Source organism: Rhinoderma darwinii, chromosome 4, assembly GCF_050947455.1.
Source record: "Rhinoderma darwinii isolate aRhiDar2 chromosome 4, aRhiDar2.hap1, whole genome shotgun sequence".
In the NCBI taxonomy this organism is placed as follows: Eukaryota; Metazoa; Chordata; class Amphibia; order Anura; family Rhinodermatidae; genus Rhinoderma; species Rhinoderma darwinii.
This window is the reverse complement of record NC_134690.1, coordinates 79,985,163-80,129,341: the sequence shown is the minus strand read 5'-3', so window position 1 is coordinate 80,129,341 and position 144,179 is coordinate 79,985,163. Positions and strand designations below refer to the sequence as shown.

General features: G+C 44.2%; 1 long non-coding RNA gene across 1 annotated transcript; it reads left to right on the top strand.

The window, feature by feature from the left end:
• Positions 1-31,095: 31,095 nt before the first annotated feature.
• LOC142760740 (uncharacterized) lies at positions 31,096-127,702 on the top strand. The gene is made up of 5 exons (XR_012883386.1): positions 31,096-31,207; positions 78,628-78,742; positions 79,432-79,540; positions 125,578-125,714; positions 126,144-127,702. It is a non-coding gene; the product is annotated as an uncharacterized LOC142760740 (long non-coding RNA).
• Positions 127,703-144,179: the final 16,477 nt, after the last annotated feature.

Below are 144,179 nucleotides of genomic sequence, written 5' to 3'. Positions count from 1 at the left end.
TCCCGGTGTATCGTATCAATTCTTCTACAATTATCTCATTATGATTAATTCCAGTGAGAACCTTCTTGGATCGATGCGTGCTATAACATCTGCACTAAATAAATTACTGTAGTATATAACTTCGTAGCACTAAAATCCGCCTTTTAAACTTACCTTTACTTCATCCTATGATGTTGTATACCGGCCCTGCCTGTCATACGCGTCATCGCTGGCTCTAACTCTGTCTGCCGTTTGTGCTCCTCTGCGCGTGCGCGGTTTCCGGAGCCGCGCATGCGTAGTGGGGACTCGGCTGTCATGTGTGCGAGTCTCGCGATGTTTCGGCCTGACAGGCACGGCCGTGTTGATTTCATTGGCCAACCCGTATCAGCTGACTGGATTAAACAGTGTATTTAAAGTAGAAAGACTAGGTCGAAGATAGTATACCCCTCTGAAAAAGCCATCCACGCGAAACGCGCGTCGGGGTCTCTCCGTACTCGGGAAGTTACTGAACTACAGGAACCATATGGGTTGGTATTACTCTACGCTGTACCCTATACCTTCTTACTTGCCTTTCTTCTTGTGGCTTTACTTGTTGGGAAGACCTGTCTTGCTTGATGTGGGCTTATGTAAGCAAATTGTTGTCACTAGTTCAGTCCAGCATATAATTATTTACTTAGAATGTTACTATGAGTCTGGCTGGATATATGTTACAATTCATTCAAATTACACATTTTGGCTTTTTGCCCTTACTGATATTTAATCATATTTAAATATTTTTTTGCTTGAGCCCTAGCTGATATGGCATTATTTGTTATAAAGACCTTTTTCTTCTCATAGCTGCATTTATAAGAGGTGGTTCCTCTATGTTCTTTCATGCCACTTGGGAGGTGTACAGGTCTTGGATTTGCAGTCAAATTTTAAATCGTATGTAATTTGTATTGTCCTAATAAAGTTTATTTTTCTATGCCATTGGCAAACTTCATTCCAATAGTGTATGACTCCTTTGTTCTCAGTGTTTTCCATAATTATTTTGGAGTCTCTATTCTGATAGTAGGGAGGCCTAAATCCGCACTTGCTGGTGGTCTAACCTTGATAACCACTTTCCTGTTGAGACATATGTTTATTACTACGTTCTTTGCCCATTCCCCAGAGGCCTTGGACCTATATCTCCATGGATGTCATGACCGATTTGCCTCCATCTCAAGGCAAGTCGGTGGTGTGGGTGGTAGTAGACCGCTTCAGTAAGATGTGCCACTTTGTGCCCCTCAAGAAACTACCCAACGCCAAGACGTTAGCTACCTTGTTTGTCAAACACATCCTGCGTCTCCATGGGGTCCCTGTCAATATTGTTTCGCACAGAGGGGTACAATTTGTTTCATTGTTTTGGAGAGCCTTCTGTAAAAAGTTGGAGATTGATCTGTCCTTCTCCTCTGCCTTCCATCCTGAAACTAATGGCCAAACTGAGAGGACTAATCAATCTCTAGAACAATATTTAAGGTGTTTTATCTCTGACTGTCAATATGATTGGGTCTCATTCATTCCCCTCACCGAAATTTCCCTTAATAACCGGGTCAGTAACTCGTCAGGGGTCTCCCCCTTTTTCTGTAATTTTGGGTTTAATCCACGGTTCTCCTCCATTTCACCTGGTAGTTCCAACAATCTCGAGGTAGAGGTCGTTCATCGGGAACTGTGCACAGTCTGGGCCCAGGTTCAGAAGAACCTAGAGTCGTCCCAGAGCGTACAAAAAACTCAGGCTGATAGAAGACGTTCGTTCTACTAACCCCTTGTTTATGGTTGGGGATCTGGTGTGGTTATCGTCTAGGAACTTGCGCCTTAAGGTCCCGTCCAAGAAGTTTGCTCGCCGGTTTATTGGGCCGTATAAGGTCATTGAAGTCCTCAATCCTGTCTCCTTCCGACTGGAGTTGCCCCATCTTTTCGAATACACGACGTGTTTCATGCCTCCCTCCTTAAACGCTGCTCCCCGTCCTTGGCTCCCTCGAGGAAACCTCCTGTTCCCGTTCTCACCCCTGAGGGGGTGGAATTCGAGGTGGCCAAGATTGTGGACAGCAAGATGGTCCAAGGCTCCCTCCAGTACCTGGTCCATTGGAGAGGATACGGGCCTGAGGAGAGGACTTAGGTACCCGCCCGGGATGTTCACGCTGGGGTTTTGGTCAGGAAGTTCCACCTTCGTTTCCCCAATAAACCAGGTCCACTTAGAAAGGGTCCGGTGGCCCCTCATAAAAGGGGGGGTACTGTAAAGGATCTGCCAGGCACAACTTCTGTGTATACTCCCATAGGTAATCAGTCCTCACCTGAGTCTATGTCTCTGAGACTGACTCCATCTTCCACCACTCAGGATGGCAGGAGAGCCTATCGTAGCCTGGCCAGACGGAGCTAGCTCCCGCCCTCTGTCTATTTATACCTGCCTTTCCTGTTCCTCCTTTGCTTGTGATTCTTCTCGTGTGGTTTCCTGGCCCAGCTACAGCTTCTAACTATTTGATCCTGCTCCATACTGACCCTGGCTTACTGACTACTCTCCTGCTCTGCGTTTGGTACCTCGTGCACTCCTGGTTTGACTCGGCTCGTTCACCACTCTTGTTGCTCACGGTGTTGCCGTGGGCAACTGCCCCTTTCCCTTTGCTTTGTGTTCCCTTGTCTGTTTGTCTCGTGCACTTACTGAGCGTAGGGACCGCCGCCCAGTTGTACCCCGTCGCCTAGGGCGGGTCGTTGCAAGTAGGCAGGGACAGAATGGGACTCACTTGTCCGTTTCCCTACCCCCGTCATTACATCAACATTTTTAATACTTTAACAGAGCAGGAGAAGTCCTTGAAGCCATTTTAAAACCGGATTTCCTTTAAGTTAGCCATCTGCAAACCACCACCAACTCTTTACCTCCAGCCGTAAACCAGCTCGGAGGCACCGCTCACCTCTGCAGATGGCTTCAACCACCAGAAGACCACTTCAAAGAGATAACACCCTATGAAGTCTTCAAATGATATACCTTTTTGGGGGACGCATACCCCCGATGCGACCCCCCCACCATTTTGTACTGACCAACCTCCAGGACTCCCCCCGCCACAGCGAAACAGGCCTTCACTACCTTAAGCCTGTGAGTTCCTCCATACCACAACCACCCTCTCAATTCCTTCTGCTAAGGCCAAGCTCCACAGATCAATTCCAACCTCGGTCAAATGCACCCCATCACTGCGCCAATAATTTCCAACCCCGGCCTCCAGATCCTTGTGTCGAACACAAATGCCCCCGTTCTTGGCAGTGATTCGTGGCACCGCCCGATTCACCTTAATGCGGGCCTTATTGACCCTCTCCACCGACCTTGCCAGGCGCCAAAACTTCCTCGGAACTATGTCCGACCAAACAATCACCAAGGACGGCTGAGACGCCCACAGACACAACAAATCGTGCTTTATATCCCGCACTAGCTCACGAAAGGGGCGTACCCCTAGATCGTTCCCCCCAACATGCAACACCAAAACCTCCGGGACTCTATCCAGACGATCATATGTTTGAAACTCGGCCAGTACCCGGCTCCATAGCATACCTCGAAATCCCAACCAATGTAAAACCGCATCACGTCCGCCCGCAGTGCCCCCCAGTGCACAAAAGAATGTCCTAACAGCCAGACTAAACATGGGCGATGATCTGAAATGAAAGGACAAGAAACTCAAAGAAAAGCCATAAGAAACATTGTACAACTCATAACAAATGAGGGCGAACGTAAGTCCTAAACCTATTGGACTCCCAGCGGCCAATGCGACGCACACCCTCGTCATCCAACCCCCAACGCCCAGCTTCTGTAGCCGCGCCAATTCTGAACGAGTGAGACGAGTAACACCCGTCCCCCACACCAACCACCGCCAAGCATTTTCTGAATATTGCATCAAATTGATACTTAGACAGAAATGCGCCATTCTCATGGCGGAGCAATGGTGCCTCCGGCACCTCGCCAAGTGGCTTGAACGCAACCATGCAAGCGACCGGACACATCGTCGACCCCGGGAGAGCAAACAACACTATCCGCTTACCATGGCCCAACTGATCAGTCTTTGACCGCCGCACCAACAACTCGAGTCTATCCCCGTAAAGACCCACATCCGCCTGTCGCAACCCCCCAGCCTTAGCCTTACTAGGGGAGACCAACTCCACAATTCGGAGCGCTCCAAAAAACGTGAGGGAAAAAGCCAACCGAAAGAAAGCTACCTCATAAGGTGAATTACAAACAGCCCCCAGCGATGCGCCCAGTGAACCAAGGAGGGCAAAAGACACGGGTCGCCTCTGGTCTGCTTCGGCCCTGCCTCTACGCAAACCTTTCAAAGCTTGCCTTACTAGAAAATGCTTGGATACATCCTGGAAACCCCGTAATTTGAAACCGAACGCCAAACCAGTAAAGAAACGATTCACCTTAGCCAGAGAAAACCCCGCCTCCCACTGCGAGCGAGAAAGAGCATCAGCAATACAGTTGGACACCTCTGGCACATGCACCGCCACTACCCACGCGTTTAGCGACAAGCACAATAACACTAGGTGACGCAACAACTCAACCACAGGTGGAGACGATGCTGATAAGTTGTTAATTGCTAACACCACCCCCATGTTATCGCAGTGGAAACAAACCTTTTTATCCCTGAGCCTGTCCCCCCAAATGGTCGCTGCAACCACGATGGGAAACAGCTCGAGCAGGGCCAGATTTCGCGTAAGCCCACTGACTACCCAGCTGTCTGGCCAGTTCCCCGCACACCATTGACCCCCCGCATATGCGCCAAAACCACCGGACCCCGCCGCGTCAGTAAACAACTCCACATCGCTCATTTCTTGCACCGGGGACATCCACAACGATTTACCATTATACTGCCCGAGGAACTCATCCCATACCTGCAGCCTGCAGATCTGCCTTGTGTTCCAACCCAAGCCTCACAAAATGATGGGAAGCCCTGATACCCGCCGTCGCTGCCGCCAATCGCCTACTAAAAATTCTACCCATTGGCATAATCCTACAGCCAAAATTCAACTTCCCCAGCAGCGACTGGAGTTCGCGCAAAGTGATCTTCTTGAGTTGGCAGGCCCGCCTCACTTCATGCCGCAAGGGTAGTAATTTATCCTCAGGCAGCCTGCACTCCATAGCGACTGAATCAATTGCGATCCCTAAAAAACTGATGGTGGAGACTGGGCCCTCAGTTTTACCCGGAATTCCAAAATCCGACGCAACCTTCTGCAAGCAATACAATAGGTTACCACAAACAGGGGAACCGCTAGGGCCGACACACAAAAAGTCATCCAGATAATGTATCAATGAGTCCACCCCAGCTACACCCTTCGTCACCCATTCCACGAAGCTACTAAAAGCCTCAAAGTATGCGCACGAAAGAGAACACCACATTGGAAGACACCTATCGACATAAAACCCCCCGTTCCAGAAGCAACCCAACAGCCGTTGGCTCTCCGGATGTACCGGCAGCAAACGAAAAGCCGCCTCAATGTCTGTCTTCGCCAACAACGCCCCAGGTCCCGCCCCTCGCACCAACGCCACCGCTTTATCAAATGACGTGTAAACCACCGAGCATAAATCGTGATCTATCCCATCATTTACCGACGCTCCCCTGGGAAAGGCACAAATGGTGAATCAAACAGAATTTATGGGGCTCCCGCTTCAGCACAATTCCCATGGGGGATACAACTAAATCTACAATAGGCGGCTCGACAAAAGGACCGGCCATGTGCCCCAACAAAACTACTTTCAAAAGTTTTTCCGAAACAACCTCCGAGTGCAAATAAGCCGACTTAAGGTTACGCCGTGTAACTGGAACCTCATACGGAGGAGGGGGAATAACAAAACAAATAACAAAACCAAGCGAAAACCCCTCAAGAATTAACTTGGCGTCAACCCTATCCGGATATTCAATTAGATACGGCACCATTCTTTCCACCCTCAGCGGCGACCGCCCCTTGACCAACGGAGGAGGACTGACGCTTCCCTTTCCGCATACATTTTGCAGCCCCATGAGAGGAGCCGTTACACTCCGAACAGACATGTTTAAATTTGCATGAGGCCCCGAACTTACACTGGCCATCATTGAACTGCCAGCAGAACCCAAGTTTTGAACCGGAACCCTGTCCTGACTGACCCGACTGACCTCCTTGGCCAACGTTCCCGGGAAAGGACTGCTTAACCGGGGCCGTAACCCGCAACCACAGCGCAATATCTTTTTGATCCCACCTAATCGCCAGCCTCACCGCTTTTCGCTGGCGAAATTGCTCATCGTACCACAACCACGCCTGCCCCCCGTATGCCCTATAGGCCTCCCCGATGGCATCGAAATAACAGAACAACGCCGAGCAATTTTCCGGCGCCTTTTCCCCGATCACGCTCGCCAAAATAGCAAAAGCTTGCGACCAATTAACGAACGTCTGCGGGATAAGCCTATACCGCCGGCGTTCTTCTTCCTCTTTTTTACTCTCGTCCCGCTTGCCTTTATCCAAGTTGAACTTCGCAAGCGGCAGAAGAGAAAAAATTTCCACGTACTCGTCTTTCCAAATCCGATCCCTAACCTCCTGTTTCAGGTGAGCCCCTAACGGACCCTCAAAACAGACGTAAACCTCGGCCCGAGCACGATCATCCAGCCTAATTCTATCCCCATCCTTCTGCACCTCCGTTTGAACCGACACTGCTACCGCGTCTTTTGACACCCCTGAAACAATACCACCCACGGACCGCGGCAGTACATCACGAGGACCTTCCGATACCACCGCTGGGGACACCGCCGGAACTACCGGAGCCGCTACCCTATCTAAACGCCCGACTAACTCGCGCAAACAACCCACCAAATGCGACAAGCCATCGCGCCCGACAACGCCACTATCGACCGCCGCAGCTTCCGCGCTCGCTGCTCCACCCTCAAAACCCGACATGAAAATTGCTGGATACGCTAACGTAGGAGTTACACACTCACCGGGCTGCCCAGGTGCTGTATTCCCGCCAGCCGGAAAATCCTGACCACGCTGCACCTCATCCAGCTCTCCATCTTCTAGCTCCTCTCTCGCTGCCGACTGGTACTCACACCGATATCTCCGACATGGGGAACCCGATATGCTGACCAAGGGGCCGGCCACCTGCCGCCCGATCGTAGGGATCCAAACCTCCGACCGGACCTGTTGCCTCAACTTCGTCGTTGCTCTTGTCGTCCTCCCCGATGATCTCGAGGAAGCCTGCCCCCCGGCCGGCACATCACCATGCGGGGCGGCCGTGGACTGAAGGCGGGGGTGTGATAGGGAGCCCGGCCTGCGACTCCCTGTTAACCGCCGAGCCCCGTCGTGGCTGGGGATTCCTGCCAGGACGCAGGCCCTGGGAGGAGGCGCCCGTCCCAGCAACCTGGCCTGCAGCGTCCTTAGAAGGGCTCCCCCTGAGACGCCGGGCCCGCGGGGCCATATCTGGGCTCAGACGCTCTGGTGGACGGTACCGCCGGGAGCGGCGGGGTGACCGGGCCTGAGCCACCGCTCCCGACTAAGCCCTCTGCTTTATTGGAGCAGGGGCCGCAGGGATCATCTCTCCCCCTGCTGCTATATTGCTAACGCCTGTGAGGAGGGCGGGGGAAGGGGGCGCCTCTGTGCCGGCTGCCGACACAGAGCGCGACGGGCCTGCCTGAGGGATCCGGGCTAGCGCTGCAACTGTTTCCTCCAGCCAGCCCGGATCATGGAACACCGCTGCAGCCTGCAGCTGCTCGAGCAATGCGGCCGGGGGAAGACATATTACTACTGGCAGTGGGAGGTAAGTGAACAGCAAGCTCTCTAAGCAAGTTCTCTCACAGCTCAGTTTCTACCTGTTGTTCCTCCCGCTGCTTCCGGCTCAATGCCGAAAACAGTGGGAGGAACAGATATCTCCGCCCTGTCCCCTCCCCTATACGTCTCCTCCTTTCCCTCACCAACTATCTCCTTTCCTATTGGCTCCCTCTCCCTCCTATGGCTGTCATGGGGGCTTCCCCTTAAGCCCTCCGCGCTGCCGTCCAGCCTCGTCTTTCAAGGAAAAAATTAAAAACCTCGAAATAAAAACATGAAATAGAAGAACCCATGGGCAAACACATGTCGTAGTCTTATAAGCCTTCCAGCTGGCAAAAGTCTATACGCTGAGTGGAATCCAGCGCTAGGTAGAGTAAAATGGAAACGGTTTCCAAGTTTAATGGTCAAAGTTCAAAGTAAAATCCAATGCAATGAAGTCCTGGTGTGGAGAAAGTGAGGGGGAAGTGTCCTCAGAGCCTACGCGTTTCGGACGGCTTCAGCGTCCTTAAACTTGGCTGTAATGTATTTTGAATTGAGCGCGCTGTCTTTTTATATCCTGGTTCCGGTGAGACAGCTGGTTTTTGATTGCGTTCCATGGTTGGTATGACCACTGGAACGCAAACCGGAAGTTGTAATTCAGTCTTTGGTGTACACAAATTTTGCCTTGGTATCGGGTAAATATACGTTTAAGTTGAGAATCGTAATCTGTCTGTTTAAATATATTTGATGTTTAGAGGTAATTAGTCATTAGTGCAGAGAATTTATGGTGTGATGTTTATGTATATTAAATGTGTTCTCAATTTGATTGACTGTTTGCGTTCCAGGGCTCGTGTTGCGTGGGACGCGCATCTGCACTCGGAGGACAAAGATCTCCCTCCGGTGTCTTTGCTAGGACTCTGCCCGAATTCTATGGCTAAGGTAAGTAACAAACCAGAAATATAGTGTGTCCCTCATGTTAACTCTAAAGTAGGGATCAAGTTTGAGCAGAAATAAAAAATAAATGAATGATGGACTGAAAATAATACTAAAAAATGACCCGATGGGCATATACGTATAAGTATATGTGAGATCCTGGGATCATATGTGTATTGGAACCTGTTATGGCGGAGGATATATAATACGTGACGAAAAGATATTAGAAGTGGCAGGACGCTCAATATAATTACGAGGATCGAGGGTGAAGTGGTTGAGGTGAGGGCAGGACGACAACTACAAAAACAATGAATTAAAATAGAAAAGAAACAGGGCTAAATAGGGTAGTGCGTGTTGTACATATCAAAAAGCACATGTTATGTATGTACTAGGATGTGGGGTAGGGAGTATCGGTCTAGGAGTAACTGTACATTGGAATATTTTTCGACATATGGTAGCCATAAAGTTGTGAGACAACGAAGAATGTGTGGAAGAAATGTATTGATTAATATTGGAACATGAGCTCTTTTTTTAAATTAAGACCTTCCGGATATCTTGTTTTTAGTCTAAAAATCCAATATGCCTCCCTGAGGTGGGTTTTATGTATTATATCTCCTCCCCTCGTGGAGGAATGAATTTTCTCAATGGCATAGCAACGTAAGGTTTTTGTACATCACCACAACCGAACTACAAAAACCTTACGTTGCTATGCCATTGAGAAAATTCATTCCTCCACGAGGGGAGGAGATATAATACATAAAACCCACCTCAGGGAGGCATATTGGATTTTTAGACTAAAAACAAGATATCCGGAAGGTCTTAATTTAAAAAAAGAGCTCATGTTCCAATATTAATCAATCAATTTCTTCCACACATTCTTCGTTGTCTCACAACTTTATGGCTACCATATGTCTAAAAATATTCCAATGTACAGTTACTCCTAGACCGATACTCCCTACCCCACATCCTAGTACATACATAACATGTGCTTTTTGATATGTACAACACGCACTACCCTATTTAGCCCTGTTTCTTTTCTATTTTAATTCATTGTTTTTGTAGTTGTCGTCCTGCCCTCACCTCAACCACTTCACCCTCGATCCTCGTAATTATATTGAGCGTCCTGCCACTTCTAATATCTTTTCGTCACGTATTATATATCCTCCGCCATAACAGGTTCCAATACACATATGACCCCAGGATCTCACATATACTTATACGTATATGCCCATCGGGTCATTTTTTAGTATTATTTTCAGTCCATCATTCATTTATTTTTTATTTCTGCTCAAACTTGATCCCTACTTTAGAGTTAACATGAGGGACACACTATATTTCTGGTTTGTCACTTACCTTAGCCATAGAATTCGGGCAGAGTCCTAGCAAAGACACCGGAGGGAGATCTTTGTCCTCCGAGTGCAGATGCGCGTCCCACGCAACACGAGCCCTGGAACGCAAACAGTCAATCAAATTGAGAACACATTTAATATACATAAACATCACACCATAAATTCTCTGCACTAATGACTAATTACCTCTAAACATCAAATATATTTAAACAGACAGATTACGATTCTCAACTTAAACGTATATTTACCCGATACCAAGGCAAAATTTGTGTACACCAAAGACTGAATTACAACTTCCGGTTTGCGTTCCAGTGGTCATACCAACCATGGAACGCAATCAAAAACCAGCTGTCTCACCGGAACCAGGATATAAAAAGACAGCGCGCTCAATTCAAAATACATTACAGCCAAGTTTAAGGACGCTGAAGCCGTCCGAAACGCGTAGGCTCTGAGGACACTTCCCCCTCACTTTCTCCACACCAGGACTTCATTGCATTGGATTTTACTTTGAACTTTGACCATTAAACTTGGAAACCGTTTCCATTTTACTCTACCTAGCGCTGGATTCCACTCCCCGTTTTTTTCGCTGCTTCGTATCGTGTGCCGACACGAGGATACCGGGCGCTACCAGTGACACGTCTCATAGTGTCAGGTGAGCTGGAGGATTCCTCCCCATTTTCTATTTTTGTTCTATACGCTGACTCGAAGTCAGATTTCGTCATAAGGGTCCCTCGCCCGGAACGACACACTAATTCAACCGCCTGGTCAAATGAAACATAAGAAACCGCGGCTATCTCTTTGCTAATACCGTCGTTAACTGAAAGACCTTTAGGGTAAGATAGATGATGTATTAACCCATATTTTCTAAACTCCTCGTCATACCGCCACCATGCTGCTCCCCCATGCGTCCTATATGCGCTGAAGATCGTGTCTAGGTACACAAATAACTGAAACGATTTCTCTGGAAATTTCTGCGAGACTACACATCCTAATACAGCGAACGCCTGTATACCGTTATTAAACGTTCATGCTACTTTAGGTTTTGCTTGAACCCCCCTCTCGAAATGACGCTTCTTATCGATGGTCACAGAATATACCGATAACAGGGACCAAACATCTATATACTCATTTTTACAAATTTTTTCCCTGATGTCATCAGACAAATGAGCACCAAGAGGAGCTATTCCACAAAAATAAGTGTCCCTAAAGACGGGCAGCACTGAGGTGGATGTAGAGGTAGAAGCCTCAACCAGAGACTACACAGCTACAGGCGCGGCTATAGGTTCGTCCTGGATCCCTGTGCTGCTCACCAACAAAGATCTCAAAACAGACAGTAAATCAGTATTATACACAGAAGAAAAATGAGCTTTTAAGCCAATTTATATTTAAAAAATATAGTTTTATTGAACACATATAACAAACAATGTTTAAAAATCTATGAAGACAAGACCCTAGTATGAACAGCGGAGCTGAAAATCACAAATGCTGGATGTACTATATGGATATATAGGCTGCATTACAACATTTTAACCCCAAGGGGAATTGTCCCAATCTTAATCAATGTACCTTATCACCATGTTCAGTGAATATAAGGAAGAGCCTTGACAAAGCGCTCTCAGCGTGAAACGGTCGTTGGCATTTTTCACATCATCATTGACCGAGATCTGTTCAAATAAATCCTTCCATTGCCACTGCGGTGAGTGCCTCGTACATTCCTCCTGTCCATCATCAAGTTTTGCATGCGTGCTTTATTTCTTATCGATGAGCACCCTGCCGGCAACAATCCTGACAGCTGTATCCCATGTGTTTTGAGCCACACTACTTCCATATGTGAGTCTATGTTTTGCTCTGTACTTGGAGCAGTGCCAACCCTCTTTTTTCTCCTTTGAATCTAGAGTGTCATAATGATGGCGGCTGCGCGAAAATCACGCAGCCACGCATCATACGCAGCTGTGCCACGGAGCTGTTAAGTATCTTTTGCATGCGCAAAACGCTGCGGTTTTTGCGCGAGCAAAAGGCGCACGCTCGTGTAAATTCGGCCTAGACCCTGAGATATCGGTAGCCAATACTTATCCCACGGATCCCACACCACTCTAAACCTGTCCAGTGTATTGTCAATTGAGGCCATCATATAGTCCATAGTGCGAATTTTCCTAATTCTAGTCAGTAAGTCGATGTGAGGAGGGGCAGTCTGTCTCCACTTCCAAGCAATCAAGGTTTTAGTGGCAATGAGAAAGTGCCGAAAAAGTTGAGCTAGTGGTTTCTCCAAGGACCTAGGAGGGACATTCAGGAGATATTGAAGAGGGTCTAGAGGAATATCCTGCTGCAACACCGCCACCGCCAAATTCTTAACCTCCAGCCAAAACTGTTGTACCAGGGAACAGCTCCAAAAAATATAGAACAGGTCTCCTCTCTGATCTCTGCATCGCCAACAATCTGATGGAATACCTGGATTGAAGCCATGCAATAAGGCAGGGGTATGGTACCAAAACATAAGAATTTTATATTGATTTTCTTTATATGTAGTGCAGATGGAAGTTTTAGCTGCTTGTGACCAGATAATCTACCACAACGAGGGAGGGATAAATTTATTCAACAGGGTCTCCCACTTTAACATATATCTATGCCCAGGTGGAGGGGAGTTATCCGGGGACCAGATAGTTTTATGTAATAGGGGAAGAGGGAGGGTAGGCAGGCTTACTGACCCGCCCCCTGGGGGTTGTTGGACAAATACCTGCATCCTATGTCTTAACCCATAATAGCGTGGTTGAACTAAACCTGACCCCTAGCTGGAACTCACTAAAATTAACCCTTTCCTTACTGCTGCAGTCTCAGACCCATCAGCTATATGCCTGCGGGTCTACAATTCTCTTGTGTTCTATTTCTCAGCCTGTAGGGGAGTTCAATATCCTTTTAGGCTAAGTCCAGACATTTGTTATTTGTGGATTTTGCAGCGAATTTGCCGTGGTTTTAATTTTTTTTCATCCGCTGCATTTTCACAACAAAATAGGCATGCTGCAGATTTTAAAATCCGCAGCTTTCCCTTATTTTTGCACAGATTGTTTTACACTAAATGTGGATGGAGTTTTGAAAACCCCCATGTATTGTACTGTATATTTCCATGGATTAGCGGTGCGGAATCTGTGCCACAAATCTGCAGCAATAATGCCAAGTCTGAACATACCCTTAGGGCAGTTTGTTTTTGGTTTTTCACAAATGTAAAACTATCAAAAAATTCTAATCATATTAAATTTTATCTGCCCCTGGCTGTTGTCACAAAGGCAATATTCATAAAAGTAAAGAAGCCTATGAAAGCCATTATCGCTGTGGGAAGCTGAGGCAGGCTGCTCACTTTCCCTACAGATACCTTTGAGGTATAATACAGCGTCCATTTAAGTTAAGGGGATTTTACCATCTTAGGCATTTATGGCATATCTACAGGATCTGGACCTATATCAAGAACGGGGGTCTCTGCACCCTGTCCCGCTTGGTGTGGTGGCCGCTGGCCACAGAATCTAGGCGGAGACTAGTGGAGTGGGGGTGAAGATTGCGCGTGGCTTTCTCCATTCTGTTGTATGGTTGTTACGGAAACAGCCGAGTAGCACTTGCTTGTATGTTTCCATAGCTCCCATTAAATAGAATGGAAAGAGCCACAAATATCTCCCCACTAGTCTCTGCCTGGATTCTGCGGCCAGTGGTTGCCCACCAGGTGCAGCAGAAGTCGGGAGACCTCTGTTCTCAATATGGGTGCTGGGACCCACATCTTTTAGACATTTATGGAAGATCCTGGGGATATGTCATAAATGTCTAAAATGGAAAAACCCCTTTAATAGGTTCCCATATACAGTAATACATGATTGCATTGAGTCTTTGCAGCAACTCTCTGCTGTAACTTATAGAGGGTTGTCCTGATCAGGGGACCAAATCTATGACGTTGGAAATATGGAAATAAGTTTTTGTAATGGAAAGTTGCTGTGATGAGATTTCCATTTTATTGGGACATTCTTGTCATGCATGGATCCCTCTCTCTATTGCGGCAGCACTCAGCTATGGCTAACAAACAGGGTTTCTGTACCCTGGGACTTTCCCCTATTACCTTCATATGCCTTTATAGGGCATATGTAAAGAGATGGTCTAAGACAAAGGAAATAGTAGACAAATAACTGTTAATATGTTCACATGTGGTCAGTGGCATAAAGTGGCAAACTATGGCTAAGCAAGCCAAACTACGGCTAAGAAAGCCAAAGAGTTCCAGCTAGGGGTCAGGTTTATTTCAACCATGCTATTATGGGTTAAGACATAGGATGCAGAAATTAGTCCAATAACCCCTAGGGTGTGGGTCAGTAAGCCCGCGAAATGAGTGGGCCCGTGCCAACCGGCTCGGCTCATAAATGTTTTTAGAACATTTATGTGTCGTGCCGGGATGCATGGGCTCCGTCATGCCGCGGACATTGCTAGCACTGGGCATCCCGGATTTTTGTCTCGGCTCCCCAGCTGATTGCCACATTCAATTCTGGAACTATCTACAAGGTGGGTGTGTGGCACTATCTACAGGAAGCTGTGTGTGGCACTATCTATAGGGGGCTCTGTGTGTGGCACTATCTACAGTGGGAACTGTGTGTGGCAATATCTACATTGGATCTTTGTGTGGCACTATCTATAGGGGGCTCTGTGTGTGGCTCTATCTACAGTGGGAACTGTGTGTGGCAATATCTACATGGGAACTGTGTGTGACACTATCTACAGGGGAACTGTGTGTGGCACTATCTACAGGGGGCACTATGTGGGGCACTATCTACAGGGAGCACTGTGTGGGGCACTCTCTACAGGGGGAGGGGTATATGAGCTACCTGCTCTTGCCCCTTCCCTATTTTATAAGCTCTCAATAGTATAGATCTACCATAGATCTATATAATGGGATCTCAAAAAATAGGGAGGGAGGGGGGATGCATGCAGGGATAGATGTAACATAACAAAAGAGGCTATACTCACCCCTACCCTTTACACTTTAAAAATGAGCAAAAACAGATGAAAACAAGTTTTTCCTTTCCCGGTGCTTTGGTAACTAAATGTTAATTTTACATTGCACACAGGACTGATAAATGTTCATTGTCAGGAGAGTGTGGAAGTGGGGGGCATTGGTTGTGGGGGAGGGGGGGGGTCCAGTTCAAAGTTTGCGTGGGGTCCATAGCAAAGACTAAAATGCTCCCCCATTATAGTGCCAGGTTTTGACACAGCACAGAAAGGCCAAGTGTGTGTTTCCTCTTCCACATTCTTTCAATCACTATTGGGCCTATTCCCCACTCTCTTCTTTGCCAGCAAAGGCAATGGGACAAACTAACACTGGACCCTCCTCTCTCTTTGGGTCTCACAGCAGCTGCATGGCCTATGGTGTGTACACTCTTGTATATGGTCATTATTACTATATTAATTAAAAGGGTTCATTGGTTTAGAATAGAATTTTTAAAAACCCTATTAGAGAATTCTGAGTTTAGACAGTGGAGTGTCTCTTCATTTATTATTCAGGGTGCAGAGTCGCTGCTCTAGAGGACCAAGCACGTTCATGTATCACACAGACCATTATGTATTACATAGTTACATAGTTAGTATGGTTGAAAAAAAGACACATGTCCATCAAGTTCAACCAAGGAATGGGAAAAGGGAAGGTAAACATTTCTACACATAGGAGCTAATATTTTTTTGTTCTAGGAAATTATCTAAGCCTTTTTTTTAAAGCCATCTACTGTCCCTGCTGTGACCAGCTCCTGCGGACTATTCCATAAATTCACTGTTCTCACAGTAAAGAAGGCTTGTCGCCTCTGCAGATTGAACCTTTTTTTCTCCAGACGGAGGGAGTGCCCCCTTGTTTTTTGAGGGGGTTTTACATGGCACAGGATTTCACCATATTTTTTGTATGTGCCATTCATATATTTATATAAGTTAATCATGTCCCCCGTTAGTTGTCTCTTTTCAAGGCTAAATAGGGTTAATTATTTTAATCTTTCCTCATAACTTAGATTCTCCATGCCCCTTATTAGCTTCGTTGATCTTCTTTGTATTTTTTCCACCTCCAGGGCATCCTTTCTATGAACTGGAGCCCAGAACTGAACTGCATATTCTAGATGAGGCCTCACTAATACTTTGTAAAGTGGTAATATTATATCCCTGTCCCGCGAGTCCATGCCTCTTTTAATACACAACAATATCTTGCTGGCCTTTGAAGCAGCTGATTGACATTGCATGCTGTTATTTAGTTTATGATCTACAAGTACACCCAGATCCTTCTCAACAAGTCTCTCTCCCAGTATAGCCCCCCCTTGGACATATGATGCATGCAGATTGTTGGTACCCAGATGCATAACTTTACATTTATCTACATTAAACTTAATTTGCCAAGTGGATGCCCAACACTTAGGCTTCATGCCCACTTCAGTCTTTTCCTTCAGGGTGCTAGCCTCTTTACTGACAGCCAGCACCCTGACCAATTCATTTCAATGGGGCCATGCACACTCCAGTTTTGACGGTCCCGTTGCTCAGTTCCGACAAAAGCAGAGCATGTCCTACTTTGGTCCGAGATTCCGTGACCGTGAGGCCCATGCAAGTCAATAGGGCGATCAAAAAAAACTGAAGGCACACGGAAGGCACCCGTCCGTGTGTGACAGAGCCGTTGCCTAGCAACGGCCGGGCAGGCAGAAGTACATTAGAGATTTTACACTAATCGGCAGCCACTTCTCTCGATCCAGCACTGATAGAGAGAAGAGGCTGCTGATAAAAATAAAATAAAAAGCAGTTCATACATACCCCGGTCGTTGTCTTGGTGACGAGTCCCTCTTCCTCCTCCAGTCCGACCTTCCTGTATGATGCGGCAGTCCATGTGGCCGCTGCAGCCTCTGATTGGCTGCAGAGGCGGTCACATGGGATGAAGCGTCATCCCAGGAGGCCGGTCTTCTGACGTCATCCAGTCCGGCCTTCTGTTATGACTTTTATCCCATGTGACCGCCACTACAGCCTGTGATTGGCTGCAGCGGTGACATGGGATGAAACGTCATCCCAGGAGGCCGGACAGGAGGAAAAAGCAGGGAGTTCTGGGTAAGAATGAACTGATTTTTTTAATTTCATTAGAATTGTATTTTGCGAGCGCCGAGCATGGTCATTCTTCAGCGCTAGTCACTGTCCAGGGTGCTGAAAGAGTTACCGCCGTTCAGTGGAGTCCATTAACTCTTTCAGCACTCTGTACAGTGACTAGCGCTGAACAACCATGCTCTTTCAGCACCCTGGACAGTACCATGCCCGGCGCTCGGAAACGGAAACACGGAGTGCACACGGAAACCACACAGATAACAAAACAGGCACACGGATCCGTCAAAAACGGCCAATAAAACGGTGAAGGAAGGCCTTAGTGTGTTCGAATCAACTTGCAATTTACAAACATCTTCCATAGACTGAACAATACTACATAGCTTGGTGTGATCTGCAAAAATAGAAATAGTGCTATTAATCCCATCCTCTATATCAGGGGTCTTAAACTCGGCCGGGTAAGTGGGCCACATATAGAAAAAATGGGAAGTTGACTGGCCGCATTACTTTCAAATTTGATATAATACTAAATTATTGCTAATCAATTAGTTATTTGATCTACTATAACACTATATTACTATAATAACAATACTATAATACTATAATACTACATTACTATAATACTACATTACTATAATAATAATAATGCTAGGTTTAAAATTTGAGATATTTCTCCACGTGCTTATTTCAACAATCCAGTTTTCCAGTTTAAGTGTCGCTAAATGCAGCACGGTGGCTCAGTTGGCAGACACACATCAAGATTTGGCAGCCCCTTTTTTTTTTTTTAAATCAATCCAATTTTTATTAACAAGAACAATAAGACATTGACAGTCACATAACAACTGTATCAGCATCATATACAACAGTTCCAGCATGGCAGAAAAAAACACAACATTGCATCCCCCCCCCCCCCTCAACCCCTTCCCAGCCCCCATCAGCATCTCTAACAGTTACATTCGATACAAAAAAAAAACAGTTTCATTAGCAGGACCCATCATTTCCTCCCCCATCTGCTGCTAAAGTGACTACAAATTGTCCCTTAGAAGACTTGCGACCGTATTCTGCTCAGTTCAGAGGACACCACCCCAGGGCAAGCCAACCATCTTCCCCACTGCTTATGAAATTTCTTCTCATTGCCCCTTTTCGAAAATATTTTATACTCCATCAGAATGTTATGATTTAGCATTCCCACAATTTCCCTCTGCACGGGGGGTTCCACATCCAGCCAATGTTTAGTGATACACTTCCTAGTCTGATATAGAATTTTTGCAATTGCCAAACATTCTAACCTGTCACCCCCCAGTTCTCCCACAAACCCCAACAGCAATACCTTTGGATCTGCCGCCAATTCCATACCATATACCATTTTTATCAGTTCCAATATCTCCACCCATAAGGTCCGCAAGGCCCCACATGTCCAAAACATATGATATATGTCCGCCTTCTCCTCCGTACACCTAGGGAATTTAGCATCCGATCTGAGCCCCATCTGTTTTAGCACCCAAGGGGTTCGGTACACTCGATGAATCAAGAAGAGTTGTGATCTCCTCTACGCCAGACTGAGAGAAAGATGGCATGATGACGCTAAGATCTCCTCCCACTCCTCTTTGGGCAAAGAACCGATATCCCGCTCCCATTTCACTCTCACCAGCTCCATCGGATCTCCCAAGTGTTTGGATAACAAGCTCTTATAAGCCATCGAGATCAGACCTTTAGACATGTCCGCCTTCACCACATATTCTAAGACCCCCATCGCGCATACCGTCAGGTCCACCACAGCCGCCTGCGCCTGTAGGGCATGACGTATCTGCAGATATTGATAAAACATACTGTGTTCCAGTTGGAATTGGTCTTTCAACTGCTGAAAGGACCGTAGTACAGTATCATCATACAGGTGATGCAGTCGTATAACCCCTGCCATTTCCCATTTTTGCATGCCCTCCAATTGACACATTTCCCACAGAACCGGATTATGCCATATGGGAGTATATTTAGTACACATTCCTATGCTCAAGATCTGCTTGCATTGCCACCAGACTTTATGTATCAGGAGCAATGTTGGTTTAGTACTTGCCAATCTCTTGTAGGGATGCGCTTCCAGCCCCTCCAGTGGGTTAAGCCCTCCCCCCCATGTACGACAATAAGCGTGCACTAGATCCCCAGTTCTCTGTGTCCTCCCACCCTTTAAAATGTTGGCTCTGAGCAGCCAAGTAGTATATCCAGGAATTCGGCAAAGCAACACCACCATCATCTTTTGGCAATTGTAATTTCTCCAATTTTATTCTTGGCACCCCTTTTTCCAGACCAGATCCCGAAAGAGATTATGCAGTTGTCTAAACCAGTGTTTGGGTATACATACCGGGGAATTATGGAGAATGTACAGTACCTGGGGCATAAGAATCATCTTGATTAAGTTGGTCCTCCCCAGAGCAGAGAGAGGGAGTCTATTCCAGGTCTCCACCTTATCTTTAACCTTGGGCAACAGTAGAAAAACATTTAAGGTCATATAGTCGTTAACCCGAGACGTCACCTTAACCCCCAAGTATGTAAACTCTGATACTACTGGAACACGGGGTCCCACTCCATTGTCCACAATATTGACCGGGTCAAGTGGCATAAGAGCTGACTTGTTCCAGTTAATATTTAATCCTGAAAATACGCCAAATCTAGTGATCGTGTCCAGTACCAACGCCAGAGTGTTCTCAGTGTCTGTCAGGTATATAAAAATATCATCCGCATAAAGAGAGATCTTTTCCTCCAATTCCACATATGTCAAGCCCCGTATGCGCTCCTTCTGTTGTATGAGACAAGCTAATGGTTCCACCACCAGAGCAAACAGCAATGGTGACAGTGGGCACCCCTAGCCAGCAAAAAATTTCCAGACAGTGTTACATTCACCCGTATTCGGGCCGTGGGAGCCATGTATAGCAACTGCACCCATTTCACAAAATTAGGACCAAATCCCATGTTACCCAGAACCTTCCATAAATACCCCCATTCTACACAGTCAAACGCTTTAGCAGCATCGCACAGCTCTCCCCACAGGGTCGTCCGGTACTGCCTGAAGATTGAGGAATAACCGCCTAAGATTTACAGCCGGTTTTTGGATTTGGAAGGCATGAACCCCGATTGGTCGTCATGCACAACCTGCTGTACCGGCAGCCCCTTTTTAGATAGTGCCACAGTGCCCTCGGTGGATGCTGCTGCAGTGCCCTCTGTAGATGCTGCCGCAGTGCCCTCTGTAGATGCTGCCGCAGTGCTGTCTGTGTATGGCGCCACAGTGCCCTCTGTGGATGCTGCCACAGTGCCCTCTGTAGATGCTGCCACAGTGCCCTCTGTAGATGCTGAATTAGTACAGCAAAAAGGTGAGGGGATGGCGGCGCTCCTCCGAGACTATTATGAGGTGGTGAAGTGTAGATAGCCGGCTGCCACCCACTGCAGTCCCTTGGTGCTAAATCCTTAGTACCTGGGACAAGGTGAGAGTCAGAAAGTGAAGAGAAAAAATTCAGTGTAATTACGGGTATCGGCGCCAGGCTGAAGAGGATCAGGAACGGAGTCAAGTGCATAGGATCTAGGAGATCTTTTATTGAGAAGACGACGCGTTTCTGGACCGGACTGGTCCCTTCGTCAGGTCAGTATACTGTGGATATGTCATAAATGTCCTTCATTGGAAAAACCCTTTAACTATGGAGCTACAGCTTCAGTACAAAGCAACACATTGAGTTGCACATAAGCTTGTGGACTGCTGATGTTACTCGATTGTTAAAATCAATTAGTAGTTCTACAAAAATATCTACATGGAGTGTGTCTGGTGCTATCTACAGGGGCTGTTTGTGGCGCTATCTACAGGGGATGTATGTGGCGCTATCTTCAGGGGCTGTATGTGACCCTATATACAGGGGGCTGTGTGTGATGCTGTCTACAGGGGTGTGTATGTGGCACTTTCTACATGAGGGGGTGTGTGGGGCTATCTACAGAGGGTGTGTGTGTGGTGCTCTCTATAAGGAGTGTCTGTGATGCTATTTATAGGGGGTGTGTGTGGCACTATATACAGGGGCTGTGTGCGGCACTATCTACAGGGGGTTTTGTGTGGCGCGATCTACAGGGGCTCTGTGGGGTGCTATCTACAAGGGTTGTGTTTGGCGACATCTATAGGGGGATGTTAGTCACTATTTACAGGGGGCTGTGTCTGATGTCTATCTACAGGGGGGTGGCGCTATCTACAGGGGGGGGGGGGTGTGTGGCGCTATCTTGAAAATTAAATATTTTCTCCCCCTGTAGATAGTGACACCACGTTGTAGATAGAGCCACACCCCCTGTAGATAGAGCTATACGTCCCCTGTAGATAGTGACACCCCCCGTAGAAAGCACCACACACCACCATGTAGATAGTGCCACACACCCCCTATAGATAGTGCCATACCCCCCATAGAAAGCATCACACAGCCCCATGTATGTAGTGCCACACAACCCCCTGTAGATAGCAATACACAGCCCCCCGTATATAGTGACACACACCCCACCATATAAAGTGCCACAAAGCCCCCCCATAGATAGCACCACACTGTCCCCTGTAGATAGTGCCCCAATGCCCCTTGTACATAGTGTCACACAATCCGCCGTAGATAGCGCCACACAGCCCCGTGTAGATACTGCCACACAGCCCCCTTTAGATAGCGCCACACAGTCCCCTGTAGATAGCGCCACACTGCCCCCTGTAGATAGAGCCACACTGCCCCCTGTAGATAGAGCTACACAGCCCATCTGTAGATAGTGCCACACTCACCCCCTATTGATAGTGCAACATATCCCCTGTAGAGTGCCACACAACCCCCCCATAGGAAGCGCCACACCAGCCCCCCGTAGATAGCACCACATAGTCCCCTGTAGATAGCGCCACACAGCCCCCTGTAGATAGCGCCACACAGCCTCCTGTAGATAATGCAACACACCCCTATAGATAGCGCCATACAGCCCCTGTAGATAGTGCTCTACACAGCCCCCTGTATGTAGTGCCACACAACCCCCTGTAGATAGTGCCATACCCGCCATAGAAAGCGTCACACAGCCTCATGTAGATAGCGCCACACAGCCCCCTGTATGTAGTGCCACACAGCCTCCTGTAGATAATGCCATACACCACCATGTAGATAGCGCCACACACCCCCTGTAGATAGTGCTACACACCCCCAGTAGATAGTGCCACACACCCCGTGTAGATAGTGCCATACCCCCCCCATAGAAAGCGTCACACAGCCCCATGTAGATAGCGCCACACAGCCCCCTGTAGATAGTGCCGCAAACCCAATGTAGATAGCGCTGCACACCTCCCTGTAGATAGCCCCACACAACCTTCTGTAGAAATTGCCACCCCCCATAGATACTGCCAAACAGTCCCCTTTAGATAGCGCCACACAGTCCCCTGTAGATAGCGCCGCACTGCTCCATGTAGATAGAGCCACACTGCCCCCTGTAGATAGAGCCACACAGCCCCCTGTAGATAGTGCCACACTCACCCCCTGTTGATAGTGCAACACTTACCCTGTAGAGTGCCACACAACCCCCCATAGGAAGCGCCACACCAGCCCCCCGTAGATAGCACCACATAGTCCCCTGTAGATAGCGCCACACAGCCCCCTGTAGATAGCGCCACACAGCCTCCTGTAGATAATGCCACACACCCCTATATATAGCGCCATACAGCCCCTGTAGATAGTGCTACACACCCCCTGTAGATAGGGCCACACCCCCCCTGTAGATAGTGCCATACTCGCCATAGAAAGCGTCACACAGCCCCATGTAGATAGCGCCACACAGCCCCCTGTATGTAGTGCCACACAGCCTCCTGTAGATAATGCCATACACCACCATGTAGATAGCGCCACACACCCCCTGTAGATAGTGCTACACACTCCCTGTAGATAGTGCCACACACCCCGTGCAGATAGTGCCATACCCCCCCATAGAAAGCATCACACAGCCCCATGTAGATAGTGCCACACAGCCCCCTGTATGTAGTGCCACACAACCGCCGTAGATAGCAACACACTGCCCCCCGTATATAGTGACACACAGCCCCGTAGAAAGTGCCACAAAGCTCCCCGTAGATAGCACCACACTGTCCTCTGTAGATAGTGCCTCAATGCCCCTTGTACATAGTGTCACACAATCCACCGTAGATAGCGCCACACAGTCCCCTGTAGATAGCACCACACAGCCCCTTGTAGATACTGCCAAAGAGCCCCCTGTAGATAGTGCCGCAAACCCAATGTAGATAGCGCTGCACACCTCCCTGTACATAGCGCCACACAACCTTCTGTAGAAATTGCCACCCCCCATAGATACTGCCAAACAGCCCCCTTTAGATAGCGCCACACAGTCCCCTGTAGATAGCGCCACACTGCCCCTGTAGATAGAGCCACACTGACCCCTGTAGATAGAGCCACACAGCCCCCTGTAGATAGTGCCACACTCACCCCCTGTTGATAGTTCAACACATCCCCTGTAGAGTGCCACACAACCCCCCCATAGGAAGCGCCACACCAGTCCCCCGTAGATAGCACCACACAGTCCCCTGTAGATAGCGCCACACAGCCCCCTGTAGATAGCGCCACACAGGCCCCTGTAGATAGCGCCACACAGCCTCCTGTAGATAATGCCACACACCCCTATAGATAGCGCCATACAGCCCTCTGTAGATAGCACCACACCCAGCCCCATGTAGATACTGCCACACAGCCCTCTGTAGATAGTGCCATACACACCCCTGTAGATAGTGCCACACACCCCCCTGTAGATAGTGGCACACACCCTTGTAGATAGCGCCACACCACCCCTGTAGATAGGGCCACACATCCTCTGGAGATAGCGCCTCACAGACCTCCCTGTAGACAGCGTGATGACGTAATTGTGCTGCCTGCATTACAAGAAAACGTTGAATGGTGAGGAAGGGAACCGATGGTTAACTTGCCTTAGTAGCTCTGTCAATTGTTTTTGCGTCCAAAGGATGCAGATACAATTGAGTCCTATTGTGGCTTTATTCTTTGAGCAGCAGCCCTAAACTGACCTATGGGGATCGGCTATTGGCAATATTACTTGTGAGACGTAAAGAGGGGCACTATTAGAATGGGGCAAAAGGTATCACACACAGTACTAGATTTACATCTCGGGAGCCTGTGGGCACAGATTGCCTTCAGCCTCAGACTCTACCCATCAAGTAGGATACTACTAAGGTAATGTAAGGCTTTAAAAAGTTTGTCTAACAAAATAAAGCAGAACATTGGGGTGTGCTCCTTACAACATCTAGCACGCTTTACAGTCTTCTCTTGTTCCTTCTTTGGTGTCCTCCTCACACTCCCATGGTACTGAGTAACTAATTAACATATGAATACCCATGATTTATATACAAATTCACAATATTTAGTGTATTCTTGTGCAGAGGCGGACACAGACTGCAGAGGGCCCCTTTGCAAAGAATGTGCCTTGGCCCCGCATAACCTAACCACGCCCGGGCATACATAACTACACAAATCTATATTTTATTACCAGTTTAAAACACAAGTAACAAACATAAATAATGCAAATTATTTCACTGAATAATACCACCATACAGTTACTGAATAATACTGCCACACCATAACCACATAGTGACTGAATAATACCCCCATACTGTTACTGAATAATACCACCATATCATAACCACAAAGTGACTGAATAATACCCCCATACTGTTACTGAATAATACTGTCACATCATAACCACATAGTGACTGAATAATACACCATACTGTGACTGAATAATACTGCCACACCGTAACCACATAGTGACTGAATAATACCCCCATACTGTTAGGGTATGTGCACACACACTAATTACGTCCGTAATTGACGGACGTATTTCGGCCGCAAGTCCCGGACCGAACACAGTGCAAGGAGCCGGGCTCCTAGCATCATACTTATGTACGATGCTAGAAGTCCCTGCCTCGCTGCAGGACAACTGTCCCGTACTGTAAACATGATTATACTACGGGACAGTTGTCCTGCAGCAAGGCAGGGACTCTTAGCGTCGTACATAAGTATGATGCTAGGAGCCCGGCTCCCTGCACTGTGTTCGGTCCGGGACTTGCGGCCGAAATACGTCCGTCGATTACGGACGTAATTAGTGTGTGTGCACATACCCTTACTGAATAATACCGCCACACCATAACCACATAGTGACTGAATAATACCCCATACTGTTACTGAATAATACCGCCACACCAAAACCACATAATGACTGAATAATACCCCCATACTGTTACTGAATAATACCTCCACACCATAACCACATAGTGACTGAATAATACCCCATACTGTTACTGAATAAAAACCACTATTCAAAGACCAATATTAGCACCATGTAGTGACAATATAGTGGTAGATGCCAGTTATACACTGGAGCTTTGCAGACCATATTAGTGATTACAGCACATTTATATCTAGTGACTCACAGGTGATGTTTCCTCTGATCAGAGTCATTCACTTTCCCCTTTCTTCTCCATTCGGCCCAGACCACTGTGACAACTTATTCTAGTCATGACTCGTCTGCAGAATTTGACACACAGACATGTTGGTTTCTCGCTTTTCCAGCTTCCCCCACACCTATACCCCATCCTCTAAACAAGCTCATAATCCACAGTGCGCCAGATGGTAATAAGGATCCCTCAGTGCTTGACACAATACAAGTGCCCCATCAGTAACTGTGCCCCCTTTGTGCCCCCACAGTAATATTACCCCTTGTCCCCCCTTGTATATAGCGCCACAGCATCCTCTGTAGATAGCGCCACACAGCCCTCCCCTTGTATATTTTGCAATATAGCCACCCCGTTGTAGATAGTGCCACGCACCCCCCTTCTTGTATATAGTGCCACCCAGCCCCCCTTGTATATAGTTCCACACAGTCTCCCTTGGTATATAGTGTCACATAGCTCCCCCCTCCCCTTTTATGTAGTGCCATACAGCTCCCCCTCCCCTTGTATATAGTGTCACACAGCTCCCTCCTCCCCTTGTATATAGTGACACACAGCCCCCCTCCCCTTGTATATAGTGACACACAGCCCCCTCCCCTTGTATATAGTGTCACTCAGCTCCCTCCCCTGTATATAGTGCCACACAGTCTCCCTTGGTATATAGTGTCACATAACTCCCCCCTCCCCTTTTATATATTGCCACACAGGCCCCTCCCCTTGTATATAGTGCCATACAGCTCCCCCTCCCCTTGTATATAGTGTCACACAGCTCCCCCTCCCCTTGTATATAGTGTCACACAGCTCCCTCCTCCCCTTGTGTATAGTGACACACAGCCCCCTCCCCTTGTATATAGTGTCACTCAGCTCCCTCCCCCTGTATATAGTGCCACACAGTCTCCCTTGGTATATAGTGTCACATAGCTCCCCCCTCCCCTTTTATATAGTGCCACACAGGCCCCTCCCCTTGTATATAGTGCCATACAGCTCCCCCTCCCCTTGTATATAGTGTCACACAGCTCCCCCTCCCCTTGTATATAGTGTCACACAGCTCCCTCCTCCCCTTGTGTATAGTGACACACAGCCCCCTCCCCTTGTATATAGTGTCACTCAGCTCCCTCCCCCTGTATATAGTGCCACACAGTCTCCCTTGGTATATAGTGTCACATAGCTCCCCCTCCCCTTTTATATAGTGCCACACAGGCCCCTCCCCTTGTATATAGTGCCATACAGCTCCCCCTCCCCTTGTATATAGTGTCACTCAGCTCCCTCCCCCTGTATATAGTGCCACACAGTCTCCCTTGGTATATAGTGTCACATAGCTCCCCCCTCCCCTTTTATATAGTGCCACACAGGCCCCCTCCCCTTGTATATAGTGCCATACAGCTCCCCCTCCCCTTGTATATAGTGTCACACAGCTCCCCCTCCCCTTGTATATAGTGTCACACAGCTCCCTCCTCCCCTTGTGTATAGTGACACACAGCCCCCTCCCCTTGTATATAGTGTCACTCAGCTCCCTCCCCCTGTATATAGTGCCACACAGTCTCCCTTGGTATATAGTGTCACATAGCTCCCCCTCCCCTTTTATATAGTGCCACACAGGCCCCCTCCCCTTGTATATAGTGCCATACAGCTCCCCCTCCCCTTGTATATAGTGTCACACAGCTCCCCCTCCCCTTGTATATAGTGTCACACAGCTCCCTCCTCCCCTTGTATAGTGACACACAGCCCCCCTCCCCTTGTATATAGTGACACACAGCCCCCTCCCCTTGTATATAGTGTCACTCAGCTCCCTCCCCCTGTATATAGTGCCACACAGTCTCCCTTGGTATATAGTGTCACATAGCTCCCCCTCCCCTTTTATATAGTGCCACACAGGCCCCCTCCCTTGTATTTAGTGTCACACAGCTCCCCCTCCCCTTGTATATAGTGTCACACAGCTCCCTCCTCCCCTTGTATATAGTGACACACAGCCGCCCTCCCCTTGTATATAGTGACACACAGCCCCCTCCCCTTGTATATAGTGTCACTCAGCTCCCTCCCCCTGTATATAGTGCCACACAGTCTCCCTTGATATATAGTGCCATAAAGCTCCCCCTCCCCGTGTATATAGTGTCACACAGCTCCCCCTCCCCTTGTATATAGTGTCACACAGCTCCCTCCTCCCCTTGTATATAGTGACACACAGCCCCCCTCCCCTTGTATATAGTGACACACAGCCCCCTCCCCTTGTATATAGTGTCACTCAGCTCCCTCCCCCTGTATATAGTGCCACACAGTCTCCCTTGGTATATAGTGTCACATAGCTCCCCCCTCCCCTTTTATATAGTGCCACACAGGCCCCCTCCCTTGTATTTAGTGCCATACAGCTCCCCCTCCCCTTGTATATAGTGTCACACAGCCCCCCTCCCCTTGTATATAGTGACACACAGCCCCCTCCCCCTGTATATTGTGCCACACAGCTCCCCCACCCCTTGTACATAGTGTCACACAGCTCCCTCCCCCTGTATATAGTCAAGAAGTAGGAAGAAAATGTGCAGCATTCAGGACACGGCACCTGGCAGGTAAGTATTCAATGGATGTATATGGTTATGATATTGATATGCTATTGTCAAAACACTACGCGTTTCATGACAGAACAGGTCCCTTCCTCAGGCTTGTACAACGATACACAAAAAGAAACATCCTTTTATACACACAAAAAGACCGGGAAAAAAACAAGGAAACATTTTCCTCGGATGACAGTTATACTTGATTTTGAAAAAGAAGGGAGAAGTGAGGATTTCCCAATTAGCTGACGTCAACTGTCAGTGTGGAAAATCCAGCAATGTGTAGTGATAGCCCTCTCTATGATGATAGAGGTTAGCTGCATGCATGTTGTGGATCAGTCATTTACCATTTCTATCTCATTATTATACTGACATTATGTTAACTACTATATAAAAACTTACTATATGTATTCTATGTTACTCCTCTCTTTTTGTAACATATATAAAAACCGCAAAAAATATCGGAGATATATAGAAGCAATTCTGCTTCATTAAAAATCAATAAATAAGATGCAAATTAGCATATTTAGTTAAAAATATCCATACATAAACTAAATCTGATCTTTTTTTTAAAAAAACAAAAAAACTTTTTACACTCGATTATTATAGTTTAAAGGAAGGTCGGGTTTTACAGTTTATTTAAAAAAAGAAATAGTGCCACACAAATCCCCCCCTCCCCTTGTATATAGTGTCACACAGCTCCCTCCCCATGTATATAGTGCTACACAGCTCCCCCACCCCTTGTATATAGTGACACACAGCCCCCCCCCCTTTCCTGAGGGCCAGCTGTAGGCACAGGCCTACTGTCAGTGATTTAACTTGTAGCTCCTGTGTTTCAATGCAACATCTGTAACAGGGCAACCTGTACCATGTTCTCTTTATAATACTAGTGGCAGAGGGGCCTTTGCTATCTATGCACCTCCTGTAGTAATTCCTCTACCTTCTGTGCCTATAGGTAAATTCAGCCCTGGTCACACCATTAACAGAAGGGAATCTAGTCTGTTGATTAACTAGGAAGAAGTACTTTCTACCTATTTTATGATGTAGAACTCTCTCACTCTACTTACTTTACTTTTTTGCTCTGGAAATGTATCATCTTAGGTGGCAATTGAGCCTCATTTGTGTCACAAATTGCAAAGAATCCAAAATTGTTACAACACTGTTACCAGCATCATTGGGTAGTCATAATCTGTCTCGCCAGTGTCTGTTCTCCTTTCTTGCTTTTATGATTAACAAATAATTCCCCCAACATAAACAAAAAGTATTTGGGATGTCCTGAGATGCCCTGTCAATTTTTATTAAAAATCCTATTCATGTGTTCCTTTTTTGTTGTTTCTATTTATTATTGGGAATGCTCCTGCAGGGGTTGTAATTTAGCTCTGTCAAAAAACTGAATGGCGTATCCACCTAGTTATGTAGTGATACATCCCCTGCTTAGGGGCGGATACAGACAGCGCCAGCCCCTGTGCAAGAACAGTGAATGGTCCTGTGCCCAGCAACAATCTGAATAATAACACAAAAATATATAGTATATACTGTTAATGTAAACATAACAAATAGAAAATAGAAAAAGCACAAATATAACAGACATTTAATCTAATGCCTTACTTATCCATGCGCAACTGGAGTCCATATTCCTTCCCAAAACTGTGAATGTGTGCCAACAGGTTGAAGAAGGAAGACCTTTGAGAAAGTCATTTCCCTTATCTCTGCTGGGATCCACACCTCTTTTTGGCAAAGAAAGAAATACACTAAATTTAAATAACTTAAATAAACCTTAAAAGGGTTTGACAAGACCCACTATTTTAGCCATAGCAATGAGCTATTGCAATGTGCAGCCCCCACCGTGGAAGACTTGTATTGCCGGGTTGGCCATTTAAAAAAGTAGGTGTCTTAGGGTAAGTCCAAACAGAGCGGCCCTGAATCGGTCGCGACGATTGGCCCATGTTTGTCGTGGCCTTCAAATAGCCCAATAGTCCTGCATTATTGCAGGTAAAATGGCCCTTTATCTCCAAATTCTTTTGGCCAATAATTAATACACCCTTTATGGTTACACTATTGTGCATGTAAAGGGCCGTTTTATGCACAATAACGCGGGACCATTAACAGGCTATATGACAGCCGCGCCGATCATGGATACATAGAAGCTGTGTTAGAAGCTGTGTCTTGTGCTGAAAACCGAATCTGTCAGGTCAGCGGGACTGACGGCTTCAGAGACATCGGGTCCTGCGTGTCCCTGACTATGAACTTAGATGTGATCCATGAGAGGTGGATCTTGTGTGTCAGAGACATGCAGGACCTGCTGTCACTGGTGCCGTCAGTCCCGCTGACCTGACAGATTCGGGTTTCAACGCAAGGTACAGCTTCTATGTATCCAGGATGCATAGAAGCTGTATCTCAATAAGTATAAAATTATTTTGATAAAAAAACTATTGAAAAGTTGCAATAAACACCATAATACACTGTGTTATTTAAAAAAAAAAAAAGTGTTCAAAGGTTTACATAGCCTTTAAGGTGTGAACTATTAGGGCATTGGCACGTCATAGAGGGGGGTTCCCTGCTTGGGACCCCCTATATTAACCAAAGAAGAGAACAGATAACAAAGACTAGCCGCCATCCAATCACAATATTTCTCCTATGTAGTGGAAATTTCAGACTGCTGGAGATAGCAAAGAAGTAAAGGTTAATATGACCCAAAATCCTATTATGTATCAATAAAAATGGCATCAGTTTGATATATATACATTTGCTTTTCTAAATAGATGTTTTCATGTTGTGACCAGCCGCAAACCAGTGCCAGCCACCCTAGCATATGACAAAATACCTGTTAATAATTAATGCCTGCAATATGCCAAATACATTTACTAGGATGAAGACATCATTGTGGACAAAAGCAGAAATACACAATGTATTGTGAAATATAATAGGATGAGGACACTAATGAAACATTGAAACTTCTCCTATTTCATGCAGAAATGAACATACTTATATTTTCTCACTAGACACAGTTGAGTCATTCAAGAGGAACCATGTTTGGTGAGCAATGAAAGGTAAGTGCCGAGCCCTTATACTTGTTGACTTAGTGAAGTATAAATTAGACCGTATAATATATAAACAAGGAGCATATTTGGTATATGTATTTAATTCTACTATATTCCATATATATGGTGTGGAGCTTCTATTAACATTGAAGGTTCTTTATCAAGAGGTTTTATTGTACACGATAATAAATCAGGCCATTGGAGCTTATGGTATACGTTATTTAATTAATGAGGATAAATGGCCCCCATTCATGTATATTTGTACAATATGTAAAGAAGTAAAGACTCTCACTTTTTTGCATTCCCAAATTGTGTGTAAAAATGTGGGAAGACTTTTTACTTGAAAAAGAATAGCTAAAAAGTTAGCTGTGGAAATTCAAAAAGCAGTCAAAGTTATAGAGATGATGGGGGTAACTGCTTGGTTCCACCACTTAGTCCACTTAGTCTTAGTTTTTTATGAAGACAACTGTGTCATTTTGACTAGAATCTGAACTACAGGCCCCCCCCCCCCATCATGATTCTCTATGTGCAACATGATTTTGATTTTATATACAATGTCAATTTTAATTGCGCAATATCAAATCTTAATGCAATAATCCTAGCTATGATGTGACAACCTATCATTCATTTTCATGAAAAGGAGATGTATAATAATAATTACTAGCAGTCACAGTGTGAATTGTGTGTGAGTGCTTCATGGATTTCAAGAAGGGGTAGCACAGTAGTTATCGCTATTGCCTTGCAATATTAAGGCCATGGGTTGGAATTATCTAGGATCACATCTCTTTATAGATATTGCATTTTTTTGCTATGTTTTTGCATTGGATTCCTCCCATTTACCATGAACATTTCAAGGTCTCATGCACACAGCAAAGCCACAGGGATTCCACATGCTGCCCTATGGTGCTCTGTGGGGTCCCATGTGTTGGGGATATTCTCCCCTAGAAACGAGTTTGTATGGAGCCGTAATACGACTGTCACGATGCGGGGTGTGGACCCACTAGGCCGTACCGCGTAGCGGGATGAAAGGCCAAACAGGTAGAGTACAGAGTCTATAGTTCAGAGAGGGTACCTGAGGCAATGTAGACAGTAGCAAGGCAGGCATGGCTGGGACCAGGCGTCAGGTAGGCGTCAGGTGTGGCGTAGAACAGGCGTGGAACGCAGCACAACACGGCAACAGCTCTGCACGGCACTAGATCAGGATAGCACGGGAACAGGATACAGGATACAGGAACAGGGAACACTAGGGAGCTGGAAGACACTATGGGACCATTAGCACGACAAACTTTGGGTAACAAACAACGCTCTGGCAAGGAACAAGAGGGCAGAGCCCCTTTTATAGCCCAGAGCATTCTGGGCTAGATTGCAGACTTCCTGCAATTACGCGCGCCCTCCGGAGACAGTCTCGATATCCGGAAGTGAGTACCGGCTCCTCACAGGAGGACGATGCTGCAAGCAACTCGGATGTCCATGGCCACGGCCGTCGAGGGGTAAGTCAGAACGACGGGCCGTGGCCATAGACGTTACAACGATCATGTGCATAAAGCCTTTGATAATTGTTTCATTTTAAAATTTGCCATACCCTATTACTTCTTCTAGGAGAAAATACATTGCTTCATCGATGCACCATAACGCATACTTCCCAACCGTCCCGGATCCGGCTGGACAGTCCCGGTTTCTCACCGCTGTCCCGCCGTCCCGGGCGGTCTGCAAAATGTCCCGCTGGGCGCTGCATCAAAACAGCTGATCGCTGCTGACTACAGGGGGGCTGTGTGTGGCGCTATCTACAGGGGGGCTGTGTGCGGCGCTATCTACAGGGGGGCTGTGAGTGGCGCTATGTACAGGGAGGCTGTGTCTGGCGCTATCTACAGGGGGGCTGTGTCTGGCGCTATCTACAGGTGGGCTGTGTCTGGCGCTATCTACAGGGGGCTGTGTGTGGAGCTATCTACAGGGGGGCTGTGTCTGGCACTATCTACAGGGGGGCTGTGTCTGGCGCTATCTACAGGGGGCTGTGTGTGGAGCTATAAACAGGGGGGCTGTGTGTGGAGCTATCTACAGGGGGCCTGTGTCTGGCGCTATTTACAGGGGGGCTGTGTCTGGCGCTATCTACAGGGGGGCTGTGTCTGGAGCTATCTACAGGGGGCTATGTGTGGAGCTATCCACAGGGGGGCTGTATCTGGTACTATGTACAGGGAGGCTGTTTGTGGCGCTATCTACAGGAGGGCTGTATCGGGAGCTATCTACAGGGGGGCTGTATCTGGCGCTATGTACGGGGGGCTGTGTGTGGCGCTATCTACAGGGGGCTGCGTGTGGCGCTATCTAGAGGGGGCTGCATCTGGCGCTATGTACCGGGGGGCTGTGTCTGGAGCTATCTACAGGGGGCTGAATCTGGAGCTATCTACAGGGGGGGCTGTGTGTGGCGCTATGTACAGGGGTGCTGTATCTGGAGCTATCTACAGGGGGGCTGTGTCTGGCGCTATGTACAGGGGGGCTGTGTGTGGAGCAATCTTCAGGGGGGCTGTGTCTGGCGCTATGTACAGGGGGGCTGTGTGTGGAGCAATCTACAGGGGGCTCTGTCTGGCGCTATGTACAGGGGGGGGGGCTGTTTGTGGAGCTATCTACAGGGGGGCTGTGTGTGGAGCTATCTACTGGGGGCTGTGTGTAGAGAATCTACAGGGGGGCTCTGGTGGATGATTTTTCCATTGACCGGTAGCAGAGTTACACAACGCTATCTACAGGGGGGCTGTGTGTGGAGCTATCTACAGGGGGGCTGTGTGTGGAGCTATCTAGAGGGGGGCTGTATCTGGTACTATGTACAGTGGGGCTGTTTGTGGTGCTATCTACAGGAGGGCTGTGTCTGGAGCTATCTACAGAGGGGCTGTGTGTGGCGCTATCTACAGGGGGGCTGTATCTGGCGCTATGTACGGGGGCTGTGTGTGGCGCTATCTACAGGGGGCTGCGTGTGGCGCTATGTACCGGGGGGCTGTGTCTGAGCTATCTACAGGGGGGATGTATCTGGAGCTATCTACAGGGGGCTGTGTCTGGCGCTATATACAGGGGGGCTGTGTGTGGAGCAATCTTCAGGGGGGCTGTGTCTGGCGCTATGAACAGGGGGGGCTCTGTGTGGAGCTATCTACAGGGGGGCTGTGTGTGGAGCAATCTTCAGGGGGGCTGTGTCTGGCGCTATGAACAGAGGGGGCTCTGTGTGGAGCTATCTACAGGGGGGCTGTGTGTGGAGCTATCTACTGGGGGGCTGTGTGTGGAGAAATCTACAGGGGGGCTCTGGTGGATGATTTTTCCATTGACCGGTAGCAGAGTTACACAACTGGAAAAAAAAATCCCCATCATGTAACTCTTCTACCTGTCAATTGAAAAGTCATCCACCACAGGGTCTCCCTCTTGACTTTCATTGTTCTCAGCCTTTTGGTTTGTCCTGCAGCTTCTGCTGCCGGTATGAGCAAATGTTATACCCAAGTTAGGAAAAGTAACATAAAGACGACATAACCGGATCCATAATATCTGTAATTGTAAAGGATCTGCCAGGCACTGCTTCAGGGTTAACTCCCAGAATTAATCAGTCAACACCTGAGTGTACATCCCTGAGACAGACACCAGCTTCCTCCACTCAGGCTGGCAGGCTTAGGAGTGGGAGAGCCTATCGCAACCTGGCCAGACTCAGCTAGCTCCCGCCCTCGGTCTATTTAAGCCTGCTCTTCCTGTCCATCTGTGCTTGTGAATTCTTTCCTTGAGGTTTCCTGGCCCAGCTACAGCTCCTGCTACTTTTTGATCCTGCTCCATACAGACCCCGGCTTACCGACTACTCTTCTGCTTTTCGCTTTGTACCTCGCACTCTCCTGGCTTGACTCGGCTCGTTCACTACTCTGTTGCTCACGGTGTTTCCGCGAGCAACTGCCCATTTCCCTTGCTTGTGTTCCCTTGTTTGTTTGTCGTGTTTGTCATGCACTTACTGAGCGCAGGGACCGCCGCCCAGTTGTACCCCGTCGTCTAGGGCGGGTCGTAGCCAGTAGGCAGGGACAGAGTTACAAATTCACAAGCCCTATACCTAGTCTACCCTGGTCCCTGACACCATTATGGAACCCCGTGAAAACCTGGCTCAGCAAATGCAGGGTCTCTCCCTACAGGTCCAGGCCCTGGCTCAGAGGGTCAACCAGCCTGATGCTACCTTGGTAGTTCCCCTCACCGCACCCCTTGAACCCCACCTCAAGTTGCCCGACCGGTTCTCAGGTGACCGGAGGGCTTTTCTCTCCTTTCGGGAGAGTTGTAAGCTTTACTTTCGCTTAAAGCCTCACTCCTCAGGTTCTGAGAGCCAGCGGGTGGGTATAATTATGTCCCGGCTCCAGGAAGGGCCCCAAGAGTGGGCCTTCTCCTTGGCTCCTGGCGCCCCTGAACTTTCCTCCGTTGATTGTTTCTTTTCTGCCCTCGGACTTATTTATGACGAGACTGACAGAACTGCCTTTGCCGAGAGTCAGCTGGTGACCTTACGTCAGGGTAAGAGACCTGTTGAGGAGTATTGCTCTGACTTTCGGAAGTGGTGCGTAGCTTCTCGGTGGAATGACCCTGCCTTAAGGTGCCAGTTTAGGTTGGGTCTGTCGAACGCCCTGAAAGACCTGCTAGTTAGTTATCCCTCTTCTGACTCCTTAGACCAGGTTATGGCTTTAGTGGTACGACTTGACCGACGTCTCAGGGAACGACAACGTGAACGTTTATGTGTTTTTTCCTCCGACTCCCCCATGATGCCTCCCGAAGTCCCGTTGCTTCGTTTCTCCCCTAAAGACTCAGAAATACCTATGCAACTCGGGGCCTCCGTGTCCCCTCAACAACGTAGAGAATTCCGCAGGAAGAATGGTCTCTGCTTCTACTGTGGGGATGTCAAGCATCAAGTAAACAACTGTCCCAAGCGTAAGAATGCTGCCAGAGAGCTCCCGCGTCTAAGTGATCATCGGGGAGGTCACTTGGGCGCACAGGTATTTCCCGTAAATATGAAACGTACTAAGATATTGCTTCCCTTTCAGGTCTCGTTTGGTGGTAGGTCTGCTACCGGCAGTGCCTTCGTGGATTCAGGGTCCTCTACTAATATCATGTCTGTGGAATTTGCTATGTCTCTCGCTATGCCTCTGATTGATTTGCCTAAACCTGTTCCGGTAGTGGGTATCGACTCCACTCCTCTTGCTAATGGTTATTTTACACAGCATACCCCTGTTTTTGAACTCCTTGTTGGCTCCATGCATTTGGAGCAATGCTCTGTACTATTGATGCAGGGATTATCGTACGATTTGGTTCTAGGTCTTCCCTGGTTGCAGTTGCATAATCCTACGTTTGACTGGAATACTGGGGAGCTAACCAAATGGGGTAATGAATGTTGTACGTCATGTTTTTCTGTTAATTCTATTTCTCCCCCTAAGGAGGTGAATACGCTACCCGAGTTTGTTCAGGACTTCGCTGATGTTTTCTCTAAAGAGGCCTCCGAAGTATTACCGCCTCATAGAGAATACGATTGCGCTATCGAATTGGTACCAGGAGCTAAGCTTCCTAAGGGTAGGATATTTAACCTTTCTTGTCCCGAACGTGAAGCCATGAGGGAGTATATCCAGGAATCCCTGGCCAAGGGTTACATTCGTCCCTCTTCTTCTCCGGTAGGTGCTGGCTTCTTCTTCGTAGGGAAGAAGGATGGGGGTCTTAGGCCATGCATTGACTACCGTGGCCTGAATAAGGTCACGGTAAGGAACCAGTATCCCCTTCCTTTGATTCCTGATCTCTTTAATCAGGTTCAGGGGGCCCAATGGTTCTCTAAATTGGATCTACGGGGGGCGTATAACCTTATTCGCATCAAAGAGGGGGATGAGTGGAAGACTGCGTTTAACACGCCCGAAGGCCATTTTGAATACCTCGTCATGCCCTTTGGGTTGTGCAATGCCCCTGCGGTCTTCCAGAACTTCATAAATGAGATTTTGAGAAATTACCTGGGGATATTTCTTGTAGTGTACCTTGATGACATATTGGTGTTTTCCAGGGACTGGTCCTCCCACATAGAGCATGTCAGGAAAGTGCTCCAGGTCCTTCGAGAAAACAAACTGTTTGCCAAAATCGAAAAATGTGTATTTGGGGTACAGGAGATACCATTTTTAGGTCAAATCCTCACTCCTCATGAATTCCGCATGGACCCTGCCAAGGTTCAGGCTGTGGCTGAATGGGTCCAACCTGCCTCCCTGAAAGCGCTACAGTGTTTTTTGGGGTTCGCTAACTATTACAGGAGATTTATTGCTAACTTCTCGGTCGTCGCTAAGCCTCTTACGGACCTCACTCGCAAGGGTGCTGATGTCCTCCATTGGCCCCCTGAGGCCGTCCAGGCTTTTGAGACCCTCAAGAAGTGCTTTATCTCGGCCCCCGTGCTGGTTCAGCCCAACCAAAGGGAGCCATTTATTGTGGAGGTTGACGCGTCCGAGGTGGGAGTGGGGGCCGTCTTGTCCCAGGGTACCAGCTCCCTCACCCATCTCCGCCCCTGTGCTTACTTTTCTAGGAAGTTTTCGCCCACGGAGTGTAACTATGATATTGGCAACCGCGAACTTTTAGCCATTAAATGGGCATTTGAAGAGTGGCGCCACTTCCTGGAGGGGGCTAGGCACCAGGTAACGGTCCTTACCGACCACAAGAATCTGGTTTTCCTAGAATCTGCCCGGAGGCTAAACCCGAGACAAGCTCGATGGGCGTTGTTTTTTACCAGATTCAATTTTTTGGTTACCTATAGGGCCGGGTCTAAAAATATTAAGGCGGATGCACTGTCGCGTAGCTTCATGGCCAGCCCTCCTTCGGAGGAAGATCCTGTTTGTATTTTGCCTCCAGGTATAGTCATTTCCTCTATCGAGTCCGATTTAGTCTCTGAAATTGCTGCTGATCAAGGTTCAGCTCCTGGGAACCTTCCTGAGAACAAGCTGTTTGTTCCCCTGCAATTCCGGCTAAGGGTACTTAGGGAAAATCACGACTCCGCACTATCTGGCCATCCAGGCATCCTGGGTACCAAACACCTCATTACCAGAAATTATTGGTGGCCTGGTTTGCCTAAAGACGTTAAGGCCTACGTCGCCGCCTGTGAGGTTTGTGCCAGGTCCAAGACTCCCAGGTCCCGACCAGCGGGCTTACTGCGTTCGTTGCCCATTCCCCAGAGACCTTGGACACATATCTCCATGGATTTTATCACCGATTTGCCTCCATCCCAAGGCAAGTCGGTGGTGTGGGTGGTGGTAGACCGCTTCAGTAAAATGTGCCACTTTGTGCCCCTCAAGAAACTACCCAACGCCAAGACGTTGGCTACCTTGTTTATCAAACACATCCTGCGTCTCCATGGGGTCCCCGTCAATATTGTTTCTGACAGAGGGGTACAATTTGTTTCATTGTTTTGGAGAGCCTTCTGTAATAAGTTGGGGATTGATCTGTCCTTCTCCTCTGCCTTCCATCCTGAAACCAATGGCCAAACGGAGAGGACTAATCAGTCTCTAGAACAATACTTAAGATGTTTTGTCGCTGACTGTCAATTTGATTGGGTTTCTTTCATTCCCCTCGCCGAATTTTCCCTTAATAACCGGGTCAGTAACTCGTCAGGGGTCTCTCCCTTTTTCTGTAATTTTGGGTTTAATCCACGGTTCTCCTCCGTTTCACCTGGTTGTTCCAACAATCCCGAGGTGGAGGTCGTTCATCGGGATCTGTGCACAGTCTGGGCCCAGGTTCAGAAGAACCTAGAGGCGTCCCAGAGCATACAGAAGGCTCAGGCCGATAGAAGACGTTCTGCTGACCCCCTGTTTGTGGTCGGGGATCTGGTGTGGTTGTCATCCAGGAACTTGCGTCTCAAGGTTCCGTCCAAAAAGTTTGCTCCCCGGTTTATTGGGCCGTATAAGGTCATTGAGGTCCTCAGTCCTGTCTCTTTCCGGCTGGAGTTACCCCCGTCTTTTCGTATACACAACGTGTTTCATGCCTCCCTCCTGAAACGCTGCTCCCCGTCCTTGGCCCCCTCGAGGAAACCTCCTGTTCCCGTCCTCACCCCTGAGGGGGTGGAATTTGAGGTGGCCAGGATCGTGGACAGCAAGATGGTCCAAGGCTCCCTCCAGTACCTGGTCCATTGGAGAGGATACGGGCCCGAGGAGAGGACTTGGGTACCCGCCCGGGATGTTCACGCTGGGGTATTGGTCAGGAGGTTCCACCTGCGTTTCCCCAGTAAGCCAGGTCCACTTAGAAAGGGTCCGGTGGCCCCTCATAAAAGGGGGGGGTACTGTAAAGGATCTGCCAGGCACTGCTTCAGGGTTAACTCCCAGAATTAATCAGTCAACACCTGAGTGTACATCCCTGAGACAGACACCAGCTTCCTCCACTCAGGCTGGCAGGCTTAGGAGTGGGAGAGCCTATCGCAACCTGGCCAGACTCAGCTAGCTCCCGCCCTCGGTCTATTTAAGCCTGCTCTTCCTGTCCATCTGTGCTTGTGAATTCTTTCCTTGAGGTTTCCTGGCCCAGCTACAGCTCCTGCTACTTTTTGATCCTGCTCCATACAGACCCCGGCTTACCGACTACTCTTCTGCTTTTCGCTTTGTACCTCGCACTCTCCTGGCTTGACTCGGCTCGTTCACTACTCTGTTGCTCACGGTGTTTCCGCGAGCAACTGCCCATTTCCCTTGCTTGTGTTCCCTTGTTTGTTTGTCGTGTTTGTCATGCACTTACTGAGCGCAGGGACCGCCGCCCAGTTGTACCCCGTCGTCTAGGGCGGGTCGTAGCCAGTAGGCAGGGACAGAGTTACAGTAATATCCAGACAGTCTAGAAATCCACAGTGAGAATTTGCGAGTGTTATTTGCAGAAGGATCTGGCTGTGATTTGATGTGTTTATGCGTGGTATTGGGCGTGGTTAGGGGCGTGGCTTAAAAATGTCCCTCTTTTCCGAATTCAAAAGTTGGGAGGTATGCATAATGTGGCATATAAAGTACCTACATAGTTACATATTTGATAAAGTTGAAAAAAGACACAGGTCCATCAAGTCCAAACATAATCCTACCGTGTTGATCCGGAGAAAAGCAAAAAAAAACTCTGGATCAATGTCCCATCTCCAGAATCTAGAACCCATAACTCGTAATATTATAATTTTCAAGAAAGGCATCAAGGGTCTTCTTGAACTTGTTGAATGAAACAACCATCACAACATCCTGTGTCAGAAAGTTCCAGTCTCATTGCTATTACAGTAAAAACTTTCCATCTATGATTAAGGTGAAACCTTCTTTCCTCTAGACGTAGAGGATGTCCCCTTGTCATTGTACAGGCCTAGTTGTAGAAAGATCATTAGAAAGATCTCTGTACTGTCTAGTTATATATTTGTACAATGTAATAAGATCACCCCTAAACCGCCTATTTTCTAAACTGAATAACCCCAACTTTGATAACCTTTCTTGGTACTGCAATCCACCCATTTTCTTAATTACCTTGGTCGTCTTCCTTTGCACCTGTTCTAGTTCAGCCATGTCCTTCTTATATACAGGTGCCAAAACTGTACACAATATTCCATGTGTGGTCTGACTAGTGGTTTGTATAGAGGCAAAACGATATCCTTGTCATGAGCATCTATGCCTTTATTAATGCACTCCATAATTTTATTTTCCTTGGCAACAGCTGCCTGGCACCGGTTGCTAAAGTCAGGTTTACTGTGAAACAATATCCTTAATTTTTTCTAAGCAGCAGTTTTACCCAGTGTTTTTCTATTTAATGCATAATTCTATAATTTCTTTACTAGGCCCAAATGCATAACCTTACATTAATCCACATTAAACTTAATTTGCCATTTCTCTGCCCATACCTCCGGCTTTCCAAAATCACTCTGTATTATATTATCCTCCTCTGTGTTGATTTCTTTATAGAGCTTAGTATTATCTGCAAATACTGAATTAATACTCTGTAAGCCCACTACAAGGTCATTAATAAACATATTAAAAAGAATGGGGCCCAATACTGAACTGTGTTGAACCCCACTGATAACTGTGACTCACTCTGAGGATGTATCATTAAAAACCACCGTCTGTTTTCTATCTCTGTGCAGTTGTTAGCTCAATTACACATACTGGATTTTTTCCCAGTTCCATCATACTCATTTTATGTACCATCTTTTTTGCGGGACAGTATCAAACACCTTTGAAAAGTCTAGATGCTCAACATCCACAGCCTTACCCAGGTCTAGTCAAGAACATACCTCCTCATAGAAGCTGAAAAAATTAGTTTGATAGGACCCGTCCCTAATAAACCCATGCTAACATGGAGTAATACCTTTATTCTTATTCAGATCCTCCAGGATAGCATTTCTTAAGAAACCTTTAAATATTCTACCCACAGTGGAGGTTAACGGCCAGGATCATAGTTAAGTCCGATTCTGGCCATTTAACCACTTAGATACAATGGTCAATAGCGACCATTGCATCTAATTCCATCACACCACCCCCTGCACCGCGACACAATTTTTTTTTAACAAATATATGTTTTTATTCAAACACTAGAATATCATAGACAACTATATAAATTTGGTATCGCTATAATTGTTTTGACTTGCAGAACAAAGTTAACATGTCATCTTTACCACACGGTGAACGCTGTAAACCAAAACCTAAAAAACAATGGAAGAATTACTGTTTTTTTTTACCATGTCATTAAGGTGGGTGAACCAGTACCTCTTCGGCCAATAGAGAGCTATCAGTGTCACTGTAGCCTTGTCCTCTCAGATCTTCCAAATGAAATGGGGGGAAAAAAAATGCCCTCTGAAAATTCTACTTCCCAAGGGTTGTCTTGCGGGCAAGGGGAACAGAAGTTCTTGCACTTGTAGTTCTGGCAAGCAGCCATGAGATCTATTTGTCCTTTCCCCTATACCTGTTAAATCTCATGAAACATTCCCCTGGTTTCCAAGTGGACCTGCTGAGTGCATCTGCTAGCACATTGTTGTCCCTTGATGTATACTGCCATTAGGGCTGAGAGATTCTTCTCCACCTAATGTAATATTTTCAGTACTTGCTGTAGCAAAGGGTAGGATCTTGTCCCCCCTTGATGATTCAAATATGCTACAACAGTGTAATTGTCTGACTATATATGCACTGCCACTCCTCAGAGCAGACTGCTGAAGGACATCAGGGCTTTGTGAACTGCTTTCAGATCTTTGAAACTTGAGGAGATTTTCCTCTCTGTTGACCCCCATTATCCCTGGGCTGCTTGTCCAGAGATATGGGATCCCCAGTCTTTTAATGAGGCGTCCATAGTTACCGTAACCCAATTAATAGATAGCAGGGATTTGCCCTTAGATAATGGCGAGGGAAGAACCCACCACCACGATTCCCTGGACTCTCTTGTCAGGAATAGGATAGTTTCCAGTGACCCTAGCTTTCAGTTCCAGTGGTACATTACTGAAAAGTCCTTATATACAGTCTGGTCCACTGAACAGCTTCCATAGAGGATGACATCTTCCCTAGAAGACTCATCATCTGACAAATTGCAACACGCGCTGGTCTCATACATTTCTGCACATGTCTGCACAGAGAAAACTCTCTCTTGGAAGTTAGGTAGACATGCATAGTCTGGGAGTCGACTATGAACTCCAAAAATCTCATGTGATAGGAAGGAACTAACGAAGACTTCCCAATGTTAAAGAGGCTTTGTCACCACATTATAAGTGCCCTATCTTGTACATGATGTGATCGGCGCTGTAATGTAGATAACAGCAGTGTTTTTTTATTTAGAAAAACAATCTTTTTTTTACGGAGTTATGACCTATATTAACTTTATGCTAATGAGTTTCTCAATAGACAACTGGGCGTGTTTTACTATATGACCAAGTGGGCATTGTGGAGAGAAGTGTATGACGCTGATCAATCAACTGCATGTGCGACGTCTACGTTTCGGTCAGACAGACCTTCGTCGGGCACTGAGCCGTGCTGGGGACTGGATCGGTACAAAATATGATGCGTATATAGCGCTGCTGTGGTCAGTAATCGGCGGCTTACCGCTCTGTGTGTCTGTCTGACCGAAACGTCGACGTCGCACATGCAGCCTCTGGCATCCATAATAAAAATATATATTTTTGTAACACAAGCAAGGTGTGCCGAGTACAAATTCTTAACCTACACCCGGGTTGGGACCCTACCTCGAGCACCCAAAGAAACCAGTGCCATCTGAACACAACCATAGCTGATCAATCAACGTCATACACTTCTCTCCATTCATTTACACTGCAGATAGCAATATAGCTATATAGCTATGTGCAGTCACATAAACACACTATAAAATTACTGCAGTGTCCTGACAATGAATATACATTACCTCCAGCCAGGACGTGATGTGTATTCAGAATCCTGACCACTTCTGTAGCGTCTCTGTGATTTACAGCACAGCAGGCGTAGTCTTGCGAGATTACGCTGTAAACTGTCATTCACAGCGAGATCTCGCTGTGCTGTGCTGTAAATCACACAGACGCTACAGAAGTGGTCAGGAGAATGAATACACGTCACGTCCTGGCTGGAGGTAACGTATATTCATTGTCATGACACATGAGTAGCGTTATAGTGTGTTTATGTGACTGCAAATAGCGATATAGCTGTATCGCTATCTGCAGTGTAAATGAATGGAGAGAAGTGTATGACGCTGATTGGTCACTGATTGGTCAGCGTCATACACTCCTCTGTACAACGCCCACTTGGTCATATAGTAAAACACGCCCAGTTGTCCATTGAGAAACTCATTAGCATAAAGCTAATATAGGTCATAACTCTGTCAAAAATTATCGTTTTTCGAAATAAAAAACACTGCTTTAAACTACATTACAGCGCCGATCATATCATGTACAATATAGGGCACTTATAATGTGGTGACAGAGCCTCTTTAACTAAACATCCCAACTTTCTTAACACGTGAAGTGTTCTGAAGACATTGGCTTCCAGGATCTCTGCCAAATTGGCCTTGAGCAGCTAATCGTCCAGGTACGGGACCATGAAGATTCCGTCCTGACGGAAAATTGCAGTCACTAAGGAAACAATCTGTGACGTTGGGTTCGTGGACCCAATGGGCCGTACCGCCTTGGCGGTATGGCAGCTGGCCAACAGGGCGCAGGTAACAGTCTATAGTTCGTATATGGTACCTGTGACAGCTCGGACAGTAGCAAGGCAGGCTCGGCTGGGACTAGGCAGCAGGTAGGCGTCAGGAATGGAGTAGCAGGACAGGCGTGGAATACAGCACAGCATGACTATAGCTCAGCACTGCACTTGACCAGGCTAGCACAGGATACAGGTACGGGGAACACTGGGAACTGGAAAACACTAGGAGACCATTTGCATAGACAAACTTTGGATACGACAAACAACGCTCAGGCATTGCAGGGAGGGGCACAGCCCCTTTTATAGCCCAGGGTGCTCTGGGAGCAATCCGCTCAATCTCCCACCTGGGTGCGCTTTGGCTTCCTAAGTCTGGACTGAGCTCGCGAGCACACCATGGTGGTCACTGTGGAACATGACGGCCGTATGTGCAGACATGTCTGGAGAGAAGGGTGTCGACTGGGTGGAAGGAGTTCGTGGTCAGCGACCACGGGTGTTACACAATCTTTGTGAACACTCTGGATGCCAAACAGCAGAGCTCAGAACTGAACATGACGCCACTCTTTGCCCAGAAAAACCGCAGTCCTTAGGTATCCGTGATGTTCTAGGTACATAAGGATATGAAAATAACCATCCTTTAAGTCCATGGTGGACATGCAATCCCCTTCTCACATGGTGACTGCGCCGATAGCTTCCATACATAAGGAATTCCTCCTTGTCAGAAAATTATTAAAATAGCAATCTTCCACATTGGGTCTTAGAAATTCTTCTTTCTTAAGAACCATGAACATCCTGGAGTATATTCCTCTTCCCCTCTGTAAAGGGTCTACCTCCCTCAAAACATGTGTGTGGATTACCTGTAATATTAAACAGATTTTTCTTGGGGTACAGAAATAGGGGAGTAGAAAGGAACGTGTCCATTGGATAAGTGAAAAATGCCACCCTGTATCCTTGGTGTATTGTTTGTTATCCTTGATGTAACTTGACCAGGCATGAGCAAAAAGAGACAACCTCACTCCTACTCTTGGACTTTTGGCTTCAGAACTGAAGCCGTACATATTGAGCTGGTCTACCTCTTCCTCTAAAGGGTCTGTTTCCCAGGTGATTTGAAGAGGAAGGTTGCTTCTTTCTTTCTCTATCCGATCTAGACAGGGCAAAAAATGGAGAGGGTCTACAAAAGGATGATCTTCACCTGGATTTCTGCCTCTTCTCCTTGTTGGAGAGGTTCTCCATCAGTTTGTCAAGTTCCAGCTCGAACAGTTTACCAGGCTTGTATTCAATTCCACATAGATTGTTTTTTTGATGTGACGTCGGCAATCCAAGGTTTGATCCAGCTGCCCATAGCCATGGTGTGGACAGTGCCATAGATCGGGCCGCAAACCTTACTCCTAGAGTGGCAGAGTCTGGCAAATAATCTGTGGCCAGCTGAATTGTGGGTAATGCATTGAGAAGGTCATCCTGTGGCGCCCCTTCATCGATGTTCTCTTCTAGCTGACCTAGCCACTTGCCGAGATAGATGCCTCGGCTTAGGCTGCAGCCGCCATGTAGACCCTTCTAAAGGCACACTCTGCCCTTCTGTCCATAGCATCCCTGAGACTTGATCTGTCATCGCTTGGGCTATGGTACGTCTGTAAAGTTTTGCAATGGCTATGTCCATCTTAGGTGGAATTCCCCAGGCTTCAATCTTGTTTTCTTCAACAGGTTTAGAAATAAGGGGAGGGAGAAAAAAATAATAAAATACTGATAGGGGTTATTATAAGTCTCCAAATATAGTGTCAGAAAAATCTACTAATAAAGCAAATAGATGAGGCAGCAAAAGTAAAGTAATTATTATGGGGGACTTTAACTACCCCGATACAAACTGGGAGGCAGAAGCCTGCAGGTCCAAAAAAAAAACAAACTGGTTTATGATGATAATAATAATAATAATAAAATACGATTGATTATCTGTCACAACTGGTTCAAGATCCAAGAAAAGGAAGGGCACTTCTAGACCTAATTTTAAACAATAGGCCGGACAGGATATCAAAAGTACAGGTTGGGGTCACCTAGGTAATAGTGACCACAACATAACAAATTTTAATTTTTCCTTTAATAAGATGTTTAGTAGAGGTGCTACAAAAACACAAAATTTCAGGAAGGTTTATTTTCATCGGCCTCAGGGATTATTTTATTGGCATAAATTGGGACAATGTCCTCAAAAACAAAAATACAGAAACTAAATGGGACTATTTTAATCTCTTGCTGCCAAGGCCATTTTCGTTTTTTCATTTTTGTTTTTTCCATTCAGCCTTCCAAAGCCATAACATTTTTTCCCCCACCATCCTCGCAGCAGAACCATTGGGATTAGATCTGCCCCGGCAGGCAGGACAGAAAAAACGTAATTGGTTTGAGCACTATAATAGGAACATTCCCCAAAAGCTCACTTTTTTAATGTCCTGCAGGCAGGAGCAGCATCCCGCTGAGCTGCTGTTTTTTTTTTCTCTTTATCTGGCTGTTTGGATACACAGCAGGGCTTAGAAGGGAAAGAGCGCCATTTGGCTTTTGGAGCTCAAATTCAGCAGGAATGGTTTGCGGAGGCCATGTCACATTTGCAAAGCCCCCAAGGGGACAAAACACTGGAAACCCCCACGAGCGACCCCATTTTGGAAACTACACCCCTTGAGAAAACTATCTAGGTGTATAGTGAGCATTTTTACACCACAGATTTTTTGCAGAAATTATTGGAACTAGGCCGTGAAAATGAAAATCTACATTCTCTCAAAGAAAATGTAGGTTTAGCAAATTTTTTCTCATTTTCACAAGGACTAAAGGAGATAAAGCACCACAACATTTCACACATCTCCCCCTGAGGAAGCAATATCATAGCGAAACGCGCGTTGGGGCTTTTGTGCTGGAGCACACATCGTTTTACTACTGCTATTCAATATAGGTAAGCTGTATCCAACACTTCTTATCTTTTAGCTACTTAGTTAAGGGAGTTGATCTTGATGCAATACCTGGTATCTAAATCCCTGTACAATATCTCTGTTGACATAGGGCCGTTTTCAATGTGAATTTGCCCATAAGAGGTACCTTTCCATGACAGTTACTGAATTCTGTGTTAATGGATAATACAGCCAAACCTATCTTTGCATATTGATATCTTTGATGTGTGCTCCTTGAAACTTTCTCTAGAGTCTTGTCCTTTTTTATATATTGTATCCATATGTATTTTATATGAATGTATTTGTATATATGTTAATAAAAATTTCTAATGTTTAACATAATTTCCTGGCTACAAGCTCTTTTCTCTCTGTGGTCACAACATTTGTAAAACAGTTTCTCCCGAGTAAAACAATACCCCACATGGGGTCATAAACGGCTGTTTGGACATACGGCAGGGCTCAGAAGGGAAAGAGCGCAATTTGGCTTTTGGAGCTCAAATTTAGCAGGAATGGTTTGCGGAGGCCAAAAAGTGACTCCATTTAGGAAGCTACACCCCTTGAGAAATACATCTAACGTTGTGAGCATTTTGACCCCACAGCTGTTTCATAGATTCATAGAAAATAAAAACAATTCTTTTTCTTCAATAAGATGTAGCTTTAGCTAAAAAATGTCATTTTCTCAAGAAATAAAGGAAAAAAAGAACCACAAAATTTGTAAAGCAACTTCTTTGGAGTACTGAAATACCCCATATGTGGTCATAAACTGCTGTTTGGGCACACGACAAGGATCAGAAGAGAAGGAGCGCCATTTGGCTTTTGGAGCACTGATTTTCTGGATTGGTTTCATGACACCATGTTGCTTTTGCAAAGCCCCTAAGGTGCCAGTACAGTGGAAACTACCCAAAAGTCACTCCATCCACTTGAAGAATTAATCTAGGGGGTATTGAGCATTTTGACCCCATAGGTGTTTCATAGATTTTATTAGAATTGGTCATTGAAAATAAAAAAAATCCTTTTTCATTTTCTCAACAAATAAAAAGGAAAAAAAGAACCACAACATTTGTAAAGCAATTTCTCCCGAGCACGGAAATACCCCATATGTGGTCATAAACTGCTGTTTGGGCACACAATAGGGCTCAGAAGGGAAGGAGCACCATTTGGCTTTTGGACTTTAGAGTTTGCTGGATTGGTTTCTGGATGCTATGTCGCATTTGCAAAGCCCCTGTGGGACCAAAACAGTGCAAACCTCCACAAGTGACCCCATTTTGGAAACTATACCCCTCAAGGTATTCACCTAGGGGTGTAGTAAGCATGTTAACCCTGCAGGTGTTTTGCAGAAATTAGCATGCATTCGATGTTGCAGAGTGAAAATGGGATTTTTTCCATAGATATGCCAATATGTGGTGCCCAGCTTGTGCCACCATAACAAGAAAGGTCTCTAACTATTATACAGTGTTTACCGGTTTTAGAATCACCCTACATGTGGCCCTAATCTGTTGCCTGGACATTCGACCAGGCTCAGGAGTAAAAGAGTACCAAGCGAAGTTGAGGCCTAATTTGGCGATTTACAAAGTATTGGTTCACATTTGCAGAGGCTCTGATGTGAAATAATAAAAGACACCCTGAGAAGTGACCCCATTTTGCAAACTACACCCCTCAAGGCATTTATTAAGAGGTGTAGTAAGCATTTTCACCCCACAGGTCTTTCCATAGATTATTGCGCTGCGGATGGTGCAAAGTAAAAATTAAAATTTTTCCCTAGCTATGCCATTTCAGTGGCAAATATGTCGTGGCCAGGTTGTGCCACTGGAGACACCCACCCCAAAAATTGTTAAAAGGGTTCTCCCGGGTATGGCGATGCCATATATGTGGAAGCAAACAGCTGTTTGGGCACACTGTAGGGCTCAGAAGGGAGGGAGCACCATTTGGCTTTTGGAGCATGGATTTTGCTTGGTAGTAGTTTTTGTTTGGAGTATTACTGGTATTTCAGTTTATAATGTGGGGGTACATGTAAGCCGGGCAGAGTACATCAGGGGCATAGTCAGGTGCTATAATAATGGGGTAAAAAGCATAATAAAAAAATCCATAGATGTGTGTTACGCTGTGAAGCAATCCATTATGCGCACGCCAGTGTCGCACTAATAAATGGTCCTTACTTATTCCCCTTTTGGTGCACACTCTGCACCTTTGTAGTTTTGGGAATTTTGCTGGGAAGGGTTGTCCTGGTTTAATTTGGGCACCCTTGCTTCCAGCAGATATGTTTGGGTCCTCCCCTTCCTGGTTCCCTAATTTTAGGGCCTTGATAAATCGCCTCTTGAAACAGAAGAAATGTTCCCCTCGGGCCTGCACAACTGAATATTTTTTATTTCCTGACTTATTGGAGCCTTAACCTCTTCCCGTGCTGCTCCGCAATAGTACGTCCTGCAGAGGGGTTAGTTCCCGCATCCAGACGTACTATTGCGGAGTAGTTCCCGGCGCACACTGTCCTAACGGACAGTGTCCGGGAACCGGGAGGTCAGCTGTCCCCGACAGCTGACACTCCAGCCTTGCCGGTCAGCGGACCATCGCCGCTGATTTTGGCAATTAACCCCATAAATGCGGCGACGGATTGCCGTCGCCGCATTTAAGTGGTTTGAAGCACATCGGCAGCCCCCACGAAATGATTGTGGGGGCTACCGATGCTTGTCACGGCAATCGGAGGTCAGACAATGACCTCCGGGTTACCATGTACGGAAGCCTCGGAGGAGCAGCCTCCTGCCGGTCCTCCGAGGCTTCCTGTTAGTGTGACTGTCACGTCACAATGACAGTTAGAGTACGTGTGTAGTGTAATGTACTCTAGCAGCGATCAAAGCTGCACGTCTAAGTGTCCCCTAGTGGGACAAGTGAAAAAAGTAAAAAAAGGTAATAAAAATGTTTTAAAAAAAGTGTAAAAATAAAAGTTATAAGTTATATAAACAAACACTGCATTTTTTTTTCTATAATAAGTCTTTCATTATAGGAAAAAAATGAACACGTTAAAAAAAGTACACATATCTGGTATCACCGCGTTCGTAACGACCCCAACTATAAAACTATAATGTTATTTTTCCCGCACGATGAACACCCCAAAAAAAATCAATAAAAAACTACACCAGAATCGCTATTTTTTGGTCACCACCCCTCCCAAAATAGAGAATAAAAAGTGATCAAAAAGTCGCATGTACCCGAAAATAATACCGATAAAAACTACAACCCGTCCCGCAAAAAACAAGCTCTTACACAGCTTTTTTGACTGAAAAATAAAAAAGTTACGGCTCTCAGAATATGGTGACAGAAAATAAATTATTTTCTAAATAAGATATTTTATTGCGCAAACGCTGCAAAACATAAAAAAACCCTATATACATATGGTATCGCCGTAATCGTACCGACCCGCAGAATAAAATATAATGGTCATTTATAGTGCACGGTGAACGCCGCAAAAAATAAACTAAAAAATATTGTCAGAATTGCTTGTTTTTGGTCACCCGGCTTGCAAAAAAATGTAATAAAAAGTGATCAAAAAAATGGCATGTACCCCAAAATGGTACCAATGAAAAGTACAGATTGTCCCGCAACAAATAAGCCCTCACACAGCTCCGGTGGTGAAAAAATAAAGACGTTCTGGCTCCCAGGAATATGGCGATGCAAAATGTGCAGTGTTTTCTAAAAGCGGGTAACATCAGACACCATTTATCAGTGTGAGGGCAGATTCACACGAGCGTCGCGTTTTTGCGCGCGCAAACAACGCAGCGTTTTGCGCGCGCAAAAAAATTTGACAGCTGCGTGTGTCATCCGTGTCTGATGCGCGGCTGCGTGATTTTCGCGCAGCCGCCATCATAGAGATGAGGCTAGTCGACGGCCGTCACTGTCCAAGGTGCTGAAAGAGCTAACTCTTTCAGCACCCTCGACAGTGAATGCCGAACACAATATCGCAAAACCTGTAGAAAAAAAAGAAAAAGTTCGTACTTACCGAGAACTTCCCGGCCGTTGCCTTGGTGACGCGTCCTTGGTGACGCGTCCTTGGTGACGCGCCTCTCTTGACATCGGGACCCACCTCCCTGGATGACGCGCCAATCCATGTGACCGCTGCAGCCTGTGCTTGGCCTGTGATTGGCTGGAGCTGTCACTTGGACTTAATTGTCATCCCGGGAGGTCAGACTGGAGGAAGAAGCCGGGAGTTAGCGGTAAGTCAGAACTTCGTTTTTTTTTCTACAGGTTCATGTATTTTGGGATCGGAAGTCACGGTCCATGGTGCTGAAACAGTTTAACTCTTTCAGCACCATGGACAGTGACTATCTCCTGACTTCGCGTACCGATAATTTTTTTGCCGGGATCGGCCAAAACGAGTTTGGCCGAACCCGGTGAAGTTCGGTACGCTTGTCCGGCTTCGCTCATCGCAAAGACACTCCGTTTGGATGTTCGGAAACAGAAAAGCACGTGGTGCTTTTCTGTTTTCATTCATCCTTTTCACTGCTGTTGCGCGAATCACGCTCGTCCCACGGAAGTGCTTCCGTGTGGTGCGCGTGATTTTCACGCACCCATTGACTTCAATGGGTGCGTGATGCGCGATATACGCAGAGTTATTGAACCTGTCGCGCTTTTTGCGCAGCAGACAAACGCTGCGCAAAAAGCACGGACTGTCTGTACTGCCCCATAGACTTGTATTGGTCCATGCGTGCCGCGTGAAAACCACGCGGCCCGCACGGACCGAATACACGCTCGGGTGAATCCCCCCTGACACATCTATGAGTTATTATTTATTTACCGCATTATTATACCCTCTACTTATGCCCTGATGTACTCCGCACAGATTACATATGCCCCCACATTATAAACTGAAATACCAGCGAAACCCCAAACAGAAAAACTACCAAGCAAAATCTGCGCTCCAAAAGCAAAATGGCGTCCCTCCCTTCTGAGCCCTGCAGCATGCCCAAACAGCAGTTTGTGCCCACATATATGGCATCGCCATACCCGGGAGAACCTGCTTAACGCTTTATGAGGTATTTGTCTTCAGGGGCACAAACTGGGCGCGACATATTATGCACTAAAATGGCATATCAGTTTAAAATTGCAATATTCACACCACCCGCTGTGCATTAACCCCTTTGAGCACTATGACTTAATAGCACGTCATGGTGCGGGGGTGATGTATGGAGCGGGCTCACGTGCTGAGCCCACTCCATACGCTGCGGTTATCAGCTGTGTATTACAGCTGACACCCGGGACTAACGGACAGGAATAGCGATCGCGCTGTTACAGGAGTCTGTAAAAATAACAATATACTGCAATACATCAGTATTGCAGTATATTGTACCCGCGGATCCAATGATCGCTGGTACAAGCCCCCTAAGGGGACTAATAAAATGTGTAGAAGAATTAAAGATATTAGTAGTGAGAAAGAAAAAAGTTTAAAGTTAAAAAAAAACCTTTTCCCATTTTTTTTCAAAAGTAATGTAAAAAAATAAACAGAATTGATATCGCTACGTCCATAAAAAGGTCGAACTATTACAATATACCATTATTTAACTCGCACGGTGAACACCGTAAAAAACTTAAATAATTTAAACTGCCAAAATCGCTGTAGTTTTCGTTTTTACCGCACGGCGAAAGCTGTAAAAACGAAAACCCCAAAAAATGGAATCAGATTTTTTTCCTATATTCCTATATTTTCCTATATTTTTTCAGTTTCCCAGTACTTTTTATGGCACTTTAAATGGTGTCAATAGAAACTACAATTCCTCCTGCAAGAAATAAGCCGTCACACCGCTCTACTGACGGAAGAAGGAAAAAGTTATGGCTCTTGGAAGGCGGGGAGTGAAAAACGAGAATAGAAAAGCAAAAAATGGATCAGTCCTGAAAGGGTTAATTCATTTCTAATGAAAAAAATGTATGACCACATGTGGGGTATTTCCGTACTCGGGAGAAATAGCTTTACAAAAATTGGTTGTTTATTTCTCCTTTATCCCTTGTGAAAATGAGAAAATTCAACATTTTAGTGGAAAAAAATTGTGATATTCATTTTCTCTGCCTAATTCTAATAAATTCTGCAAAAGACCCGTGGAGTCTAAATGCTCACTATACCCCTAGAAAAATTCCTTGAGGGGTGTTTCCAAAATGGGGTAACTTTGGGGGCTTCCACTGTTTTGGTCCCTCCAGGGCGTTGCAAACGCGGCACCGAAAAACAATCCAGCAAAATCCGTGCTCCAAAATCCAAATGGCGCTACTTCCCTTCTGAGCGCTGCCATGGGTCCAATCAGCAGTTTATTACCACATATGGGGTATTGCCGTAATCAGGAGAAAATGCTTTACAAATGTTGTCGTTCTTTTTTCCTTTATTCCTTGTAAAAATTTAAAATTTCTATGTTTTTTCAGAAAAAAAGTTGATTTTCATCTTCACTGCCTAATTCCACTAAATTCTGCAAAAAACCTGTGTGGTCAAAATGCTAACTATACCCCTAGATAAATTCCTTGAGAGGTGTAGTTTCCAAAATGGGGTCACTTTTGGGGAGTTTCCCCTGTTTTGGTCTCTCCAGGGCATTGCAAACGCGACATGGCACCGAAAACCAAACCAGCAAAATCCGTGCTCAAAAATCCAAATGGCGCTCCTTCACTTCTGAGCCTTGCTGTGGGTCCAATCAGCAGTTTGTTACCACATATGGACATTGCCGTAATCAGGAGACATTGGTTTACAAATGTTGGGGTGATTTTCTTCATTATTCCTTGTAAATATTACAAATTTCTATGTTTTTTCAGAAAAAAAGTAGATTTTCATTTTTACAGACTAATTCCAATATATTTAGCGAAAAACCTGTGTGGTCAAAATGCTAACTATACCCCTAGATAAATTCCTTGATAGGTGTAGTTTCCAAAATGGGGTCACTTTTGGAGGGTTTCCCCTGTTTTGGTCCCTCCAGGGTGTTGCAAACGTGACATGGAACCGAAAACCAATCCAGCAAAATCCGTGCTCCAAAATTCAAATGGCGCTCTTTCCCTTCTGAGCCTTGCTGTGGGCCCAATCAGCAGTTTATTACCACATATGGGATATTGCCGTAATCGGGAGACATTGCTTTACATATGTTGAGGTGCATTTTCCTTATTATTTCTTGTAAATATTAAAAATTTCTATGTTTTTTCAGTAAAAAGTAGATTTTCATTTTTACAGACTAATTCTGATAAATTTAGCGAAAAACCTGTGCGGTCAAAATGCTAACTATACTCATAGATAAATTTCTTGAGGGGTGTAGTTTCCAAAATGGGGTAACTTTCGGGGTGTTTCCACTGTTTTGGCACCACAAGACCTCTTCAAACCTGACAAGGTGCCTAAAATATATTCTAAAAAAAAGGAGGCCCAAAATCCACTGGGTGCTCCTTTGCTTCTGAGGCCAGTGCTTCAGTCCATTATCACACTAGGGCCACATGTGGGATATTTCTAAAAACTGCAGAATCTGGGCAATAAATATTGAGTTGCAATTCTCTGGTAAAACCTTCTGTGTTACAAAAAAAAATGTATTAGAAATGAATTTCGGCAAAAAAAATTAAATTTGTAAATTTCACCTCTACTTTGCTTTAATTCCTGTGAAACGCCTAAAGGATTAAAACACTTTGTGAATGCTGATTCGAATACCTTGAGGGGTGCAGTTTTCAAAATGGGGTGACTTCTGGGGATTTTCTAATATATAAGGCCCTCAAAGCCACCTCAGATCTGAACTAGTCCCTGAAAAAATAGCCTTTTGAAATTTTCTTTAAAATATGAGAAATTGCTGCTAAAGTTCTAAGCCTTGTAACGTAGTAGAAAAATAAAAGGACGTTCAAAAAAACGATGCAAACATAAAGTAGACATATGGGAAATGTTAACTAGTAACTATTTTGTGTGGTATTACTATCTGTTTTAGGCCTCATTTACACGAGCGTAATATACGCGCGTGCGACGCGCGTGCTTTTCACGCGTGTCGTACGCACCTATATTACTCTATGGGGCAGTGCAGACGATGCATGAATTTTGCGCAGCGCGAGTGCGTTGCGTAAAACTCACGACATGTTCTATAATCGTGCGTTTTTCGCGCATCATGCACCCATTGAAGTCAATGGGTGCATGAAAACAACGCATGCCACACGGACGCTCCTGCGTTGCATGCGCGAAAATCACGCAAGAGCTGTTATGTCAATGCAAAAGAGTCTATAAAGCTGGACAATGCAAACCCAAACCAGGAAGTGCCTGCGTTTCCACTGCGAGGGGGCAAGCCTAGTGAGTGCCTGGAGACTGTGTCAAGGTAGCTTCCTGTTTGTGAAATCATCTTCTGCCATGCCGCGCGGGATGGACGTAGAGCACCTCATCCTCTTTGTCCAGGAACATCCTGCAATCTGGGACACGCGCTCAGAGGCGTACCACAACAGGATGGCCAAGGAGGACGCCTGGGAGGTGGTCGCCCAGAACGTTTTTGAGCAGGAGTGGGAGAGTGGCCGAACCCGGGACCTCAGTCGGTTGGGTGAGTACCACGCATTTTCTGTCAATGCCTGTCATCCCTATAGAAGACCTGGGGCCCTGTATGTGTATTCTGCGCATTAGCACGAGGAACTTTGGTGGAGCAGGCGCATCACCGTGTCCCACGTCATCGGCACTGCAGGGCCCTTCATTTAGAAGTGAGTGGTGATAGTTCTGATGGCGTGTTATGTGTTTTTTTAAATCCAACAGTCCAAGATATCAAAACACGGTGGCGGAGCTGCCGTGACCAATTTCGCAGAGAAATGGGTGAAAGGGGACGCAGCGGGGATGGCGCATCTCGCAAGCGACCCTATATCTATACCAAGCAGCTGATGTTCTTGAAGGACATCATGAAGATGCGCACGTAAGAGTTTATGCCTTTGCATGTGTCTAATGTGTGCTTGCCCATGTCCTGTTTGCCAACGTGTTGCTGTGGGCATTGTTCAATATTGTGTTCTTACGTTTTTTTCTCCTTCTAGAACCACCGACAATTTGGAGGACACCGCAGAGGAGACTGACGTCGGCGAGTCTCTGCAAGAACCTCCTGCTCCCAATGTCCTGCCGCCCAGCCCAGAGCCGACACCCCAGGAGCCCGCACCTGGCCAGTCTGCAGGGGCCGTCGCCTCTCCAGCAGAGGAGCGCCCCGTGCGTGCCCGCACTCACCGTGCCCATGCTCCACAGCCCTCCACAGCTGCCCAGGTAGATACTCGTGTCCTGGAGTATCTAAGGCGAGCCGCTGAAGAGGACGGGAATGACGCGTTTGGCCGAAGCATAGTTCCCCTCCTACGGCTGGTGCCCATGGACCGTATGGGCCGTCTGCAGGGGTCGATCGTAATAACATTGATCGACGCTTCCAGACCGCCCTACAATCCTAACGTCTGCTTTACGGCCATAGAACAATGGCGCAGTTCAGCCATGCCGGCCACCACGCCCCAGGTGCCTGGCCCATTCCACCCTGTCCCCCAGATGCCACGCCTGCATCCGTACATGCGCCCTATGGCTCCCCACTTCCCTGGGCCAACATACCACCCCCAACATCAGCACCACTATGCTGGCGAGGAACAACCTACCCAGCTCCAGGTCCAGCATAGTGGTGCTGAAATGCAGGCGTATTCCTCCCCGGGCCACCAGTACCAACACCTATGAGTGTGTTGGTGGCATGAGTTTTGGACGCCACAGTTGTGTGTGGTGCAGGCCTGCCAACGCTTCGTTCTTTATAGTTTGTTGGATGTGTATTTAAGATACACCATGTTGGTGTTTTTCTTTTGATGCCAAATGTTTGTGTGGTGGACAAACACAGGAGTAAAAAAAATATTGGTTAAATGGTTGGATTTCGTGTTGTTATTCATTGATACCACACAACACAAGGTTTGGCACACATTTCCTTTGCCTAGACTCTCACACACTTCTGGCCTTTTGGTCCAATGCATACACACGTGATATGAGGTTTTAGTTTATCTATCGGGGTTTGACATGGATTGCAAGCGGTGCGAACGTTTAGGTGCTGGCATGGGCCCCTAAGCAAACTAAGTACACTTGCAATTGGACTTTCATAACTTTAGGCCGCACAACATTATATCTCCGGACAGAAAATTGGCAACTGTCAAAAGTCCTGCTCAAACCCCGACAGATGTAAGCTCGCAACCCGCGTCAAGGGTCCTCATGTTTTGCGAGTCCCTGACCCAACACGAACCCCCCAAAAAAAGGAAATAACTGGTAACATGTGACGTGTGGAGTGAAGCCGCCAAACAACAGACAACCCTTCAAAGGTCATCACCCCCCCACGGTGCGGCTCCTGATGGGCACTCAAAATATGCCGCCAAAGTATCCCGCACTCGAAGGCCGGAAGAGAGATCGGCCGAGAGGAATCACCGGGCCAGTGTGACTGGTGCCTGCATGTGTTAGGATATATTCTGCATCAAAGGTAGCATCATTAATGCGGCAGAAGTTATGCAGAACGACACACGCTTGTATAACACGTGTGACATTCTGCATGGACAATTGCATTGTTGTCAGAAAGACACGCCACCTGTTCGACATAATGCCAAAGGCACATTCCACACATCGCCGAGCTCGGCCAAGGCGGAGATTGAACATGCGCCGATGGTCATCCAAGCCCCTTCTGGCAAAAGGACGCATGACTTGCCTTGTGAGTGCAAACCCCTCATCCGCCACGATGACATACGGGATTGGGTGTCCGCTGGAGCCCGGGAGGATGGAAGGTTCCGGCACCGCCAGTCGATTATTCACGAGTCGCTTCCCCATTCTTGATGAACGGAATATGCGTGCATCTGCCGAGCTTCCATACGAGCCAATGTCAACAATAGTGAAGCAATAATTAGTGTCCGCCAAGGCTAACAATACCATCGAAAAATACTGCTTGTAGTTATAGTATTGCGAGCCACTGCGTGGGGGCTTTCTCACACGAATGTGTTTGCCGTCTAGGGCACCAATGCAATTTGGAAATTCACTTGCTCTAAGAAATCCCTCTGAAATACATAGCCACTGTTCTGTCGTGGGCTGAGGCATGACCGTGCTCATTAACCTCTGCCACAACACGACACAGGTGGATGTGACAATGAACGAAATGGTGGTCACTCCCAAAAGAAATTCAAAATGTAACGAATAATAACTATTGCCTGTGGCCAGAAATCTAGAAAACAACGAGAAAGAAAAAGAAAGCCACAACACATGTTAGGGGGGGGGGGGGGGGGCTGGTGAAGCAGACAGCGTCATTTACTAAGTAATAGCAGCTGCACACATACCTCAAGGTCACAAGCAGCCGTTCCTCGGCCGAAATGCAGCGTCTCATGTTGGTATTCTTGTAGGTGAGACCAGGGCGAGTTTGCTCAAGCAGAAGGTCAAATGTGGCCACAGACATGCGGCAGAAGGCTCGAAATTTTTCTGGATGCCGTCGTAAGTCCTCATACAGGGTATGGAAATGGCCTTTTATCGTACGTTGGGCCACAAGTGGATGGACCCAAATGCGACATCTTACAGGCGTCTGGTGCTGCAGCATGGGTCGGCGCTCCCCAAACCGACGTGAGATCATCCAGAAAAGAAGCACACGTGCCAGCGACTGAGAAGGCATAAGTGTTGTGTGTCAAGGCGATTCCAACGTCAAGGGAGAAACACACACTGTGGTTTCTGCAAAGGCGGAAATAAGGTTCAAAACAGGCTTCTCCCAGCAAGCAGGGGTTGGGCCAGCTGGCCTATTTGTAGGCTGGCGTCGCATTAATCCCCTCTGCGTTTTTTACGCGCGATGCAAACGCTAGTCGTGCGCGCGTTTTAAACGCAACAACGCTGCGTATACGCAGTGCATATGCAATACCAACGCGCGCAAAACGCAGCGTTTTTTGCGCGCGCAAAACGCACACGCTCGTGTAAATCATGCCTTAAAAGCAGATACGTTTAAATTTAGAAAAATGCTAATTTTTGCTAAATTGTGGTGTTTTTCAGAAATAAATACCAAAATTATCGACAAAATTTTTTCACTAACATAAAGTACAACATGTCACGAGAAAACAATCTCAGAATCGCTTGGATAGGTAAAAGCATTCCAACGTTATTACCACATAAAGTAACACATGTCAGATTTGAAAAAATTGCCTGGGTCCTGAAGGCCAAAACAGGCTGGGTCCTGAAGGGGTTAACATATTTTAGTTTTTCATAGACCTAGTGGTATAAGGCCTTTTTTTTTTGTGGGATGAGCAGTAGTTATTATTGGTACCATTTTGGAGAAATACGCGACTTTTTGATCACTTTTTATCCTATTTTTTGGGAGTCAAGGTGACCAAAAAACAGCAATTCTGGCATAGTTATTTTGGATTTTTTTTTAAACAGCGCTCACCATGTGTTATAAATGACAAATTAACTTTGTTCTGCGGGTCAGTACGATTCCGGCGATACTGAATTTATAGCACTTTTTTATGTTTTACAACTTTTTGCACAATAAAGTTACTTTTGTAACATACAGCTAACATCTACCGCTGATGACGCCGACTCTGCTCCTGAGCTGGTGCCATCTTGCCGACGGCTACGGAAGCCTTTTACACCCCTCCTCTGGGCGGGACCTGGAAGGTTTTCATACTAGGCAGACCGGGAGGCCATTATTAGGCCTCCGGTTGCCATTGCAGCCACCACAACACCGGCAATTTCATTGCTGGGGTGCCGATGAGCTGCAAACACCTTAAATGCAGCGATCGCTTTTGACCGCTGCATTTAAGGGGTTAATGGCAGGGATCGTAGCTAACTTGGTCCCCGCTATTACAGCAGGGTGTCAGCTGTAAGATACACCTGACATCTGAGGATGATGGCACCGACTCAGCTTCTGAGCCGGTGCCATCCATTTGTCGTAAGTATACGACAATTTGCGGGAAGCACTGGCTTTCCATGATGTATACTTATGACAAATGTCGGGAAGAGGTTAAAGTGACTTAAGATACTGCACACTTCAGACCAATGCACACTCCCAAGCTCCCACACTTGGTTTAGCTGCTTGTTTTTAATAGTTTTTTTGTTACTTAGCTGCTCCATTCGGTTAGTCATCTGACTGCCAAAGCCCAGGTCCATAATACAGACTCGTATTACCTCCATGTGTCGCCGTACATGATCTGTGCACCCAACTTTGCCATGTGAATGACCCTTAAAGGTATTCTGTGTATAGTGCTATAAATTGAGCGCTGCATGAATAATGGATAATAAATGAACCTCATAAAAATAAAAACAAATGACTACAAAGGGCTCACTTAGGCCCTATTCATTTCTGCGTCGGAGGCTCAGTTTGGGGCATCCGCCAAACATTCCCTCCTTTTCAGCTGACAAAATAGCAGCAGCATTATTTAGTACGGCAAAGTGACTGAAACCCCACGGGAACCGTTAAAGTCAATGGGTTTAGTCAGGCGCTGATGTTTTTTGTAATGCGATGGATCTGGCACTTCTGGTATTCTCATTGTTCTGCTCCTATAATGGAGCAGAATAATGGAACCCGGAACACAGATGTGAATACAGCCTTAAGGATTAACATTTTTGTAATTTGTGCGTTTCAGATATCACCTATGGGAGCATCCTGTATATATCACTTGTGTGCAAGCAGCGCTCCTCCTTTATTTCCTATACACACAGAGCAATAACACTACACAATATGGGGCAGTAAGAGCTAACCAAACACAGACATGCATTCACTATAACTTCACACTGCCTAGTTATGAGAAGGAGCTGGAATGGTCAGATCGCTGCTGCCAAGTATGTGGAATTGCATCTAAAGCTTTAATTTATTGTTGTTTTTGATATCGGGGAGTTTTATAGTCTGGTATTTTTTCTAGACTAAAATACTTAGAATAACCTATCAAGACATATATAGACAATAAATCTAAAAATGTAAATCACCAGTAGTACAAGTAAAGCACTAACCAATATATCAAAATATATCTTTATTTAGAAAATATTTTTATAAAAACATACATAGACCATCACACACGATATAAGACAACACATAACATAACATTTTTATTATGTGTTGTCTTACATTGTGTGTGATGGTCTATGTATGTTTTATTAAAAATATTTTCTAAATAAAGATATTTTTTGTTATATTAGTTAGCGCTTTCCTTGTACTACTGGTGATTTACATTTCTAGATTTATTGTCTATATATGTCTTGGTAGATATTCTATTTCCAGTGTTGATATATATGGATGTTACTGTTGAAACAGGTTTTCTGTCTGGCTTGGAATTAATAGGTATTGATAAAACGCTTAGAAGCTTATGTGAATGTCTGTCTGATTGAGGGTCTAGGTCTACGTAAGCTGAGCTTTACTTGTGCTAGATCAGTTACCGGCAACCTGTTGCTCTTTATCTGTGGTGAAACTACAACTCTCAGAATGGCCTGACAGCATGTGGCTCTCAGGTCATGTTGGAAGTTGTAGTTTCACCACAGCTGGAGACCCACAGGTTAGATACTACCTTGCTAAATGGATAAAGACTATTCGCTGTATAAATGAATGTATTTATTCTATTAGTACAAAAGTGCAGCCAAATCAGATATCAGCAGAATATCCCAGTACATACGGTATAGGCAGCCAGTTCTGGTTTATTCTAGACATGTTCTATATATACAGTTTACTATGAAGACTTCTTTATAGAACATGCAGGAGGGGCATTTCATTTTGTACTCTTTTGATGCTTATGAGTGAAAGATAAAGGTATTCAAGTGGAAGGTACAATTTTAAGTTTAAGGGCTTGTCCATATGTAACAGAATTGTTGCAGAAAATTTCTGCAGCATTTCCGTTAAAACTAGCAGGCATTCCGCTGCGGAAAAAACGCACCATTTCCTGTGTTTTGTACTGCAGAAAATGGTGCAGATTTTCTACATTTTTTTCAATGTTGGGAGATGGTGCTCTCTGAAAAACGCAATTCAGTCCACTTTCTGCAGCAGGAATTGACATCAAGTGTTCTAAAATGTCCTGGTAGACGGCTGCGTTGACTCTGGACTTGATATAACACAATAGACCAACACTGTTGCTCAGTGGTCCAAAGTCCTGTTTTCAGATGAAAGTAAATTTTGCATTTCATTTAGAAATCAAGGTCCCAGAGTCTGGAGGAAGAGTGGAGAGGCATCAGTCCAAGTTGCTTGTGGTCCAGTATGAAGTTTCCACAGTCAGTGATGGTTTGGGGAGACATGTCATCTGCTGGTGTTGGTCCACTGTGTTATATCAAGTCCAGAGACAACGCAGCGTCTAGCAGGAAATTTTTGAGCACTTAATGCTTCCCTCTGCTGACGAGCTTTATGGAGATGCTGATTTATTTCAGTTTTCAGCAGGACTTGGCACCTGCCCACACTGACAAAAGTACCAATACCTGGTGTAATAACCACAGTATCACTGTGCTTGATTGGCCAGCCATAGACTTCTATGGGCAGAATACCTGTGTCACTCCTTCCCCCTTCCTGCAGTCCGTCTCTTCTGCTCTGTAACTAGAGACGGATTTTTCTTGACAACAGCGGGTGGACAGCAGATTACAGGAAGGAAGACACTTAGTAGCAGTAACTTCACACAGAATTTGCATGGATAAAAGAACAAAATTTTAACAGTACGTAAATGACAGAGTTTGAAAAGTTAGAGCCCATTTAAGAATGAAGAACTTTAACTGTACTATTTTTCAGAAAATAATACTTACATCACAGCTGGAATGCTGCTTTTTGTATTCTGCCTACTCTCATACCCATAGTACATTACATTTGCACACAGAACTAAAAAAATTACTAAAGACTATGGCTATTCTATATCTTCCTTGACAAACTAATACATGAAATATGTTACAATTTTGAGAAGTAGATAAAATTGTATTCAGTCTAGGGCTAGGCATTGTAGCAACTAACAGAGAGATTTGTACAGATGCTGCTGATGTCTTTTTGTTTTGTTGCAGAATTTTAATAAACTGCATTCACTCATGGCATAAAAATATCAGCTGCGGATTGTAGGAATGCTGCCGATTTTGAAATCTGCAGCATCCCCAATATGTAGCGAAAATGTTACAGATTTTTACAGCGAATTTCATTCAATACATTGCAAGAAATGAAAATCAGCGGCTAACATCCACGACCAAAATCAACAACAAAATATCTGCATATTTCATTGTGGAATTTGGTATGGATTTTTAGGCCGGTTCCACCCCGTAATTTTTATACAAAGTGTGAACAGAGACTTAGGGACAGTTCACATGTTGTGTAAATACTGCAGATGTTCCGGAAAATCCACAGCAAATACAGTAGCAGCAAAGTGGGATGAGATAAAACAAATCTCATTCACAACCGCTCAGAAATTGACCTGTGGTGCGGAATTTTATTCTGCAGCAAATCAATTGTATTTGCGTAAACGCTGCTTATTTTTTGCGGGTTTTTCCCATTTAATTCAATGAGGAGGTAAAACTCGCAACTAATAGAAGTTATTGCATTTTTTGCGCTGGGTCCACCGCAAAAACGCAACTTAGAAAAGAATAAATCTTATACTTACCCAGGAGTCTGTGTTTCTTCCTCCAGGCTGCGCTCCTGGGATGAAGTTTCATCCCATGTGACCGCTGCAGCCAATCACAGGTTGTAGCTGCTGTCACATGGGATGAAACGTCATCCCAAGAGACCGGCCTGGATGACGTCAGAGGGCCAGCCTCTTGGGATGATGCTTCATCCCATGTGACTGCCACTGCAGCCAATCATAGGCTGCAGCAGTCTCCTGGGATGAAACGTCATCCCAGGAGGCTAAGTGCTGCTTTTTCTGCAGCGAACATTCTGGGCGAAAAACTGTACCACAGTTTGGTGCGGTTTTTCGCCCGGTATTCTCTGCGGTGCACAGGGCGGATACGCTGCGTGCTTTTATGCAGCGTATCCGCCCAGTGTGAACTCAGCCTTAAAAGGAACTTTTCAGTGACTTTATTATGCCATCTTTGAGTGCAGCATAAAGTAGTGACAGACACGCTGATTTAATCGGTCTGTCATTTATTCCTGATGATTAATTGATTTTAGAGAACTTTACATTTGGAACGATGCAGCACTCGCATTAAGCTGAGAGGAATGAGTCCGGCGTATTTACGAGCTGCCAACAATTGACAGCTTTCTCCCTATGCACAGTAATAGGAAGAAAGCTGTCAATCATCAGTGTCTGGGCGGGGGGATACGCCGGACTGCATCCTCCAAGGGCGATGCAAGCGCTGCAATGTTCTAAATGTATGTTCTCTAAAACAACTTAAACAGGTTTCCCAGACAGTCAAAATTGATGGCCTATGCTCAGGATAGGCCATCAATAGCTGATCGGACGGGGTCTGACTCCCGGGACCCCCGCCGATCAGCTGTTTTGAATGCGGTGCAGTGCTTGTACGAGCTTCCCCTTCATTTCTACTTGCTCACTGTGAATCGTCGACACACATGTAGCGGAAATTCACAGGTATTGCAGCCTTTTCTTCTATTCACTTCAATGGGAGAAAAGGCTGCAATACCTGCGAATCGCCGCTACATCCATGTTGATGATTCAAAGTGAGCAAGTACAGATGAAGGGGAGGCTCGTACAAGCGCTGCTCCCCCTTCAAAACAGCTGATCGGCGGGGGTCCCGGGAGTTGGACCCCGAGCCATCAGCTTTTGATGGCCGATCCTAAGTATAGGCCATCAATTTTTACTGGCTGGAAAACCCCTTTAACTATCAGACATAAGTGACAGATCGCTAAAAACAGTGCGTCTGTCACTACTTTATGCTGCCCTCGGAGGGGCAGCATGAAGTCACTGACAGGTTCCCTTTAAGCTCACAGAGCATTGCCTAGACTGGATAAAATTGTATCCACTTTTCAACTGGGAGCGGGACTAAATATCTACAGGTTTGCTGCCTCTGAATGTTAACAAGAGTGTTTTCAGTCAATGACAGGAAACAAATATCTTGTAAATGGTGAGGAACAGAAAAACAAAGTATATTAGAAACTTAAATACATACAGTTATTAAGGCCCCATACACGGGAGAATTATGGCCCCATTCATTCCTATGGGGCCATGCACACGACCGTGGTTTTGCTTGACAACAGCGGGTGGACAGCAGATTACAGGAAGGAAGACACTTAGTGCAGTTAACATTCTTTCACGCAGCAACTAAGCTCCCTCTATGGGTACGGCTGGAAATACATAACTTAGACAAAGTTCTCATTAGCTCTCTAATGTTGCTCCACACGAAGAACCGTTCCTCGAGTATTAGTCCCCTTGTGAAGCATTTCCTTTCTCTGTGGGATTCTGTAAAGTTTACTGGCAATCTTATATCTCTTCATCTCTCTCTCATGAACCTCTGGCTCAACCATTCCGGTACAGGATGGATCGCCATATTACCAAAGTCCACCATCTGCTCTCATACTTGGGCCTGGTGGCCTTTGACACTTTACAGACCCAATAATCTCTACATACTTCTGTCTGAAATGCCCTCGTTATTTTACATGCCAAGATTACATAGTTACATAGTTAGTACGGTTGAAAAAAGACACATGTCCATCAAGCTTGACTGCCTGTCCAACGCTTAGTTTCTCTTACTATCCTTTCTCCTCATTGCTGTGAAACAGAATATTGTGCTAGGCTGGGAAAAGCAAATAATTCCACTATGGGAACTAAAAAAAGACAGCAAAAAGCTTCTTGATTAATGAGACTCACCAGTGTGTCGCTTGACAGAGAGGCCAAAGTGTGGAAACTGTGGCTGATGTCCGTACACCCAAGACCGAATAAAACTTACCCAATTGGCCTGGGAGCTGTGTTTTCTTCTGTTTTGCGTGTGAACATACCCTCTGTAATGTCCGTGGCTGCGGGCTGTCAGCTCCAACCTCCCGCTGACAGCCGCAGCCACGAGTCGGCAAGCGGTGGCCCAAGCCTCCTCCTCAGGAGATGCCAGCGCTCGCATCCACTCACCTCTGCCGGATCCCGTAGGGTGCGCGCGCACCGGACCTCATGGACGACCTCTGAACCGTGAGTACCCTGGACTATAAGAGGGGTCCAGCCCCCTAGTTCTATGCCTGAGCGTTGTTGTGTATCCCTTAGTCGGTCTATGCAAATTGGTCCCCTAGTGTTTCCTGCTCCCAGTGTTTCCTGTTCCTGTATCCCGATCTAGTGCCGTGCTTGCTATAGTCGTGCTGTGCTGGATACCACGCTTGACTGCCTACCTACGCCTGTCGTCCACCTGCTGCCTAGTTCCTACCAAGCTACTGTCCGTGCTGCCACAGGTATCCTATATACTATAGACTCAGACCTGCGCCCTGTTGGCCAGCTGCCTTACCGCCAAGGCGGTACGGCCCAGTGGGTCCACAGACCCTTCGTGACACCCTCAATCTAAACACATATGCAGAAAATCTTGTTGAATGACCCAAACATTTTCAAAATAAAATAGTTTTTATTGAGACATGATAAAAATACAAAATACAGTTAATAGCATAAAAAATGGATTAAAATATAAGTCCTCACAGTAAAGAAAGTACTGAGTGGGCTACTGGCCATAACATCTATACCATACAGAAGTACATTGTAAATAAACAGCCATGGTGAGTAACATAACGAAAATAAACAACTGTGAAATAGACCATCAGAATCGATAGACAGAGCTGGCAAGGTAGCCAAAAAAATAATAGAATAGAAGTTGACAGACCCTGACGAAGTCTGGTGGCGAAACGCGTTGGGTGTAAGTGGGCTCCTGGCACGTAGCTACTCTTTACCCCATTGTATATCTGCATGGTCTGTCAACTTCTCTTTTATTCTTTTTTTGGCTACCTTGCCAGTTCTGTCTGTCGATTCTGATGGTCTATTTCACAGTTGTTTATTTTTGTTATGTGACTCCCCATGGCTGTTTATTTACAATGTACTTCTGTATGGTATAGATGTTATGGCCAGTAGCCCAATCCGTATTTTCTTTACTGTGAGGACTTATATTTTAATCCATTTTTGATGCTATTAACTGTATTTTGTATTTTTATCATGTCTCAATAAAAACTATTTTATTTTTAAAATGTTTGGGTCATTTAACACAGATTTTCTGCATATGTGTTTAAACTATGACTTTGGTGTTCGACCAAATTATTCTATTGAGGCACTTTTTTGGTGATACCCTCAATCTAAACAGCACTGCCTAATTTTTGCATAAATTGCGACTTTTGCAGCATTTGCAACTTTTTGATGACAGAAAACTGGTGTAGAACATATAGAATATAATTTTGACATAAAGTTTGGAACAAAAATGTAAGAAAGACCAAAGTGAAAATAGGTTGGAGGCCATTAGTAAAGATAAAAAAAACAGGTGAAGAGCATAGAGTAGACTGGGTATCGATGTTGAGGTATTAAATTGGGTAGAAAAGCTGAATTTTAATAAAATTGCATGACGAGAAATGGAGGACAATAATAGTTGTCATAGGAGAACAAAAAACGAAATCCATGAACAGATTTAAATTTGTAAGTAAAACACAGAATGTGAGAAGACATCCTTAAAGCGAATCTGTCATCTTGAAATTCCTCTCCAATCTATGGGCAGTCTGTTATAGAGCGGGTGGTGCTGAGCAGATTGAGCTATAGCTTTGTTGGAAAAGAGTCGGAATAATCTGTAATTTATTAATTTAAACCCCTGCATATTCTGGGGTAAGGAGTCCAGTGCTCCGTCCTAATCAGAGATGGACAGCCTTCCCTGTATGAGTGTGTATACAGAGATAGCTGTCAATCACTGAACAGGACCACCCACTGGACTCCTAAACCCAGAATATTTAGGGATTTAAATGAATAAATTACAGATTATTCCAAATCTTTTCCAACAGAACTATATATCTATCTGCTCAGCTCCTCCGGCACTATAACATGTTGCCCGCTGGTCAGACTGCATGCTAAATGTGACAGGTTACCTTTAAAGTGATTATCCTATAAGAAAATCCATTTTCATATACCCTATTGTGGAATTCTAAGTTAATAGAAGGGGTCCCCTGTTCAGGATCCTCATCTCTTGTTCAGGGCGGAGAGCGGTTACAAAGAGCCTCTTTCATCCGGGAGGACCAGCCCTGTCGCACATTACACAGACAACCTATGTATTTGAATGGGCACTGCGTAAAGCTTAATTTCTCCTGTGGTGGCGCTGCAGGGAAATTGAACACTTGTTGCCATGTTTCCCCACAGATTACAGATGGTCACTAGGGGTCCCTGCAGGGTTACACTTTTGTGATTAGTTTATTGTCAAGGGAACTTTCTAACATTTAGGGATTGTCCAAAGCAGAGGACCCCTTTAAAAAGCCTCAATGAATTTTCTGTGATCCCTCACACATTTCTTTGTGGTGTTGATCATCTGCTTTCCACATTCGCATATAAACATCTGTTTCCCTTTCTTATGTAGGATTGATTGGTGACATGACAATTTACAGTAGCTATGCCTTCAAGTTTGATTTGTGTGTTTGCCAATACTGTTATCAGGATTTGTTTCCACAATATGCTCTATCTGCCTGAACAAACAGCTCACTCAGCTTCATCTTCCATCATATATATGTCTACAAAACCTTTTATCCCAGGGTTTAATAACTTTGATTGGAGCAATACAGGGATGTAGTACTGCCTTTATTACTTAAAGAGGAAGATTTTTCTTTAACTTGACAAATAAAAATTTGTTATAAGCTATTATTCTGCCTGACACTGGAAATATTGCAACTCAAACTCATAATGTCAATTTTGGTAACCATTACTGGAACAAGCAAGCCCAAAACAGACAAACAAACAAGTGCTTACAGGCCAATAAGCAGTAAAAATAAGAACAGTATTTTATTGTATATACATTAAAAATTAGATTAAAAAAATGAGTCCCACAATGACAAACCTGAACGCCAATGAGTAGTGTATATATATTAAATTCAAATCTTACGAGTTAAAAGGGGTTTCCAGTCCAAAAAATGTATGGCCTATCCTCAGGATAGGAAATCAATATCTGATCGGTCCAGATCCAACTCCTGGCATCTCCCCGATCAACTGTTTTAAAGGGGCCGCTGAGCTCATACGGACACTGTTTCTCCTTTATTTCCTTTACTGCTCACACTGTGAATTGCGGACAAACATGTAGCGGAGGTTCACAGTATTACAGTCTTCTCCCATTGCAGTGAATGGGAGAAGGCTGTAATACTTTAAACCGCCACTTCAAGTGTGTCGGTGCTTCGCAGAGTGAGAAATACAAAAATTGAATTGTAGGAGCGCTGCGGCTCCTGCAATACAGCAGATCGGCAGGGGTGCCGGGAGTCGGACCCCGATAGATCAGATATTAGGCCATCAATTTTTTGGGGATTGCCCAACGTCTTTAATATAATTCCTCCAAATGACTAGAGTAATGGACCAGATTACATAACAAAGTGCCACAGTGCAAAAATCAGATACCAATAATCATAAAGTAAAAAATCATCGTAGAAGTACATACCCATATTGATTGCACCACAAAAGAGGTCACCATCCTGACGTGCATTTCGGCTTAGAGCCTTTGTCTGGTGATGGTACTCAATAACTAGGGCACTGCATTTACATACCCTTCCATCAATTAAGCAGAAGATGGTTCATGTTCTGTAAATCCTTATCATTTTAAAAACAAATACCCAGTTGATCTGTCATGGCGACATGTGCTGTGTGTGTATACTACCATTGCTCCCTGTTCTGGTCCTCCAGTGACGTCAGACGCCAGTCATGTGATTACATGTATCCGGCATGTGTATGTCACATGTTGGATACCCGACAGGGAGTCGGTCGTCAGGGATGTGGGCACATGCGCACTTAACTGGGTCTGTAATTATTTGAAACAACACACAGATGAGCAATAGCATATTTACCCAGCAGAGCCATGAGAGGGCCATGAAGCAAAACTATATTGTTATGTGAATATAACCTTAAATATATGAGACCAATATGAACTATAATGTTAGATGTGTAAAAGATACTATAAAGCTGGGCGAAGGCCGCACAATACAAGTACAGCGTATATTGTGAACAAATTAAGCCATATTAGAAACCTTAAAGTTGGGTATGCAAAAAGTGACAAAAAGTATGTAGATATAAAATATGTAATAGGGAGTGTGATGATTACAAGATTAATCTAGATATACTGTATAACAACACAATCAAACCAGAGCCGGACCGGGACTAAAAAGCAGCCCTGGCACACAAACCCCACCAGCCGACATACCATATCGCCCCCATATTTCAGACAAATAGCTGTGCGCAACTTGGTCATGCGGGTCACCTCCCCCTTGAATATATAAACCACACCATCAACACAAGAAGGAAAATAAAAGTGGAGCATAAAATACCTAATGAAGTGATCAGGGACAGGCGTACACTCACTTTTTCAGGGAGAACTCTATGCTACCACTATACAAGTACCAATTTAACTACTAATACCGTCATACAGATACCAGGTCTACACTCGGTCTACAGAGAATTGTAACGCTGCAAACTATACAAGAGAACACAGCGCTAATCACAGGCTGAATACATAACAATTAAAGAGTCTCCACTCCTGACATGTCTGTTTTAGTAAATACTTACGGTATATTATCCGATAAACAGTTCAGGACCGGGCTGTTTTGAGCCTTCAGGACCACACGCAGTTTAGCCATCTTTAGCACGCATTAGTTAAACTGCTATAACTTTTATATTTGTTGGGCTAGCGACATAATTTTTGCGACTATTTTTTGTAGACAATGCAGGTTTATTTTTTCATAATTTTTGTACACATCCTTTTTGCTATTTTAGAATTTTTGGGCTTATAGCTTGAAAATAATAGTATTTTTTTACCTTTCAGCTAATTTTTTCTTGAAATAATATCGTTTTGCCCTAAAATAGAACTCTTATTTGTGATTGTAAATTTTAAGATATCACATGTCTATTTTAGGGTAAATAGGTCAGGGCTTTTGTTAAGACAATGATTGGCGTGAGGAACTTTTTTTGGGGTGGGTATTTTATGTCATTTTAAATTTAATTTACTTTTACTTTATTTTACTTTCATTTTTTTATCATTATGGCTTGTCCTTTAAAAGGTCAGAAAAGACCTTTGGGGACTTAAAATTATTTTTTTTTATTATACCATGTTTTTTCACTGTAAGGCTAGATTCACACGAGCTTGGGGAAACTGACATGAAAACAGAAGATAATAGGACAGGTTCTATTTTTCAACGTACCCTTCACACGGTACGTTGAAACAATGGCCATGTGAAAGGCCCCATTGAAAAACATGCATCCGTGTGACAGCCGTTGTTTTAACGGCCATCACACGGACGTAGTCAATGCTCGTGTGAATAAGGCCTAAGGCTGTGTGTCATGTGCGCTGCAGGGAATTCCGGGCGAAAAAGCGCACAGAACTGTGGTGCGGAAAACTGCAGCACTTCCTGGCCTGCTAGCCTGTGATCCCAGGAGAAGCGTCATTCCAGGAGACCATCCCTTTGACGTCATATAGGCCGCCCTCCTGGGATGATGTTGACATCAATGGGAGGCAGAGAAAGCGTATTTCGCTGCGTTTTATGCCCGCGGTGCTCAATGGCTGCAGGCAAAAAACGCTGTGAAAAGCGCAGCGGAAATCGGCGTGCAGGCAGAGGAAAATCTGCCTCAAACTTCCAAACTGAATTTTGAGGCAGATTTTCCGCCTGCAAAAAACTCTGCGTGAACCCAGCCTAAAAAGAAGCCTCAAAAGAAGCTCCATATTAAAAGAAGCTTCATTTTCAGCTTAAAAAACGCCTGAAAATCAGAGGCTGCTTTCTCTGAAAACAGCTCCATATTTTCAGCTGTTTTTTACTCAGCGTGTGAACATACCCTTACACTGCATGATAAGACTCCCCCAGACATATTGTGATGTCACAGCCACATTAGAATTGTCTGACACAAAATAGCTGTGTTACCCATAGCAACCAATCAGATTCGATGTCTTATTTCTCCATTGCAATGTAGAACATGAAAGCTGAACTCTGATTGGTTGATGCGGTTAACTCGTCCCACTTTGTGCCTATACTATGCCCAGTATGTAATAATAATAATAATAATAATAATAATAATAATAATAATAATAATAATCTTATTAATAAGTATGATGATGAAATATACATATTCACTGCTGTGGAGAATGTAAAGCCAGAGAAAAGTGGTTGTCACAGCAACTAATCAGCTTTTATTTTTCCAACAGCCTTTTGGAATTTGAAACCAGCAGCCTAATTGTTCTGTAGGTCACATGTCCACTTTTCCATTGCACTAGTTCTAGTAAGTCTTTCTAAAATTGAGTGAGGACAAAAAATAGTTTGTGTTGCCCATAGCGACAAATATTGATGTTAGATTCTGATTGGTTGCTATGGGCAACACCACTGTTTGTCTGCACTAGTTTTCCTACACACTGTATAATATATAATATACTTTATCTATGTCCTGATCATACAGAGGCTATAATATTAGAATGTGTATTATATACCACGTAACCACATACAGCAATTTATTCAATGAGTGAATAGAGGGGGGGGGGGGGACTATAGGCAGAAACTCTCCCTACCGTACTATACATATATCTCCTATTCTACTGTGTCATGCTACATGTAATGGATGTGAGGCAAGTAATAAATAAATATTACAAAGAAAATGAAGAATAAAGCATACAGCAGTTCGTATCGGACTCACTCTCCGTACAATGCCCCTTTACTTTGGAATGGGAAATATTTGGTATTTTACTTCTTCTATGAGACATATCCCGAAGAAGCATCAGAAAAAACTGTTGTACTACATTTCCGCGGACGCTAGAAAGGCAATCTTGCAGGTCTGAATAGGCAATGTTTCCCGCACTCTCCATTTTTTTCCTGGAGAAACTATCATGCCTGTTTAGAATGGATTGGGTGAAAACTTCCCTTCGTAAAGAACACAAAACTGAAAAATTATTTATGTTGTGGGAAAACTTCATACCCCTTATACCATCTAATATAAGGCAAAAACTCATTGATTGATTTAACTCAACAACTTGGTACATCAATTTACAGGTGTGGCACCAATTACGTTATGATGCTTCCTTCCTGAATGCTTAATGATGAAATATGAAAGATACATGTGTCCATCTTCCCTTCCCCCATACCTCCTTTCCCCTTCCCATGATCTATTTTGAAGGTTTTATGTTCCGTGATTCCGTATTCTTTGATACTCGTTTATTTGGGCAAAATCTCTTCTGTGTATCAATTAAGACTTTATTAATGATCACATGATATGTATCTCATACCTTATATACTGATACCACAATGTCCCGAGATGTTTTCTCCATGGAAGATATTGTTATTTGCTTTATTCTTTTGTTGTTGTTATAATTTTGGAAATATAAAATACATATTTTTAAAAAAAAGAAGAAAGATAATGATGAATTCTATTGATATCTAATTCTTTAGGCCTTATGCACACGACCGTATTTTTTCCCACCCGTAAATACTGGCGTAAATACGGGTCCGGTGTCACACGTATTCGACCCGTTTTGCACCAGTATTTACGGACCCGTGCCCGTAAATATGGTTCCGGTGTCACCCGTATTCCACCCGTATTTACGGGCACGTTTTCAATGCAAAATTGCACTGCACTAATCGGCAGCCCCTTCTCTCTATCAGTGCAGGATAGAGAGAAGGGGCAGCCCTTTCCAAGGTAAAAGAAATTCATACTTACCCGGCCGTTGCCTTGGTGACGCGTCCCTCTCTTGACATCCAGCCCGACATCCATGGATGACGCGGAAGTCCATGTGACCGCTGCAGCATGTGATTGGCCTGTGATTGGCTGCAGCGGTCACATGGGCTGAAACGTCATCCAGGGATGTCGGGCCGGATGTCAAGAGAGGGACGCGTCACCAAGGCAACGGTGACGCGTCCCTCTCTTGACATCCAGCCCGACATCCCTGGATGACGCGGCAGTCCATGTGACCGCTGCAGCATGTGATGTGATGTCGGGCCGGATGTCGAGAGGGACGCGTCACCAAGGCAACGGCCGGGAGGCCGGACTGGAGGAAGAAGCAGGAAGTTCTCGGTAAGTATGAACGTCTTTTTATTTACAGGTTGCTCTATATTGTGATCGGAATTCACTGTCCAGGGTGCTGAAAGAGTTACTGCCGATCAGTTAACTCTTTCAGCACCCTGGACGGGTGCACACACGTAGCCACCCGTCATTACGGGAGCTCCATAGACTTCTATGGGCTGCCCGTGCCGTTATTACGGCCTGAAATAGGACATGTTCTATCTTTTTCAACGGCACGGGCACCTTCCCGTAAGAAAACGGGAAGGTACCCGTGGCCAATAGAAGTCTATGAGCCCGTTATTACGGGTCGTAATTACGACCCGTAATAACGGGATTTTTTACGGTTGTGTGCATGAGGCCTTATCCTGTAGATGTCGTATGTTGTATGTCATGACTTCAGGAAAGTGATGGAGTTACCTGTATTCTGTATTCTGCCCTCTCTTCTCGTCTTCATCTACTGATCTGTGCTCTGAGCTCCGGTTACACAGAGCAGCATTAGTATTCTGGAATCCTATGATGTCACAATGTTGATGTCATCTTATTATGTAACAATGTGTACTGAGCTACAGATCACCATCTTGTTGGCAGGTACCAGCAATATAAGGTAACCTGTAATATAGAATAAAGGAGCCAATGGTGCACATTTTCTACTATTGATATATTTTATGACAGTCAAAAGAGAGGGGGCAGTTAGTGAGACTTAGGCCAAAATTATTATAAGGCGCATGTCTCTTAAAAAATTTGGCACATTTTGCACTCTCCGATGGGTATACCATCTTTTTTTTAAAGAAACCTATAAACAACTCAAGGCCTAAGAAGTTAAAAAAAGGAAAATCTTTATTAGTCAATCACAATATAAAAGATAAGCATATCCATGGTACACCGCAACAGACCACAGTACGGAGTGTAAGCTACTATACTACAACAGCAAAAACATTCAGACAATCTGGTGAGCTAATTCATGACTCAAAATGAAATGCAAGTTGCATATAAAAGATAAAACACAAATTACACAGTAAAGATGATACAAAGGTTTAGACGCATCGCCGCAGTCATACACCTTGCTGGGAGAACTTGCTCAGGGATTTCATGATTCTACAGCAAAGTACCTAGAGGTATAAGTGATGTCAATCAACGGCACCTCACTAATTATATGTGACGTTGATCCATCTAGGTACTCTGTTGTAGAATCATCGCTATATGAAATCCCTAAGCTAGTGACAATCTGACGTCCGGACCAGGAAGCAATGGTAGTATACACGTATGCACAGCACATTTCGCCATGACAGATCAACCAGACATCTGAATGATGCAATTTACAGCACATGAACAAACTTCTGCATAATTAGTGGAAGGGGGTTTAACAGGAGCGCTGTAGTTATTAAGCCCAGACGAAAGCTCTAAGCCGAAACGCGCGTCGGGGTGTACACCACTTTTGTGGTGCTATCAACATGGGTATGTACATCTACAATGCTGTTTGACTTTATGATCATGGCTATCTGATGTTTGCACTGTGGCACTTTACTATGTAGTCCGGTATATTGCTTTAGTCATTTGGGGAAATTTTTTTAAACTTGTAAGATTTGAATTTAATATATATACACCACTCATTGCCGTCCCGGTTTGTCATTGTAGGACTAATTTTTTTAATCTAATTTTTAATGTATATACAATGAAATACTGTTTTTATTTTTACTTCTTATTAGCCTGTAAGGACTCATTCGTTTATTTTAGGTGTCATATATACTGTTAGGGTATGTTCACACAGGCTATTTTCAGCTGAAAAATTGGAAGCAGAACGGCTCCAAACATCTGCCCATTGATTTCAATGGGAAAAACGGCATTCTGTTCTGACGGGGCGTTTTTTACGCGGCCCTTTTGAAAAATGGCCGCGTAAAAAAACAGCCGCGAAAAAGAAGTGCATGTCACTTCTTCGGCCGTTTTTGGAGCCGTTTTTCATAGACTCTATAGAAAAACAGCTCCAAAAACGGCCGTGAAAAACGCAAGTTTGATTAAAACACGGCTGAAAATCAGGAGCTGTTTTCCCTTGAAAACAGCGCCGTATTTTCAGACGTTTTTGATTTTGTGTGTGCACATACCCTTATTGTGGCCCCACATGTGGTCCTGCATATACACCACTACTAGCCAATGCATCAGGCATCTTCATGTGTATAATTGTTGCTATTCTTTTGCTTCATTACTGGAACAAGGTTTAAAGGGCTAATAACACTATCAAGAACTCCACAACCTTTACCTACTCCCTTCTATTACTATATGAGCAAAGTCTAGTCAAAGGCAGGTGACAGAAATGGAGGTGTGCAGGACAAATGCTGATTGTGCTTTGGTATAAGATATCTTTAGTCTATAAGTACATCTTTTTCATGGAAATTTACATACATGTAAAAAATGGTTTAATGGTTGAAAAAACACCAAATAGATATTTAGCCAAATTAGACTAAACTTTCTGCTTGCAGCACAAATTACTGATGTTATTTTGGACATATGATGTCTCAAAGCGATCCTCCGGTTCCAGGACAACGCTTTAAATATGATGGTGTATATGGAGTAATAATATCTGATGCCCTGCAGTTCTGCCCCTCTGCAGCGGATCCGCTGTTTTAATGTCCCCTCTGTACTGTCCCAAAATGGCTGCAGCGCCTTTTAGACTTTGTGTCTGAGACACTCCCGATGTTCTTGGATTGGCCAGAGCTCCTCACATGGGAGTGTCTTAGTCTGGGAAGCGCTGTGGCCATTTTGAGACAACACAGAGGGGACCCTAAAATGGCAGATCCATGGAATTGGGCAGCAAATGAAGGGTGCCAGGTAATATTATTCCATTTACCCCATAACATTTATAATTTTGTCCTGAGACCGGAGGGTGGCTTTAACTCATTGAAAAAGGCGGGCAGCTTAGACATAGTTAAAAGGGAAAGAAAAAGCTGAGTCAGCAAAAAAATGGATGGGTACCATCCCAGAAGTCATCAGCCTGAATACGTGTGAAAAACACAGAACATTATGGAGAAATGAACACCATTAATAGGAACATCATTAGTCAATACTGACATGGAGTTGATAACATTTTACAAAATAAACCCTTCCCTCCACATCGCCATTTTTCGTTTTTCCATTTTCGCTTTTTCCTCCACACCTTCCAAAAGCCATAAAAAAAAATATTTCTCCATCGATATAGCCATACGGGGAGGGTGAGGGCTTGTTTTTAGCAGGTCTGAGTTGTAGTTTTTCACAGCACCATTTATTGTACTATATAATGCACTGGGAAACTTGAAAAAAATTATTTCTGAGGGTGTAATAGGTTTTTGGGTTTCGTTTTTACGGCGCTCACTTTGCGGTAAAAACGACATGTAAACTTTATTCTGCGGGTCAATACAATTTCAGTGATACCAAATGTATGTCTTTTTTTAATGTTTAATTAATTGTTAAAAATAAAATTTGTTATGTGTTGCCATAATCTGAGAGCCATAACTTTTTTATTTTTCCGCCAGATGAGCGGTGTAAGGGCTTGTTTTCTGCGAAGTGAGCTGTAGCTATTATTGGTAGCATTTTGGGATATAAAAGACTTTTGGTCACTTTCTATTCCTTTTTTTTTGTAGATGAGGTGACCAAAAAACAGCAATTTTGGCGTTTTAATTATAATTTTTTTCCTTTTGATCACCATGCGGGATAAATAATGTTATATTGTAATATTTCAGACTTTTATGGACGCGATGATACCAATTATGTTAATTTTTGTATTATTTAACATAGCTTTTGGCGGAAAACGTAAAAAGTTTAGTTTTTTTTAACTTTTAAACTATTTTTATATTTAAATACACCAAGAAACTTGAACCAGCGATCGTTAGAGTGCTTGCACGATATACCGCAATATTTATGTATTGTGGTTTATTGTGATTTTTGTTGGCTCCTATTGGCAGGGCTTAGTAGGGGCACTAAAATCACAGAACTGGGGGCCTTTATCAGTCCACAGCCTGCCATGACAACCATCAGCATCCGGCGATCATGTTGGGGAGGGGCAATGGGTCGCCCCCGCTTTCTAATGCTATTGACCATGGCATCTAAGGGGTTAAATTAGCAGGATCCCGCTATGTCATCAATGTCTGATTGGTGTGGACTTGACTCATGTCACCCCTGCCAATAGCTAAAACGAAGTGTCAGCAGCGCTACATAAACATCTTTTTTAGTTGCTGTTTATGTAGTTGAATGGTTTTAGGTCGGGGTGGTTCCTTCTTAAGACACGACTATGTGTGAGTGCTGACTACTGAGAGGAAAGTGTCGTTTACTCATCTATATAACTTGTCAATTTCTTTTTCTTTTTTTTTTTTGGTCGACATTTGAAAACTTGAATTAGAAGCAAAAAGGATTACGCTACATAGAGAAAGAGGAAGAAGAAGAAGAGCAGTAGTCTACAATAAATCCGGGACTTGAGAAACAATTAAACAAATCATACTGCAAAAGCCACACCGGTATGAGTAATAGAGGTTTCTTGTTTTAAATTGAATAATGGCAAGGTGTGTGACAGGCTCTTTGAATGCACATTGCTTAAAATTTGAATTTCTGCAAGAATTTTAAAAAAAATTGACCAGTTATTATTATACCTTGTTTTGACCTCTCCTATCAAGTTGCTATAAATTATTTTTGAAAAATCTTTTATTCACATTCTTCATAATTACTATAATGTTTGGTAACATATTGATGCTTCATTAGAGAATGGATCGTATCATGTTATATAAGTAGGACACACACATATGTGCAATGAGTATTTAATGGCTATACATATTCAGCCTGCCATAGACGGATATTTTTGTGTCTATCTGACAAGAGTTCCAATTATTTTTTCAGTGCAGGACAGTTGTTAATAAAAGGACAGACATTGAAAGATAATTGTCTTGTTCCCATGATACAAATAATGTTGCAATGACTTGTAGCCGATCTGGAGCTGCCAGTCCGGGATGCAGACACATCGGGATCTAATTCATAGGAGGTAGCCATGTAGTCAGTCACAGGTGATGACAGTTACGTTACGCATCAGGTTAAAGTCAAGCAGTAAGGACAAGTGAGTTAAGGAATTGTCAAACAGGTTTATTGTCAGCGACTGGAGATAGAATAAGAGAATCAAGGGTAACTCAGAATTTACATGAAATTTTGGGTTTAGGCAACTCAAGAACAGGCTACAACGGAAGTCGTACACCAGTACTAAGCCAGACTGAGAGCTCAGGAGGAGATGATAAAGATTCTGAGCACCTGAAGGATAATGAGCACAGGTATCGGCAGACAGAACAACCAGAAACGAGTCCAATATCTGTTATGACTACTAAAACATGCTCATTGTTTGAAACTTATGTTATTACTGATTTATTAAAAAGTAGATGTAAAATATGTAAAAAAGTGCTTTATATCATTCAAGTTTTATCCTGTACAACTTTCCAAATAAGTCTCTGTACATTACTTATATAAGGACCAGTTATAACCTCTCTACAGATCAGTCCACTCTGGTAGTAGATTGTTTTTCTTTGGGGACCATACTTAGATGTTACAGAGATAATTTTGTAGTGAAATATGGATTGCAGCATTTCGCATTTCTGAAGCATATTTTTTACTTTTTACTCAGCGAGTGACACAGAATTACTTTTGAAACTCATTTCCACCAGACTAGTTTGCTGAGTCACATATTACAGCAGTTAATCAAGAAAGTGTCAGGATCTTAATGTCAAATAAAGCAGGCTGCCTAGATACTCTTCCTGGAGCTACAGAATTGGTTTCTTAGTGATGAATGTGGCTCATTCCTACATTCACCTCACCTGTCAAAAGGGATCTATGATAGGAATATACTAATAGAGACTTTCCAACCATACATGGTGAGATGTCTCCCCTCTACTGTACCGACAACACATAAGAAAATCCCAGTGAGATGTTACAAAGAGCACCTCTGATAAGAGGCTCTCAATATTTCCAATATACAATTTAATTATCATTCCTTATCATTGAATTGTGCCGAACATTGCATGGTCAGATATATATACAGTGCATTTGGAAAGTCTTCAGACCTTTCACTTTTTTCACATTTTGTTATGTTGAGGCCTTGTGCTAAAATAAAATTAAAAAAAATCAAGTTTTTCCCCATCATTCTGCACTCAATACCCCATAAAGACAAAGTGAAAACCGAATTTAAATTTTTTGGGCAAATTTATTAAGAATGAAAAATGCAAATTTCACATGGACATAAGTATTCAGATCCTTTGCTATGACACTTGAAATTTAGATCTGGGGGCCTCCCATTTCTCTCAATCATCTTTGAATTGTTTCTACACCTTGATTGCAGGCTACCTGTTGTAAATTCATTTGATTGGACATGATTTGGAAAGACATACTCTATATGTCTATATAAGGTCTCACAGCTGACAATGAATATCGGAGCAAAAACCAAGCCATGAGGAGGAAGGAACTGCCTGTAGAGCTCAGAGACATAATGTAATGACAGGGTAGGGAGACAGACAGATGAGCCCTAATCTACCCACCACTCAGTCCCTGCCTACTTGCACGGCCCATCCTAGGCGACGGCGTACAACTGGGCGACGGTCCCTACGCTCAATAAGTGCACGACAGATAAACAGACAAGGGTACACAGAAGCTAAGGGAAATGGGGCAGTTGCCCACTGCAATACCGTGAGCATCAAGAGTAGTGAACAAGCCGAGTCAAACCAGGAGTGTACGTGTAAAGGATCTGCCAGGCACTACGTCTGTGGATACTCCCAGGATTAATCAGTCGACACCTGAGGCCAGACCTCTTAGACTGACACCGGCTCCCACCAATCAGGGTGGCAGGCTCAGGAGTGGGAGAGCCTATCGCGGCCTGGTCAGTCAGGAGTTAGCTCCGCCCCCTGTCCATTTATACCTGCCGTTTTCTCTTCCTCATTGCTTGTGATTCTTCTTGGTTTCCTGGCCCCACTGCTGCCTTGCTCCAGCCTGCTTCTGCCGTGCTTCTGCCTTGCTTCTGTTCCCGCTTATCCTGCTTCGCTCTGCCCCTGGCTTGCTTCCTGCTCCGTGCTCTGCGTTTGTATACTCCATTACATCCTGATCCTGACTGGCTCGTTCACCACTCCGTTTCCTCACGGTGTTCCGTGGGCTACTGCCCCTTCCCTTGCTTGTTCCCTGTTTGTATCCCCTTGCACTTAGTCAGCGTAGGGACCGCCGCCAAGTTGTACCCCGTCGCCTAGGGCGGGTCGTTGCAAGTAGGCAGGGACAGGGCGGTGGGTAGATTAGGGCTCACTTGTTCCCTTCACCTCCTTCCTGCCATAACATAATCACAAGCCCATACCTAGTCTACCATTTCTCCTACGCTGACGCTATCATGGACCCCCTTGAGACCCTGACCCAGCAGATGCAGGGCCTCTCCCTACAGGTCCAGGCCTGACGCTGCCATAGTAGTACCCCTCACCTCACCTCTAGAACCTGACCTCAAGTTACCTGACCGGTTCTCAGGGGACCTTAAGACTTTTCTCTCCTTCCGGGAGAGTTGCAGACTTTACTTCCGTCTAAAACCTCACTCCTCAGGTTCCGAGAACCAGCGGGTGGGTATCATTATATCCCGACTCCAGGAAGGGCCCCAAGAGAGGGCCTTCTCCTTGGCTCCTGACGCCCCTGAACTTTCCTCCGTTGATCGTTTTTTCTCTGCCCTCGGACTCATTTACGACGAGACTGACAGGACTGCCTTAGCCGAGAGTCAGCTGGTGACCTTACGTCAGGGTAGGAGACCTGTTGAGGAATACTGTTCTGATTTTAGAAAGTGGTGCGTAGCTTCTCGGTGGAACGACCCGGCCTTAAGGTGCCAGTTTAGGTTAGGATTATCTGACGCCCTGAAGGATCTGCTTGTTAGCTACCCCTCTTCTGACTCCCTAGGCCAGGTTATGGCCCTAGCAGTACGACTTGACCGACGTCTCAGGGAACGTCAGCTTGAACGTTTCAATGTTTTCCCCTCTGACTTCCCTGCGATTCCCCCCGAGGTCCCGTCTCCTCGCTCTTCCACGGAAGACTCGGAGGTACCTATGCAACTCGGGGCCTCCATGTCCCCTCGACAACATAGAGAGTTCCGCAGGAAGAATGGTCTCTGCTTCTATTGTGGGGATGACAAGCATCAACTGAACACCTGTCCCAGGCGCAAGAATAAGCAGCCGGAAAACTTCCGCGCCTAAGTGATCATCGGGGAGGTCACTTGGGCGCACAGGTATTTCCCGTTAATATGAAACACAATAAAATTTTGCTTCCCTTTCAGGTCTCGTTTGCTGGCCGGTCTGCCACTGGCAGTGCCTTCGTGGATTCTGGCTCATCTGCTAATATCATGTCTGTGGAATTTGCTATGTCTCTAAAAATGCCTTTTATTGATTTGCCTTATCCTGTCCCGGTACTGGGTATCGACTCCACTCCTCTTGCTAATGGTTATTTTACTCAGCATACTCCTGTTTTTGAACTCCTTGTTGGCTCCATGCATTTGGAGCAGTGCTCTGTACTGGTGATGCAGGGATTATCGTCCGATCTGGTATTGGGTCTTCCCTGTTTGCAGCTGCATAATCCCATGTTTGATTGGAATACTGGGGATCTCACCAAATGGGGTAGTGAATGCCTGACGTCATGTCTTTCGGATAACTCTATTTCTCCCCGTGAGGAGGTAAACACGCTACCTGAGTTTGTTCAGGACTTTGCTGATGTGTTTTCTAAGGAGGCCTCCGAGGTGTTGCCCCCTCATAGAGATTACGATTGCGCCATCGATTTGGTACCTGGTGCTAAGCTTCCTAAGGGTAGGATATTTAATCTTTCATGTCCTGAACGTGAAGCTATGAGGGAGTATATCCAAGAATGCCTGGCCAAGGGTTTCATTCGTCCCTCGACTTCTCCTGTAGGTGCTGGCTTCTTCTTCGTGGGGAAGAAGGATGGTGGTCTTAGGCCGTGCATTGACTATCGGAACTTGAATAAGGTCACAGTAAGGAACCAGTATCCCCTTCCTTTGATTCCGGATCTTTTTAATCAGGTTCAGGGGGCCCAATGGTTCTCTAAGTTCGATCTACGGGGGGCATATAACCTTATCCGCATCAAAGAGGGGGATGAGTGGAAGACTGCGTTCAACACGCCCAAAGGTCATTTCGAATACCTGGTCATGCCCTTTGGGTTGTGTAATGCCCCTGCCGTCTTCCAGAATTTTATTAATGAAATTCTGAGAGATTACCTGGGAAATTTTCTTGTAGTGTACATTGATGACATACTGGTGTTTTCCAAGGACTGGTCCTCCCACGTGGAGCATGTCAGGAAGGTCCTCCAGGTCCTCTGGGAAAATAATCTGTTTGCGAAAACCGAAAAATGTGTGTTTGGGGTACAGGAGATACCATTTTTGGGTCAAATCCTCACTCCTCATGAATTCCGCATGGACCCTGCCAAGGTTCAGGCTGTGGCGGAATGGGTCCAACCTGCCTCCCTGAAGGCGCTACAGTGTTTTTTGGGGTTCGCTAACTATTACAGAAGATTTATTGCCAACTTCTCGGTCGTCGCTAAGCCTCTTACGGACCTCACTCGCAAGGGTGCTGATGTCCTCCACAGGCCTCCTGAGGCCGTCCAGGCTTTTGAGACCCTCAAGAAGTGCTTTATCTCGGCCCCCGTGCTGGTTCAGCCCAACCAAAGGGAGCCATTTATTGTGGAGGTTGACGCGTCCGAGGTGGGAGTGGGGGCCGTCTTGTCCCAGGGTACCAGCTCCCTCACCCATCTCCGCCCCTGTGCTTACTTCTCTAGGAAGTTTTCGCCCACGGAGAGTAACTATGATATTGGCAACCGCGAACTTTTAGCCATTAAATGGGCTTTTGAAGAGTGGCGTCACTTCCTGGAGGGGGCCAGACACCAGGTAACGGTCCTTACTGACCACAAGAATCTGGTTTTCCTAGAATCTGCCCGGAGGCTTAATCCTAGACAAGCTCGATGGGCGCTATTCTTTACCAGATTTAACTTCTTGGTTACCTATAGGGCTGGGTCCAAAAATATTAAGGCTGATGCACTGTCACGTAGTTTCATGGCCAATTCTCCTTCTGAGAAGGATCCTGCTTGTATATTACCCCCTGGTATAATCGTTTCTGCAATTTCACTGTATAGTTTGATAAAAATTTAATTGTGCTCCCACAATATGAAAGAATTTATAAGGTTCACTGAAGTAACAATTGAGTAAAAAATACCTTTTAATAGTAACTTGTTAAAAACAGGGGTAAACACACCACTGTGACATAAGCCCCACCGTGATTATTAAAAAATGTATTAAACAAAAAACACTGAGTCATTATGATGCATATATCTCGGTGTTTGTAACTATATTTTATCTGGAATCAGCATATATCCAGGGCACACCAGTAGTACAATCCCCAAATAAAGCACAGGTGTCCGAATAAATCGGATCTCCTAGTGCTGGGTGTAACACAATATGACTGTCCCCAATGCAAACATTCCATAAACAATAAACGACCCTACGCGTTTCAGATACTCATCCTCAGGGGTCCGTATCTTGGTAACTCTGGCCTCTTCACCAGCGATAATGATATTCAACAGCAGATATTCTGCTGTGCGTCACGGCAAGATGCACGTATCGATGTCAACGGCATACTTCATTGCAGGCGCTAGGTTACTATAAACGCTAAAACTCCACCCCTCGTATTAGGCGGCAACACATGAACTGACCAATCCCAGCACCCTCTCGATTCGTGACACCTGCCCATGTGACCCCCCGCCGTCAGCTGACAACCAGGGGTCATCATCGGCCGCATCAACCCGAACGCGCAGGCGCAGTAGAAGCCAAGGACAAGTCGCCCGGACTGCCAAACACGAGGAGGTAAGCGCTACACGATATTGTATTGTAAGTATATCTTGCGGGACAGTTGAACCACCGCAAGTGGACTACCTCACAGAGCAACTCAAATGAAAAATAAACACTTAAAGGTGGACATGAATACTAGATCCCTTATATCAGGAGGGACTGAAAGGCGATCCCTAAATGTATCGGCTGACCCATATGGCCATCTCAATACTTAGTATATTAGACAAATATGAATTCACCCACCCTATGGGCACCCAGTGGAGATAGGCCACCCACAGGGGAATGGTAAGGCATATTAGATGAAACATGTGTAATTAGTCTGCTCATTTAAACCTGCTGGTTGTATACATTCCAGTCTATGGATCCATTGTGCTTCTTTGCGTAAAATCAAGTTGTCCCAATCCCCTCCTCTTTTAGGGGGTCTAACAAGTTCAATTGCTTGAAACTTTAAGCATGCTGCCTGACCTTGGTGTTTTGCATGCACATGCTTAGATATTGGGGTGTCCCTAGCATGGATAATGTCTCCAACATGCTCCCTAATACGGCGACGAAATTGTCGTGCTGTTTTACCCACATAATTAAGGGGGCATGGACATGTGATTAGGTAGACCACTCCCGCTGTCTTGCAATTGACATAATCCCGAATGTTGTATTGTTTCTGTGTAACGACACTAGTGAAGCTATTCCCTTTAAAAATGAATTCACAGGCTTTACAGCTACCACATCTAAAAGTGCCTGGTATTTGTCTATCCAGCCACGTACCCCTAGGTGAGATGGGGTCAAAACAGCTATGCATGACTCTGTCCCTTATGTTTTTCCCTCTCCGATATGTGACAGACGGCCTCTGTGTGATCTGATCTACTAAATCTACATCAGAACTGAGGATACGCCAATACCTATTCAGTATCTGCATGATGTCATTTTGTTTTGAATCATAGGTGCCTATGAGTCTCGTGACCTGTTCTTCTTTCCGTTTTTTAGGGACCAGGAGACATTGCCTATCTGCATCCCTTGCTCCCTCATAGGCCTTCCTAATAACACTCTTGGGGAAGCCTCTATCCTTCAATCTTGTTTTGAGTTCCTGGGCCTGGCACTCAAAATCACCCATAGAGCTACAATTCCTGCGTACTCTCATAAATTGGCCTTTCGGAATGCCACGTTTGAGGGAATAAGGATGACAGCTATTCCATTGCAGAAAACTATTAGTTGCTGTTTCTTTCCGATGTACCTTGGTGCGGATTGTGCCTTCTTCTGTTTTTGTGATTTTCAAGTCTAAAAAGGACAATTCTTTCTCACTGATCTCACATGTGAATTTTAGTCCTACCTCATTGTTGTTGAGGGCTGCCACAAACCTATGGAACTCATCCGCTGTAGAGTTCCAGAGGATCAACACGTCATCAATATATCTAATCCATAATCCAACGGATGACGTCCATTTGACAAATTTGTCCCCAAAGACAATTGTCTCCTCCCACCAGCCAAGAAATAAATTTGCATAGGTGGGAGCAGCAGGACTCCCCATTGCAGTACCACATTGCTGATGAAAAATTTTGTCTTCAAAAATAAATATATTTTTTTCAAGAACAAACTGTAGTAACTGCAAAACAAATTGGTTATGAGCTGCAAACTGAGTACCTCTAGATCCCAGATAATACTCGACCGCTTTATAACCACATTTGTGAGGTATGGATGAATACAACGCCTCAACATCCAGACTAGCCAGGATTGTATCTTTCTCCAGAGAAATACCGTCAATCTGTTTCAAGACATCCATAGTGTCACGTACATATGACGTGAGACTCAAGACAAAGGGACGCAACACCTGATCAACATATGTACTCACGTTTTGAGTTAAATTATTGATGCCTGAAACAATGGGTCTGCCACGTAAGGGAGGATACCCTTTATGGATTTTGGGCAGGCTATAAAAACACGCCATAACAGGAAATTGTGGGTATAGGAACCCGAACTCACCTGCACTAATCAAAGATCTGCTCTTTGCATCACTCAAGATGCTCAGCAGCTCTTTCTTGAATAGTGCCGTAGGGTTATCCTTTAAAATGGTGTAGCAGTCATGGTTGAACAAAATGTCCTCACACATTTTCTTATAATCATCCCTGCTCATGACCACAATGTTTCCACCTTTATCAGATGCCTTTAAAACAATGTTCTGTTTTTTCTCTAGAGTGGTCAGAGCTAATCGTTCAGACCAAGACAAGTTGTTATCCATGCCCCTACTATCCTGACTAAGACTTTTGATCTCATCTCCCACCATATCCACAAATAAATCCACGTTGGTAAAGTCTCCTATAGGTGGCAGCTTCTTGCTCTTCATTTTTAAGTTGGTGAAGGGACCTATACCTGGAGCTCTTCCAGATTCCTCTAGTAACCCCTCTAGGGCTGAAAGGCCTTCCATATCAGACTCCTCTCGCCCTAGTTCCATACATTTTTTCCTATTACGGTGTTTAAAAAATTTTATCCATTTGAGTTTACGAGCAAATAAGTTGAGATCTTTTATCCACGAAAATGAGTCAAATTTAACTGTAGGGACAAAAGAAAGTCCCTTTTCTAATAATGTAATCTCTGATGCACTCAAATTATATTCAGAAAGGTTAATGATTTGAAGCCTATCCATATTATTCCCCTTCACTAATCCTTTTGTCCCCTCAGCATATAGCGGGAAATGGGAGGATTGTTGGCTAAAAAATTATTGCCACTGTTAGAAGAGGCTCTCCCACGGCCTCTATTTCTACCCCTTGCTCCTCCCCTAAATTTTTGTTTCCCACCACCACCACCAAAAAATGGGCCCACTCTTTCAGAGTCTGTAGTTTCACTCTCTGATGTGGAAGGGTCAGATTCCCTCGGCCCCCTATTGGTCTGTTGATATTGCTGTTGTTGTGTAGTAACAAAATCATACGCTTTTTTCTCCCTAAATTCCTGTAGGTCTTTCTGGAATTGGAAGTGTTTACGTTCCTTTAGATGATTAGTAAACCTTTCTAAAGTTTGTTGGAGGATTTTGTCCCTTTTATCAAAGCCAGGGGTATCTACCAGGGACTTAGCTGCCTCAATCTCTTTTTTAAGCTCAGCACTAATAAAGTCAAACTGGACTTTTTCTTCCTCTACCAAAATCTGCATCAGCCTAAGTGAGCTCCCTGTAATCTCCTGTTCCCACCTTTCTTTTATATTAGCGGTTTTTAATCTTGATGCTGGGACAATGGGGACCCTGAGACCTCTGGGAACTATCTTGTTCTTTAAATAGTTTTCCAGACTCTGGATCTCCCACCAACTTCTAGTATAATCTTTATGCAATCTATTGAGGTTTTTGAAGGTAGTTTTGAGAGATGCACCCTGAACTGTATACATCAGTTCACATTCAGAAAAAACGCTTTTTGCCTCACTCATCCACCCATCTGTGTTTAATTCAGAAAGTGCAAAGGCTGCCATACCTAGATATAATGAAATTATTAACTGTAAGGACTAAATGTAATTTCACTGTATAGTTTGATAAAAATTTAATTGTGCTCCCACAATATGAAAGAATTTATAAGGTTCACTGAAGTAACAATTGAGTAAAAAATACCTTTTAATAGTAACTTGTTAAAAACAGGGGTAAACACACCACTGTGACATAAGCCCCACCGTGATTATTAAAAAATGTATTAAACAAAAAACACTGAGTCATTATGATGCATATATCTCGGTGTTTGTAACTATATTTTATCTGGAATCAGCATATATCCAGGGCACACCAGTAGTACAATCCCCAAATAAAGCACAGGTGTCCGAATAAATCGGATCTCCTAGTGCTGGGTGTAACACAATATGACTGTCCCCAATGCAAACATTCCATAAACAATAAACGACCCTACGCGTTTCAGATACTCATCCTCAGGGGTCCGTATCTTGGTAACTCTGGCCTCTTCACCAGCGATAATGATATTCAACAGCAGATATTCTGCTGTGCGTCACGGCAAGATGCACGTATCGATGTCAACGGCATACTTCATTGCAGGCGCTAGGTTACTATAAACGCTAAAACTCCACCCCTCGTATTAGGCGGCAACACATGAACTGACCAATCCCAGCACCCTCTCGATTCGTGACACCTGCCCATGTGACCCCCCGCCGTCAGCTGACAACCAGGGGTCATCATCGGCCGCATCAACCCGAACGCGCAGGCGCAGTAGAAGCCAAGGACAAGTCGCCCGGACTGCCAAACACGAGGAGGTAAGCGCTACACGATATTGTATTGTAAGTATATCTTGCGGGACAGTTGAACCACCGCAAGTGGACTACCTCACAGAGCAACTCAAATGAAAAATAAACACTTAAAGGTGGACATGAATACTAGATCCCTTATATCAGGAGGGACTGAAAGGCGATCCCTAAATGTATCGGCTGACCCATATGGCCATCTCAATACTTAGTATATTAGACAAATATGAATTCACCCACCCTATGGGCACCCAGTGGAGATAGGCCACCCACAGGGGAATGGTAAGGCATATTAGATGAAACATGTGTAATTAGTCTGCTCATTTAAACCTGCTGGTTGTATACATTCCAGTCTATGGATCCATTGTGCTTCTTTGCGTAAAATCAAGTTGTCCCAATCCCCTCCTCTTTTAGGGGGTCTAACAAGTTCAATTGCTTGAAACTTTAAGCATGCTGCCTGACCTTGGTGTTTTGCATGCACATGCTTAGATATTGGGGTGTCCCTAGCATGGATAATGTCTCCAACATGCTCCCTAATACGGCGACGAAATTGTCGTGCTGTTTTACCCACATAATTAAGGGGGCATGGACATGTGATTAGGTAGACCACTCCCGCTGTCTTGCAATTGACATAATCCCGAATGTTGTATTGTTTCTGTGTAACGACACTAGTGAAGCTATTCCCTTTAAAAATGAATTCACAGGCTTTACAGCTACCACATCTAAAAGTGCCTGGTATTTGTCTATCCAGCCACGTACCCCTAGGTGAGATGGGGTCAAAACAGCTATGCATGACTCTGTCCCTTATGTTTTTCCCTCTCCGATATGTGACAGACGGCCTCTGTGTGATCTGATCTACTAAATCTACATCAGAACTGAGGATACGCCAATACCTATTCAGTATCTGCATGATGTCATTTTGTTTTGAATCATAGGTGCCTATGAGTCTCGTGACCTGTTCTTCTTTCCGTTTTTTAGGGACCAGGAGACATTGCCTATCTGCATCCCTTGCTCCCTCATAGGCCTTCCTAATAACACTCTTGGGGAAGCCTCTATCCTTCAATCTTGTTTTGAGTTCCTGGGCCTGGCACTCAAAATCACCCATAGAGCTACAATTCCTGCGTACTCTCATAAATTGGCCTTTCGGAATGCCACGTTTGAGGGAATAAGCAGAATATCTGCTGTTGAATATCATTATCGCTGGTGAAGAGGCCAGAGTTACCAAGATACGGACCCCTGAGGATGAGTATCTGAAACGCGTAGGGTCGTTTATTGTTTATGGAATGTTTGCATTGGGGACAGTCATATTGTGTTACACCCAGCACTAGGAGATCCGATTTATTCGGACACCTGTGCTTTATTTGGGGATTGTACTACTGGTGTGCCCTGGATATATGCTGATTCCAGATAAAATATAGTTACAAACACCGAGATATATGCATCATAATGACTCAGTGTTTTTTGTTTAATACATTTTTTAATAATCACGGTGGGGCTTATGTCACAGTGGTGTGTTTACCCCTGTTTTTAACAAGTTACTATTAAAAGGTATTTTTTACTCAATTGTTACTTCAGTGAACCTTATAAATTCTTTCATATTGTGGGAGCACAATTAAATTTTTATCAAACTATACAGTGAAATTACATTTAGTCCTTACAGTTAATAATTTCATTATATCTAGGTATGGCAGCCTTTGCACTTTCTGAATTAAACACAGATGGGTGGATGAGTGAGGCAAAAAGCGTTTTTTCTGAATGTGAACTGATGTATACAGTTCAGGGTGCATCTCTCAAAACTACCTTCAAAAACCTCAATAGATTGCATAAAGATTATACTAGAAGTTGGTGGGAGATCCAGAGTCTGGAAAACTATTTAAAGAACAAGATAGTTCCCAGAGGTCTCAGGGTCCCCATTGTCCCAGCATCAAGATTAAAAACCGCTAATATAAAAGAAAGGTGGGAACAGGAGATTACAGGGAGCTCACTTAGGCTGATGCAGATTTTGGTAGAGGAAGAAAAAGTCCAGTTTGACTTTATTAGTGCTGAGCTTAAAAAAGAGATTGAGGCAGCTAAGTCCCTGGTAGATACCCCTGGCTTTGATAAAAGGGACAAAATCCTCCAACAAACTTTAGAAAGGTTTACTAATCATCTAAAGGAACGTAAACACTTCCAATTCCAGAGAGACCTACAGGAATTTAGGGAGAAAAAAGCGTATGATTTTGTTACTACACAACAACAGCAATATCAACAGACCAATAGGGGGCCGAGGGAATCTGACCCTTCCACATCAGAGAGTGAAACTACAGACTCTGAAAGAGTGGGCCCATTTTTTGGTGGTAGTGGTGGGAAACAAAAATTTAGGGGAGGAGCAAGGGGTAGAAATAGAGGCCGTGGGAGAGCCTCTTCTAACAGTGGCAATAATTTTTTAGCCAACAATCCTCCCATTTCCCGCTATATGCTGAGGGGACAAAAGGATTAGTGAAGGGGAATAATATGGATAGGCTTCAAATCATTAACCTTTCTGAATATAATTTGAGTGCATCAGAGATTACATTATTAGAAAAGGGACTTTCTTTTGTCCCTACAGTTAAATTTGACTCATTTTCGTGGATAAAAGATCTCAACTTATTTGCTCGTAAACTCAAATGGATAAAATTTTTTAAACACCATAATAGGAAAAAATGTATGGAACTAGGGCTAGAGGAGTCTGATATGGAAGGCCTTTCAGCCCTAGAGGGGTTACTAGAGGAATCTGGAAGAGCTCCAGGTATAGGTCCCTTCACCAACTTAAAAATGAAGAGCAAGAAGCTGCCACCTATAGGAGACTTTACCAACGTGGATTTATTTGTGGATATGGTGGGAGATGAGATCAAAAGTCTTAGTCAGGATAGTAGGGGCATGGATAACAACTTGTCTTGGTCTGAACGATTAGCTCTGACCACTCTAGAGAAAAAACAGAACATTGTTTTAAAGGCATCTGATAAAGGTGGAAACATTGTGGTCATGAGCAGGGATGATTATAAGAAAATGTGTGAGGACATTTTGTTCAACCATGACTGCTACACCATTTTAAAGGATAACCCTACGGCACTATTCAAGAAAGAGCTGCTGAGCATCTTGAGTGATGCAAAGAGCAGATCTTTGATTAGTGCAGGTGAGTTCGGGTTCCTATACCCACAATTTCCTGTTATGGCGTGTTTTTATAGCCTGCCCAAAATCCATAAAGGGTATCCTCCCTTACGTGGCAGACCCATTGTTTCAGGCATCAATAATTTAACTCAAAACGTGAGTACATATGTTGATCAGGTGTTGCGTCCCTTTGTCTTGAGTCTCACGTCATATGTACGTGACACTATGGATGTCTTGAAACAGATTGACGGTATTTCTCTGGAGAAAGATACAATCCTGGCTAGTCTGGATGTTGAGGCGTTGTATTCATCCATACCTCACAAATGTGGTTATAAAGCGGTCGAGTATTATCTGGGATCTAGAGGTACTCAGTTTGCAGCTCATAACCAATTTGTTTTGCAGTTACTACAGTTTGTTCTTGAAAAAAATATATTTATTTTTGAAGACAAAATTTTTCATCAGCAATGTGGTACTGCAATGGGGAGTCCTGCTGCTCCCACCTATGCAAATTTATTTCTTGGCTGGTGGGAGGAGACAATTGTCTTTGGGGACAAATTTGTCAAATGGACGTCATCCGTTGGATTATGGATTAGATATAATGATGACGTGTTGATCCTCTGGAACTCTACAGCGGATGAGTTCCATAGGTTTGTGGCAGCCCTCAACAACAATGAGGTAGGACTAAAATTCACATGTGAGATCAGTGAGAAAGAATTGTCCTTTTTAGACTTGAAAATCACAAAAACAGAAGAAGGCACAATCCGCACCAAGGTACATCGGAAAGAAACAGCAACTAATAGTTTTCTGCAATGGAATAGCTGTCATCCTTATTCCCTCAAACGTGGCATTCCGAAAGGCCAATTTATGAGAGTACGCAGGAATTGTAGCTCTATGGGTGATTTTGAGTGCCAGGCCCAGGAACTCAAAACAAGATTGAAGGATAGAGGCTTCCCCAAGAGTGTTATTAGGAAGGCCTATGAGGGAGCAAGGGATGCAGATAGGCAATGTCTCCTGGTCCCTAAAAAACGGAAAGAAGAACAGGTCACGAGACTCATAGGCACCTATGATTCAAAACAAAATGACATCATGCAGATACTGAATAGGTATTGGCGTATCCTCAGTTCTGATGTAGATTTAGTAGATCAGATCACACAGAGGCCGTCTGTCACATATCGGAGAGGGAAAAACATAAGGGACAGAGTCATGCATAGCTGTTTTGACCCCATCTCACCTAGGGGTACGTGGCTGGATAGACAAATACCAGGCACTTTTAGATGTGGTAGCTGTAAAGCCTGTGAATTCATTTTTAAAGGGAATAGCTTCACTAGTGTCGTTACACAGAAACAATACAACATTCGGGATTATGTCAATTGCAAGACAGCGGGAGTGGTCTACCTAATCACATGTCCATGCCCCCTTAATTATGTGGGTAAAACAGCACGACAATTTCGTCGCCGTATTAGGGAGCATGTTGGAGACATTATCCATGCTAGGGACACCCCAATATCTAAGCATGTGCATGCAAAACACCAAGGTCAGGCAGCATGCTTAAAGTTTCAAGCAATTGAACTTGTTAGACCCCCTAAAAGAGGAGGGGATTGGGACAACTTGATTTTACGCAAAGAAGCACAATGGATCCATAGACTGGAATGTATACAACCAGCAGGTTTAAATGAGCAGACTAATTACACATGTTTCATCTAATATGCCTTACCATTCCCCTGTGCGTGGCCTATCTCCACTGGGTGCCCATAGGGTGGGTGAATTCATATTTGTCTAATATACTAAGTATTGAGATGGCCATATGGGTCAGCCGATACATTTAGGGATCGCCTTTCAGTCCCTCCTGATATAAGGGATCTAGTATTCATGTCCACCTTTAAGTGTTTATTTTTCATTTGAGTTGCTCTGTGAGGTAGTCCACTTGCGGTGGTTCAACTGTCCCGCAAGATATACTTACAATACAATATCGTGTAGCGCTTACCTCCTCGTGTTTGGCAGTCCGGGCGACTTGTCCTTGGCTTCTACTGCGCCTGCGCGTTCGGGTTGATGCGGCCGATGATGACCCCTGGTTGTCAGCTGACGGCGGGGGGTCACATGGGCAGGTGTCACGAATCGAGAGGGTGCTGGGATTGGTCAGTTCATGTGTTGCCGCCTAATACGAGGGGTGGAGTTTTAGCGTTTATAGTAACCTAGCGCCTGCAATGAAGTATGCCGTTGACATCGATACGTGCATCTTGCCGTGACGCACAGCAGAATATCTGCTGTTGAATATCATTATCGCTGGTGAAGAGGCCAGAGTTACCAAGATACGGACCCCTGAGGATGAGTATCTGAAACGCGTAGGGTCGTTTATTGTTTATGGAATGTTTGCATTGGGGACAGTCATATTGTGTTACACCCAGCACTAGGAGATCCGATTTATTCGGACACCTGTGCTTTATTTGGGGATTGTACTACTGGTGTGCCCTGGATATATGCTGATTCCAGATAAAATATAGTTACAAACACCGAGATATATGCATCATAATGACTCAGTGTTTTTTGTTTAATACATTTTTTAATAATCACGGTGGGGCTTATGTCACAGTGGTGTGTTTACCCCTGTTTTTAACAAGTTACTATTAAAAGGTATTTTTTACTCAATTGTTACTTCAGTGAACCTTATAAATTCTTTCATATTGTGGGAGCACAATTAAATTTTTATCAAACTATACAGTGAAATTACATTTAGTCCTTACAGTTAATAATTTCATTATATCTAGGTATGGCAGCCTTTGCACTTTCTGAATTAAACACAGATGGGTGGATGAGTGAGGCAAAAAGCGTTTTTTCTGAATGTGAACTGATGTATACAGTTCAGGGTGCATCTCTCAAAACTACCTTCAAAAACCTCAATAGATTGCATAAAGATTATACTAGAAGTTGGTGGGAGATCCAGAGTCTGGAAAACTATTTAAAGAACAAGATAGTTCCCAGAGGTCTCAGGGTCCCCATTGTCCCAGCATCAAGATTAAAAACCGCTAATATAAAAGAAAGGTGGGAACAGGAGATTACAGGGAGCTCACTTAGGCTGATGCAGATTTTGGTAGAGGAAGAAAAAGTCCAGTTTGACTTTATTAGTGCTGAGCTTAAAAAAGAGATTGAGGCAGCTAAGTCCCTGGTAGATACCCCTGGCTTTGATAAAAGGGACAAAATCCTCCAACAAACTTTAGAAAGGTTTACTAATCATCTAAAGGAACGTAAACACTTCCAATTCCAGAGAGACCTACAGGAATTTAGGGAGAAAAAAGCGTATGATTTTGTTACTACACAACAACAGCAATATCAACAGACCAATAGGGGGCCGAGGGAATCTGACCCTTCCACATCAGAGAGTGAAACTACAGACTCTGAAAGAGTGGGCCCATTTTTTGGTGGTAGTGGTGGGAAACAAAAATTTAGGGGAGGAGCAAGGGGTAGAAATAGAGGCCGTGGGAGAGCCTCTTCTAACAGTGGCAATAATTTTTTAGCCAACAATCCTCCCATTTCCCGCTATATGCTGAGGGGACAAAAGGATTAGTGAAGGGGAATAATATGGATAGGCTTCAAATCATTAACCTTTCTGAATATAATTTGAGTGCATCAGAGATTACATTATTAGAAAAGGGACTTTCTTTTGTCCCTACAGTTAAATTTGACTCATTTTCGTGGATAAAAGATCTCAACTTATTTGCTCGTAAACTCAAATGGATAAAAAATTTTAAACACCATAATAGGAAAAAATGTATGGAACTAGGGCTAGAGGAGTCTGATATGGAAGGCCTTTCAGCCCTAGAGGGGTTACTAGAGGAATCTGGAAGAGCTCCAGGTATAGGTCCCTTCACCAACTTAAAAATGAAGAGCAAGAAGCTGCCACCTATAGGAGACTTTACCAACGTGGATTTATTTGTGGATATGGTGGGAGATGAGATCAAAAGTCTTAGTCAGGATAGTAGGGGCATGGATAACAACTTGTCTTGGTCTGAACGATTAGCTCTGACCACTCTAGAGAAAAAACAGAACATTGTTTTAAAGGCATCTGATAAAGGTGGAAACATTGTGGTCATGAGCAGGGATGATTATAAGAAAATGTGTGAGGACATTTTGTTCAACCATGACTGCTACACCATTTTAAAGGATAACCCTACGGCACTATTCAAGAAAGAGCTGCTGAGCATCTTGAGTGATGCAAAGAGCAGATCTTTGATTAGTGCAGGTGAGTTCGGGTTCCTATACCCACAATTTCCTGTTATGGCGTGTTTTTATAGCCTGCCCAAAATCCATAAAGGGTATCCTCCCTTACGTGGCAGACCCATTGTTTCAGGCATCAATAATTTAACTCAAAACGTGAGTACATATGTTGATCAGGTGTTGCGTCCCTTTGTCTTGAGTCTCACGTCATATGTACGTGACACTATGGATGTCTTGAAACAGATTGACGGTATTTCTCTGGAGAAAGATACAATCCTGGCTAGTCTGGATGTTGAGGCGTTGTATTCATCCATACCTCACAAATGTGGTTATAAAGCGGTCGAGTATTATCTGGGATCTAGAGGTACTCAGTTTGCAGCTCATAACCAATTTGTTTTGCAGTTACTACAGTTTGTTCTTGAAAAAAATATATTTATTTTTGAAGACAAAATTTTTCATCAGCAATGTGGTACTGCAATGGGGAGTCCTGCTGCTCCCACCTATGCAAATTTATTTCTTGGCTGGTGGGAGGAGACAATTGTCTTTGGGGACAAATTTGTCAAATGGACGTCATCCGTTGGATTATGGATTAGATATATTGATGACGTGTTGATCCTCTGGAACTCTACAGCGGATGAGTTCCATAGGTTTGTGGCAGCCCTCAACAACAATGAGGTAGGACTAAAATTCACATGTGAGATCAGTGAGAAAGAATTGTCCTTTTTAGACTTGAAAATCACAAAAACAGAAGAAGGCACAATCCGCACCAAGGTACATCGGAAAGAAACAGCAACTAATAGTTTTCTGCAATGGAATAGCTGTCATCCTTATTCCCTCAAACGTGGCATTCCGAAAGGCCAATTTATGAGAGTACGCAGGAATTGTAGCTCTATGGGTGATTTTGAGTGCCAGGCCCAGGAACTCAAAACAAGATTGAAGGATAGAGGCTTCCCCAAGAGTGTTATTAGGAAGGCCTATGAGGGAGCAAGGGATGCAGATAGGCAATGTCTCCTGGTCCCTAAAAAACGGAAAGAAGAACAGGTCACGAGACTCATAGGCACCTATGATTCAAAACAAAATGACATCATGCAGATACTGAATAGGTATTGGCGTATCCTCAGTTCTGATGTAGATTTAGTAGATCAGATCACACAGAGGCCGTCTGTCACATATCGGAGAGGGAAAAACATAAGGGACAGAGTCATGCATAGCTGTTTTGACCCCATCTCACCTAGGGGTACGTGGCTGGATAGACAAATACCAGGCACTTTTAGATGTGGTAGCTGTAAAGCCTGTGAATTCATTTTTAAAGGGAATAGCTTCACTAGTGTCGTTACACAGAAACAATACAACATTCGGGATTATGTCAATTGCAAGACAGCGGGAGTGGTCTACCTAATCACATGTCCATGCCCCCTTAATTATGTGGGTAAAACAGCACGACAATTTCGTCGCCGTATTAGGGAGCATGTTGGAGACATTATCCATGCTAGGGACACCCCAATATCTAAGCATGTGCATGCAAAACACCAAGGTCAGGCAGCATGCTTAAAGTTTCAAGCAATTGAACTTGTTAGACCCCCTAAAAGAGGAGGGGATTGGGACAACTTGATTTTACGCAAAGAAGCACAATGGATCCATAGACTGGAATGTATACAACCAGCAGGTTTAAATGAGCAGACTAATTACACATGTTTCATCTAATATGCCTTACCATTCCCCTGTGGGTGGCCTATCTCCACTGGGTGCCCATAGGGTGGGTGAATTCATATTTGTCTAATATACTAAGTATTGAGATGGCCATATGGGTCAGCCGATACATTTAGGGATCGCCTTTCAGTCCCTCCTGATATAAGGGATCTAGTATTCATGTCCACCTTTAAGTGTTTATTTTTCATTTGAGTTGCTCTGTGAGGTAGTCCACTTGCGGTGGTTCAACTGTCCCGCAAGATATACTTACAATACAATATCGTGTAGCGCTTACCTCCTCGTGTTTGGCAGTCCGGGCGACTTGTCCTTGGCTTCTACTGCGCCTGCGCGTTCGGGTTGATGCGGCCGATGATGACCCCTGGTTGTCAGCTGACGGCGGGGGGTCACATGGGCAGGTGTCACGAATCGAGAGGGTGCTGGGATTGGTCAGTTCATGTGTTGCCGCCTAATACGAGGGGTGGAGTTTTAGCGTTTATAGTAACCTAGCGCCTGCAATGAAGTATGCCGTTGACATCGATACGTGCATCTTGCCGTGACGCACAGCAGAATATCTGCTGTTGAATATCATTATCGCTGGTGAAGAGGCCAGAGTTACCAAGATACGGACCCCTGAGGATGAGTATCTGAAACGCGTAGGGTCGTTTATTGTTTATGGAATGTTTGCATTGGGGACAGTCATATTGTGTTACACCCAGCACTAGGAGATCCGATTTATTCGGACACCTGTGCTTTATTTGGGGATTGTACTACTGGTGTGCCCTGGATATATGCTGATTCCAGATAAAATATAGTTACAAACACCGAGATATATGCATCATAATGACTCAGTGTTTTTTGTTTAATACATTTTTTAATAATCACGGTGGGGCTTATGTCACAGTGGTGTGTTTACCCCTGTTTTTAACAAGTTACTATTAAAAGGTATTTTTTACTCAATTGTTACTTCAGTGAACCTTATAAATTCTTTCATATTGTGGGAGCACAATTAAATTTTTATCAAACTATACAGTGAAATTACATTTAGTCCTTACAGTTAATAATTTCATTATATCTAGGTATGGCAGCCTTTGCACTTTCTGAATTAAACACAGATGGGTGGATGAGTGAGGCAAAAAGCGTTTTTTCTGAATGTGAACTGATGTATACAGTTCAGGGTGCATCTCTCAAAACTACCTTCAAAAACCTCAATAGATTGCATAAAGATTATACTAGAAGTTGGTGGGAGATCCAGAGTCTGGAAAACTATTTAAAGAACAAGATAGTTCCCAGAGGTCTCAGGGTCCCCATTGTCCCAGCATCACGATTAAAAACCGCTAATATAAAAGAAAGGTGGGAACAGGAGATTACAGGGAGCTCACTTAGGCTGATGCAGATTTTGGTAGAGGAAGAAAAAGTCCAGTTTGACTTTATTAGTGCTGAGCTTAAAAAAGAGATTGAGGCAGCTAAGTCCCTGGTAGATACCCCTGGCTTTGATAAAAGGGACAAAATCCTCCAACAAACTTTAGAAAGGTTTACTAATCATCTAAAGGAACGTAAACACTTCCAATTCCAGAGAGACCTACAGGAATTTAGGGAGAAAAAAGCGTATGATTTTGTTACTACACAACAACAGCAATATCAACAGACCAATAGGGGGCCGAGGGAATCTGACCCTTCCACATCAGAGAGTGAAACTACAGACTCTGAAAGAGTGGGCCCATTTTTTGGTGGTAGTGGTGGGAAACAAAAATTTAGGGGAGGAGCAAGGGGTAGAAATAGAGGCCGTGGGAGAGCCTCTTCTAACAGTGGCAATAATTTTTTAGCCAACAATCCTCCCATTTCCCGCTATATGCTGAGGGGACAAAAGGATTAGTGAAGGGGAATAATATGGATAGGCTTCAAATCATTAACCTTTCTGAATATAATTTGAGTGCATCAGAGATTACATTATTAGAAAAGGGACTTTCTTTTGTCCCTACAGTTAAATTTGACTCATTTTCGTGGATAAAAGATCTCAACTTATTTGCTCGTAAACTCAAATGGATAAAAATTTTTAAACACCATAATAGGAAAAAATGTATGGAACTAGGGCTAGAGGAGTCTGATATGGAAGGCCTTTCAGCCCTAGAGGGGTTACTAGAGGAATCTGGAAGAGCTCCAGGTATAGGTCCCTTCACCAACTTAAAAATGAAGAGCAAGAAGCTGCCACCTATAGGAGACTTTACCAACGTGGATTTATTTGTGGATATGGTGGGAGATGAGATCAAAAGTCTTAGTCAGGATAGTAGGGGCATGGATAACAACTTGTCTTGGTCTGAACGATTAGCTCTGACCACTCTAGAGAAAAAACAGAACATTGTTTTAAAGGCATCTGATAAAGGTGGAAACATTGTGGTCATGAGCAGGGATGATTATAAGAAAATGTGTGAGGACATTTTGTTCAACCATGACTGCTACACCATTTTAAAGGATAACCCTACGGCACTATTCAAGAAAGAGCTGCTGAGCATCTTGAGTGATGCAAAGAGCAGATCTTTGATTAGTGCAGGTGAGTTCGGGTTCCTATACCCACAATTTCCTGTTATGGCGTGTTTTTATAGCCTGCCCAAAATCCATAAAGGGTATCCTCCCTTACGTGGCAGACCCATTGTTTCAGGCATCAATAATTTAACTCAAAACGTGAGTACATATGTTGATCAGGTGTTGCGTCCCTTTGTCTTGAGTCTCACGTCATATGTACGTGACACTATGGATGTCTTGAAACAGATTGACGGTATTTCTCTGGAGAAAGATACAATCCTGGCTAGTCTGGATGTTGAGGCGTTGTATTCATCCATACCTCACAAATGTGGTTATAAAGCGGTCGAGTATTATCTGGGATCTAGAGGTACTCAGTTTGCAGCTCATAACCAATTTGTTTTGCAGTTACTACAGTTTGTTCTTGAAAAAAATATATTTATTTTTGAAGACAAAATTTTTCATCAGCAATGTGGTACTGCAATGGGGAGTCCTGCTGCTCCCACCTATGCAAATTTATTTCTTGGCTGGTGGGAGGAGACAATTGTCTTTGGGGACAAATTTGTCAAATGGACGTCATCCGTTGGATTATGGATTAGATATATTGATGACGTGTTGATCCTCTGGAACTCTACAGCGGATGAGTTCCATAGGTTTGTGGCAGCCCTCAACAACAATGAGGTAGGACTAAAATTCACATGTGAGATCAGTGAGAAAGAATTGTCCTTTTTAGACTTGAAAATCACAAAAACAGAAGAAGGCACAATCCGCACCAAGGTACATCGGAAAGAAACAGCAACTAATAGTTTTCTGCAATGGAATAGCTGTCATCCTTATTCCCTCAAACGTGGCATTCCGAAAGGCCAATTTATGAGAGTACGCAGGAATTGTAGCTCTATGGGTGATTTTGAGTGCCAGGCCCAGGAACTCAAAACAAGATTGAAGGATAGAGGCTTCCCCAAGAGTGTTATTAGGAAGGCCTATGAGGGAGCAAGGGATGCAGATAGGCAATGTCTCCTGGTCCCTAAAAAACGGAAAGAAGAACAGGTCACGAGACTCATAGGCACCTATGATTCAAAACAAAATGACATCATGCAGATACTGAATAGGTATTGGCGTATCCTCAGTTCTGATGTAGATTTAGTAGATCAGATCACACAGAGGCCGTCTGTCACATATCGGAGAGGGAAAAACATAAGGGACAGAGTCATGCATAGCTGTTTTGACCCCATCTCACCTAGGGGTACGTGGCTGGATAGACAAATACCAGGCACTTTTAGATGTGGTAGCTGTAAAGCCTGTGAATTCATTTTTAAAGGGAATAGCTTCACTAGTGTCGTTACACAGAAACAATACAACATTCGGGATTATGTCAATTGCAAGACAGCGGGAGTGGTCTACCTAATCACATGTCCATGCCCCCTTAATTATGTGGGTAAAACAGCACGACAATTTCGTCGCCGTATTAGGGAGCATGTTGGAGACATTATCCATGCTAGGGACACCCCAATATCTAAGCATGTGCATGCAAAACACCAAGGTCAGGCAGCATGCTTAAAGTTTCAAGCAATTGAACTTGTTAGACCCCCTAAAAGAGGAGGGGATTGGGACAACTTGATTTTACGCAAAGAAGCACAATGGATCCATAGACTGGAATGTATACAACCAGCAGGTTTAAATGAGCAGACTAATAACACATGTTTCATCTAATATGCCTTACCATTCCCCTGTGGGTGGCCTATCTCCACTGGGTGCCCATAGGGTGGGTGAATTCATATTTGTCTAATATACTAAGTATTGAGATGGCCATATGGGTCAGCCGATACATTTAGGGATCGCCTTTCAGTCCCTCCTGATATAAGGGATCTAGTATTCATGTCCACCTTTAAGTGTTTATTTTTCATTTGAGTTGCTCTGTGAGGTAGTCCACTTGCGGTGGTTCAACTGTCCCGCAAGATATACTTACAATACAATATCGTGTAGCGCTTACCTCCTCGTGTTTGGCAGTCCGGGCGACTTGTCCTTGGCTTCTACTGCGCCTGCGCGTTCGGGTTGATGCGGCCGATGATGACCCCTGGTTGTCAGCTGACGGCGGGGGGTCACATGGGCAGGTGTCACGAATCGAGAGGGTGCTGGGATTGGTCAGTTCATGTGTTGCCGCCTAATACGAGGGGTGGAGTTTTAGCGTTTATAGTAACCTAGCGCCTGCAATGAAGTATGCCGTTGACATCGATACGTGCATCTTGCCGTGACGCACAGCAGAATATCTGCTGTTGAATATCATTATCGCTGGTGAAGAGGCCAGAGTTACCAAGATACGGACCCCTGAGGATGAGTATCTGAAACGCGTAGGGTCGTTTATTGTTTATGGAATGTTTGCATTGGGGACAGTCATATTGTGTTACACCCAGCACTAGGAGATCCGATTTATTCGGACACCTGTGCTTTATTTGGGGATTGTACTACTGGTGTGCCCTGGATATATGCTGATTCCAGATAAAATATAGTTACAAACACCGAGATATATGCATCATAATGACTCAGTGTTTTTTGTTTAATACATTTTTTAATAATCACGGTGGGGCTTATGTCACAGTGGTGTGTTTACCCCTGTTTTTAACAAGTTACTATTAAAAGGTATTTTTTACTCAATTGTTACTTCAGTGAACCTTATAAATTCTTTCATATTGTGGGAGCACAATTAAATTTTTATCAAACTATACAGTGAAATTACATTTAGTCCTTACAGTTAATAATTTCATTATATCTAGGTATGGCAGCCTTTGCACTTTCTGAATTAAACACAGATGGGTGGATGAGTGAGGCAAAAAGCGTTTTTTCTGAATGTGAACTGATGTATACAGTTCAGGGTGCATCTCTCAAAACTACCTTCAAAAACCTCAATAGATTGCATAAAGATTATACTAGAAGTTGGTGGGAGATCCAGAGTCTGGAAAACTATTTAAAGAACAAGATAGTTCCCAGAGGTCTCAGGGTCCCCATTGTCCCAGCATCAAGATTAAAAACCGCTAATATAAAAGAAAGGTGGGAACAGGAGATTACAGGGAGCTCACTTAGGCTGATGCAGATTTTGGTAGAGGAAGAAAAAGTCCAGTTTGACTTTATTAGTGCTGAGCTTAAAAAAGAGATTGAGGCAGCTAAGTCCCTGGTAGATACCCCTGGCTTTGATAAAAGGGACAAAATCCTCCAACAAACTTTAGAAAGGTTTACTAATCATCTAAAGGAACGTAAACACTTCCAATTCCAGAGAGACCTACAGGAATTTAGGGAGAAAAAAGCGTATGATTTTGTTACTACACAACAACAGCAATATCAACAGACCAATAGGGGGCCGAGGGAATCTGACCCTTCCACATCAGAGAGTGAAACTACAGACTCTGAAAGAGTGGGCCCATTTTTTGGTGGTAGTGGTGGGAAACAAAAATTTAGGGGAGGAGCAAGGGGTAGAAATAGAGGCCGTGGGAGAGCCTCTTCTAACAGTGGCAATAATTTTTTAGCCAACAATCCTCCCATTTCCCGCTATATGCTGAGGGGACAAAAGGATTAGTGAAGGGGAATAATATGGATAGGCTTCAAATCATTAACCTTTCTGAATATAATTTGAGTGCATCAGAGATTACATTATTAGAAAAGGGACTTTCTTTTGTCCCTACAGTTAAATTTGACTCATTTTCGTGGATAAAAGATCTCAACTTATTTGCTCGTAAACTCAAATGGATAAAAATTTTTAAACACCATAATAGGAAAAAATGTATGGAACTAGGGCTAGAGGAGTCTGATATGGAAGGCCTTGCAGCCCTAGAGGGGTTACTAGAGGAATCTGGAAGAGCTCCAGGTATAGGTCCCTTCACCAACTTAAAAATGAAGAGCAAGAAGCTGCCACCTATAGGAGACTTTACCAACGTGGATTTATTTGTGGATATGGTGGGAGATGAGATCAAAAGTCTTAGTCAGGATAGTAGGGGCATGGATAACAACTTGTCTTGGTCTGAACGATTAGCTCTGACCACTCTAGAGAAAAAACAGAACATTGTTTTAAAGGCATCTGATAAAGGTGGAAACATTGTGGTCATGAGCAGGGATGATTATAAGAAAATGTGTGAGGACATTTTGTTCAACCATGACTGCTACACCATTTTAAAGGATAACCCTACGGCACTATTCAAGAAAGAGCTGCTGAGCATCTTGAGTGATGCAAAGAGCAGATCTTTGATTAGTGCAGGTGAGTTCGGGTTCCTATACCCACAATTTCCTGTTATGGCGTGTTTTTATAGCCTGCCCAAAATCCATAAAGGGTATCCTCCCTTACGTGGCAGACCCATTGTTTCAGGCATCAATAATTTAACTCAAAACGTGAGTACATATGTTGATCAGGTGTTGCGTCCCTTTGTCTTGAGTCTCACGTCATATGTACGTGACACTATGGATGTCTTGAAACAGATTGACGGTATTTCTCTGGAGAAAGATACAATCCTGGCTAGTCTGGATGTTGAGGCGTTGTATTCATCCATACCTCACAAATGTGGTTATAAAGCGGTCGAGTATTATCTGGGATCTAGAGGTACTCAGTTTGCAGCTCATAACCAATTTGTTTTGCAGTTACTACAGTTTGTTCTTGAAAAAAATATATTTATTTTTGAAGACAAAATTTTTCATCAGCAATGTGGTACTGCAATGGGGAGTCCTGCTGCTCCCACCTATGCAAATTTATTTCTTGGCTGGTGGGAGGAGACAATTGTCTTTGGGGACAAATTTGTCAAATGGACGTCATCCGTTGGATTATGGATTAGATATATTGATGACGTGTTGATCCTCTGGAACTCTACAGCGGATGAGTTCCATAGGTTTGTGGCAGCCCTCAACAACAATGAGGTAGGACTAAAATTCACATGTGAGATCAGTGAGAAAGAATTGTCCTTTTTAGACTTGAAAATCACAAAAACAGAAGGCACAATCCGCACCAAGGTACATCGGAAAGAAACAGCAACTAATAGTTTTCTGCAATGGAATAGCTGTCATCCTTATTCCCTCAAACGTGGCATTCCGAAAGGCCAATTTATGAGAGTACGCAGGAATTGTAGCTCTATGGGTGATTTTGAGTGCCAGGCCCAGGAACTCAAAACAAGATTGAAGGATAGAGGCTTCCCCAAGAGTGTTATTAGGAAGGCCTATGAGGGAGCAAGGGATGCAGATAGGCAATGTCTCCTGGTCCCTAAAAAACGGAAAGAAGAACAGGTCACGAGACTCATAGGCACCTATGATTCAAAACAAAATGACATCATGCAGATACTGAATAGGTATTGGCGTATCCTCAGTTCTGATGTAGATTTAGTAGATCAGATCACACAGAGGCCGTCTGTCACATATCGGAGAGGGAAAAACATAAGGGACAGAGTCATGCATAGCTGTTTTGACCCCATCTCACCTAGGGGTACGTGGCTGGATAGACAAATACCAGGCACTTTTAGATGTGGTAGCTGTAAAGCCTGTGAATTCATTTTTAAAGGGAATAGCTTCACTAGTGTCGTTACACAGAAACAATACAACATTCGGGATTATGTCAATTGCAAGACAGCGGGAGTGGTCTACCTAATCACATGTCCATGCCCCCTTAATTATGTGGGTAAAACAGCACGACAATTTCGTCACCGTATTAGGGAGCATGTTGGAGACATTATCCATGCTAGGGACACCCCAATATCTAAGCATGTGCATGCAAAACACCAAGGTCAGGCAGCATGCTTAAAGTTTCAAGCAATTGAACTTGTTAGACCCCCTAAAAGAGGAGGGGATTGGGACAACTTGATTTTACGCAAAGAAGCACAATGGATCCATAGACTGGAATGTATACAACCAGCAGGTTTAAATGAGCAGACTAATTACACATGTTTCATCTAATATGCCTTACCATTCCCCTGTGGGTGGCCTATCTCCACTGGGTGCCCATAGGGTGGGTGAATTCATATTTGTCTAATATACTAAGTATTGAGATGGCCATATGGGTCAGCCGATACATTTAGGGATCGCCTTTCAGTCCCTCCTGATATAAGGGATCTAGTATTCATGTCCACCTTTAAGTGTTTATTTTTCATTTGAGTTGCTCTGTGAGGTAGTCCACTTGCGGTGGTTCAACTGTCCCGCAAGATATACTTACAATACAATATCGTGTAGCGCTTACCTCCTCGTGTTTGGCAGTCCGGGCGACTTGTCCTTGGCTTCTACTGCGCCTGCGCGTTCGGGTTGATGCGGCCGATGATGACCCCTGGTTGTCAGCTGACGGCGGGGGGTCACATGGGCAGGTGTCACGAATCGAGAGGGTGCTGGGATTGGTCAGTTCATGTGTTGCCGCCTAATACGAGGGGTGGAGTTTTAGCGTTTATAGTAACCTAGCGCCTGCAATGAAGTATGCCGTTGACATCGATACGTGCATCTTGCCGTGACGCACAGCAGAATATCTGCTGTTGAATATCATTATCGCTGGTGAAGAGGCCAGAGTTACCAAGATACGGACCCCTGAGGATGAGTATCTGAAACGCGTAGGGTCGTTTATTGTTTATGGAATGTTTGCATTGGGGACAGTCATATTGTGTTACACCCAGCACTAGGAGATCCGATTTATTCGGACACCTGTGCTTTATTTGGGGATTGTACTACTGGTGTGCCCTGGATATATGCTGATTCCAGATGAAATATAGTTACAAACACCGAGATATATGCATCATAATGACTCAGTGTTTTTTGTTTAATACATTTTTTAATAATCACGGTGGGGCTTATGTCACAGTGGTGTGTTTACCCCTGTTTTTAACAAGTTACTATTAAAAGGTATTTTTTACTCAATTGTTACTTCAGTGAACCTTATAAATTCTTTCATATTGTGGGAGCACAATTAAATTTTTATCAAACTATACAGTGAAATTACATTTAGTCCTTACAGTTAATAATTTCATTATATCTAGGTATGGCAGCCTTTGCACTTTCTGAATTAAACACAGATGGGTGGATGAGTGAGGCAAAAAGCGTTTTTTCTGAATGTGAACTGATGTATACAGTTCAGGGTGCATCTCTCAAAACTACCTTCAAAAACCTCAATAGATTGCATAAAGATTATACTAGAAGTTGGTGGGAGATCCAGAGTCTGGAAAACTATTTAAAGAACAAGATAGTTCCCAGAGGTCTCAGGGTCCCCATTGTCCCAGCATCAAGATTAAAAACCGCTAATATAAAAGAAAGGTGGGAACAGGAGATTACAGGGAGCTCACTTAGGCTGATGCAGATTTTGGTAGAGGAAGAAAAAGTCCAGTTTGACTTTATTAGTGCTGAGCTTAAAAAAGAGATTGAGGCAGCTAAGTCCCTGGTAGATACCCCTGGCTTTGATAAAAGGGACAAAATCCTCCAACAAACTTTAGAAAGGTTTACTAATCATCTAAAGGAACGTAAACACTTCCAATTCCAGAGAGACCTACAGGAATTTAGGGAGAAAAAAGCGTATGATTTTGTTACTACACAACAACAGCAATATCAACAGACCAATAGGGGGCCGAGGGAATCTGACCCTTCCACATCAGAGAGTGAAACTACAGACTCTGAAAGAGTGGGCCCATTTTTTGGTGGTAGTGGTGGGAAACAAAAATTTAGGGGAGGAGCAAGGGGTAGAAATAGAGGCCGTGGGAGAGCCTCTTCTAACAGTGGCAATAATTTTTTAGCCAACAATCCTCCCATTTCCCGCTATATGCTGAGGGGACAAAAGGATTAGTGAAGGGGAATAATATGGATAGGCTTCAAATCATTAACCTTTCTGAATATAATTTGAGTGCATCAGAGATTACATTATTAGAAAAGGGACTTTCTTTTGTCCCTACAGTTAAATTTGACTCATTTTCGTGGATAAAAGATCTCAACTTATTTGCTCGTAAACTCAAATGGATAAAAAATTTTAAACACCATAATAGGAAAAAATGTATGGAACTAGGGCTAGAGGAGTCTGATATGGAAGGCCTTTCAGCCCTAGAGGGGTTACTAGAGGAATCTGGAAGAGCTCCAGGTATAGGTCCCTTCACCAACTTAAAAATGAAGAGCAAGAAGCTGCCACCTATAGGAGACTTTACCAACGTGGATTTATTTGTGGATATGGTGGGAGATGAGATCAAAAGTCTTAGTCAGGATAGTAGGGGCATGGATAACAACTTGTCTTGGTCTGAACGATTAGCTCTGACCACTCTAGAGAAAAAACAGAACATTGTTTTAAAGGCATCTGATAAAGGTGGAAACATTGTGGTCATGAGCAGGGATGATTATAAGAAAATGTGTGAGGACATTTTGTTCAACCATGACTGCTACACCATTTTAAAGGATAACCCTACGGCACTATTCAAGAAAGAGCTGCTGAGCATCTTGAGTGATGCAAAGAGCAGATCTTTGATTAGTGCAGGTGAGTTCGGGTTCCTATACCCACAATTTCCTGTTATGGCGTGTTTTTATAGCCTGCCCAAAATCCATAAAGGGTATCCTCCCTTACGTGGCAGACCCATTGTTTCAGGCATCAATAATTTAACTCAAAACGTGAGTACATATGTTGATCAGGTGTTGCGTCCCTTTGTCTTGAGTCTCACGTCATATGTACGTGACACTATGGATGTCTTGAAACAGATTGACGGTATTTCTCTGGAGAAAGATACAATCCTGGCTAGTCTGGATGTTGAGGCGTTGTATTCATCCATACCTCACAAATGTGGTTATAAAGCGGTCGAGTATTATCTGGGATCTAGAGGTACTCAGTTTGCAGCTCATAACCAATTTGTTTTGCAGTTACTACAGTTTGTTCTTGAAAAAAATATATTTATTTTTGAAGACAAAATTTTTCATCAGCAATGTGGTACTGCAATGGGGAGTCCTGCTGCTCCCACCTATGCAAATTTATTTCTTGGCTGGTGGGAGGAGACAATTGTCTTTGGGGACAAATTTGTCAAATGGACGTCATCCGTTGGATTATGGATTAGATATATTGATGACGTGTTGATCCTCTGGAACTCTACAGCGGATGAGTTCCATAGGTTTGTGGCAGCCCTCAACAACAATGAGGTAGGACTAAAATTCACATGTGAGATCAGTGAGAAAGAATTGTCCTTTTTAGACTTGAAAATCACAAAAACAGAAGGCACAATCCGCACCAAGGTACATCGGAAAGAAACAGCAACTAATAGTTTTCTGCAATGGAATAGCTGTCATCCTTATTCCCTCAAACGTGGCATTCTGAAAGGCCAATTTATGAGAGTACGCAGGAATTGTAGCTCTATGGGTGATTTTGAGTGCCAGGCCCAGGAACTCAAAACAAGATTGAAGGATAGAGGCTTCCCCAAGAGTGTTATTAGGAAGGCCTATGAGGGAGCAAGGGATGCAGATAGGCAATGTCTCCTGGTCCCTAAAAAACGGAAAGAAGAACAGGTCACGAGACTCATAGGCACCTATGATTCAAAACAAAATGACATCATGCAGATACTGAATAGGTATTGGCGTATCCTCAGTTCTGATGTAGATTTAGTAGATCAGATCACACAGAGGCCGTCTGTCACATATCGGAGAGGGAAAAACATAAGGGACAGAGTCATGCATAGCTGTTTTGACCCCATCTCACCTAGGGGTACGTGGCTGGATAGACAAATACCAGGCACTTTTAGATGTGGTAGCTGTAAAGCCTGTGAATTCATTTTTAAAGGGAATAGCTTCACTAGTGTCGTTACACAGAAACAATACAACATTCGGGATTATGTCAATTGCAAGACAGCGGGAGTGGTCTACCTAATCACATGTCCATGCCCCCTTAATTATGTGGGTAAAACAGCACGACAATTTCGTCGCCGTATTAGGGAGCATGTTGGAGACATTATCCATGCTAGGGACACCCCAATATCTAAGCATGTGCATGCAAAACACCAAGGTCAGGCAGCATGCTTAAAGTTTCAAGCAATTGAACTTGTTAGACCCCCTAAAAGAGGAGGGGATTGGGACAACTTGATTTTACGCAAAGAAGCACAATGGATCCATAGACTGGAATGTATACAACCAGCAGGTTTAAATGAGCAGACTAATTACACATGTTTCATCTAATATGCCTTACCATTCCCCTGTGGGTGGCCTATCTCCACTGGGTGCCCATAGGGTGGGTGAATTCATATTTGTCTAATATACTAAGTATTGAGATGGCCATATGGGTCAGCCGATACATTTAGGGATCGCCTTTCAGTCCCTCCTGATATAAGGGATCTAGTATTCATGTCCACCTTTAAGTGTTTATTTTTCATTTGAGTTGCTCTGTGAGGTAGTCCACTTGCGGTGGTTCAACTGTCCCGCAAGATATACTTACAATACAATATCGTGTAGCGCTTACCTCCTCGTGTTTGGCAGTCCGGGCGACTTGTCCTTGGCTTCTACTGCGCCTGCGCGTTCGGGTTGATGCGGCCGATGATGACCCCTGGTTGTCAGCTGACGGCGGGGGGTCACATGGGCAGGTGTCACGAATCGAGAGGGTGCTGGGATTGGTCAGTTCATGTGTTGCCGCCTAATACGAGGGGTGGAGTTTTAGCGTTTATAGTAACCTAGCGCCTGCAATGAAGTATGCCGTTGACATCGATACGTGCATCTTGCCGTGACGCACAGCAGAATATCTGCTGTTGAATATCATTATCGCTGGTGAAGAGGCCAGAGTTACCAAGATACGGACCCCTGAGGATGAGTATCTGAAACGCGTAGGGTCGTTTATTGTTTATGGAATGTTTGCATTGGGGACAGTCATATTGTGTTACACCCAGCACTAGGAGATCCGATTTATTCGGACACCTGTGCTTTATTTGGGGATTGTACTACTGGTGTGCCCTGGATATATGCTGATTCCAGATGAAATATAGTTACAAACACCGAGATATATGCATCATAATGACTCAGTGTTTTTTGTTTAATACATTTTTTAATAATCACGGTGGGGCTTATGTCACAGTGGTGTGTTTACCCCTGTTTTTAACAAGTTACTATTAAAAGGTATTTTTTACTCAATTGTTACTTCAGTGAACCTTATAAATTCTTTCATATTGTGGGAGCACAATTAAATTTTTATCAAACTATACAGTGAAATTACATTTAGTCCTTACAGTTAATAATTTCATTATATCTAGGTATGGCAGCCTTTGCACTTTCTGAATTAAACACAGATGGGTGGATGAGTGAGGCAAAAAGCGTTTTTTCTGAATGTGAACTGATGTATACAGTTCAGGGTGCATCTCTCAAAACTACCTTCAAAAACCTCAATAGATTGCATAAAGATTATACTAGAAGTTGGTGGGAGATCCAGAGTCTGGAAAACTATTTAAAGAACAAGATAGTTCCCAGAGGTCTCAGGGTCCCCATTGTCCCAGCATCAAGATTAAAAACCGCTAATATAAAAGAAAGGTGGGAACAGGAGATTACAGGGAGCTCACTTAGGCTGATGCAGATTTTGGTAGAGGAAGAAAAAGTCCAGTTTGACTTTATTAGTGCTGAGCTTAAAAAAGAGATTGAGGCAGCTAAGTCCCTGGTAGATACCCCTGGCTTTGATAAAAGGGACAAAATCCTCCAACAAACTTTAGAAAGGTTTACTAATCATCTAAAGGAACGTAAACACTTCCAATTCCAGAGAGACCTACAGGAATTTAGGGAGAAAAAAGCGTATGATTTTGTTACTACACAACAACAGCAATATCAACAGACCAATAGGGGGCCGAGGGAATCTGACCCTTCCACATCAGAGAGTGAAACTACAGACTCTGAAAGAGTGGGCCCATTTTTTGGTGGTAGTGGTGGGAAACAAAAATTTAGGGGAGGAGCAAGGGGTAGAAATAGAGGCCGTGGGAGAGCCTCTTCTAACAGTGGCAATAATTTTTTAGCCAACAATCCTCCCATTTCCCGCTATATGCTGAGGGGACAAAAGGATTAGTGAAGGGGAATAATATGGATAGGCTTCAAATCATTAACCTTTCTGAATATAATTTGAGTGCATCAGAGATTACATTATTAGAAAAGGGACTTTCTTTTGTCCCTACAGTTAAATTTGACTCATTTTCGTGGATAAAAGATCTCAACTTATTTGCTCGTAAACTCAAATGGATAAAAAATTTTAAACACCATAATAGGAAAAAATGTATGGAACTAGGGCTAGAGGAGTCTGATATGGAAGGCCTTTCAGCCCTAGAGGGGTTACTAGAGGAATCTGGAAGAGCTCCAGGTATAGGTCCCTTCACCAACTTAAAAATGAAGAGCAAGAAGCTGCCACCTATAGGAGACTTTACCAACGTGGATTTATTTGTGGATATGGTGGGAGATGAGATCAAAAGTCTTAGTCAGGATAGTAGGGGCATGGATAACAACTTGTCTTGGTCTGAACGATTAGCTCTGACCACTCTAGAGAAAAAACAGAACATTGTTTTAAAGGCATCTGATAAAGGTGGAAACATTGTGGTCATGAGCAGGGATGATTATAAGAAAATGTGTGAGGACATTTTGTTCAACCATGACTGCTACACCATTTTAAAGGATAACCCTACGGCACTATTCAAGAAAGAGCTGCTGAGCATCTTGAGTGATGCAAAGAGCAGATCTTTGATTAGTGCAGGTGAGTTCGGGTTCCTATACCCACAATTTCCTGTTATGGCGTGTTTTTATAGCCTGCCCAAAATCCATAAAGGGTATCCTCCCTTACGTGGCAGACCCATTGTTTCAGGCATCAATAATTTAACTCAAAACGTGAGTACATATGTTGATCAGGTGTTGCGTCCCTTTGTCTTGAGTCTCACGTCATATGTACGTGACACTATGGATGTCTTGAAACAGATTGACGGTATTTCTCTGGAGAAAGATACAATCCTGGCTAGTCTGGATGTTGAGGCGTTGTATTCATCCATACCTCACAAATGTGGTTATAAAGCGGTCGAGTATTATCTGGGATCTAGAGGTACTCAGTTTGCAGCTCATAACCAATTTGTTTTGCAGTTACTACAGTTTGTTCTTGAAAAAAATATATTTATTTTTGAAGACAAAATTTTTCATCAGCAATGTGGTACTGCAATGGGGAGTCCTGCTGCTCCCACCTATGCAAATTTATTTCTTGGCTGGTGGGAGGAGACAATTGTCTTTGGGGACAAATTTGTCAAATGGACGTCATCCGTTGTATTATGGATTAGATATATTGATGACGTGTTGATCCTCTGGAACTCTACAGCGGATGAGTTCCATAGGTTTGTGGCAGCCCTCAACAACAATGAGGTAGGACTAAAATTCACATGTGAGATCAGTGAGAAAGAATTGTCCTTTTTAGACTTGAAAATCACAAAAACAGAAGAAGGCACAATCCGCACCAAGGTACATCGGAAAGAAACAGCAACTAATAGTTTTCTGCAATGGAATAGCTGTCATCCTTATTCCCTCAAACGTGGCATTCCGAAAGGCCAATTTATGAGAGTACGCAGGAATTGTAGCTCTATGGGTGATTTTGAGTGCCAGGCCCAGGAACTCAAAACAAGATTGAAGGATAGAGGCTTCCCCAAGAGTGTTATTAGGAAGGCCTATGAGGGAGCAAGGGATGCAGATAGGCAATGTCTCCTGGTCCCTAAAAAACGGAAAGAAGAACAGGTCACGAGACTCATAGGCACCTATGATTCAAAACAAAATGACATCATGCAGATACTGAATAGGTATTGGCGTATCCTCAGTTCTGATGTAGATTTAGTAGATCAGATCACACAGAGGCCGTCTGTCACATATCGGAGAGGGAAAAACATAAGGGACAGAGTCATGCATAGCTGTTTTGACCCCATCTCACCTAGGGGTACGTGGCTGGATAGACAAATACCAGGCACTTTTAGATGTGGTAGCTGTAAAGCCTGTGAATTCATTTTTAAAGGGAATAGCTTCACTAGTGTCGTTACACAGAAACAATACAACATTCGGGATTATGTCAATTGCAAGAAAGCGGGAGTGGTCTACCTAATCACATGTCCATGCCCCCTTAATTATGTGGGTAAAACAGCACGACAATTTCGTCGCCGTATTAGGGAGCATGTTGGAGACATTATCCATGCTAGGGACACCCCAATATCTAAGCATGTGCATGCAAAACACCAAGGTCAGGCAGCATGCTTAAAGTTTCAAGCAATTGAACTTGTTAGACCCCCTAAAAGAGGAGGGGATTGGGACAACTTGATTTTACGCAAAGAAGCACAATGGATCCATAGACTGGAATGTATACAACCAGCAGGTTTAAATGAGCAGACTAATTACACATGTTTCATCTAATATGCCTTACCATTCCCCTGTGGGTGGCCTATCTCCACTGGGTGCCCATAGGGTGGGTGAATTCATATTTGTCTAATATACTAAGTATTGAGATGGCCATATGGGTCAGCCGATACATTTAGGGATCGCCTTTCAGTCCCTCCTGATATAAGGGATCTAGTATTCATGTCCACCTTTAAGTGTTTATTTTTCATTTGAGTTGCTCTGTGAGGTAGTCCACTTGCGGTGGTTCAACTGTCCCGCAAGATATACTTACAATACAATATCGTGTAGCGCTTACCTCCTCGTGTTTGGCAGTCCGGGCGACTTGTCCTTGGCTTCTACTGCGCCTGCGCGTTCGGGTTGATGCGGCCGATGATGACCCCTGGTTGTCAGCTGACGGCGGGGGGTCACATGGGCAGGTGTCACGAATCGAGAGGGTGCTGGGATTGGTCAGTTCATGTGTTGCCGCCTAATACGAGGGGTGGAGTTTTAGCGTTTATAGTAACCTAGCGCCTGCAATGAAGTATGCCGTTGACATCGATACGTGCATCTTGCCGTGACGCACAGCAGAATATCTGCTGTTGAATATCATTATCGCTGGTGAAGAGGCCAGAGTTACCAAGATACGGACCCCTGAGGATGAGTATCTGAAACGCGTAGGGTCGTTTATTGTTTATGGAATGTTTGCATTGGGGACAGTCATATTGTGTTACACCCAGCACTAGGAGATCCGATTTATTCGGACACCTGTGCTTTATTTGGGGATTGTACTACTGGTGTGCCCTGGATATATGCTGATTCCAGATAAAATATAGTTACAAACACCGAGATATATGCATCATAATGACTCAGTGTTTTTTGTTTAATACATTTTTTAATAATCACGGTGGGGCTTATGTCACAGTGGTGTGTTTACCCCTGTTTTTAACAAGTTACTATTAAAAGGTATTTTTTACTCAATTGTTACTTCAGTGAACCTTATAATCGTTTCTGCCACTGATTCTGATTTAGCCTCTGAGATTGCGGCTGATCAAGGTTCAGCTCCCGGGAACCTCCCTGGGGACAAGCTGTTTGTCCCCCTGCAATACCGGCTAAGGGTACTCAGGGAAAACCATGACTCCGCACTATCTGGTCATCCTGGCATCTTGGGTACCAAACACCTCATTACCAGAAACTATTGGTGGCCTGGGTTGCCTAAAGACGTTAGGGCTTACGTCGCCGCTTGTGAGGTTTGTGCTAGGTCCAAGACCCCTAGGTCCCGACCTGCGGGCTTACTACGTTCTTTGCCCATTCCCCAGAGACCTTGGACCCATATCTCCATGGATTTTATCACAGATTTGCCTCCATCTCAGGGCAAGTCGGTGGTGTGGGTGGTAGTAGACCGCTTCAGCAAGATGTGCCACTTTGTGCCCCTTAAAGAGGCTCTGTCACCACATTGTGCAACCCCTATCTGCTATTGCAGCAGATAGGCGCTGCAATGTAGATTACAGTAACGTTTTTATTTTTAAAAAACGAGCATTTTTGGCCAAGTTATGACCATTTTCGTATTTATGCAAATGAGGCTTGCAAAAGTACAACTGGGCGTGTTGAAAAGTAAAAGTACAACTGGGCGTGTATTATGTGCGTACATCGGGGCGTGTTTACTACTATTACTAGCTGGGCGTTGTGTATAGAAGTATCATCCACTTCTCTTCACAACGCCCAGCTTCTGGCAGTGCAGCTCTGTGACGTCACTCACAGGTCCTGCATCGTGTCGGCACCAGAGGCTACACTTGATTCTGCAGCAGCATCAGCGTTTGCAGGTAAGTAGCTACATCGACTTACCTGCAAACGCCGATGCTGCTGCAGAATCATCTGTAGCCTCTGGTGCCGACACGATGCAGGACCTGTGAGTGACGTCACAGTGCTGCACTGCCAGAAGCTGGGCGTTGTGAAGAGAAGTGGATGACACTTCTATACACAACGCCCAGCTAGTAAAAGTAGTAAACACGCCCCGATGTACGCACCTAATACACGCCCAGTTGTACTTTTACTTTTCAACACGCCCAGTTGTACTTTTGCAAGCCTCATTTGCATAAATACGAAAATGGTCATAACTTGGCCAAAAATGCTCGTTTTTTAAAAATAAAAACGTTACTGTAATCTACATTGCAGCGCCGATCTGCTGCAATAGCAGATAGGGGTTGCAAAATCTGGTGACAGAGCCTCTTTAAGAAACTACCTAACGCCAAGACGTTAGCTTCTTTGTTTGTTAAACACATTCTGCGTCTCCATGGGGCCCCAGTCAATATCGTTTCTGACAGAGGGGTACAATTTGTTTCCTTATTTTGTAGAGCTTTTTGTAAAAAGTTGGAGATTGATCTGTCCTTCTCCTCCGCCTTCCATCCCGAAACTAATGGCCAAACGGAAAGGACTAATCAATCCCTGGAACAATATTTAAGGTGTTTCATCTCTGACTGTCAATTCGATTGGGTCTCATTCCTTCCCCTCGCCGAATTTTCCCTGAATAACCGGGTCAGTAACTCGTCAGGGGTCTCCCCGTTTTTCTGTAATTTCGGGTTTAATCCAATGTTCTCCTCCGTTTCTCCTGGTTGTTCCAATAATCCCGAGGTAGAGGACGTTCATCGGGAACTGTGCACAGTCTGGGCCCAGGTTCAGAAGAACCTAGAGGCGTCCCAGAGCGTACAAAAGATTCAGGCTGATAGAAGACGTTCTGCTAACCCCCGGTTTGTCGTCGGGGATCTGGTGTGGTTGTCGTCTAGGAACTTGCGCCTTAAGGTCCCGTCCAGGAAGTTTGCTCCCCGATTTATTGGGCCTTATAAGGTCATTGAAGTCCTCAACCCTGTATCCTTCCGTCTGGAGCTGCCCCCATCCTTTCGCATACACGACGTCTTTCATGCCTCCCTCCTTAAACGCTGCTCCCCGTCCTGGTCCCCCTCGAGGAAACCTCCTGTTCCCGTTCTCACCCCTGAGGGGGTGGAATTCGAGGTGGCCAAGATTGTGGACAGTAGGATGATCCAGGGCTCCCTCCAGTACCTGGTCCATTGGAGAGGATACGGGCCGGAGGAGAGGACTTGGGTACCTGCTCGAGATGTTCACGCTGGGGTATTGGTCAGGAGGTTCCACCTTCTCTTCCCCACTAAACCGGGTCCTCTTAGTAAGGGTCCGGTGGCCCCTCATAAAAGGGGGAGTACTGTAAAAGGATCTGCCAGGCACTACGTCTGTGGATACTCCCAGGATTAATCAGTCGACACCTGAGGCCAGACCTCTTAGACTGACACCGGCTCCCACCAATCAGGGTGGCAGGCTCAGGAGTGGGAGAGCCTATCGCGGCCTGGTCAGTCGGAGTTAGCTCCGCCCCCTGTCCATTTATACCTGCCGTTTTCTCTTCCTCATTGCTTGTGATTCTTCTTGGTTTCCTGGCCCCACTGCTGCCTTGCTCCAGCCTGCTTCTGCCGTGCTTCTGCCTTGCTTCTGTTCCCGCTTATCCTGCTTCGCTCTGCCCCTGGCTTGCTTCCTGCTCCGTGCTCTGCGTTTGTATACTCCATTACATCCTGATCCTGACTGGCTCGTTCACCACTCCGTTTCCTCACGGTGTTCCGTGGGCTACTGCCCCTTCCCTTGCTTGTTCCCTGTTTGTATCCCCTTGCACTTAGTCAGCGTAGGGACCGCCGCCAAGTTGTACCCCGTCGCCTAGGGCGGGTCGTTGCAAGTAGGCAGGGACAGGGCGGTGGGTAGATTAGGGCTCACTTGTTCCCTTCACCTCCTTCCTGCCATAACAGTACGAGGTACCAAACGCAGAGCAGGAGAGTAGTCAGTAAAGCCAGGGTCAATATGAAGAAGAGGTCAATAGTACAAGCAGCAGCAGCAGCAGAGCCAGGAAACAGGCAGAATCACAGGCAAAGGAGGAGCAGGAAATGAAGGTATAAATAGACAGAGGGCGGGAGCTAGCTCCGTCTGGCCAGGCTGTGATAGGCTCTCCCACTTCTCAGCCTCCCAGCCCGAGTGGTAGATGATCGAGTCACTCTATCAGACTTAGGAGCAGGTGCAGACTGATTAAACACGGGCGTCGACACAGAAGCTGTGTCTGGCAGACCTGGCTTATTGGGGAACCGAAGATGGAACCTCCTGAGCAATACCCCAGCGTGAACATCCCGGGCGGGTACCCAAGTCCTCTCCTCAGGCCCGTATCCTCTCCAATGGACCAGGTACTGGAGGGACCCTTGAAGCCATCCTGCTGTCCACAATCTTGGCCACCTCTAATTCTACCCCTTCAGGGGTGAGAACAGGGACCGGAGGTTTCCTCGAGGTAGCCAAGGACGGGGAGCAGCGTTTCAGGAGGGAGGCATGAAACACGTCGTGTATTCGAAAAGATGGGGTAACTCCAGTCGGACCTTGTGCGGCCCTATATACCGGGGAGCAAATTTTTTGGACGGGACTTTAAGGCGCAAATTTTTTGAAGACAGTCACACCAGATCCCCGACCACAAACAAGGGGTTAGCAGAACATCTTCTATCTGCCTGAGTCTTTTGTATGCTCTGGGACGCCTCTAGGTTCTTCTGAACCTGGGCCCAGACTGTGCACAGTTCCCGATGAACGACATCTACCTCGGGATTGTTGGAACCACCAGGTGAAACGGAGGAGAACCGTGGATTAAACCCAAAATTACAGAAAAAGGGGGAGACCCCTGACGAGTTACTGACCCGGTTATTAAGGGAAAATTCGGCGATGGAAATGAAGGAGACCCAATCATATTGACAGTCAGAGATAAAACACCTTAAATATTGTTCTATTGTACTGATTAGTCCTCTCAGTTTGGCCATTAGTTTTAGGATGGAAGGCTGAGGAGAAGGACAGATCAATCTCCAACTTTTTACAGAAAGCTCTCCAAAACAATGAAACAAATTGTACCCCTCTGTCAGAAATTATATTGACAGGAGCCCCATGGAGACGCAGGATGTGTTTGACAAACAAGGTAGCTAACGTCTTAGCATTGGGTAGTTTTTTGAGGGGCACAAAGTGGCACATCTTACTGAAGCGGTCTACTACAACCCACACCACCGACTTGCCTTGAGATGGAGGCAGATCGGTGATAAAATCCATGGAGATATGGGTCCAAGGTCTCTGGGGAATGGGCAAAGAACATAGTAAGCCCGCTGGTCGGGACCTGGGAGTCTTGGACCTAGCACAAATTTCACAAGCGGCGACGTAGGCCTTAACGCCTTTAGGCAACCCAGGCCACCAATAGTTTCTGGCAATGAGGTGCTTGGTACCCAGGATGCCTGGATGACCAGATAGTGCAGAGTCATGATTTTCCCTGAGTACCCTTAGCCGGAATTGCAGGGGAACAAACAGCTTGTTCTCAGGAAGGTTCCCGGGAGCTGAACCTTGATCAGCAGCAATTTCGGAGACTAAGTCAGAATCAGAGGAAATGATTATACCTGGGGGCAAAACACAAGCAGGATCTTCCTCCGAAGGAGGACTGGCCATGAAACTACGCGACAGTGCATCAGCTTTAATATTTTTAGACCCAGCCCTATAGGTGACCAAAAAGTTGAATCTAGTAAAAAACAACACCCATCGAGCTTGTCTCGGGTTTAGCCTCCGGGCAGATTCTAGGAAAACCAGATTCTTGTGGTCGGTAAGGACCGTTACCTGGTGCCTAGACCCTCCAAGAAGTGGCGCCACTCTTCAAATGCCCATTTAATGGCTAAGAGTTTGCGGTTGCCAATGTCATAGTTACTCTCAGTGGGCGAGAACTTCCTGGAGAATTAGGCACAGGGATGGAGATGGGTGAGGGACCTGGTACCCTGGGACAAGACAGCACCCACTCCCACCTCGGAGGCGTCAACCTCCACGATGAATGGTTCCATTTGGTTGGGCTGAACCAGCACTGGGGCCGAGATAAAGCACTTCTTAAGGACCTCAAAAGCCTGGACCACCTCTGGAGGCCAGTGGAGGAGATCAGCACCTTTGCGAGTAAGATCCGTAAGAGGCTTAGCGATGACCGAGAAGTTAGCAATAAATCTCCTGTAATAATTAGCAAACCCCAGGAAGCACTGTAACGCCTTCAGGGAGGCAGGTTGGACCCATTCAGCCACAGCCTGAACCTTGGCAGGGTCCATGCGGAATTCATGAGGAGTGAGGATTTGGCCCAAAAATGGTATCTCCTGCACCCCAAACACACATTTTTCGGTTTTAGCAAATAGTTTGTTTTCCCGAAGCCTGGAGCACCTTCCTGACATGCTCAATGTGGGAGGACCAGTCCTTGGAAAACACAAGTATGTCATCAAGGTACACTACAAGAAATACCCCCAGGTGGTCTCTTAAAATCTCATTTATGAAATTCTGGAAGACCGCGGGAGCATTACACAACCCAAAGGGCATGACGAGGTATTCGAAATGACCTTCGGGCGTGTTAAACGCAGTCTTCCACTCATCCCCCTCTTTGATGCGGATAAGGTTATAAGCCCCCCGTAGATCAAACTTAGAGAACCATTGGGCCCCCTGAACCTGATTGAAGAGATCAGGAATCAAAGGAAGGGGATACTGGTTCCTTACAGTGACCTTATTCAAGTTTCGGTAATCGATGCACGGCCTAAGACCACCATCTTTCTTCCCTACGAAGAAGAAGCCAGCACCTACCGGAGAAGTAGAGGGGCGAATGTAACCCTTGGCCAGGCATTCCTGGATATACTCTCTCATGGCTTCACGTTCGGGAGATTAAATATCCTACCCTTAGGGAGCTTAGCTCCTGGTACCAAATCGATTGCGCAATTATATTCTCTATGAGGAGGTAACACTTCGGAGGCCTTTTTAGAAAAAAAATCAGCGAAGTCCTGAATAAACTCAGGTAGAGTGTTCACCTCCTCAGGGAGAGAAATAAAATTAACAGAAAAACATGACGTCATGCATTCATTACCCCATTTGGTAAGATCCCCAGTATTCCAGTTAAACGTGGGATTATGCATTTGGAACCAGGGAAGGCCTAAAATCAAATCGAACGATAATCCCTGCATCTCCAGTACAGAGCACTGCTCCAAATGCATGGAGCCAACAAGGAGTTCAAAAACAGGGGTATGCTGCGTAAAATAACCATTAGCAAGTGGAGTGGAGTCGATACCCACTACCGGGACAGGTTTAGGCAAATCAATCAATGGCATAGCTAGAGACATAGCAAATTCCACAGACATAAAATTAGCAGAAGACCCTGAATCCACGAAGGCACTGCCGGTAGCAGACCTACCCTCAAAAGAAACCTGAAGGGGAAGCAAGATCTTATTAGGTTTCATACTTACGGTAAATACCTGTGCGCCCAAGTGACCTCCCCGATGCTCACTTAGGCGCGGAAGTTCTTCCGGCTGCTTATTCTTACGCCTAGGACAGTTGTTCACTTGATGCTTGTCATCCCCACCGTAGAAGCAGAGACCATTCTTCCTGCGGAGCTCTCTACGTTGTTGGGGAGTTGTATAGGTTCATCCGAGTTTTCCGTGCAAGAACGAAGCAACGGAACCTCGGGAGCCATCATGGGGGAGCCAGAGGAGAAAACACAAAAACGTTCAAGTCGTCGTTCCCTGAGACGTCGGTCAAGACGTACCGCTAAAGCCATAACCTGATCTAGAGAGTCAGAAGAAGGATAGCTAACTAACAGGTCTTTCAGGGCGTTCAACAGACCCAATCTAAACTGGCACCTCAAGGCATTGTTATTCCACCGAGAAGCTACACACCACTTCCTAAAGTCAGAACAGTGCTCCTCAACGGGTCTCTTACCCTGACGGAAGGTTACCAGCTGACTCTCGGCAAAGGCAGTCTTGTCAGTCTCGTCATATATGAGCCGAGAGCAGAAAAAAAAAAAATCAACAGAGGAAAGTTCAGGGGCGTCAGAAGCCAAGGAGAAGGCCCATTCTTGGGGCCCGTCCTGGAGCCGGGACATAATTATACCCACTCGCTGGCTCTCAGAACCTGAGGAGTGGGGCCTTAGACGGAAATAGAGCCTACAACTCTCCCGAAAGGAGAAAAAAGTCTTCCAGTCCCCTGAGAACCGGTCAGGCAACTTGAGGTGGGGTTCAAGAGGTGAGGTGGGGGGCACTACCAGGGTAGCAACATGCTGGTTGTCCCTCTGAGCCAGGGCTTGGACCTGTAGGGAGAGGCCCTGCATTTGCTGAGCCAGGGTCTCAAGGGGGTCCATAGTAGTGTCAGGGACCAGGGTAGAAAAGGTATATGGGCCTGTGATTATGTAATGATGGGGTAGGGAGACAGACAGGTGAGCCCTAATCTACCCGCCACTCAGTCCCTGCCTACTTGCATGGCCCGTCCTAGGCGACGGCGTACAACTGGGCGACGGTCCCTACGCTCAATATGTGCACGACAGTCAAACAGACAAGGGTACACAGAAGCTAAAGGAAATGGGGCAGTTGCCCACGGCAACACTGTGAGCAACAAGAGTAGTGAACAAGCCGAGTCAAACCAGGAGTGTACGAGGTACCAAACGCAGAGCAGGAGAGTAGTCAGTAAAGCCAGGGTCAATATGAAGCAGAGGTCAATAGTACAAGCAGCAGCAGAGCCAGGAAACAGGCAGAATCACAGGCAAAGGAGGAGCAGGAAATGAAGGTATAAATAGACAGAGGGTGGGAGCTAGCTCCTTCTGGCCAGGCTGTGATAGGCTCTCCCACTTCTCAGCCTCCCAGCCCGAGTGGTAGATGATCGAGTCACTCTATCAGACTTAGGAGCCGGTGCAGACTGATTAACCACGGGCATCGACACAGTAGCTGTGTCTGGCAGATCCTTTACACATAATTTTGTGGAGGCACAGATCTGGAGAAGGGTACAAAAAAAAAAATTCTGCTGCACTGAAAGTTCCCAAGAACACAGTGGCCTCCATAATTCTTAAATGGAAGAAGTTTGGAACAACCAGGAGTCTTCCTAGAGCTGGCCGCCCCACTGGCCTTGGTAAGAGAGGTGACCAAGAACCTAATGGTCACTTGGGCTGAGCTCCAAAGATCCTGTGTGCAGATTGGAGAAACTTCCAGAAAGTCAACCATCATCGCACGCAGCACTCCACCAGTCTGGGCTTTATGGCAGAGTGGTCAGAAAGAAGCATCTCCTCAGTAGAAGACACATGAAAGGACTCTCAGACTGTGGGAAACAAGTTTTTGTGGTCTGATGAAACCAAGATTGAACTTTTTGACCTCAATTCTAAGCATCATGTCTGGAGGAAACCTGGCACTGCTCATCACCTGCCCAATACCACCCCTACAGTGAAGCATGGTGGTGGCAGCATCATGCTGTGGGGGTGTTTTTCAGTGGCTGGGACAAGGAGACTGGTCAGGGTTGAGGGATAGATGAATGGAGCAAAGTACAGAGATATTCTTAATGAAAACCTCATCCAGAGTGCTCTGAACCTCAGACTGGGCCAAAGGTTCACCTTCTAACATGACAATGAGCCTAAGCACATAGCCAAGATAACACAGGCGTGGATTAGGGACAAATCTGTGGATGTCCTAGAGTGGCCCAGCCAGAGCCCTGACTGGAATCCAATCAAATATCTCTGGAGAGACCTGAAAATCTCTGCCCACCAATGGTCCCCATCCTACCTTACAGAGCTTGAGAGGATCTGCACAGAAGAATGGCAGAAAATCCAAAATTCAGGTGTGTAAACCTTGTGGGATTATACCCAAGAAGACTGGAGGCTGTTATCACTGCCAAAGGTGCTTCAACTAAGTACTGAGTAAAGGGTCTGAATACTTATGTCAAAGCAATATTTTAGTTTTTCCATTTCAATACATGAGCAAAGATTACTGACCTTCTGTTTTCACTTTGTCATTATGGGGTATTGAGTGCAGAATGATGGGGAAAAACTTGCATTTTTTTTCTTTTAGGACAAGGTGTCAATATAACAAAATGTGAAAAAATGGAAACGGGTCTGAAGACTTTCCGAATGCATTGTATGTTCAATAATATAAAAGGGTTGGTGTACAGTGTACAACTCCCTTCACTCCTGAGGTTCTTAATACCATAAAACATTAAAAGAAAATGGAACAAAAAAAATCTGGAACTCTGAATTCCAAATGAACACATTATCCAACGTGTTTGACATTTTTATTGTCCAATACGAGGAAATATTATTTTCAGTGTCCTCCAAGTCAGGATAAACAATTGAAGTATCACATTGCAAATGAAACAATTAAAAAAAATCTGGAAATGATGGTGTACCTCCAGTAAAAAATAAGATATTCACATTGCACTTGGATTAGATCATTATGTGCAGTACATTGTGGAACTTTTCCCTTCAAGGCTCTGCCATTTGTGCTACAGACCTATCCTTCTTCCTAATTCACTAACATGAAATTGATATAATTGTCTACCATGTTACAGATATAGTGGAGCTGCATCCCGGTCACGCTCACTGTTTCTTCAATCGTGGAGAAAGTAAAGAGCTTCAGTAATTCAAGTTTCCTCCTACTCTGCCCCATATTTAACTTAATGGAGTTTGCAGCCTGCATGTGAATAAGGTGATAACATTTTCTGATTCTAGATGAGAGACTTGAATTTACACACTGAGGTGCATATGCTAAGAGGTTTCTTAAGTAGATCACTGGAAGTACGCTTTAAGGAAATACGTTTCCTATAGTTTCATATCTATCCACCACTTATATAATAGTCAAACTATTCAAAAATACAGTAGTAATTCATTAAGATTAAGAACTAAACCACTAAAACCTGATAACAAAACTGATAGGTTCCGTTAATACATACACTATATATATATATATATATATATATATATATATATATATATATATATATATATATATATATATATGATTGTTTGTGTATGTGTATATTAGATAGTAACATAATTAAATAGCGACTATTATTACAATGATTTGTAAGCATAACCCATTTAATAAGGAGAGATACATATCTGCTTTGCTTTGTAGATTTGAATGTATTATCTTTATACTATGAACACCACCAATGATTCCAGCTCCAGTGGAATACTACCTACAGTCAAAGCGTCCTTCTACCTGCTGGATTTCCTCATCTGCTCTGTATTAACCATCTTGATTACTCAAACTGTATGGAGAGACAGTGTACTGAAGAATGAAGTTCGATACTTCTTCTTGTGCCACCACCTGGTGTACTTGACGTTATTCTTCGGCCTGGGAACTATATTTAGCTACATTCGAGCTTTCCAGGTCAATGCCCCAGTCCTTGTTTGCTGGATAATTTTTGCAGTGCAGATAATAATGGGAAGGGCATTGCTTTTGACTCTTGTCTTAATGGCCTTGAACACTTGCATAGCTGTTTGCTGGCCTCTTAAATACTTAAAATATGCTTACTCTGTAAAGTATAAAATAATTGTTTGTTTGTGGATCATTGCCTTGCTGGACCCTGTGGTGTCACTCTTCTACGAAAGCATACAGAAAGGCCACCGGTTTGTCATTCAACTAGATCCAACTTGCCCAACTACTTTATCAAGCACATTATCAAGAATAGCTGGAATAGCTTTCATCATCCTATTAGTAATTATTATCTTGGGATCCTACATTATTTTGTTTAGAGAAGGAAAACGGGCTGGACATTTTACAAAATCTAACCAACAAGCAAGAAGAACCATCTTGATTCATGGACTACAGGTTGTTTTACACATTCTTCCAACATTGATAACCATTTGGATAGGTGGCATAACGGAGTACCTTATTTTGGATTTGACAAATTTTATTATTTTCTCCTTAGCTCAGTGCCTCAGCCCTGTTGTATATGGACTGAGATGTACGGAACTGAGAAACAAAGTTATTAAAAGACAGTTTTGCTGTAGAGCCATTTAGAACTAAATACAAAAGGCAAGTTCACAGCCGTGTAAGATCGCAGTATTTCTTAGTGGAATACCACTGGTAAAAGGGTAAACTCCCATTTACACTGATGTCAGAAGGCCTGATCGTATCCCCGATGTAGGGATCTGAACTGAGAATTGGGGCTTCATAGCATGCCTGTGTTGCCTTGCCTAATATCTGAATGATAACAATATTAGTGGTCAGTTACAAAGGGAAAACAAATTGCAGTGTAAACTTTGTTTTCATGTCTTGATTGCGTTTCTTTTCAGAGGACGTGTGGAAAAAACGCATGTGATTTTACCATGGTTTTGCGATGTTTTATTTGGCCACTCGGCTTGTACAGGTGAAACACATGGCCAAAGACAATATTGCAAAACCTTTGAAATTTGCAGTTGAACCACATTGTTAGCCGCACGGCACACTACCACTACACTGCTCTAATGTACGCCGACTGTCTTCCCAACTATAAAATCTTGCACACCAATCATACTCATATGTTGAAATGATACTTGACATACTAAAGTTTATTGATACAAATGATGCAAGTCATAAAATGTTGTTAAAATAGTATTCAATTTTCAATGGGATATTTAATTTGTATTGACAGTCTAGGGAAAAAATTAAGCAATTTTAAAACACCACACTTTCCCGAAAAAAAATTACAGATGTCTATATTTTTTGTGATAATATCTACAAAATATATATATTTTTTAATCCTTTTTTTAACTCCTTAACAACGAGCGACGGATATATCCGTCGCAAGCAGGTGTTAGTTCCCGCATAGCAACGGACATATCTGCCAGTCTACCCACACGATCAGCGGCAGAGCCTGACTGTTGTACACAGCCAGGCTCCTGCCCCAACTGCCGGAATCGAAGTGTGCTACAATTCCGGAAGTTTAACCCATTAGATGCCGCTGTCAATAGCCACAGCGGCATCTAATGTGTTTGACAGAGGGAGGGAGCTCCCTCTGTCACCCTATCGGCGCCCCCACAAAGAAATCGTAGGGTGCCGTCGGGTTTCCATGGCAGCCGGGGGCCTAACAAAGGCCCCCAGGTCTGCCTTCAGCAACTGCCTATTATGCCATGCCAGAGGTATGGCCTAATACATTGCCTGACAGGCAATAATGCTTTGATATACTAAGTATACCAAACCATTATGTAAGCAATCAGAAGATCGCATGGTGAAGTCACCAAGATGGGACAAAAAAAAAAAAGTGAAACAGTTAAATAAAGTTGATGAAAAAATAAATAAAAAAAAGATTACAGTAAAAATTAAATAAAACCACATTTTTCCCCAAAAAGTGGTTTTATTTAGTAAAAGTGTAAAAGAAAATAACACATACACATATATGGTATCGCGGTGATCGTAACGACTCAAACAATAAAGTTAACGCATTAATTAAACCTCCGAGTGAACGGTGTCCAAAAAAAACTGAAAAAAAACAATGGCAAAATTCTTTTTTTTCTCCTATTACCACCATAAAAAATAAAATAAAATGTAAATAAATAAGTCCCATGTACCCAAAAATACTATCAATGAAAACTACACCTTGTCCTGGAAAAAACAAACCCACATATGGCTACATCGACAGAAAAATAAAAAAGTTACGGATCTTTGAATGCAGCGATGCATAAACAAGTAATTTTTTTTTTAAAAGGGTTTTTACTTTGCAAACGTTGGAAAACATCAAAGCTTTACATATTTGGTATCCTCGTAATCGTGCCAACCCATAGAATACAGGTAACATGTTATTTACGCTGCATAGTGAATTTATAATGTGAAAAACAATGCTGGAATTGCCGTTTATTTTCAATTCTTTCCTAAAATAAAGTTAATAAAAGTTAATCAATATATTATATGCACCCAAAAATGGTGCAATTGAAAAATACAACTCGTGCCTCAAAAAACAAGCCCTAATACGGCTATGTCGATGGAATAAAAAAAAAGTTACGACTCTTAGAAGACAACAGTGAAAAAACAAAAAATAATCCTTGGTCATTAAAGCGCAATATGTCCTGGTCATTAGGCATCGTTATGTTTATCTTCCTATAAACAAAACTCATTTGGAATATTCTACCATAATTCTAGCTGTAATTGGAAAGGCTACACACATCAAAGCATCCTGTATGTGTAAATGGAGAATCAATGTATTTGAAATCTGTCTCAACAACCAAAAAATGTACACTATATGGCCAAAAGTATTTGAACACCTGAGCATCATACCTATATGAGCATGTTAGAGATCCCATTCCAACAACATGGGTGTTAATATGGAATTGGGCCCCCTTTTGCGGCTATAACAGCCTCCACTCTTCTGATAAGGCTTTCCAAGATTATGTTATAAGAATTTGTGCCCAGTCAGCCAAAACAGCATTTCTGAGGTAAGGCACTGATGTTGGACGAGAAGGTCTGGTTGCAATCGGCGTTCCCAAAGCTGTTTGATGGGGTTGAGGTCAGAGCTCTGTGCAGGCCACTTGAGTTCCTCCACACAGAACTCATCACACCATGTCTTTATAGAACTCTCTTTGTCCACAGGGGCATAGTTATGCTGGAGCAGGAACATACAATAGTCTAAAACGTCTTTGTATGCTATAGCAAAAATAGTACACTTCACTGGAAATAAGAAGCCTAGCCCAAACCCTGAAAAACAGCTCTAGACCATTATGCTGCTACCATGACCTTCACAATAATATCACTTACTGCTGACCAGGACAGATCTAGCACATCATAGGTTTCACAAAGTGACTCGTGCCTAAGGTGGCATCCTATGACAGTGCCACGTTTACTGAGTTCTACAGTATGACCCACAGTATTAAAGGCTATGTACACATTTAATGGCCATTTTTTTTTTTTTAAATAAACAGGTCAGTCAGTGTGTTTGGTGTAAGTTTATAAAAAGTCCTTATTAGAAATTTGTTTTACTTTTTGAGATACAGCTGCTCTGTATTCTCTATACAGGGAAGCTGCATCGTTCACTATGACCTGAATATGTCAATCCCACGGGCCTGACGGGTTCAGTGTTATGAAATATAGATGTGATGTATAAAAGGTGGATCCCGCATGTTAGAGACACGCAGAACCCACTATTACTGAGCCCGTCAGCACCACGGACCTGACGGGAACAAGATTTAGCGCTACATACAGCTGCTCTGTATAGAGAATACAGATCAGCTCTATCTCAAAAAGTTGGGTTTTTTTTAATAAAAAATAATTATAAAGTTACACCAAACACACTGACTGACCTGCTTATTACAAAATAAATGCCCATCAAAAGTTTACATGGACTTTAAGGCCTCGTTCACAAGATTGAATGTCTGTGTGTTTGATTTTATGTACCTGTTTGAAATGGGTTTGGCTGAAACACCTAAGGCCTCTTGCACACGACTGTTGTGCCACTCGGGCCGTTTTTGACGGCATCCGAGTGGCACCAAATAGTCTACACGGACCCATTCACTTTGACGGGTGAATCGGGTCCGTGAAAAATGGTCCGAGTCTCCAATCCGAGGAAAGTTAAAACATGTCCTATTTTCCTCGGATCAGTGACGGGACTCGGACGGCACACTCAGTCGTGTGCATGAGCCGTAAACCCAATAATAAGAAGGGGTGTCCACATATTTTTGGCCATGTAGTATCTAATCTGTATGTAACCTGCTTCATTATTATTTTTTTGTCTATTAACCCCTTCCCGCTCCTTGACGTACTATTACGTCATGGCAGCTGTATCGTTCGCGCTCCATGCCGTAATAGTACGTCTCAGGAGTAACGGCCGTTTCGGCCGTCCTCCCGACACATACAGGAGCTGTGACGCTGCTGTCTTGTTCAGCAGCTGTCACAGCTCCTACAGCGGGGACCGATCGCTGTGTCCCCGCTGATTAACCCCTTAAAAGCCGCGTTCTATAGAGATCGCGGCTTTTTAGGGGTTAAGCTGCCATCGCCGGCCTGCTACGCGACAGCGGCCGGCGATGGTGACTATGGCAACCGGACACCAAACAATGGCGTCCGGCTATGCCATAGACGGAAGCCTAGTGGGTCCTGACAACGTCAGGACCCACTATGCTTGCTGTCAGTGAGTAGCAGACAGCTCTAATACACTGCACTACGCATGTAGTGCAGTGTATTAGAATAGCGATCAGGGCCTCCTGCCCTCATGTCCCCTAGTGGGACAAAGTAATAAAGTAAAAAAAAAGTAAAAAAAAGATGTGTAAAAATAAGAAAATAAAAGTTTTAAAAGTAATAAAAGTAAAAGTCCCACTTTTTCCCTTATCAGTCATTTATTATTAATAAAAATATATAAACAAACAAATAAACTATACATAATTGGTATCGCCGCGTCCGTAACGGCCTGAACTACAAAATTATTTTGTTATTTATCCCGCACGGTGAACGCCGTAAAAAAAAATATTAATAAACCGTACCACAATCACAATTGTTTGGTCACTTCACCTCCCAAAAAATGGAATAAAAAGAGATCAAAAAGTCGCATGTACCTAAAAATGGTACTGATGGAAAATACAGTTCGTTACGCAACAAATAAGTCCTCGCACGGCTTTATTGATTGAAAAATAAAAACGTTATGGCTCTTAGAATAAGGTAACACAAAAAGTGAATGATTGTTTACAAAACGTATTTTATTGTGCAAACGCCATAAGACATAAAAAAAAACTATAAACATCTGGTATCGCCGTAATCGTATCGCCCCGCAGAATAAAGTGAATATGTCATTTATAGCGCACGGTGAACGCTGTAAAAAAAAAAGTATACAAAAACAATAGTAGAATTGCTGTTTATTAGTCACCACGCCACCTAAAAATAGAATAAAAACTGATCAAAAAGCCGCATGCGCCCCATGAAAACTACAATGGATTCCTCAAGGGGTCTAGTTTCCAAATTGGGGTCACTTTTGGGGGGTTTCCAATGTTTTGGCACCACAAGACCTCTTCAAACCGGACATGGTGCCTAATAAAAAAGAGGGCTCAAAATCCGCTAGGTGCTCCTTTGCTTCGGAGGCCGGCGCTTCAGTCCATTACCGCCCGAGGGCAACATGTGGGATATTTCTCTAAACTGCAGAATCTGGGCAATAAGTATTGAGTTGCGTTTCTCTGATAAATCCTTTTGTGTTATAAAAAAAATGGTATAAAAAGAGTAAATTTCACCTCTACTTTGCTCTAAATTTCTGTGAAACACCTAAAGGGTTCATAAACTTTCTAAATGCTGTTGTGAATACTTTGAGGGGTCTAGTTTCTAAAATGGGGTGTTTGATAGGGGTTTCTAATATATGGGCCCCTCAAAGCAACTTCAGAAATGAACTGGAACCTAAAAAAATAAATAAATGAGGCAATACTTCGCTTCTTACATTATACTGATAATGAGCAGTGCCCACTCCGAGATGACCCCAGTTTTGACCGTTTGTATAAACGGAGACCCCTATTAGACCGTTCCAGTGCCCGGTTTTCCCAAGCATACACCCCCGAGAAGTGTTTTTCTATTGATGAGTCCCTGGTACATTTTAAAGGGAGGGTTCAATTCCGCCAGTACCTGCCAGGTAAGAGGGCAAGGTATGGCGTGAAGATGTATAAGCTGTGCGAGAGTGCATCCGCGTATACCTACAGGTTTAGGATATATGAAGGAAAGGCCACCCCCAAACCAGACTGCATCCTGGACTACAATAGGTACATGGGAGGGATGGACTTGTCAAATCAAGTCCTGAAGCCCTACAGCGCCATGCGGTGTGGTATAAGAAGCTGGCCGGGCACATCATACAGATGGCTTTGTACAATTCGTATGTGCTACGTCGATGTGCAGGCCAGACGGGTACTTTCCTGGAATTTCAAGATCTAATCTTTAGGGACCAGGAAGGGGGGGCACCCAGTACTTCTGGAAGCGAGGCCACACGCATCGTACCAGGGCAACACTTTCCAGGAGAAGTTCCCCAAACCGGTGGAAAGGGAAAGAGTCAAAAGAGGTGCAGAGTCTGCTATAAGAGGGGGATAAGGAAGAACACAATATACCAATGTGACACGTGTCCCGAAAAACCAGGGCTCTGTATAAAAGATTGTTTTAAAATGTATCATACATGCCTTGATTTTTAATTTACCCTGATGCACTCCGCACAGCTTACCCCCCTCATCTTTCCCTTCTGAGCCCTGCCGTATGCCCAGGCAGCTGATAACAGCCACATGTAGGGTATTGTCGTACCCAGGAGAACCCACATTACAATTTAAGGGGTGTATATCTCCGGTGGCGCATGCTGGGCACACTATATTGGACACTGAAATGGCATATACATATATAAAATTGCAAATCTCACACTGCACCATCTGCTGCGCATTATCTTTTACACAGTACCTGTGGGGTCAAAATGCTCACTACACCTCTAGATGAATGTCTTAAGGGGTGTAGTTTTTAAAATGGGGTCACTTCTCGGGGGTTTCAACTGTACTGGTAACTCAGGGGCTTCTGCATACATGACTTAGCACCAGAAAAGCTCCAGTAGGCCAAATGGTGGTCCTTTTCTTCTGAGCCCTCCCATGGGCCCAAACGGCAGTTTATCACCACAAATGGGGTATTGCCGCACTAAGGACACATTGGGCAACAAAATGGGGTATGTTGTTCCTTGTGAAAATAAGAAATTTTGATCAAAAATGACATCTTATTGGAAAAAATATCATTTTTTTCATTTCACAGCCCAATTCAAATAGGTGCTGTGAAAAAACTGTGCGGTCAAAATGATAACAAAAACCATAAATGAATTCCTTGAGGGGTGTAGTTTCCAAAATGGGGTCACTTCTGGTGGGTTTCCATTGCTTTGATACCTCTGGGGCTCTGCAAATGCGACATGGCACCCGAAAACCAATCCAGCAAAATCTGGACTCCAACAAACACATAGCGCTCTTTTCCGTCTGAGCCCTCCCATGGGCCCAAACGGCAGTTTATCACCACAAATGGGGTATTGCCGCACTAAGGACAAATTGGGCAACAAAATGGGGTATGTTGTTCCCTGTGAAAATAAGAAATTTTGAGCAAAAATGACATCTTATTGGAAAAAATATAATTTTTTTCATTTCACAGCCCAATTCAAATAGGTGCTGTGAAAAACCTGTGCGGTCAAAATGATAACAAAAACCATAAATGAATTCCTTGAGGGGTGTAGTTTCCAAAATGGGGTCACTTCTGGTGGGTTTCCATTGCTTTGATACCTCTGGGGCTCTGCAAATGCGACATGGCACCCGAAAACCAATCCAGCAAAATCTGGACTCCAACAAACACATAGCGCTCCTTTCCTTCTGAGCCCTCCCATGGGCCCAAACGGCAGTTTATCACCACAAATGGGGTATTGCCGCACTAAGGACAAATTGGGCAACAAAATGGGGTATGTTGTTCCCTGTGAAAATAAGAAAATTTGATAAAAAATGACATTTTATTGGAAAAAATATCATTTTTTTCATTTCACAGCCCAATTCAAATAGGTGCTGTGAAAAAACTGTGCGGTCAAAATGATAACAAAAACCATAAATGAATTCCTTGAGGGGTGTAATTTCCAAAATGGGGTCACTTCTGGTGGGTTTCCATTGTTTTGATACCTCAACGCCTCTTCAAACCTGGCATGCTGCCTAAAATATATTCTAATAAAAAAGAGGCCTCAAAATGCACTAGGTGCTTCTTTGCTTCTAGGGCTTGTGTTTTAGTCCACGAGCGCACTAGAGCCACATGTGGGACATTTCTAAAAACTGCAGAATCTGGACAATACATATTTAGTAGTGTTTCTCTGGTAAAACCTTCTCTGTTACTAAAAAAAAATTGAATAAAATTGAAATTCAGCAGAAAAAATGAAATTTGCAAATTTCATTTCCACATTGCTTTAATTCCTGTGAAATGCCTGAAGGGTTAAAAAAACTTTCTATATGCTGTTTTGAATACTTTGAGGGGTCTAGTTTTTAAAATGGGGTGTTTTATGGGGGTTTCTAATACATAGGCCCCTCAAATCCACTTCAGAACTGAACTGGCACCTTCAAAAAAAGGCTTTTGAAATTTTCTTAAGAATATGAGAAATTGCTGTTTATGTTCTAAACCTTGTAACGTCCAAGAAAAATAAAATAATATTCAAAAAACGATGCCAATCTAAAGTAGACATATGGGAAATGTGAACTAGTAACTATTTTGGGTGGTATAACCGTCTGTTTTTCAAGCAGATGCATTTAAATTCTGAAAAATGCTATTTTTTGTAAATTTTCTCTAAATTTTGCAATTTTTCACAAATAAAGACTGAATATATCGACCAAATTTTACCACGAACATGAAGCCCAAAGTGTCACGAGAAAACAATCTCAGAATCGCTTGGATAGGTTTAAGCATTCCGACGTTATTACCACATAAAGTGAAATATGTCAGATTTGAAAAATGGGCTCTGAGCCTTAAGGCCCAAACTAGGCTGCGTCCTTAAGGGGTTAACACTGTGATAGTAGCATGTGAACCCATTATGAGGAATAGAAGAAGAGTTTTCATTTGCTATGGTGGAAAAATATATCTATTGCAAAAAAATTGCATTTATTCTTTTTGATATTGGCAAGACTCTATGTCCCACATTCAGCAAGGTATTTGCGCCTTTTCTTGGTGCTTTTAACTCGAAAATAGTGTCTAATTGCACCAGAATTTGGAGTAATTTGCGCCATGCACATCAATTTGTAAAAGCGGAGTGGAAAGTGTAGTAGCTTACTGCTTGTCTAGGCAAATTAGACTCAGATTTATGAAATGCTAAATATTCCCAAAAAGTTGCAAATGAGAATAAAATTTGCATCACTACTCTACACAGACCCTGGCATAAAAAGTGTCATCATTTTATCCAATGGCAGTAATGTATGTTGTGACAGATTTATCAAAGAACGCACATTTGATCATAAATTTGATGCAAAAAAAAATAAATCCATTGGTTGGAACAAGTGGGGCATGCCTCACCTCCGGTCAGGCAAAAGCACATGCGCTGGATGCTCAATTGCGCTAGTTAGTGATTATAGACACATGTCCCACTGACTCCCACACACTATATAGAGGCTAAGCAGTATGAGGACATCGTGCACTCCCTGAGGAAGCAGATCACAGCGAAATGCGCATTGGGGTATACACTGGTCGTGCATGACCGTTTGACCGCAGAGATGGGTAAGGTTGGCTCTAACTAGATATTTACAATCGATGAACTGGCACTTTTTTCACCCCCATGATGGGAACTCCCGGGTGAGAATACTATTTAGAGGACTTTGGTGTGCTGTAGAATATTACTTGTTTGAAAATAGCCTTCCATGTATTATGTCTACGTAGGTATATCCACTTTTGTAGATTGATATTATTTTACTTAGATTTCCTGGCAAAACTTGTTTAGCATGGGAGATATGTAAGGCTTCGTTCACATCTGCGTCGTGGTTCCGTTCATAGGTTCCGTCAGACCTTTCCGTCAGGGGAACCCATGAACAGAAACCAAATAGAAACCATAGCTTTCCATTTGCATTATCATTGATTTCAATGGTAACGCTTCCGTTGCGAATGGTTTCCGTTTGTCTCCGTTCCGTAAGGTTTCTGGGTTTTTTACGGCTGAATCAACAGAATAGTCGACTACGCTATTGATTCCAACAAAGAAACGGAAACCTTACGTAACGGAGACAAATGGAAACCATTAGCAACGGAAGCGTTACCTATGGTTTCCGTTCATAAGTTCCCCTGACGGAAAGGTCTGACAGAACCCATGAATGGAAGCCCGACGCAGATGTGAACGAAGCCTAAGACAGTTTTTTGATTAGTCTTTTTGGTCATCATCTGACCTACCAATGTATAATCACTAGAGTCTTTGCCTTGTTTATGAGTTTTATTATTTGTCTAATATCTTACATGTATGATAAATAAAATGTTTTCTATTTTTATACAATTAGACAGCATTTTTTGCCACGCGACCAGGAACAGCAAACTGTTTAACACGAATTGCCGCAGTTTTGCAATCTGGTTTTTGACCGTAAGGCAAGTACAAGTGAAGCACATGGTTTTTATGTGCTTCACCTGTCATTGCCGTGCAGCCAAAAACCGCATTGCAAAACTGTGACACGTCAGCGCAAAACCCTATGCAGTTTTTGCCACACGGTTCTCGGCTGTGTGGCAAAAGAACTGCTAAGTATACCCTAAAAAATAGAATTCTGTGTAATATAATGCTATGAATGGCTTTTTTCTTTCTTTTTTTTGAGGGGTATTTTTGGATATGTGTGTATATCTTTGATATTAGTTTAATTCTTGGACTCCTCTCCTTAGAAAAGATTTAAAATGTTCAAACGGTTTGTGGAGACATCTCACTACAGAGGGTTTAAATAAAATATTTTTTTCCAGGGAGCAAAGCTGATGAGAGAGTGGTCTGGTACGTACTATGGCAGGAGAATAATAGTCTGGCACATATTATGGAAGAAGAAGGGTGGTCTGGTACATATTATGGCAGGAGAACAGTGGTCTGGCACATGTTATGGCAGGAGAAGAATGGTCTGACACATATTATGGCAGCAGAAGGGTGGCCTGGTACATATTATGGCAGGAGAAGACTGATCAAGCACATATTATGGCAGGATGGGAGTGATCTAGCACATATTATGGCAGGAGAAGAGTGGCTTGGCACATGTTATGGCAGGAGAAGAATGGTCTGGCACATATTATGGCAGGAGAAGGGTGGCCTGGTACATATTATGGCAGGAGAAGAGTGATCAAGCACATATTATGGCAGGTGAAGAGTGGTCTGGCATATATTATGGCAGAAGAATACTGGTCTGGCACATATTATGGCAGGAGAATCATGGTCTTGCACATATTATAGCAGGAGAAGAATCGTCTGGCACATATTATGGCAGGAGATCTGGCACATATTATGGCAGGAGAAGGGTGGTCTGTTACATATTATGGCAGGAGACGGGTGGTCAAGCACATATTATGGCAGGAGAAGGGTGGTTGGTACATATTATGTCAGGAGAAGAATGGTCTGATACATATTATAGCAGGAGAAGAATCGTTTGGCACATATTATGGCAGGAGAAGAGTGGTCTGGCACATGTTATGGCATGAGAAGAATCGTCTGGCACATATTATGGCAGGAGAAAAGTGGTCTGGCACATATTATGGCAGGAGAAGAATGGTCTGGCACATATGGCAGGAGAATAATGGTCTTGCACATATTATAGCAGGAGAAGAATTGTCTGCCACACATTATAGCAGGAGGTCTGGCACATATTATGGCAGGAGAAGGGTGGTCAAGCACATGTTATGGCAGGTGAAGGGTGGTTGGTACATATTATGTCAGGAGAAGAATGGTCTGACACATATTATAGCAAGAGAAGAATCGTTTGGCACATATTATGGCAGGAGAAGGGTGGTCTGGTACATATTATGGCATGAGAAGAGTGATCTGGCACATACTATGGCAGGAGAATAATGGCCTGGCATTTATTATGGCAGGAGAAGGGTGGTCTGGTACATATTATGGCAGGAGAAGAGTGGTCTGGCACATATTATGGCAGGAGAGGAATGGAGTGGCACATGTTATGACAGGAGAGGAATCGACTGGCACATATTATGGCAGGAGAAAAGTGGTCTGGCACATATTATGGCAGGAGAAGAATGGTCTTGCACATATTATAGCAGGAGAAGAATTGTCTGGCACATATTATGGCAGGAGGTCTGGCACATATTATGGCAGGAGAAGGGTGGTCTGGTACATATTATGGCAGGAGAAGGGTGGTCAAGCGCATATTATAGCAGGAGAAGAATTGTCTGGCACATATTATGGCAGGAGGTCTGGCACATATTATGGCAGGAGAAGGGTGGTCTGGTACATATTATGGAAGGAGAAGGGTGGTCAAGCACATATTATGGCAGGATAAGGGTGGTTGGTACATATTATGTCAGGAGAAGAATGGTCTGACACATATTATAGCAGGAGAAGAATCGTTTGGCACATATTATGGCAGGAGGAGTGGTCTGGCACATATTATGGCAGGAGAAGGGTGATCTGGTACAAATTATTGCATGAGAAGAGTGATCTGGCACAAACTATGGCAGGAGAATAATGGCCTGGCATTTATTATGGCAGGAGAAGGGTGATCTGGTACATATTATGGCAGGAGAACAGTGGTCTGGCACATATTATGGCAGGAGAAGAATGGTCTTGCACATATTATAGCAGGAGAAGAATTGTCTGGCACATATTATGGCAGGAGGTCTGGCACATATTATGGCAGGAGAAGAATGGTCTAGCACATATTATGAAAGGAGAAGAATCCTCTGGCTCACATTATGGCAGGAGAAGTGTGGTCTGGCACATATTACAGTAGGAGAAGAATAGTCTGGCACACATTATGGCAGAAGAAGAGAGGTTTGGCACATATTATGGCAGGGGAAGAATGGTCTGGCACACATTATGGCAGGAGAAGAGTGCTCTGGCACATATTAAGGCAGGAAAAGAATGGTCTAGCATATATTATGGCAGGGGAAGGGTGGGCTGGCACATATTATGGCAGCAGAAGAATGGTCTGGCAAACAATATTGCAGGAGAAGAAAGGTCTGGCAAATATTATTGCAGTAGAAGTTTATTAGGCACACGTGATTGCAGTAGAAGTGGTAAGGTACATGTGATTGCTGGAGAAGGAGTGTTGCGACATTTAGGGTGCATTTCTGCGACTGAAAATAATTGCCATTTATCTGAATGGGGTTGTTTCTATAACAGGTGCATAGATTTCTGCAACTTCCATTCAGATGAATGGAACTGATTTTCAGCCGCAGATATTTCTGCAGCAAAATCTGTCGCATGTTACTGCACCCTTACAATTTGACATAGAAGAGCTGGAAAAGGAATGATCTAGGCATACACTTACCAAGAAGGAAGACATAAGCTAAAAATGCTTTTGACAAAGCCACTATAAATGTAAGCCTGACAATTAATGGTTTCAAGATATATTTACAACGGGGAAATTGGAAGGCCTCATCCACACATCTCTTTAGTTCTGCCATCCATCCCAAGGTTTTCAAACCTGATTTTTACCTTTTTTTGCTGGATAACATAAAATAATCAGGCAATCTTTTTTACGGACAAATTGGAAAACCACAATTAATCATAAAGATTAGAAGCAAAATTGTTTGAAATCCTCATGGTTCTCTTCTAGGTTTCTTGCGTTGCCCTTTGCTGCCACCTACTGCACTAGTCACACCTGGTCTTCGTAGATTTATAGGGCAAGTACACAAGAAGTCTGATTCATCATCTCCTGCAGCGATTCTTACTTCCTATTCCAGTTCATCCCATGATGAAACCACTTTACTGGTAATGACTCAGAAGAGACCTGTAAGCTGCAGTTTGTATTTATGTATCTTTCTCTCTATATTCAGTTAGGTCCAGAATTATTTGGACAGTGACACAAGTTTTTGCATTTTAGCTATTTACCAAAACATATTAAATATACAGTTATATAATCAGGACGGGCTTAAAGTGCAGACTCTCAACTTTAATTTGAGGGTAGTCACATCCTAATTTGAGGAAGGGTTTAGGAATTACAGCTCTTTAATATGTAGCTGCTTTTTTTTCAAGGGAAAAGGTAAATGGACAATTGTCTCAAAAGCTATTTAATGGGCTTCATGGGCTATTCCCTCATTAATCCATCATCAATTAAGCATATAAGAGGTCTGGAGTTGATTCCAGGTGTGGCATTTGCATTTGGAAGCTGTTGCTGTGAACCCACAACATGAGGTCAAAGGAGCTCTCAATGCAAGTGAAACAGACCATCGTTAGGCTGAAAAAAATGAAGAAATCCATCAGAGAGATAGCACAAATGTTATGAGTGGCCAAATCAGCAGTTTGGTACATTCTTGAAAAAAAAAAAAAGAGCGCACTGGTGATCTCGTGAAATCCAAGAGGCCTGGACGTCCATGGAAGACAACAGTGGTGGATGATCGCAGAATCCTTTCCATGGTGAAGAAAAAGCACTTCACAACAACTACCCAAGTAAAGAACACTCTCCTGGAAGTAGCTGTATCAGTATCTAAGTCTACCATAAAGAGAAGACTTCATGAGAGCAAATACAGAGGGTTCACCACAAGGTGCCAACCATTAATCAGCCTCAAAAATAGAAAGGCCAGATTAGACTTTGCCAAACAACATGTAAAGAGGCCAGCCCAGTTCTGGAACAGCATTCTTTGGACAGATGAAACTAAGATCAACCTGTACCAGAATGATGGGAGGAAGAAAGTATGGAGAAGGCTTGGAACGGCTCATAATCCAAAGCACACCACATTCTCCGTAAAACATGGTGGAGGCAGTGTGATTTCATGGGCATGCATGGCTTCCAAAGGCACTAAGTTACCAGTGTTTATTGATGATGTGACTGAAGACAGAAGCAGCCGGATGATTTCTGAATTGTTGAGGGATAAACTTTCTGCTCAGATTCAACCAAATGCAGCAAGGTTGATTGGACGTCGCTTCACAGTACAAATGGACAATGACCCAAAACATACTGCAAAAGCAACCCAGGAGTTTTTTAAGGCAAAGAAGAGGAATATTTTGCAATGGCCAAGTCAATCACCAGATTAAGAGTTTGGGAGGATTCCTCCAGCTCACCTTATCGCATGTGTAGACTTGCGCACGGGTCCTCGTGTCGGCACACGTATGGAATACAGAGAAATAGTAAAAATTAGCAAAAGCCATGACTAAGGACGCTGCATGCGTCAGAAACGCGTAGGCACCGCTCACACTGCCATAAACCCTACTATTTATTTGAGAATATCCATTGTAACGCTACCTGTTTTTATACCGATTTTCATTAAAACTTGGAAATAGTTTCCGTTTTTAAACTATCCTCAAGGACACAGCGCTGGATCCATCTCTTTGTTTTTCTCTCAATCACCAGATCTCAACCTGATCGAGCACACATTTCACTTGCTTAAGACAAAACTTAAGGCAAAACCCCACAAACAAGCAACAACTGAAGACAGCTGCAGTAAAGGCCTGGCAAAGCATCACAAAGGAGGAAACCCAGCGTTTGGGGATGTCCACGGGTTCCAGACTTCAGGCAGTCATTGCCTGCAAAGGATTCTCTACAAAGTATTAAAAAAAAAACATTTTATTTATGGTAATGTTAATTTGTCCAATTACTTTTGAGCCCCTGAAATGAGGAGATTGTGTAGAAAAATGGTTGCAATTCCTAAGCGTTTCACAAGATATTTTTGTTCAACCCCTTGAATTAAACCTGAAAGTCTACACTTCAATTGCATCTCAGTTGTTTCATTTCAAATCCAATGTGGTGGCATGCAGAGCCCAAATCATGAAGATTGTGTCACTGCCCAAAATCATTCTGGACCTAACTGTATATTGTTTATTTGTATTTTTATGCGAGCTTGCATGCACATATAAGGGTATGTTCACACTGAGTTTTTTGACAAGTTTTTTTACGCGAAAACCGCGCCGCAAAACTCGCCAAAAAACATCTGAAAATGCTTCCCATTGATTTCAATGGGAGGCGAAGGCGGTTTTCTCCTGCGAGCGGTAAAACCGGCTCACGGGAGAAAGAAGGGACATGCCCTATCTTCGCGCGGTTACACCTCTGACCTCCCATTGACAACAAAGAAAGCGAATTTCGTGGCGTTTTATGCCCACGGCGCTCAATGGCCGCGGGCAAAGAACGCAGTGAAAATCAGCGTGCAGGCAGAGGAAAATTTGCCTCAAACTTCCAAACGGAATTTTGAGGCAGATTTTCCGCCTGCAAAAAACTCAGTGTGAACCCATCCTTAATGTGTATATATTTATATATACACATTGGTAGCTAGTTGATTAGGCATGTGTATATTTTTTTTATTTTATCATTGTAGAATCAGAAAGTAAGTAATAAAGAACAATCTGTTTCAGAATATCAAAACACAAATATATGAATAATCTGCATCAGCGAAAAATGAACAGTCAGGTAATACTCTGTTGTAGGCTGAGAATTATAAAACATTCTTTTACCCTTTAATACAGGGGTGGGAAACGTCCGACCCGCGAGATCCCTTGGTCTGGCCCGACCTCACTCAGACCGCGCTGCCGTCGCATCATTCACTGCATGACTCCGTCCGCCCTACTCACTCACATTTTAAGAGCAGGAGGAGGGCGGAGCGAAGTATCGCGGCGCTGGTCTGAGTGAGGTCGGTGCGTGCCGGCCTGAGAGTGGACCAGTCCAGTCACCTGACCAGAGTCATCTGACCTCAAGTCTATGACATGAGGTCAGGTGACTCAGGTCAGGTGACCAGACTATTCCACTCCCGGGTTGGCACAGTCCAGTCACCTGACCTCACGTCAGTGACGTGAGACCAGGTGACTGGACTGGTCCACTCCCTCACATTTAGAAGCAGGAGGAGGTCGGACGGAGCCAAGTATGGCAGCGGTCTGAGTGACCTCAGTCACCTGATGTCACGGCCGGCACACACTGACCTCCTCACTCAGACCGTCGCATCCTCATTCATTAGTAGTGAACAACAGTACTTGGCTTTATCTGCCCTCCTCCTGCTCCTTACCTAAAATTTAGAAACTGAGCTGAGGCCTAAATGTAGAAATTTAGCTGTAGTGTCGACATAGGACCTGTCCTAAACACATGAAGCGAGGTCAGGTGACAACGGGCTTTTCCCATCAAGGACATTTATGATATATCCACAGGATATGTCATAAATGTTAGATAGGTGCGGGTCCCAGATCAATCTCTAGAACGGGGCCCCCTAAACCCCGTTCTACCTCTTTGTGTTGTAGCTGAAGCTTGTGATTTCCGACCATGAATAAGAAAACAAAGTGGCTTGCTGAGCTACGCTGTTTCCGTAAGTCCCATAGAACTGAATGGTAGTTACGGAAACAGCATAACTCGCATGCTACGCTGCTTGTGTAACTGCCATTCACTACTATGTTACGGAAACAGCGTAGCTCAGCGAGCTACGTTGTTTTCTTCTTCATGGTCGGAAATCAGCTGAAACACAGAGAGGTAGAACGGGGTTTAGGGGGCCACGTTCTAGAGATAGGTGTGGGTCCCAGAGGTGGGACCCACATCTAGCTGACATTTATGACATATCCAGTGGATATGTCATAAACGTCCCTGATGGGAAACCCCTTTAAGT